Source organism: Saimiri boliviensis, chromosome 8 (assembly GCF_048565385.1).
Source record: "Saimiri boliviensis isolate mSaiBol1 chromosome 8, mSaiBol1.pri, whole genome shotgun sequence".
Lineage (NCBI taxonomy): Eukaryota > Metazoa > Chordata > Mammalia > Primates > Cebidae > Saimiri > Saimiri boliviensis.
In genome coordinates this window covers 12,271,926-12,387,667 of record NC_133456.1, presented here as the reverse complement: position 1 = coordinate 12,387,667, position 115,742 = coordinate 12,271,926, and the positions used below count along the sequence as shown (strand labels likewise).

At 47.2% G+C, this 115,742-nt stretch overlaps 6 protein-coding genes, 1 non-coding gene and 2 pseudogenes across 8 annotated transcripts; 2 read left to right on the top strand and 7 right to left on the bottom strand.

Moving 5' to 3' along the window:
* Positions 1–16,527: 16,527 nt before the first annotated feature.
* GPX1 (glutathione peroxidase 1) lies at positions 16,528–17,677 on the bottom strand. The gene is made up of 2 exons (XM_010347165.3): positions 17,352–17,677; positions 16,528–17,099 (listed from the first exon to the last, which is right to left on the bottom strand). Exons 1-2 carry the CDS (start codon positions 17,598–17,600, stop codon positions 16,740–16,742), a joined length of 609 nt encoding a protein of 202 aa, XP_010345467.2. The 5' UTR covers positions 17,601–17,677; the 3' UTR covers positions 16,528–16,739.
* Positions 17,678–18,454: 777 nt separating this feature from the next.
* On the bottom strand, positions 18,455–77,176 carry RHOA (ras homolog family member A). Its single transcript, XM_039477105.2, has 5 exons — positions 76,984–77,176; positions 41,648–41,805; positions 34,061–34,181; positions 21,714–21,844; positions 18,455–19,701 (listed from the first exon to the last, which is right to left on the bottom strand). The coding sequence occupies exons 2-5, from the start codon at positions 41,801–41,803 to the stop codon at positions 19,528–19,530; spliced, it is 582 nt and encodes a 193-aa protein (XP_039333039.1). The 5' UTR covers positions 41,804–41,805; positions 76,984–77,176; the 3' UTR covers positions 18,455–19,527.
* On the bottom strand, positions 67,939–68,045 carry LOC120367316 (U6 spliceosomal RNA). The gene has a single exon (XR_005581719.1). It is a non-coding gene; the product is annotated as a U6 spliceosomal RNA (small nuclear RNA).
* Positions 77,177–77,387: 211 nt separating the features above from the next.
* Positions 77,388–81,036, top strand: TCTA (T cell leukemia translocation altered). Its single transcript, XM_003936664.4, has 3 exons — positions 77,388–77,813; positions 78,216–78,270; positions 80,622–81,036. Exons 1-3 carry the CDS (start codon positions 77,591–77,593, stop codon positions 80,662–80,664), a joined length of 321 nt encoding a protein of 106 aa, XP_003936713.1. The 5' UTR covers positions 77,388–77,590; the 3' UTR covers positions 80,665–81,036.
* A 1,350-nt stretch (positions 81,037–82,386) lies between these two features.
* AMT (aminomethyltransferase) lies at positions 82,387–92,829 on the bottom strand. Of its 2 annotated transcripts, none has more exons than XM_074403854.1 (9): positions 91,025–92,829; positions 90,768–90,935; positions 89,851–89,931; positions 85,457–85,588; positions 84,977–85,055; positions 84,531–84,676; positions 84,240–84,420; positions 83,709–83,864; positions 82,387–82,600 (listed from the first exon to the last, which is right to left on the bottom strand). In XM_074403854.1, exons 1-9 carry the CDS (start codon positions 91,112–91,114, stop codon positions 82,530–82,532), a joined length of 1,104 nt encoding a protein of 367 aa, XP_074259955.1. In that variant the 5' UTR covers positions 91,115–92,829; the 3' UTR covers positions 82,387–82,529. The 2 variants fall into 2 exon arrangements, with proteins under 2 accessions (XP_074259955.1, XP_003936709.1); XM_003936660.4 differs by lacking the exon at positions 82,387–82,600 and adding an exon at positions 82,640–83,613 and having other exon boundaries at positions 91,025–92,821.
* On the bottom strand, positions 85,938–86,313 carry LOC101050797 (ubiquitin-ribosomal protein eL40 fusion protein-like; annotated as a pseudogene).
* LOC141585325 (protein Spindly-like) lies at positions 87,306–88,758 on the top strand. The gene is made up of 2 exons (XM_074403855.1): positions 87,306–88,022; positions 88,656–88,758. Exons 1-2 carry the CDS (start codon positions 87,316–87,318, stop codon positions 88,756–88,758), a joined length of 810 nt encoding a protein of 269 aa, XP_074259956.1. The 5' UTR covers positions 87,306–87,315.
* A 748-nt stretch (positions 92,830–93,577) lies between the features above and the next one.
* On the bottom strand, positions 93,578–99,310 carry NICN1 (nicolin 1, tubulin polyglutamylase complex subunit). Its single transcript, XM_003936663.3, has 6 exons — positions 99,095–99,310; positions 95,507–95,683; positions 95,138–95,251; positions 94,622–94,693; positions 94,211–94,315; positions 93,578–94,136 (listed from the first exon to the last, which is right to left on the bottom strand). Exons 1-6 carry the CDS (start codon positions 99,224–99,226, stop codon positions 94,095–94,097), a joined length of 642 nt encoding a protein of 213 aa, XP_003936712.1. The 5' UTR covers positions 99,227–99,310; the 3' UTR covers positions 93,578–94,094.
* Positions 99,311–103,682: 4,372 nt separating this feature from the next.
* On the bottom strand, positions 103,683–114,978 carry LOC101043686 (large ribosomal subunit protein uL30-like; annotated as a pseudogene).
* Positions 114,979–115,742: the final 764 nt, after the last annotated feature.

The window sequence follows — 115,742 nt, the reverse complement described above, 5'->3', positions numbered from 1 at the left end:
CCCTGTCTCTACTAAAAATACAAAAAATTAGCTGGGCATGGTGGCGCATGCCTGTAATCCCAGCTATTCAGGAGGCTGAGGCAGGAGAATTGCCTGAACCCAGGAGGCGGAGGTTGCGGTGAGCCGAGATCGCGCCATTGCACTCCAGCCTGGGAAACGAGCGAAACTCCGTCTCAAAAAAAAATAAAAAATAAAAAAATAAAAAAATTAGCCGGGTGTGGTAGAATGCACCTGTAATCGCAGCTACTCAGGAGGCTGAGGCAGGAGAATTGCTTGAACCTAGGAGGTGGAGGCTGCAGTGAGCTGGGATCACACACTATTGCACTCCATCCTGGGCAACGAGCGAAACTGTCTAAAAATATATAAAAAATAAAAAAAAAATGGTGGGTTTGTTTGTTTTTGAGACAGGGTCTCATTCTGTCACCCCTGCTGGAATGCAGTGGCACAGTCTCAGCTCACTGCAATTTCTGCTCTGCCCCTCAGGGCTCAAGCGCTCCGCCTACCTCTGCCTCCCAAAGTGCTGAGATTATAAGTATGAGCTACTGTGCTGAGCTGTTTTTTGTTTTGTTTTGCTTTTTGAGACAGAGTCTCACTCTGGCCCAGGCTGGAGTACAGTGGCACGATCTTGGCTCACTGCAACCTCCACCTCCTGGGTTCAAGCAATTCTCCTGCCACAGCCTCACAGATAGCTGGGATCACAGGTGAACACCACCATGCCTGGCTAATCTGTGTGTGTGTGTGTGTGTGTGTGTGTGTGTGTGTGTGTTTCAAGACTGAGTCTCACTCTGTCACCCAGGTTGTAGTTTAGTGGTGCCATCTCAGCTCACTGCAACCTCCGCCTCCTGGATTCAAGTGATTCTTCTGCCATAGCCTCCCCAATAGCTGGAAATACAGAACCATGTCACCATGCCTGGCTAATTTTTTTGCATTTTTAGTAGAGACAGGGTTTCAACATGTTAGCCACGACGGTCTCAATCTACTGACCTTGTGATCTGTCCACCTTAGCCCCCCAAAGTATTGGGATTACAGGCATGAGCCACTGTGCCCAGCCATTTTTGTGTTTTTAGTAGAGACTGAGTTTCACCAGGTTGGCTAGGCTGGTCTCAAGTTCCTGACTTCAAGTGACCCACCCACCTCAGCCTACCAAAGTGCTGGGATTGCAGGCATGAGCCCCAATTTGTTTGTTTGTTTGGGTTTTTTTTAGACAAAGGGTCTCACTCTCTCACCTAGGATGGAATGCAGTGGCGTGATCTCAGCTCACTGCAACCTCTGCCTTCCGGGTTCAAGCAATTCTCCTGCCTCAGCCTCCAGAGTAGCTGGTACTACAGGTGCACGCCACCGTGCCTAGCTAATTTTTCGGGTTTTTGTTTTGTTTTGTTTTTTAGAGTTTCACTCTGTCACCAGGCACCAGGCTGGAGTGCAGTGGCGCAATCTCGGCCCACTACAATCTCTACCTCCCAGGTTCAAGTGATTCTCCTGCCTCAGCCTCCCAAGTAGCTGGTATTACTGCCATGTACCACCATGCCCGGCAGATTTTGTATTTTTAGTAGAGGCAGGGTTTTTCCATGTTGATCAGGCAGTTCTCAAACTCCCAACCTCAGGTGATCTGCCCACCTCAGCCTCCCAAAGTGCCAGGATTACAGGTGTGAACCACTGCGTCTGGCCAATTTTTTGTATTTTTAGTAGAAACTGGATTTTACCATGTTGCCCAGGCTGGTCATGAACTCCTGAGCTCAGGCAGTCCTCCCACCTTGGCCTCCCAAAGTGCTAGGATTACAGGTATGAACCACCACACCTGGCCCTTTTTTTTTTTTTTTTTTTTTTGAGACGGAGTTTCGCTCTTGTTACCCAGGCTGGAGTGCAATGGCGCAATCTCGGCTCACCGCAACCTCCGCCTCCTGGATTCAGGCAATTCTCCTGCCTCAGCCTCCTGAGTAGCTGGGATTACAGGCACGCGCCACCATGCCCAGCTAATTTTTTGTATTTTAGTAGTGACGGGGTTTCACCATGTTGACCTGGATGGTCTCGATCTCTTGACCTCGTGATCCACCCGCCTCGGCCTCCCAAAGTGCTGGGATTATAGGCTTGAGCCACCGCGCCCGGCTTGGCCCATATTTTTTAAAATTAATTTATGTTGATGGTTTTTGTTTTTTTTTTTTAGACGGAGTCTTACTCTGTGACCCAGGCTGGAGTTCAGTGGCACAATCTTGGCTCACTGAAACCTCCACCTCCTGGGTTCAAGCAGTTTCTCCTGCCTCAGCCTCCTGAGTAGCTGGGATTACAGGTGTGTGCCATGATAACCAGCTAAATTTTGTATTTTTAATAGACGGGGTTTCACCATTTTTGTCAGGCTGGTCTCAAACTCCTGACCTCATGATCCACCCACCTCAGCCTCCCAAAGTGCTGTATTTGCAGGCATGAGCTACTGCGCCTGGCTGGCCTGCCTAATTTTTGTGTTTTTAGTGGAGACGGGGTTTCTCCATGTTGGCCAGGCTGGTCTTGAACTCCTGACCTTGTGATCCGCCCACCTCAGCCTCCCAAAGTGCTAGATTACAGGAATGAGCCTCTGCTCCCCGCCTGTATATGTATTTTTTAAAAAGAGAGTTTTGCTATGTTGTCCAGGCTGGACTTGAACTCCTGAGCTCAAGTGATCTTCCCACTTCAGCCTCTCAAAGTGGTGGGATTACAGGATTGAGCCACTGTGCCCAGCCAAAATTTTTTTTTCTTGAGAACTAGAGGCTGGATTTGGTGGTATCACACCAATAATCTTAATACTTTGGGAGGCCAGGAGTTTGAGACCAGGCTGGGCAACAAAGCAAGACCCAGTTTCTACAAAAAATAAAACAGAGCCAGGCGCTGTGGCTCATGCTGGTAATCCCAGCACTTTGGGAGGCCAAGGCAGGTGGATAACTTGAGGCCAGGAGTTTGAGACCAGCCTGGCCAATATGGTGAAACCCTGTCTCTACTTTTTTTTTATTTTTATTTTTTTATTTTTTATTTTTCATTTTTTTTTGAGGCGGAGTTTCACTCTTCTTACCCAGGCTGGAGTGCAATGGCGCGATCTTGGCTCACTGCAACCTCCGCCTCCTGGGTTCAGGCAATTCTCCTGCCTCAGCCTCCTGAGTAGCTGGGATTACAGGCACGCACCACCATGCCCAGCTGATTTTTTGGTATTTTTTAGTAGAGACAGGGTTGCACCGTGTTGACCAGGTTGGTCTCGATCTCTTGACCTCGTGATCCACCTGCCTCGGCCTCCCAAAGTGCTGGGATTACAGGCTTGAGCCACCGCGCCCAGCCCCTGTCTCTACTAAAAATACAAAATTAGCCAGGCATGGTGGTGGGCACCCATAATCCCAGTTACTTGGGAGGCCAAGGCAAGATAATTGCTTGAATTTGGGAGGCGGAAGTTGCAGTGAGCCAAGTTAATGCCACTACACTCCAGCCTGGGCGACAGAGTATGACTTTGTCTTTAAAAAAAAAACAAAATTGGGCCGGGCGCGGTGGCTCACGCCTATAATCCCAGCACTTTGGGAGGCCAAGGCAGGCAGATCACGAGGTCAAGAGATCGAGACCATCCTGGTCAACATGGTGAAACGCCATCTCTACTAAAAATACAAAAAATTAGCCGAGCGTGGTGGCACGCGCCTGTAATCCCAGCTTCTCAGGAGGCTGAGACAGGAGAATTGCTTGAACCCAGGAGGCGGAGGTTGCGGTGAGCCAAGATCATGCCATTGCACTCCAGCCTGGGTAACAAGAGCAAAACTCCGTCTCAAAAAAAAAAAAAAAAAAAAAAAAAATTAGGCTGGGCGTGGTGTCCCACGCCTGTAATCCAAGCACTTTGGAGGCCAAGGCGGGCGAATCACCTGAGGTCGGGAGTTTCAAGACCAGCCTGACCAACATGGTAAAACCCCGTCTTAATTAAAAAAATAAATAAATACAAAAATTAGCTGGGCATGGTGCCTCGTGCCTGTAGTCCCAGCTACTTGGGAGGCTGAGGAAGGAGAATTGCTTGAACCCAGGAGGCAGAGGTTGTGGTCAGCCGAGATCACGCCATTGCACTCCAGCCTGGGTAACAAAAGCGAAACTCTGTCTCAAAAAAAAAAAAAAAAAAAAAGATTGGCTGGGCTCGGTGGCTCACACTTGTAATCTCAGCACTTTGGGAGCCCAAGGTGGGTGAATCATGAATTCAGGAGTTTGAGACCAGCCTGACCAACATGGTGAAATCTTGTCTCTACTAAACATACAAAAATTAGCTTAGCTTGATGGTGCGCACCTGTAATTCCAGCTACTCAGGAGGCTGAGGCAGGAGAATCGCTTGAACCCAGGAGGCGGAGGTTGCAGTGAGCCAATATTGCACCACTGCATTCCAGCCTAGGTGACAGAGAAAGACTCCACATCAAAAAAAAAATTTTTTTTGAGACGGAGTTTCGCTCTTGTTGCCCAGGCTGGAGTGCAATGGCACGATCTCGGCTCACCGCAACCTCCGCCTCCTGGGTTCAGGCAATTCTCCTGCCTCAGCCTCCTGAGTAGCTGGGATTACAGGCACGCGCCACCATGCCCAGCTAATTTTTTGTATTTTTAGTAGAGACGGGGTTTCACCATGTTGACCAGGATGGTCTCGATCTCTTGACCTCATGATCCACCGGCCTCGGCCTCCCAAAGTGCTGGGATTACAGGCTTGAGCCACTGTGCCCGGCCAAAAAAACTTTTTTTTAATGTTAAAATTAAAACAATTAGCCTGGCATGGTGATGTGCACCTATAACCCAGCTATTAAGTAGGCTAAGGTGGGTGGATCTTTTGAGCCCAGGAGTTTGAAGATGAAGAGAGCTGTGATCCTGTAATCATGCCACTGCAGTCCAGCTTGGGTGATAGAGCTGGGTGGCACCCAGCTTGGGTGTCTCAAAAATAAAACAAAAAAGAGAACTGGAAACAGTGAACATCTGCCTACGTGTTCCTGTTGTGGTAGTGAACTAGGGACTTGGGAGGAAATGACAAGGGTGAGTGATTCAGCTCAGGAAACATGTTGGCCTCAGGGCTGTGTTCTATGTTGAGCCACTTTATCCTAGAGAGAATTATAGGTCCAGTAGGACACCAAGATCCCAGAAGTGGACAATCTACCCATTACCAGAGAACCTTGGGCTACAGGAACAGAAGAGAAAGCAGGAAGGGAACTAGAGGAAAACCTGGCTTGTTGGTCACATACTGCTTGATCTTGGACTGTGATGTCTAATTAAAGATTCATAATGTCGGGCCTGGTGCAGTGGCTCACACCTATAATCTCAGCACTTTGAGAGGCTGAGGTGGGTAGATCACCTGAGCCAGGAGTTCGAGACCAGCCTGACCAACATGGTAAAACCCTGTCTCTACTGAGAATACAAAATTAGCTGGACATGGTGGCGCATGCCTGTAGTCCCAGCTACTTTGGAGGCTGAGGCAGGAGAATTGCTTGAACCCAGGAGGCAGAGGTTGCAGTGAGCCGAGATGTGCCACTGTACTCTAGCCTGGGCAACAAGAGCGAAACTGTCCCCAAAACGTTCATAATGTCTGGGTGTGTAAACTTTAAGTTTTATTTGATTCCAAATCATAAGGTTTTTGTCTTAGCTCCTACTACAGCTTTCTTTACACCTGGCAGGACTTACTTCTCCCAATTACCCATGGTCCTCACTTGATCAGCACTAACAGAGCACACATGGCAATATTCACAAATATTGGACATACTGTAATTGGAAGTGGCAGCAGGGGAGAAATATTTTTGGTTCTTTCTTACCTGTGCCTCCTTAACCTGCCCAGGGGACTGTGAAAAGAAAAAGACTCTAGAAATACACTTCAGAAGAATTAAACGTCTTCTCAGTGATTTCTAACCTCTGTTATATAAGGATTAGGTTACTGTGGAAGATAAGCAAGGCAAAAAACTGAACAAGTCAAGTCTCACAGAGAGGAAGTGGGATCATTTTTTTTACACTGGGGAGTTGTGCCAATGGACAGATTCCATTCTGATTATGCCACTGTGTTGGTGGCTAGCCCTCTTTGGGCAGAGAAAGTGTGGCAGCCTGGGCCCAGGTGCTGCCAGTGTCTTGTCTTCCTCTTCTTCTTTTTTTTTTTTTTTTTTTGGAGACGGAGTTTCGCTCTTGTTACCCAGGCTGGAGTGCAATGGCACAATCTCGGCTCACCGCAACCTCCGCCTCCTGGGTTCAGGCAATTCTCCTGCCTCAGCCTCCTGAGTAGCTGGGATTACAGGCACGCACCACCATGCCCAGCTAATTTTTTTGTATTTTTAGTAGAGACGGGGTTTCACCATGTTGACCAGGATGATCTCGATCTGTTGACCTCGTGATCCACCCGCCTCAGCCTCCCAAAGTGCTGGAATTACAGGCTTGAGCCACCGCGCCCGGCCTCTAGTTGCAATTGTTGAAGGGAGGAAAACACAAGGCGAAAGAGGAATGGCAGAAAAAGAATTAGGATGAGTATAAAAACTCCAATGCCAATTATAGATGATAGTGAAGGAAGATGAGTCCAGTGCAGCCAAGAGGTCAAGGTGTTTACAATATCCTTAGCAACGGCATCATCCTGAGGAAGTTGGTCTCGAGAAGTATCAATTGCATGTATTTGTTTTTGCAGTTTTAGGATGTTCAATGATATATTATTATGAGACCATATCCCCTTCAAGTGTGCTTTAACAAGTGGCCATTGCCAAACAGATTCATTATAAGGGGCATTAGTTACACAGATATACTCAGCATGGCAACGAAGAGACAAACGGTTTTGAATGTTATACACTTTGTCACCAAGTAAATTAAGTTTGTTCCAAAGCATTTAGTTTCGCTTCTAGTTTTTTGTCTATATCTATTTGAGTTCCCATAGAAGCAGAAATATTTTTTGCAAGATGGTTAACATAAGTAGCAGTTTGTACATTATAAGCAAGACTTACAGCTGCAGTATCATTTAAGTACACAGTAAAAAGGGGGGATCATTCCAAGTAACAGGGCGTAACACAGGGGGAATCTGGTACATAAGCCAACAATGTTTGTTCTTCCGCCCTCCCCGCTGGAACCTGACAAGACAAAATAGCCAGCGTAGCTACAAACATTACAGCTGGAGTTTTTGAAATTCCCTGCGAATTCACAAGCGATTCTGCTTCAGTGCAGAGACGTTTCAGTTGACCCCAGGTTGGTAAGTGGAGAGGGTGAGTGTTCTGTATCCGCTGGCGCTTCCTTTGGCGGTATCGGAGTGGTGGGGGTGGTGTTGTCAGGCGCAGTCGTTTGAGACTCGGGATTAGAGTTTCGGGTTTTCCCATCGACAGGAAGTCCATGTTTCACCAGCCACTCCAGAACCCACAACGGGCTTTTAGCAGATCTAGGAAAAACACAAACATATCCTCGTCCCCATATGAGGACTGGATTCACTTATTAGACAAAACATCTTTTTATAACACTTCAGCTTGCGCTCTAGGACCAGGATGCCAAAAGCGCTTGGCGGCAGAAAGTCGTTTTGCATCAAAAGTCAAAAAATTTAAAACGTAAAGAGTATGTCTGAGCCAAGTATGAGGAGTCTTATGTAGATCAGCTCTGGACTCCCCCTTTTTTATTTATTTATTTTTTGCAAAGTTATTTTTAAAATTGTATGAGCACGTTTAACAATTTCTTGTAAAGAAGTCATAGAAGGGGAGGAAGGCCACTGTAAAGGCCAGTGGTTAGATGAAATAACAGAAATGTCAACTCTAGTATCTAGCAGACCTTTAAAAGGCTTGTCAGCAATTCATATAGTCAATTTAAGGCGAGAAGCAGTAATAGACTGCACCCAATAAGCATGATTTGAGGATCCAAAAGCAGAGCTACCTTGAGTTTTAGCGGAAAGGGAATTGCCTATAGAAGTATTCACAGGTATAACAAGAAGCTGCGCTATAGGCTTATTAGGAGTTAGAGTAAATATTCCACGAGGTGCCCAAACCATAACTTTTTTTTTTTTTTTAAAGACTGGCTTTACTGAGGACTTAAACTAACAACCTTGTGATTGCAGGTTCCACACCTTAACAACTGCACTAACAAGTAACTTGCGTTACAAAGAGTTAGAAATCTTTTATTAAAGCCAGATTTTGGATGCAAATGCTGCACCCTGAGGCAATGTGACCTGCCTTAAACCTGGGTGTGGCTTTTGGCTGGCAGAGAAAGGAAAAAAAACGTTTTTAATGTTAGTTTAAAACTGAGCTAGCAGCAGCTGGGGAGTTTCCCTGCCTCTGCGGCTTCTGAGTTCGCAGCCTGTTCCCCCGCCCCAATCATGCGGAGGCAAAGCTTCTGTGGTTAAATTTTCTAAGAGAGAAACAGAAAGACAAACACATTCACGAAGCTTGCTCCAAACAGGAAGTAAAACATTAGATTGAAGTAATTCTTTGTTATAAAAACAGAATTGTTCAATTTTTTCTCCAATAATGTTCCAAGTAGGTTCATCTAACACACCACCTTCAGTAATCCAAGGACAAATCTCACGTACTATTTGTAAAAACTCTTCTATCATTTTAAATTTAGCATCATGACCCTGAGACTTTAACATAGACTGTAACAAATGAACAATTTCTGCTCCTTCGACTCGAGCTGCCCCATTTTACTCCAGATGAAATATCTAACAACTTGTATGTACAATACTTATGTGAAACTTTAGAAACTTTTCTCAATACTTACAAAGAAAGAGAAGGAGCCGGGCGCGGTGGCTCAAGCCTATAATCCCAGCACTTTGGGAGGCCGCGGCGGGTGGATCACGAGGTCGAGAGATCGAGACCATCCTGGTCAACGTGGTGAAACCCCGTTTCTACTAAAAATACAAAAAATTAGCTGGGCATGGTGGCGCGTGCCTGTAGTCCCAGCTACTCAGGAGGCTGAGGCAGGAGAATTGCTTGAACCCAGGAGGCGGAGGTTGCGGTGAGCCGAGATCGTGCCATTGCACTCCAGCCTGGGTAACAAGAGCGACACTCTGTCTTCAAAAAAAAAAAAAAAAAAAAGAGAGAAGGAAAGTAAAAGGAAAGAAAAAATCAAACTTAACTTTTTTCAATATTTACAAAGAAAGAGAAGACAGAGAGTAAAAAGGAAAGAAAAATTCAAACTTATCCCAAACTTACCGATGCAGCCTCACTTATTACGGGAGCGTTCCCCGCAGTCTTGAACTCCTGACCTCAGGTAATCCACCCCACTCAGCCTCCCAAAGTGCTGAGATTATAGGCATGAGCCACCACACCCAGCCTGAGACCAAGACTTTAGATTCACACATACAGAGTCACATGCTGGGGACAAAGGAGACCTGGGTAACAGGTACTTCTGCTGCAGGAAAATTCAGACTCCCTTCACTTGCCTCCCTGTGAAGCCACACAGTCTTCAAAACTATAGGACACAACTGAGGGTAGGCTACTTGTGCTCCTGGACTCTAGGAATTTGGATTAAATCGTCTTGCATTGTGGTCTCCTATACTAATCTGGAGGGCCACAACTACACTGGACTTGCGAGGGGCACTAAGAGTGGGTCTCCTGGGTCTTCCAGGAGCCTCTGCATCTCTTCACAGCCAAGATCAGGTCACCTGCCCTTCCTTACCTTTACAACAGGTAAGACTGGCTAGGAAAACATTCTGCCAGCCAGTTAGGGGCAACAGCTTGCCTAGCAGCCTGCCTAGCACACCACTGTCATGTCATGTCAGTCTCAGTGCTTCTAGATGCAACTAACAGAATCTCCAGCAGCAACTGGCCCACCTATTTACTGGTTCTTGTTTTTTCACATGATACATCTGGAGTTGAGTTCTTGGGAAGGTCAAGGCTGAAGGATATCAGTTTGTTTCTCTTGGGCCTTCTAGTTCTTTGCCTTCAAAGCTCCAAGCTGGCTACCTTGCTCTCAGAATTCTAGGTACTCTCAACAACACCCACCAGTGAGAAGGGAGAGAGAAACATTCCCTTCTCCTGTTCCCTGGGATCATGGGAGCATTCCCAGGAGCCTCTGCATCTCTTTGCAGCCTGCCCCTACCTTTACAGCAGGAAAGTAGATTCTGCCAGCCAGCCAGGAGGAGGGACTTGGGAATGGCAGTTGAGTAGAGACCAGCAATGTCTCTGACCTGCTGTACACAGCCTCTGAGAGGAAGTGAGAATTATGCTGTTTCAGGGCCAAGGCCTATTTGACTCATTCCTTGGACAAGGACTTCTCTCATTTTTGCCTGTCAGCTCCCAATCAGTGTCTGATGTGAGGCAGATACCCATTAATTTCTGTGGCTGGCTGGAGCTGGGCTTTTAGTGCCCTCCCAGGTGTGTTACACCTGTATGTGAATGCGTACTCTCCCCACTTATTTGTTGAGTGCAATAACAAAAACATGTCAATCCAGAGTACTCTGATAGGGATCATGGCCTGCTTTTTATAAACCTGTGCTGTGTTTTCTTGAGAAAATCTTTTTTTTTTTTTTTTTTGAGACAGGGTCTCACTCTGTCACCCAAGCTGGAGGGCAGTGGCACGATCTCGGCTCACTGCAACCTCTAGCTCACTGCAACCTCTGCCTCCAGAGTTCAAGCGGTTCTCCCACCTTGGCCTCCCAAGTAGCTGGGACTACATGCTCACGCCACCACACCTGGCTAATTTTGTTTTTGGGAATGGAGTCTCATTCTATCACCTAAGCTGGAGTACAGTGGCACAATCTTGGCTTCTGCAACCTTCATCTCCCAGGTTCAAGCAATTTTCCTGCCTCAGCCTCCCAAGTAGCTGGGATTACAGGTGTGTACCACTATGCCCAGCTAATTTTTGTATGCTTAGTAGAGCTGGGGTTTCACCATGTTGGCCAGGCTGGTCTTGAACTCCTTACCTCAAATGATCTGCCCTCCTCACATTCAGCTAATTTTTGTATTGTTTTGTAGAGACAAGGTTTCACTATGTTGGCCAGGCTGGGTTTTTTTTTGTTGTTTGTTTGTTTTGAGACAGCTTAGGCTGGAGTCACACAGGCTGGAGTGGAGCAGCACAATCTCAGCTCACTGTAACCTTGACCCTCTGGGCTCAAATGATCCTGCTACCTCAGCCTCCTGAGTAGATAGGACTACAGGTGCATGCAACCATCCCTGGCCCCTTGGAGAAATCCTTGGCCAGTATTTTTTACTCTATCTTATCCAAAAGTTAAAATGTAAGAGATTTATTAGATTTATCATGCCAGGCATGCTTTTTTGAAAATAAACTTGTTTTATTTATTTTGAGACAGGGTCTCACTGTCTCCTAGGCTGGCGTACAGAGGCATAGTCATGGCTCACTGCAGCCTCAACCTCCTGGGCTCAAGCAATCCTCCTGCCTCAGCTGCCCAAGTAAGTAGCTGGGACCACAGTCATGTGCCACCAAGCTTGGCTCTATTTTTTTTTTTTTTTTTTTTTTGAGACAGAGTCTTGCTTTGTCACCCACGCTGGAGTGCAGTGGCGCAATCTCAGCTTACTACAACCTCCGCCTCCTGGGTTCAAGCAATTCTCCTGCCTCAGCCTCCCAAGCAGCTGGTACTACAGGTGTGTGCCACCATGCCTGGCTTTTTGTATTTTTAGTAGAGACGGGTTTTCACCATATTGGCCGGGCTCGTCTCAAACTCCTGACTTTGTAATCCACCTGCCTCAGCCTCCCCAAATGTTGAGATTACAGGTGTGAACCACCACACCCAGCCAGTACATTTTTGGTAGAAACAGGATTTCGCCATGTTGCCCAAGCTGTTTTCAAATTCCTGAGCTCAATCTGCCCACCTTAGCCTCCCAAAGTGCTTGGATTATAGGCATGAGCCACTGCACCCAGCCTGAAAATAAACTTGTTTTAAATGTTGTTTATAGGACTACATTGAGTCAGACTAAGGAAGTCATTTGATGAACTGCTAATTGTGCAAGAAATGCCTGACCTAATCTTATCAGATTTAATGTTTGGAAAAAAAAAAAAAAGAATCCCAAAGCAGCCCTTCTGCAAGAACTGCTAAAATGGAAGTTTCTGAATCTAGGTCAGTGGCCTAAATGCTGTATGTGTTTTCTGTGCAAAAAAATGCTCTATAGCCATTTCTGCCTAAAGCCAGGACTTCACACAGGCTGAATGTCATTTTACTCTTTAACATGTTCATTTGAGCTGCTGATTCACAAAGGGTTGGGGTGGGTACCGGTCAGAGCAATAGCAGTTGTATGGATATGTATATGTGAGAGTGTGTGTGTCTGTGTGTGTTGGGGGAAGACAGTGAAGTCCTTTTTTTTTTTTTTTTTTTTTGAGACGGAGTTTCACTCTTGTTGCCCAGATTGAAGTGCAAGGGTGCGATCTTGGCTCACTGCAACCTCTGCCTCCCAAGTTCAAGCGATTCTCCCACCTCAGCCTACTGAGTCGCTGGGATTACAGGCATGCGCCACCACGCCTGGCTAATTTTGTATTTTTAGTAGAGACAAGGTTTCTCCATGTTGGTCAAGCTGGTCTTGAACTCCCGACCTCAGGTGATCCACCCTTCTTGGCCTCCCAAAGTGCAGGGATTACTGCTCCGAACCACCTTGCCCACCTGACAGTGAAGTCTTTTTTTTTTTTTTTTTTTTTTTGAGACAGAGTTTCGCTCTTGTTACCCAGGCTGGAGTGCAATGGCGCGATCTCGGCTCACCGCAACCTCCGCCTCCTGGGTTCAGGCAATTCTCCTGCCTCAGTCTCCCGAGTAGCTGGGATTACAGGCATGTGCCACCATGCCCAGCTAATTTTTTGTATTTTTAGTAGAGACGGGGTTTCACTATGTTGACCGGGATGGTCTCGATCTCTCGACCTCGTGATCCACCCGCCTCGGCCTCCCAAAGTGCTGGGATTACAGGCTTGAGCCACCGCGCCCGGCTACAGTGAAGTCTTAACTAGCTTTACTCTGAATCTTCCTGGAGAAGAGAGAGTTAGAAAGGACTGGCCACTAAAAATACAAGAAAATTAGCTGGGCATGGTGGCGGGCACTTGTAGTCCCAGGTACTTGGGAGGCTGAGGGTAGAGAATCATTTGAACCCAAGAGGTGGAGGCTACAGTGAACTGAGATAGCACCACTGCACTCCAGCCTGGGCAACAGAGCGAGACTCCCTCTCAAAAAAAGAAAAAAAAAAAAAAAAAGGACTTCTAGTTGAGGGAGGAGGTAGACAGCTTGAAGTCTGAGGAGGAATGTTCCCCAGCCAGGATCAGGCATACTAGTTTAGAAGTTCCCTTACTGAAACTGAGTAATTTCAGGGGAAACCAAAAAAAAGTTCCCTTTACTGGTAGCCCAAGGCATAAAATGAGGGGGTGGGGGTGGCACAGGGCAAGGAGGGCTGAATCACCAGGCATCTTGGAGGGAAGAAGTTTGAATATGTTTGGAAAGTTCTGGGTTCCCATCCTGGTAGCCTAACCAGAGAGTGTGGCCTAGCCTACACTGACCCTGTACAGGAAAGGGGAGACTTGAAGTGGGATGTCTCTTCTCACAGGTCCAGGTTGTAGAACGCTGAGTAGGACCCTAGGTCCCTAGACATTGCAATTCAGCACCTACCCCCAAAACCTGCTCCTCCTGTTGCTGACTCAGTTAATAATGCCACCTTCTCATCTCAGGCTCTCACATACTATACTCCCTGCCTGCTCACCTGCCATCTGTTTATTCCTTAACCAGCTGCTCTTGACGTCTTTTCAGTCTGTCACTTTTTTTTTTTTTTTTTTAGATGTAGTCTCCCTCTGTTACCCAGGCTGGAGTGCAGGGTATACTAGGAGTTTACTCCTAGGCATGAACCACTGCTCATAGGCATGAGCCACTGCACCCAGCCTGAAAATAAACTTGTTTTAAATGTCATTTATAGGACTCCATTGAGTCAGACTAAGGAAGTCATTTGATCAACTGCTAATTGTGCAAGAAATGCCTGACTTAATCTTATCAGATTTAATGTTTGGAGAAAAAAAAAAAAAAAGAATCCCAAAGCAGCCCTTCTGCAAGAACTGCTAAAATGGAACTTTAGTGTTTGTGTTTAAATTGGTGACTCAAGGGCCTTCTTATGTCTGAACCAACTCTCAAGGACCTACCCCCAACAGAGATCACAACCAACTCTCAAGGTGTGATCTCGGCTCATGCAACCTCAGCCTCTCGGGTTCAAGCGAATTCTCCTGCCTCAGCCTCTTGAGTAGCTGGGATTACAGGTACCCACCACCATGCCTGGCTAGTTTTTTAGTAGAGATGGGGGTTTCACGATGTTGGTCAGGCTGGTCTCCAACTCTTAGCCTCAAGTGATCTGCCCACCTCAGATTACTTGGGATTTTAAAGTGCTGGGATTATAGGCCTGAGCCACTGCAACCAGCCACTCATTCCATCTGTGAATGACTAATCTGCTCCCCTAGAGGTTAACAGTCTAGGAGGGGGACTGGCACTAGCCATCAAAGGGCCCAGCATATATATTGGTTTATTAATATAAAAACATTCCACTCTGGCCAGGCACAGTGGCTCAAACCTGTAATCCCAGAACTTTGCAAGGCCTGGGCGGGCAGATCACCTGAGGTCAGGAGTTCAAGACCAGCTTGGCCAGCATGGTGAAACCCCATCTCTACTAAATATATAAAAACTAGCCAGGCATGGTGGCGGGCACCTGTAATCCCATCCACTAGGGAAGCTGAGGCAAGAGAATCGCTTAAACTTGGGAGGCAGAGGCTACAGTGAGCTGAGATGGTGCCACTGCACTCTAGCCTGAATGACAGTGTGACTCCTGAGAGTTCCAAGGAACAACACGGGTAGTGTGAGGTCCAAGGGGAAGCTGACAGTTCTGCTTAGGTTACCTCAAGGTGGACTCAAAAGGCTGAGGTGAAGAGGTCTTGTAACCAGAGGGAGGTGGGAGTGTTCGGGAGTTCTGAGGAGGGTGGAGAGGGAGCCAGAGCAGGTGCAGAAGGCCCTACAATCCTTAGTGACCTAAGGGCATACAAAGTAGGAGGGCAGCAGCACAGATCCCTACTCAGGGCAAGAGGAAAGGTCCTTGAGAGTTGGTTCAGACATAAGAAGGCCCTTGAGTCACCAATTTAAGCACAAATGCTGGGCTGCCAGAACCTCTGGCTCACATTCAGCTGGGTGAACAGCTCTGCCACGTCTCTGGGTACCTGCCTGCCCAAGCAGAAGCTACACCCAGGCCCTGCAGTTCCCTGCACGGTGGTAGGAAATGGCTCCATATCTGTCTTGAAAGATTACTGGCAGCAGGGTCAACAGATGGATAGGCAGGACCTGAGTGGTGCCCGAGAAGCAGAAGCTGGCTTCAAAGACAAGCCCTTGGCCGGGCGCGGTGGCTCATGCCTGTAATCCCAGCACTTTGGGAGGCCGAGGCGGGTGGATCACGAGGTCAAGAGATCGAGGCCATCCTGGTTAACATGGTGAAACCCTGTCTCTACTAAAAACAAAAAAATTAGCTGGCGCGTGCCTGTAATCCCAGCTACTCAGGAGGCTGAGGCAGGAGAATTGCCTGAACCCAGGAGGTGGAGGTTGCCGTGAGCCGAGATTGCGCCATTGCATTCCAGCCTGGGTAACAAGAGCGAAACTCTGTCTCAAAAAAAAAAAAAAAAAAAAAAAAAAAAACAAAGACAAGCCCTTATCCTGGGCCTGAATGTGCAATTGCACCTAAGTGTTGGGCAGGGCAGACTCAGAAGGGCCAGTTACATTGTAGTCTTCTCACTCTTGAATACATGAGGCAGAAACTTTTTTTTTTTTTTTTTTTTGAGATGGAGTTTCGCTCTTGTTACCCAGGCTGGAGTGCAATGGTGCGATCTCGGCTCACCGCAACCTTCGCCTCCTGGGCTCAGGCAATTCTCCTGTCTCAGCCTCCTAAGTAGCTGGAATTACAGGCACGCGCCACCATGCCCAGCTAATTTTTTTGTGTGTATTTTTAGTAGAGACGGGGTTTCATCATGTTGACCAGGATGGTCTCGATCTCTTGACCTCGTGATCCACCCACCTCAGCCTCCCAAAGTGCTGGGATTACAGGCTTGAGCTACCGCGCCTGGCGAGGCAGAAACTTTTAAGAACAGCTTCACAGCAGATACAAGCACTTGGTAGCAGTATGGAAAGATCTAGCCAAGTAACAGAGAATTTATAACTTTGCATGAGCCTCCAACTGTGTAAAATGGGATTGTGTTGGCCTAACACTAGGAGAGGCCATAGACTCTGAATATGAGTGGGGACTCATGTTATCTTGTGGTCATTTCAGTGTGGAGCAAATACTGAGAAGCCTACTATTTGAGTTAGGCAGTCAACCCCTGCCTTGTGTCTTCTTTTTGAACTAAAGACTTTGTTTTAACTGGGCCTTGGGATGGCCCTATTCCATGTTCTGGCAAAGGCAGAAATGCAGGCCAGAAGCCAGATTTCCCACAAAGTAAAGAGTGGATTCTACACACTGCAGACAAAAGGACAAAGTTCAAACTTGACTAGGATAAGGGGAAGACGGTTAAGTTCCCACCACTGTGACAATAAGGTTAGAAAAAGTATCCCCCAAAAAAAAGAAAAAAAAGAAAAAAAGAAAAAGTACCCCCAGTTGGCAGTGATACAGGACATACACACAGTTCTGCTAACACCAGGCACTTTATTAGTGGGGAAACTAGCCTTGGTCTGGCAGAGAGATTGGGATGGACAGGACCAGCGCCCATTCTCTAGGGGGTATTTTCTGGAAGATCAGGTGTTCCTCCTTGTAGGTTTAGAGGAAACACCCTCATAGATGAAAATCCCCCAGAGAGCAGCGCTGCAACTGCCAGGCAGCCGGGGTAGGAGGGGCGCCCTAGGCACAGCTGGGCCCTTGGGAAAGCAGGGCTTCGATGTCAGGCTCGATGTCAATGGTCTGGAAGCGGCGGCTGTACCTGCGCACAGGAACACCGTCAGGGCCCACCAGGAACTTCTCAAAGTTCCATGCAACATCATTTCGGCATACCGGAGACCAGGTGATGAGCTTGGGGTCGGTCATGAGCGCAGTGGCATCGTCGCTGGGCGCTGGCAGGGCCTCCCGCAGGAAGGCAAAGAGAGGGTGCGACCCCGCACCGTTCACCTCGCACTTCTCGAAGAGCATGAAGTTGGGCTCGAACCCACCACCAGGTCGGACGTACTTGAGGGAATTCAAAATCTCTTCGTTCTTGGCGTTCTCCTACGGGAGATAAGGGCAGCTGAGAGCAGGGATCGAGAGGGGGAGAGAAACTTTCTAACCAAAACCAAGGAAGTTTTCCTATGAGTCACTGGGACTTTGCCCTCCCATGCGCAATCCCAAGGGCGGACCGTCATTCCAGCATCTACAAGCACCAGAAGGGAAACAGCGGGTAGCCAGACTCTCCGCGCACCGGGCCTGCGGCGCCCCCAGCCACCACTGCACGCCCGTCCTCGCCCGCCTTGCCCGGCGCACCTGATGTCCAAACTGGTTGCACGGGAAGCCGAGCACCACCAGGCCCCGGGGCCCGAGGCGCCGCTGCAGCTCGTTCATCTGGGTGTAGTCCCGGACCGTGGTGCCTCAGAGGGACGCCACATTCTCGATAAGCAGCACCTTGCCCCGCAAGGAACCCAGGCTCACAGGCTCCCCGCCGGCCAGCGGACGCGCCGAGAAGGCGTACACAGACTGGGCGGCCGCCGCAGCCGCTAGCCGAGCGGCACACATGGCGCAGCTATTCGAGAAGCTAAGACAGCGCCCCGAACCAGCAGGGATGCCAGGAGGCGCCTATTTTAACTGGTCTGCAGTGGGTCACGTGACCCAAGCAGCTTTTCCGGACCCGAGGGTCCCGCCTCGTCCTGCCCCCGCCCTACCCTTCGGGTTCGGCCCCTCCTCAACCGGGAAAAGGCTGGAGGGTGCGCCCGAGTGGGACGCGGGCTCCGCCCAAGACGGGAGGAGCCGCAGGCTTGCCAAGTCTGATCTAGGAAACTAGGCGGCAGCGGTCTGGGTTACACTTCGGAGGCCCAGGCCCTCGAGGGCTCTGTTCTTTCTCAGAGGTTCCTCAATTAAGGTGTGGGATTCGGTATAGGAGGCTGGTGGGCGATGGCAGCAGTAGCTGCCTGTGCACACAGCCCTTCCGTACTGTGCCATGTTACCAGCAGTCTAGCGCACAGCCAGAAGATCTGGGCCTCCGATCTCCCTCCTCTCGGTCTCCAAAGCGGCACCGCCCTGGTGCAGGTTTTCTAACAAGATTAAGAGTCCACAAAGCACTGGCCCAGCCTCCTGAAGTGGAGCATAACAGCTCGCCAGAGACAAGGAAGCACGGCCTGAGTCTTCCCTGTCTGGCCTCAATAGGCTGCATTCACTCCACCCCCTAATCTGAACTAGAATGTGGTCCAGGATAATCATTTCCATGTTGCTCGGAGGGACCAGGTTAGTTGCTGGGTGGGTGGGAGGTGGGGCACAAGCTAGTCCTTTGCACCCTTAACAAACCTCTCCAGGGTGAGCTAGGTCAGGAAGTCCTTGCATCCTCCTGCCCCCCAGCCCTGGAGAGAGCGACACAAACACCAGGATACAGGAAGTTTAGAAAACTGCCTTTATTCTATTAGTAGTTGGAAAAATTAACTGGTACAGAAAGAAAAAGTTTAGTCAGCTGGAAGGAAGAGACTGAGTGCCACCCATGAGAACTGGTGGCTACTCTGGGAGGGAACCTGGATGCAGTGAGGAGAAAAGAGCACTGTGAATTGGAGCCAGGCGCTGCAGTCCAGGTGAGACAGGTTATGCCACCTTCCAAAGTGTCTAATTGCCTCAGGAATGAAACCAATTCTTACTACTGAGCCCAGCTCCAGACAGGGGTACTGAGATACGTGGGGCCTAAAAGGGGTAAGATGGCCATCTTTTATCAGAAAAAGTGACAAAACGGGAATTTAAAAAATGAATTTTCCATCTGACTTTATTTCCAAATACACTTTCTTTTTTAAAAAACCAATACACTTTCTTTGGGGATGACAAATATCAGTATTAGGAAATCCAATTATACAAAAAAATACTACATCTAGTCTGGGGTAGATATATTTATTTTTGGTAACATACATTAAGTGGCACTAATTACACAGTAACTATAAGGTAACTAACATGAAACCACAGAACTGTAACTGCCACAGCTGCATGGACTTGGGCTTTTCTGGTTCAGCCCATTTTCAAAAAACCACCCACCCCAGAGCTATGGCAACAAAATCTGTTAACAAGTAAAGCCCTGAAGTGGTGACTCACCAGAGTACCTTGCAGCTGAGGTGATAGGCAGGACATGTTAGTTATAAAGTAGTTACAGCCTAATTCACAAAAGTTACCAACTGTTTCTCTTTCTAGAAAGAAGCAAGAAGTTAAGAAATTCCTTGAATTAGTGCCTGGTGTATCAGGTGGGAGTGCAGAGGAGGGATGTTAGAGCAGTGTCAAAAGGACCCTGGTGGGCCAGACAGGTTGGACATCATTAATAATCATAGTTGGCTTCTAAATACTGGTAGCAAGATGACTTTTGATTTGTAATCTTAGGTAAATTATAGATAAATGAAAAAGGCCAGTAATCATACACTAAGATTAATAAACAGCACTTGTTCAAAATGAACCGCATAAGGGCTGTGCTTGCAGCAAGGTTTCACAAGACAAGGCACCCAGATTTTTTCTTCCCACGTCTAGCTTGCAGAGCAGCTCTCGTAGCCATTTCAAAAACCTCTCTCACTCCATCTTTGGTCTTTGCTGAACACTCCATGTACCCAAAAGCGCCAATCCTGTTTGCCATATCTCTGCCTTCTTCAGGTTTCACAGGTTCCTAGCAAAAAGAAAAAATAAGTGTTTTTAGCTAATAGAGTGACACACATATGGTAAGTAAAGAATATTCAAATTCAGCTGAAAGACTTTTTTTTTTTTTTTTTTTTGAGACGGAGTGTTGCCTAGGCTGGAGTGCAATGGCACGGATCTCAGCTCACTGCAACCTCTGCCTCCTGGATTCAAGCGATTCTCCTAACTCGGCCTCCCAAGCAGCTGGGACTACAGGTGTGTGCCACCACACCCGGCTAATTTTTTTGTCTTTTTAGTAGAGATTGGTTTCACCATTTTGGCCTGGCTGGTCTCGAACTCCTGACCTTGTGATCTGCCATCCTGGCTTCCCAAAGTGCTGAGATTACAGGCGTGAACCACTGTGCCCAGCCTAAAATACTTTCAAAAGCTGCTGAACTCCCAGCTTTGAGTGCTCTGTTTTGAAAATTTTAAACTGACATATGGCGACTAGTCCCTACCAAACATAAAATCTCGATTAAACATGGTCTTCTCTGGGAAGTAGAAAAAGAAAAGAGATCAGAGGCACCCTGGAAGGTTAAGGAGCCAATCAAGGGCAAAATTGCTCAAGCTACCAATCTAGGACTGAATGCTCATGCAAGGAAATAGAGCCTACCCTTGACATTCAAACAAAAACCTCAGTAAGAGAACTTAGGTTGAAGATCTCAATGCTTCTCCTGCAGTGAGGAAGCCCTGCCATTAGGCCACCTGGTTATTGAGAGGCCAAGATGCCATATCCATAATCACTTTTAAAAAGACACTGGGAGTGGGGGAGAAGGCAGGCATTAGCGTTCTTTTTTTTTTTTGAGACGGAGTTTTGCTCTTGTTACCCAGGCTGGAGTGCAATGGCGCCATCTCGGCTCACCACAACCTCTGCCTCCTGGGTTCAGGCAATTCTCCTGCCTCAGCCTCCCGAGTAGCTGAGATTACAGGCACGTGCCACCATGCCCAGCTAATTTTTTGTATTTTTAGTAGAGACGGGGTTTCACCATGTTGACCAGGATGGTCTCGATCTCTTGACCTCGTGATCCACCTGCCTCGGCCTCCCAAAGTGCTGGGATTACAGGCTTGAGTCACCGCGCCCGGCCAGCGCTTTCTATATGGACTCCCGGCCTTCATGATTTCCTTATCTTTCCAGTTGCCACTTATTTATCTTTGGCGTCACATGTACCAAAGTAAGAGCTGGAGAAGGCAATTGAGTCTAACAGGGCCAGATGGGTGGTGGCTCACCCCTGTAATTCCAGCACTTAGGGAGGCTAAGATGGGTGGATCACAGGAGGTCAGGAGCTCGACATTCCATCTCACAGGACTAGTGGTCTATATCTTAGGGATCCTTCTGTGTAGATCCCAATTACTGAGGGCCAGAGGGCCACAGAGGGGTTCTGTACCTCTAAAACAGCCTGGCCTGTGAAAGTTACTGCTGGGCTCCCCAGCAAAATGAATTGTTCTTTACATTTTCAGTTTCATCTCTAGACACTGGAAGAGGACCCAAGCCATGTACAGACCATAACTGTGAATCTTCCAGAAGACTAGCTAAGGCTAAAAATCTCATAGAGAGATTTTTTAATCAACAAGTAGAAGCTCTTGGCAGACGTGCAGAGCCATTGCCTGAAATATACTACATCGAAGGTACTCTCCAAATGGTTTGGATTAATCGCTGCTTTCCAGGGTATGGAATGAATGACCTGCAACATCCAAAATGTCCTGAGTGCTGTGTGATCTGCAGCCCTGGATCATATAACCCCCGTGATGGAATTCATTGCCTTCAGTGCAATAGCAGTCTGGTGTATGGAGCAAAAGCGTGCTCATAAGCCATATCTTGAGTTATTCAGTGGTTCATTAAATGCAAAGTATATATTTGAAATATTAACATATAATAAATCATTATGCCAAAATTAAATGTATCATATTATACAGAAAAAAAAAAAAAAAAAAAAAAAAAAAACCTCCAACCTTGGAGCCCTAGTTCAAGAATACTACAAGACAGAACCCTGCCCCAGATCATGCCTGCTTCATCTTGGCTAGCTCCCGCCTTGTGTGCTCATCATTCCGAAGATCCTTCTTATTCCCAACCAGGATAATGGGCACGTTGGGACAGAAATGCTTGACTTCCGGAGTCCACTTTTCTGGGATGTTTTCTGAAAGAAAAATGTACAGAATTTGGGGATACATACAATTCTATCTTGAAGACTTTCCAAAAGCCCTAGTGAAATTGCATAGATACTTTGTTGCTTGAGAATAATGCTAGACATTTAATGAAATCCACTAGTTTCAAAACCATAAAATAGAGCAAATATAATCCCTTTCCTTTAAACAGAGAACCACCAGCTTTTCTCAGTCGAGTGGTGCTGAGCTTCTCTGTAGGTGGGGCTCAAGTAATGCATCTGGAGGAGCAAAAGATCCATAACACTAGGCAGCTTCACAGTGGTACTTCCTGTCCCACAGAGGCAGGCTCTTTACAGACATCTGTCACTGCTAGATGATTCTGACACAGCTTACAGAAGAGGTCCCCATTCTACTAGGGCAGCAACTGATTCAGGGTCTACATGCTCTTTTTCTAATCTGTACACGGGCTCTGAGTGTAACTTCTACCCTATGGGGATTACTGGTATTTCAAAAAGCTGAAGAATGGCTTTTGAAAATAACCAAGAGGCTGGGCATGGTGGCTCACACTTGCAATGCCTGCACTTTTGAGGCTGAGGCAAGTAGACAGCTTGGGCCCAGGAGTTCAAGAACATGGTTAAACCCCATCTCCGGCCAGGTGCAGTGGCTCAAGCCTGTAATCCCAGCACTTTGGGAGGCCAAGGAGGTTGGATCACCTGAGGTCAGGAGTTCAGAACCAGCCTGACCAACATGGCAAAACCCCATCTCTGCTAAAAATACGAAAATCAGCTGGTTGTGGTGGCACGTGCCTACAGTCCCAACTACTTGGGAAGCTGAAGCAGGAGAATCACTTGAACCTGGGAGGTGGAGGTTGTGGTTAGCCGAGATCCAGACACTGCATTCCAGCCTGGGTGACAGAGTGAGACTCTGTCTCAAAAAAACAAACAAAAGGCCGGGCACAGTGGCTCACGCCCGTAATCCAAGCACTTTGGAGGCCAAGGCAGGTGGATCACCTGCAGTCGGGAGTTCAAGACCAGCCTGACCGACATGGTGAAACCCCATCTTTAAAAAAACAAACAAAACAAAAAAACCCTAGAAAACCCCCACCTCTACAAAAATATACAAAAACTTAGTAGTATACAGTGGTACCTGTGCCTGTGCTACCAGCTACTTGGGAGGCTGAAGTGAGAGGATCCCTGGAGCCCAGGATTCAAGATAAACAGTGAACTATGATCATTGCTACTGCACTCCAGCCTGAGTGACAAAGTTAGACTTCATCTGTTTTGACGGAGTTTCGCTCTTGTTACCCAGGCTGGAGTGCAATGGCACGATCTTGGCTCACCACAACCTCCGTCTCCTGGGTTCAAGCAATTCTCCTACCTCAGCCTCCCGAGTAGCTGGAATTACAGGCATGTGCCACCATGCCCAGCTAATTTTTTGTATTTTTTTTTTTTTTTTTTTTTTTTAGACGGAGTTTCGCTCTTGTTACCCAGGCTGGAGTGCAATGGCGCGATCTCGGCTCACCGCAACCTCCGCCTCCTGGGCTCAGGCAATTCTCCTGCCTCAGCCTCCTGAGTAGCTGAGATTACAGGCACGTGCCACCATGCCCAGCTAATTTTTTGTATTTTTAGTAGAAACGGGGTTTCACTATGTTGTGACCAGGATGGTCTCGATCTCTTGACCTCGTGATCCACCTGCCTCGGCCTCCCAAAGTGCTGGGATTACAGGCTTGAGCCACCGCGCCCGGCCAATTTTTTGTATTTTTAGTAGAGACGGAGTTTCACCATGTTGACCAGGATGGTCTCAATCTCTTGACCTCGTGATCCACCCGCCTCAGCCTCCTAAAGTGCTGGGATTACAGGCTTGAGCCACCACGCCCAGCTAGACTTCATCTCTTAAAAATAAATATCCGGCCGGGCGCGGTGGCTCAAGCCTGTAATCCCAGCACTTTGGGAGGCCGAGGTGGGTGGATCACGAGGTCGAGAGATCGAGACCATCCTGGTCAACATGGTGAAACCCCGTCTCTACTAAAAATACAAAAACAATTAGCTGGGCATGGTGGCTCGTGCCTGTAATCCCAGCTACTCAGGAGGCTGAGGCAGGAGAATTGTCCGAACCCAGGAGGCGGAGGTTGCGGTGAGCCGAGATCGCGCCATTGCACTCCAGCCTGGGTAACAAGAGCGAAACTCCGCCTCAAAAAAAAAAAAAAAAAAAAAAAAAAAAAAAAAAAATCCTAGTCTGTTTCCAGAAAAATAAATAAATAAATAAATAAAACAGCATACAACCATGATTCACCTCTACAAATGTTATTTGTAACATTTATTGTTATTGAGTTTACTATTATTTCCTGATTTACTTTTTTGGGGGCATCGAGGGCAGCCTCTTCTGTTTTCTCTCATCTAGAACAGAAGTTTATTTATTTATTTAGAGCGGAGTCTTGCTCTGTCGCTCAGGCTGGAGTGCGGTGCCGAGACCTTGGCTCACTGCAACCTCTGCCTTCTGGGTTCAAGCGATTCTACTGCCCCAGCCTCTTGAGTAGCTGGGATTACAGGTGCCTGCCCATGCCTGGATAATTTTTTTGTATTTTTAGTAGAGACGAGGTTTCATCATGTTGACCAAGCTGGTCTTGAACTCCTGATCTCAGATGATCTACCCACCTCAGCCTCCCAAAGTGCTGGGATTACAGGCATGAGCCACAGCACCTGGCCTAGAATAGAACTTCTATTAGTAGGTGCTCAAATTATTTCCTTAATATGTAAAATTACACCAATAGGTAGGTAATCTACCCCATTCCTCGAGTTTAGGGTACGAAGAATTTGAATAAATTGGCTGTTGTCACTTTTGGTAAATAAATTTTCAAACTTCATTTTTTTGAGACAGAGTCTAACTCTTGTCGCCTAGGCTAGAGTGCAGTGATGAGGTATCAGCTCACTGCAACTCTGCCTCCTGTGGGGAGGTTCAAGCAATTTTCCTGCCTCAGCCTCCTGAGTAGCTGGGATTACAGGTGCATGCCACCACGCCTGGCTAAGTTTTGTATTAGTATTGACAAGATTTTCACTATGTTGGCCAGGCTGGTCTCGAACTCCTGACCTCAGGTGATCCACCTGCCTCGGCCTCCCAAAGTGCTGGGATAACAGGCAAGAGTCACCGAGCCTGGCCCAAACTTAATTGTAAATATGTTGATCACCTATAATCACTCCTGGCCCCAAAATAACGCGATCACATGCGCCACTGTGCCCAGCTAATTTTTTGTATTTTTAGTAGAGACGGGGTTTCACCATGTTGAACAGGATGGTCTCAATCTCTTGACCTTGTGATCCACCCGCCTCGGCCTCCCAAAGTGCTGGGATTACAGGCTTGAGCCACCGTACCCGGCTATTTCTTTTTTATAGAGACAAGATCTCACTATGTTGCCCAGGCTAGAGTGCAGTGATGCAATCACAGCTCACTGTAACTTTCAGCTCCCAGACTCAAGCAATTCTCCCATCTCAGCCTCTCAAATAGCCAGGACTATAGTAGTGTGCCACAATGCCCAGCTAAACTTGCAGTGTATTTTATTTAATTTTTTTTTTTTTGAGACAGAGTTTTGCTCTTGTTACCCAGGCTGGAGTGCAATGGCGCGATCTCGGCTCGTCGCAACCTCCGCCTCCTGGGTTCAGGCAATTCTCCTGCCTCAGCCTCCTGAGTAGCTGGGATTACAGGCACGTGCCACCATGCCCAGCTAATTTTTTGTATTTTTAGTAGAGACAGGGTTTCACTATGTTGACCGGGATGGTCTCGATCTCTTGACCTCGTGATCCACCCGCCTCGGCCTCCCAAAGTGCTGGGATTACAGGCTTGAGCCACCGCGCCTGGCAGTGTATTTTATTTTTAACAGAACTTACATATATATATATATTTTTTTAATTGCATTTTAGGTTCTGGGGTACATGTAAAGAACATAAAGGATTGTTGCATAGGTACGTACATGGCAATGTGATTTGCTGCCTCCATCCCCATCACCTATATCTGGCATTTCTCCCCATGTTATCTGTCCTCAACCTCCCTACCCCCACGACTGTCCCTTCCCTAGGCCCCCCCAGCAGACCTCAGTGTGTGAGGCTCCCCTCCCTGTGTCCATGTGTTCTCATTGTTCAACACCTGCCCATGAATGAGAACATGCGGTGTTTTGATTTTCTGTTCTTGTGTCAGTCTGCTGAGAATGATGGTTTCCACGTTCATCCATGTCCGTAAAAGGACAGGAACTCATGGTTTTTTATGGCTGCATGGTATTCCATGGTGTATATGTGCCACATTTTCCCTGTCCAGTCTATCATCGATGGGCATTTGGGTTGATTCCAAGTCTTTGCTATTGTAAACAGTGCTGCAGTGAACATATGTGTGCATGTGTCCTTATAATAGAACGATGTATAATCCTTTGGACATATTCCCAGTAATGGGATTGCTGGGTCAAATGGAATTTCTATTTTTAGGTCCTTGAGGAATCGACACACTGTCTTCCACAATGGTTGAACTAATTTACACTCCCACCAAGTGTAAAAGTGTTCCTATTTCTCCATATGCTCTCCAGCATCTGTTGTCTCCAGATTTTTTAATGCTTGCCATTCTAACTGGCATGAGACGGTATCTCAATGTCGTTTTGATTTGCATTTCCCTAATGACCAGTGATGATGAGCATTTCTTTACTTGCAGTCTATTTTTGTAAAACTTAGTAGAACACAGCAAAATCCAGTAGTTTACATATTTTCCATGGCTGTTTTTGTGTTACAAAGTCAGAGGTGACTAGCTGTGGCAAAGTTAAACAGTTATAACAGAAACCATACTGCCGGCAAAGCGTAAAATATTTACCATTTGGCCTTTACAGAGGAAGTTTGCCGATCCCAGGTCTTGACTAGACTCTAGACTAGGCGTCCCCAAACTTTTTACACAGGGGGCCAGTTCACCGTCCCTCAGACCGTTGGAGGGCCGCCACATACTGTGCTCCTCTCACTGATGACCAATGAAAGAGGTGCCCCTTCCTGAAGTGCGGCGGGGGGACGGATAAATGGCCTCAGGGGGCCGCATGCGGCCTGCGGGCCATGGTTTGGGGACGTCTGCTCTAGACCAACTGCAGTGAAACTGCAGAGGCTCGAAAAAGCACATTATTTTATGTCACAGTCTTGGCAGCGGGCTGCAACTTACATAGATTTTCATTCTTGATGAAACTCACTGTCCTACACACAGGCTTAAGGCCACAGTCTAAAATCTAGCCAGGTAAAAACAAAACCAAGTCACATACAAGGTGGAGCAAAAAAAAAAAATTAATTAAAATAAAAAACCAAAAGTAAGTCTATTAGGTTGGCATCAGCTCTCCATTTTCTTTTCTTTCTTTTTTTTTTTTTAGACAGAGTCTTGCTGTTTCTCAGACTGTAATGCAGTGCCTACAGCTCACTACAGCCTCTACCTCCTGTACCCAAGAGATCCTCCCATCCCAGCCTCCCAACTAGCTGGGACTATAGATGCATACCACCATGACTGGCTAATTTTTAAATTTTCTATAGAGATGAGGTCTCATTTTTTTTTCTTTTTAAGACAGCATATTCTTCTTACCCAGGCTGGAGTGCAGTGTGTGATTACAGCTCACGGTGGCCTCAACTTCCTGGGCTCAATCAGCCTCCCATCTTAGCTTCCCAAGTAGCTGGGACTACAGGCATGTGCCACACACCTAATATTTTTATTTATTATTATTATTATTTTTTTTGAGGGGGTAAAGATGGGGTATTGCCATGTTGTTCAGACTGGTCTCAAGCAATCCACCCACCTTGACCTCCCAAAGTTCCATTACAGGCATGAGCTACTGCACCTGGTTACTTTTCTCTTTTAAAAACAGTATCTCGTTGGCCGGGCGCGGTGGCTCAAGCCTGTAATCCCAGCACTTTGGGAGGCCGAGGCGGGTGGATCATGAGGTCAAGAGATCGAGACCATCCTGGTCAACATGGTGAAACCCCGTCTCTACTAAAAATACAAAAAAATTAGCTGGGCATGGTGGCACGTGCCTGTAATCCCAGCTACTCAGGAGGCTGAGGCAGGAGAATTGCCTGAACCCAGGAGGCGGAGGTTGCGGTGAGCCGAGATGGCGCCATTGCACTCCAGCCTAGGTAACAAGAGCGAAACTCCGTCTCAAAAAAAAAAAAAATAAATAAAAATAAAAATAAAAAAAATAAAAATAAAAATAAAAACAGTATCTCTACGGGCACGGTGGCTCAAGCCTGTAATCCCAGCACTTTGGGAGGCTGAGGCGGGTGGATCACAAGGTCAAGAGCTCGACACCATCCTGGCCAACATGGTGAAACCCCGTCTTTACTAAAAATACAAAACATTAGCTGGGCATGGTGGTGCATGCCTGTAATCCCAGCTACTCAGGAGGTTGAGGCAGGAGAATTGCCTGAACCCAGGAGGCGGAGGTTGCGGTGAGCCGAGATTGCACCATTGCACTCCAGCCTGGGTGACAAGAGCGAAACTCTGTCCGCACCACCCCCCCCCAAAAAAAAAACAATTATCTCAGTCAGGTGCAGTGGTTCACACCTATAATCCTAGCACTTTGGGAGGCCAAGGTGAGTGGATCACAAGGTCAGGTGTTTAAGACCAGCCTGGCTAATATGGCGAAACCCTGTCTCTACTAAAAATACAAAAATTAGCTGGGCATGGTGATGGGTGCCTGTGGTCCCAGCTACTCGGGAGGCTGAGGTTGCAGGGAGCTGAGATAGTGCCTCTGCACTCCAGCCCAGCCAACAGAGTAAGACTCCATCTCAAAAAAAAAAAAAAAAAAATCGGCCGGGCGCGGTGGCTCAAGCTTGTAATCCCAGCACTTTGGGAGGCCGAGGCGGGTGGATCACGAGGTCGAGAGATCGAGACCATCCTGGTCAACATGGTGAAACCCCGTCTCTACTAAAAGTGCAAAAAATTAGCTGGGCATGGTGGCACGTGCCTGTAATCCCAGCTACTCAGGAGGCTGAGGCAGGAGAATTGCCTGAACCCAGGAGGCGGAGGTTGCGGTGAGCCGAGATCGCGCCATTGCACTCCAGCCTGGGTAAGAAGAGCGAAACTCCGTCTCAAAAAAAAAAAAAAAAAAAAAAAAAAAAAAAAAAAAAAAAAAAAAAAAAAATCTCCAAGTCCCAAAGGAGGTCTTTGGTTTTCAACCTCTGCCTTTTACTACAGTCATGACTTGTTTCCTTCTGGCCTCTCCCCACAGAGGGCAAGACCTAGAGAAGAGAGCAACAGTAGAAAGTGAACAAAGACACTGGTTTCCTCTCTGATGTACACGCACACCTGACGATAGGGCCTAGATGCTGGAGAATGCTGCACTCACTGGGTATCACTGCAGGAGAGTTTAATAGATAGGTGGGACCCTTTTGATGAGCTGACTGACCTAGCTTGATTTTGCTATGGGCCATTTAAAAGTGCTCAGCTATCTTGAGTAGAGAGTAGGGCCAGAATCCCACCAGTAGTTTGCCTCAGTAACATGTGTCATGGGAAGTCAAATGTCTGTATCAAGAAAATAAAGAACCATTAAATAGGAGTGGTGAGAGTGAAACAAATACCATAAAAATAGAAAGAAAATAAGTTGGTAGCTGGGCACGGGGGCTCAAACCTTTAATCCCAGCACTTTGGGAGGCCGAGGTGGGCAGATTCCCTGAGTTCAGGAGTTTGAGAATAGCCTGGCCAACATGGTGAAACCCTGGCTATACTAAAAATACACCCCCCCACACACACACACACCCCCCCACACACACACACACTCTCTCTCTCTGTCTCTCTCTCTCTCTCACACACACACACACACACTGAGCCAGGTGTGGTAGCATGTGCCTGTAATCCCAGCTACCAGGGAGGCTGAGGCAGTAGAATTGCTTGGAACCTGGGAGACAGAGGTTGCAGTGAGCTGAGACTGTGCCACTGCACTCCAGCCTGGGCAACAGGGCAAGACTGTCAAAACACAAAATAGGCCAGGCACAGAGGCGCACACCTATAATCTCAGCACTTTGGGAGGCCGAGGCAGGTGGATCACTTGAGGTCAGGAGTTCTAGACCAGCCTGGCCAACATGGCGAAATCCCACCTCTACCAAAAAACACAAAAATTAGCCGGGCATGGTGGTGCGCACCTGTAATCCTAGTTACTTGGGAGGCTGAGGCAGGAGGATCACTTGAACCCAGGAGGCAGAGGTTGCAGTGAGCCACTGCACTTCAGTCTGGGTGACACAGCGAGACTCCATCTCAAAAACAAACAAACAACCACCAAAAAAAAACTAGGCTGGGCACAGTGTCTCCACCTGTAATCCCAGCACTTTGAGAGGCCAAGGCAGGCAGACAACCTGAGGTCAGGACTTCGAGACCAGCTTGGCCCACGTGGCAAAACCCCATCTATACTAAAAATACAAAAATTAGTAGTATGTGTTGGCGTGCACCTGTAGTCCCAGTTACTCTGGAAGCTGAGACAGTAGAAATGCTTGAACCCAGAAGGCAGAGTTTTCAGTGAGCTGAGATTGTGCCACTGCACTCCAGTCTAGATGACAGAGTGAGAAACTGTCTCGAAAAAATAAATAAATAAAACCAAAACTAAATCACAACTGCTGAAAATGATCTGCTCTTTCTCAGTCCTGGGATATACTGCACAGAGGACTCAATCTTTGTGCTTTTTGTTTTTGAGACGGAGTCTTGCTCTGTCACCCAGGCTAGAGTGCAGTGGTGCAATCTCAGCTAACTACAACCTCTGCCTCCCAGGCTCAAGTGATTCTCTTTTTTTTTTTTTTTTGGGGGGGTCGGTGGGGGATGGAGTTTCGCTCTTTTTACCCAGGCTGGAGTGCAATGGCACGATCGCGGCTCACCGCAACCTCCGCCTCCTGGGTTCAGGCAATTCTCCTGCCTCAGCGTCCCGAGTAGCTGGGATTACAGGCATGTGCCACCATGCCCAGCTAATTTTTTTTGTATTTTTAGGAGAGACGGGGTTTCACTATGTTAACCAGGAAGGTCTCTTGACCTCGTGATCCACCCGCCTCGGCCTACCAAAGTGCTGGGATTACAGACTTGAGCCACCGCGCCCGGCCTCAAGTGATTCTCTTACCTCAGCCTCCAAAGTAGCTGTGACCACAGGCAAGGGCCACCACGCCGGGCTAGTTATGTTTTATTAATTTACATTTGTTTAGTAGAGACGGGGTTTCACCATGTTGGCCAGGATGGTCTCAATCTCCTGACCTCGTGATCTGCCCACCTCAGCCTCCCAAAGTGCTGGGATTACAAACATGAGCCACCGTGCCTGGCCAGGACTCAATCTTACCTCGGATCCTTGGGCCAGTAGGACCTTAAACAAGTAGCTCAATGTCTTGGAGCCACCCTAGTTATCATTATTAAGGTGGGGACACCCATAACAACACAATCAGACTAACCCTAACTGTCCATCCAATCCCAGGCCACAAGCAGACACTCAAAGGTTGTTTGTGGTACTGATGACAACATCCTTGACCCACCTGCTGCCCTGTCGTGACAGGAAGGGCTGTAGCCACAAGTTTATTAACAGATACTTCATCATCTTAAGCACAAACCGAAAGCATTTTTGTTTCAAGCTGTGTTTCACAGAATGTCATGTCAGCATTCTTAAGTCTTTTTCTAAAGAACACTGACTTCTGGGCCGGGCGCGGTGGCTCAAGCCTGTAATCCCAGCACTTTGGGAGGCCGAGGTGGGTGGATCACGAGGTCGAGAGATCGAGACCAACCTGGTCAACATGGTGAAACCCCGTCTCTACTAAAAATACAAAAAATTAGCTGGGCGTGGTGGCGCATGCCTGTAATCCCAGCTACTCAGGAGGCTGAGGCAGGAGAATTGCCTGAACCCAGGAGGCGGAGGTTGCGGTGAGCCGAGATCGCGCCATTGCACTCCAGCCTGGGTAACAAGAGCGAAACTCCATCTCAAAAAAAAAAAAAAAAAAAAAGAACACTGACTTCTGAATGATGTGGCTGTTTGGGCTAATGAAATGATCAGATTCAAACTTCTAACGGCTAAAACACTACAGAAAAAGGCTAAGACTGGGCAACCAAAAAATGTCTTTCCCAAAAAGAGATGGCTTTGCATTTCAAATTCATCTAGTTTACTCATCTTTTTTTTAGGAGACGGAGTCTACTTCTGTTACCAGGCTGGATTGCAATGGCACGATCTCGGCTAACTGCAACCTCCACCTCCCAGGTTCAAGCGATTCTCCTGCCTCAGCCTCTGGAGTAGCTGGGATTACAGGTACATGCCTCCATGCCCAGCTAATTTGTGTATTTTAGTAGAGATGGGGTTTCACCTTGTTGAACTCCTGACCTCAGGTGATCTGCCAGCCTCAACCTCCCAAAGCGCTGGGATTACAGGAGTGAGCCACCATGCCTGATCTTAGTTTACTCATCTAGTTTACAAGAGAGTTTTTTAATTAATATTTAATATATTTAGTAATAATAATTTTTATTTTGAGATGGAATCTTGCTCTGTCTCTCTAGTGCAGTGGCATAATCTTGGCTGACTGTAATTTCTGCCTCCCAGGTTTAAGCAATTCTCCTGCCTCGGCTTCCCGAGTAGCTGGAGCTATAAGCGTGTGACACCATGCCCAGCTAATTTTTTTATAGTTTTAGTAGAGACAGTTTCACCATGTTGGCCAGGCTCCTGATCTTTCCTTTTCTTTTTTAAACTTAATTTTTTTTTGAGACAGAGTGTCGCTCTTCTTACCCAGGCTGGAGTGCAATGGCGCGATCTTGGCTCACCGCAACCTCCGCCTCCTGGGTTCAAGCAATTCTCCTGCCTCGGCCTCCTGAGTAGCTGGGACTACAGGCACGTGCCACCATGCCCAGCTAATTTTTTGTATTTTTTTTAGTAGAGACGGGGTTTCACCACGTTGACCAAGATGGTCTCGATCTCTCAACCTCGTGATCCACCCGCCTCGGCCTCCCAAAGTTAAACTTATTTTTTTAACAGCTTAGACAAAGCACCTCTGTATTCCAGGTTAACCTGTGTGAAGGCAAAACTCCTGATCTCAAATGATCTGCCTACCTCAGCCCCACAAAGTGCTGGGATTACAGGTATGTGCCATGGCGCAGAGCCTTTAGCCATGCCTGGCATGTAGCCCAGGCTGGAGGGTAGTGGCACGATCTCAGCTCACTGCAACCTCTGCCTCCCAGTTCAAGCAATTCTCATGCCTCAGCCTTCCAAGTAGCTCGATTACGGACACGTGCCACCATGCCTAGCTAATTTTTATATTTTTAGTAGAGACGGGGTTTCACCATGTTGGCCAGAATGGTCTAGAACTCCTGACTTCAGGTGATCCAATTGCCTTGGCCTCTCAAAATGTTGGGATTATAGGTGTGAGCCACTGCATCTGGCCAAATTAATTATTTTCAAATAAAATCTTTATCTTTTGAGACAGAATTTCACTTCTGTTACCCAGGCAGGAGCGCAATGGCATGATCTAAGCTCACTGCACCCTCCAACTCTCAGTCTCAAATGATTCTCCTGCCTCAGCCTCCTAAGTAGCTGGAAGTTCAGGTGCACATGCCACCAGGCCCAGGTGATTTTTGTATTTTTTGTAGAGACAGGGTTTCATCATGTTGCCCACACTGGTCTTGAACTCTTGAGCTCAAGTGGTCCATCTGCCTCAGACTCCCAAAGTGCTAGGATTACAGGCATGAGCCACTGTGCCCAGCCAAAATCTTTATTTTTAATAGAGAAGGAGTCTTTGCTATGTTGCTGAGGCTGATCTGAAACTCTTGGCTTCAAGTGATCCTCCCACCTTGGCCTCTCAGAGTTCTGGGATTACAGGCATGAGTTCATGGGATTACAGCACCTGAACCTAATTATTTTTTAGAGCCAGGGGTCACTAGTCCCAGGCTAAACACAAACTCCTGAGCTCAAGCAATTCCTCAGCGTCCTGGGTAGCTGGGATTACAAGCACATGTAACTATCCCCCAACAAGTTCGATACGTTTTCTTTTTTTTCTTTTTTTCGAGGCAGATTTTCTTGTCTCCCAGACTGGAGTGCAATGACTCGATTCTGGATCACTGCAACCTCTGCCTCCCGGATTCTCCTGCCTCACCCTCCCAAGTAGCTGGGATTACAGGTGCATGAGACAAGGTTTCGCCATGTTGACCAGGCAGGTCTCAAACTCCTGACCTCAGGTGACCCACCTGCCTCGCCCAGACTAGGTGGATACATCTTGCAGTCACAAACACTGGGGTGCAGGACCACTCACCTAAACTATCAGGACTGTCGATGGAAAAACACATCAGGATAACATCGGTGTCTGGGTAGGAGAGGGGCCTCAGGCGATCATAATCTTCTTGTCCAGCTGTGTCCCACAAAGCCAACTCTACCTGTAATGGGAAAAACAACCACAAGAGCTCAAGCTTAATCCTACTACTCACTTTTAGAAAAAGTGACGCTAACCATAGTACATTCAAATGACAGTCTAAAACAGTAAAACACAAGAGTATTTACTTTTTTTTTTTTTTTGAGACGGAGTTTCGCTCTTGTTACCCAGGCTGGAGTGCAATGGCGCGATCTCGGCTCACCGCAACCTCCGCCTCCTGGGTTCAGGCAATTCTCCTACCTCAGCCTCCTGAGTAGCTGGGTTTACAGGCACACGCCACCATGCCCAGCTAATTTTTAGTATTTTTAGTAGAGATGGGGTTTCACCATGTTGACCAGGATGGTCTGGATCTCTTGACCTCGTGATCCACCTGCCTTGGCCTCCCAAAGTGCTGGGATTACAGGCTTGAGCCACCGCGCCCGGCCCCCAGAAGAGTAGAATTTTACAGCATGGGTTCAGGAGACCAACACAAGCATGGGGACCACTGGCCCCAAGTTCTGGTTTCCACAGGCTTTTATTAGGTGCACACACATGTTAATAGAGGGGTGGGGGATCGGTGGGGGGGGGGGGTGATAAGGGAAGGCCTTGAAACTATTATGAGAGGCCTTGAAACTAATTTGGGCAAGATAGCCAGGCAGAGAGGTGATGTTTACAGTATTTGTAGCAGATGTGATTGATCGATCTATCTATCTATCTATCTATCTATCTATCTATCTATCTATCTATCTGTCTATGTATGATGAGATTTCACCATTTTGGCCAGGCTAGTCTTGAACTCCTGGACTCATGATCCACTCATCTCGGCCTCCCAAAGTGCTGGGATTACAGGTGTGAGCCACTGCACTGGGCCAGCAGATGTGATTCTTACGCAAACCTACAACACTGAATTCTGCAAGGTGCATTTGCCATCAGAAGCAAATCTGATAAGGCCCCACCAGGTCTGACCACACGGCATCAAGGGGCTTTTATCTCCTGAGCTTTTTCGGACACAGAGCAATCAAAATTATTCCATATTTTGAGAACCCAGGCAGAGCCTGTGGTGTTTGGTTATCTCTGCCCTGCAAGGCTTTTCTTCCTTGCAAGCTCCCATCTCCGAAGACCCTCTGGGATCCCCTTCTCAGCGATCTTGCACAAGTCCTCTTTACGAGACCCTCATGCAGCATCCATGTTGAGAAGGCATTCATGGGACCAAAGCAGTATTTCCTGCTCTGCAATCACCCCGTGGTGTTCCATGGTTTTTACAAGGCTCTCAGATGGTCTTTACCTTAGGCCTCCAGTTGCCGCCTGATTTCTATTTTACTGCACTAATATTTGATATAGCTTAGTTTGGGGTATAAACTTCAGTGTACAATAAGCAAACCAAGCTTATAATTATTTAACTAGAAGTAACATAGGTCTGCCCCTGGCCATCTTGACCCACATAAATTGATGCCTGGTCTCTCAACATAAGTCCCATTCAACACTGTCCAGAGCACTGCAGCCAGCTTTGCTACCCCTTCTTATCACCAGACTCCATGTTCAACATCCTCTGTACAGAATGCCCTTTTAGGGCAAAGAGGTCTCCCTCCAATACTTACAACACATCCTTCTTCTCTTAGCACCTTCACAGCCCAAATTTCAGTTTCTAAGTGATTTCTGCCTTAAAATTGATGGCTCTTCCACCCTCCAACTTTCGTCCCACGATGCACCACAAAGAACCTCCATAAGGCCCACTGTACTTCTGTCATGCACACCATCATTCTGGCATGTGTAACTAAGATATACTGATGCCTGACTATCACAATCTGTCTGTCTTCACAATGATGGAGCTCATTTACTCCCTGCCAAATCCCACTCTACTGGCCCCCTCCACCCCATGGTGTTCAGTCACATATCCAGCCTCTGCTGGCGCCTGATAAAATGCTTTCAAGGTGCTGAGCCTGTCTCATATCAAAATGGGCCTTTTCACTTTGAGCAGGCCTACTCTTGGTACCATGATCACCTACAATCTTGTATGGTTCCCTGGCACTGCATAATGTTGAATGAATATTCCTACACAGCACCTTCTCCCATCCTGGGGACTCTGAGGCAGGCAGCTAGTCTGTGATATGCTCTTCAAAATCAAACACTTTTATTCTGGGGAACTCTCCTCAAGTGAGGAGCGTCCTCCTATATTGCAAGGGTCAATGATGTTCAAGGTTTGCAGCACAAGAAAGATACTCACAGACCATTCCTCAAGGTTTCAGGTCGAGGTATCTAAATTTCTTATGGGCAAGATTCTGGTTGTTCCAAGATGCCCAGGCAGAGATGATGTTTCCAAGAAAACCAAAGAGCTATTGCTGCCTCTAAAACATACATACTGCCATAGATAGAAAACATCCTTCCAGTTCATGGTCACAGACATGCAACAACTAATAGCCACTCTCTGGAGAAAATGTTAGGACACAACCAGTAATACACATTCACTAGGCTTTTGAGAAATAAGCTATGAAAGTATCAACCTGACACTGCTTCCCCAAGCCAATGGATCTTTCTATATGTGTTGTATCAATCTAAGTTAGGTAAGAGGGCTATTACTTGACACCAATTCTGAAGACTTCAGCACATTTCTGCCTAGTTTGTTACCATTGGGCCCTGTCTCCACATAAAACCAGTCTTCCTATCAGGACCACAAAATGTCCAAACATCCATGAAGAGTACTGAGGCTGAATTAACACTCTGCATCGGTGGGCCCCCTTCAGAGTACATCTGAAGACTCTGTTAGGCTGGTATTTATTTTATTTTTTTCCATCTATATTTGGGCCAGAAAGTATCTTAGAGTTCCTAACAGCAAAAGAGCAATAATTGTGGCTCACTCTGTATTTGAATAAAAAAGGCTACAAACTAAGAAAGAGGGTTTTGAGCATGGTAGTATTCACCTCAATTTATGAAGTGCTTTGGTTCTTCTACTTTATGTTACTTCATAGGAACCTTGAGGTCACCTATAAAATGGTTTAAATTGTTTTGCAAATGAGGAAGACTCAAAGGTCAAACAGCTTACTGATGGCCAAAGAACTATCAGGAAACCCTACAATGAAGGCCCCTTGAGTTCGGAGCAGCTTATCTAATCCATATTCCTCACACAGTGCCACAAACGGAGACCAGGTAGCCTGGGAGAGAAAGAAGTAAGTAATGCAGCAAAGTAAGAAGTGGCCAGGAGCAGTAGCTCATGTCTGTAATCTCAGCACTTTGGAAGGTCAAGGTAGTTTGATCACCTGAGGTCCGGAGTTCGAGACCAGCCTGGCCAACATGGTGAAATCCCATCTCTACTAAAATTACAAAAATTAGCCAGGCATGTCATGGTGGCAGGCACCTGTATTCTCAGCTCCTCGGGAGGCTGAGTCAGGACTATCACTTGAACACAGGAGGCAGAGGTTGTAGTGAACCAAGATCGTGCCATTGCACTCCAGCCTGTGTGACCAAAGGAGACTCTGTCTCCAAACAAACAAATAAACAAAAAGTAAGAAGGGAGAAAGGGGATGAATTAATGAAAGGTAATATATTAAGGGTTAGCAGCATATGAGACATATAACTGAATGCCCAAGAAAAATGAGAATGTTGGAGAAGAGTACCTTGTTCTAGTTTTTTTTTTTTTTTTTTTGAGACGGAGTTTTGCTCTTGTTGCCCAGGCTGGAGTGCAATGGCGCATTCTCGGCTCACCGCAACCTCTGCCTCCTGGGTTCAAGCAATTTTCCTGTCTCAGCCTCCCAGGTAGCTGGGATTACAGGCATGTGCCACCACGTCCGGATAATTTTTTGCATTTTTAGTAGAGACGGGGTTTCACCATGTTGGCCAAGACGGTCTTGATCTCTTGACCTCGTGATCCACGCTCCTCAGTCTCCCTAAGTGCTGGGATTATAGGCATGAGCCACCGCGTCCGGCCCTGGGGTTTTCTTTTTTGAGACGGAGTCTTGCGCTGTTCCCAGGCTGGAGTGCGGTGACGCGATCTCGGCTCACTGCAACCTCCGACTCCTGGGTTCAAGTGATCCTCCTGCCTAACCTCCAAGGGTTTTTTTCTTTCAGTTGACCCACTTAAAAAGATGTATAGGAGAGCTGGGTACACTGGCTCATACCTGTAAGCCCAGCCACTAAAGGGGCTGAGGTGGAAGAATCACTTGAGCCCAGTTGTTTAAAACCAGCTGGGTCGCCGGGTACCTGTAATCCCAAGCACTTTGGGAGGCTGAGGTGGGCAGATCACAAGGTCAGGATCTCAAGACCAGCCTGGCCAATATGGTGAAACCCAATCTCTACGAAAAATACAAAAAAATAAAAATAAAAATAAATAGCCAGGCTTGGTGCCACATGCCTGTAATTCCAGCTACTGGGGAGGCTGAGTCAGGGGAAATTGCTTGAACCCGGAAGTCAGAGGTTGCAGTGAGTGGACATCGTGTCACTTCACTCCAGCCAGGGTGACAGAGCAAGACTCCGTCTCAAAAATAATAAAAAATAAATAAAACCAGCTGGGTCAACGAAAGCCCTATCTCTAAACATAAATTGGGCCGGGTGCGGTGGCTCATGCCTGTAATCCCAGCACTTTGGGAGGCCTAGGTGGGTGGATCACGAGGTCAAGAGATCGAGACCATCCTGGTCAACATGGTGAAACCCAGTCTCTACTAAAAATACAAAAAGTTAGCTGGGCATGGTGGTGCGTGACTGTAATCCCAGCTACTCGGGAGGCTGAGACAGGAGAATTGCCTGAACCCAGGAGGCGGAGGTTGCGGTGAGCCGAGATCACGCCATTGCACTCCAGCCTGGGTAACAAGAGCGAAACTCCATCTCAAAAAAAAAAAACATAAATTACCCAGGTATAGTGACACATACCTATAGTGCCAGCTATTTGGGAAGCTGAGGTGGAAGGATCACTTGAGCCCAGGAGTTCAAGGCTGCAGTGAACTATGGCCATATCACTACACTCAAGGCCTGGGAGACAAAGATTCCTGTCTCTTAATTAAAGCATTATTTAGACAACAAAAGGAAGCAGAAAATTAAACACACACACACACAAAAACCCTAAAATTAAAAACAAACAAACAAAAAAAAAAACCCCCTCCAATTTCTAAAGAGCTTTGTTCCAGTCTTACCAGAGGGCTTTTAGGACAGAAATGGGGAAGCACTGTCCTCACCATCAGTGACAAAATAAAACAATTGTGGCAGGCTGCTTTATCTTAAAGTAAAAAAAAATCTTTTAAAATTAAATGTAAGCAGCCGGGCTTGGTGGCCCACGCCTGTAATCCCAACACTTTGGGAGGCCAAAGTGGGTGGATCTAGAAGTCAGGAGATAGAGACCATCCTGGCTAACACAGTGAAACCCTGTATCTACTAAAAATACAAAAAAATAGCTGAGCCTTTGAAGATGATTTGGGTGGAACAACAACAACAAAAATAGCCAGGCGCGGTGGCAAACGCCTTTAGTCCCAGCAAGGCTTGAGGCAGGAGAATCACTTGAACCCAGGATGTGAAAGCTGCAGTTAGCCAAGACAGAGCTACTGCACTCCAGCCTGGGTAACAGAGTAAGACTCCATCTCAAATAAAAACCAAAAAAAAACCAGGCTGGTGTTATGGCTCATGCCTGTAATCCCAGCATTTTGGGAGGCCAAACTGGGTGGATCACCTGAGATCAAGAGTTTGAGACCAGCCTGACCAACATGGATAAGTCCTATCTCTACTAAAAATACAAAATTAGCTGGGCGTGGTGGCGCATATCTGTAATCCCAGCTATTCAGGAGGCTGAGGCAGGAGAATTCCCTGAACCCAGGAGATGGAGGTTATGGTGAGCCAAGATCATGCCATTCATTGTACTCCAGCCTGGGCAACAAGAGTAAAACTCTATCTCAAAAAAAAAAAAAAAAAAAAAAGGTCCTGGCACAGTGACTCATGCCTATAATCCCAGCACTTTGGGAGGCTGAGGTGGGCAGATCACCTGAGGTCAGGAGTTCATGAACAACCTTGGCCAATGTCATAAAACCCCATCTCTACTAAAAATACAAAAATTAGGCCGGGCGCGGTGGCTCAAGCCTGTAATCCCAGCAGTTTGGGAGGCCGAGGCAGGTGGATCACGAGGTCAAGAGATCGAGACCATCCTGGTCAACGTGGTGAAACCCCGTCTCTACTAAAAATACAAAAAATTAGCTGGGCGTGGTGGCGCATGCCTGTAATCCCAGCTACTCAGGAGGCTGAGGCAGGAGAATTGCCTGAACCCAGGAGGCAGAGGTTGCGGTGAGCCAAGATTGCGCCATTGCACTCCAGCCTGGGTAATGAGAGCAAAACTCCGTCTCAAAAAAAAAAAAAAAAAAAATTAGCCAGCCGTGGTGGCGCATTCCCATAATCCCAGCTACTGCGGAGGCTGAAGAGGGAGAATTCCTTAAACCCGGAGGAGGCTGGGCACAGTGGCTCACTACTGTAATCCCAGCACTTTGGGAGGCTGAGGTGGGCAGATTATGAGGTCAAGAGATGAAAACCAGCCTGGCAAACATAGTGAGACCCCATCTCTACTAAAAATACAAAAAATTAGCCAGGGGTGGTGGGTGCCTATAATCTTAGTTACTCAGGAGACTGAGGCAGGAGAATCGCTTGAACCTGGGAGGTGGAGGTTGCAACGAGCCCAGGTCATGCCACTGCATACCAGCCCGGGCAACAGTGCAAGACTCTGTCTCAAAAAAACCCAAACAAACTTGGACTAAAACGGCAGTATGAGAATGGATTATTCTTTCCAACATTTTTGTTATATTGTATACTGAGACAGCAAAAAGATCTTAGTTCTGCCGGGCGCGGTGGCTCACGCCTGTAATCCCAGCACTTTGGGAGGCCGAGGTGGGTGGATCACGAGGTCAAAAGATCAAGACCATCCTGGTCAACACGGTGAAACCCCGTCTCTACTAATAATACAAAAATTAGCTGGTGGCGTGTGCCTGTAATCCCAGCTACTCAGGAGGCTGAGGCAAGAGAATTGCTTGAACCCAGGAGGCAGAGGTTGCGGTGAGCCAAGATCGTGCCATTGCACTCCAGCCTGGGTAACAAGAGTGAAACTCCGTCTCAAAAACAAACAAACAGGCCGGGCGCGGTGGCTCAAGCCTGTAATCCCAGCACTTTGGGAGGCCGAGGCGGGTGGATCACAAGGTCGAGAGATCGAGACCATCCTGGTCAACATGGTGAAACCCCGTCTCTACTAAAAATACAAAAAAATTAGCTGGGCATGGTGGCACGTGCCTGTAATCCCAGCTACTCAGGAGGCTGAGGCAGGAGAATTTCCTGAGCCCAGGAGGCGGAGGTTGCGGTGAGCCGAGATCGCGCCATTGCACTCCAGCCTGGGTAACAAGAGCGAAACTCCGTCTCAAAAAAAAAAAAAAAAAAAAAAAACAAACAAACAAAAAAAACGGATCTTAAGTTCTATACATGCTCCGTAAATAATCTAACACAGAAAATGGCACCAGTTCTTATGAAAAGTATACTCACCTGTTTTCCATCCACCTCAATATCTGCCACATAGTTCTCAAACACTGTGGGCACATACACCTCTGGGAACTGGTCCTTGCTGAAGACTATGAGCAAGCATGTTTTTCCACAGGCTCCATCACCAACGATTACCAGTTTCTTCCGAATGGCAGCCATGACTGAAACACAAACCACAGGATTATCTGGAATGCACAAGAAGCCATAGGTAGCCTCAGGCTATGACACATGCTTTTTTAACCATGGGGCATAAGCCTCTAACAGCATACTCAAATTCAAAATTCTAGTACACTGATCCACCTGACACCAAAACGTTATACAACAAAACCTCGTAACATTTTATACTTAATGGTAAAAGACTGAAAAGAAGGTCTGCTCCCTAAGATCAGGAACAAGACAAGGATGTCTGTTCTTGCCACTCCTTTTTTTTAAGACCAAGTTTCCTTTGTCGCCCAGGCTGGAATGCACTGGTGTGATCTTGGCTCACTGCAACCTCAGTGTCCTAGGTTGTGCCTCAGCCTCTCAAGTAACTGGGACTACAGGTACGCGCCACCACACCCCCGCTAATTTTTTTATTTTTAGTAGAGACAGGGTTTCACCATATTGACCAGGCTGGTCTCAAACTCCTGACCACGTGATCTGCCCACCTAGGCCTCCCAAACTGCTGGGGTTATAGGCATGAGCCACCACACCTGGCCTGTTCTTGTCACTTCTACCCATCAAGATACTTAAAAGTCCTAGTCCGGGCAGTAAGTAAACAAAATAAATGACACCTAAATTGGAAAGGAAGAAGTAAAACTATTTCAATTCGTATATGAGATGATCTCACAATGTGGGAAATCCTAAAGAATCATTAAAATACTTTTAGAATAGGCTGGGTACAGTGGTTCACTCCTGTAATCCCAGCACTTTGGCAGGATGAGGCGGGCGGATCACCTGAAATCGGGAGTTTGAGACCACCCTGACTAACATGGAGAAACCCAGTCTCTACCAAAAATACAAAATTAGCCAAGGGTGTTAGCAAATGCCTGTAATCCCAGCTACTCGGGAGGCTGAGGCAGGAGAATTGCTTGATCCTGGGAGGCAGTGGTAACTTAGGCTGAGCTGAGATCACACCATTTCACCCCAACCTGAACAACAGGAGCAAAATTCCATCTCGAAAAAAAAAAAAGAAAAGGAAAGGAAAAAAAAAACCTTTTAGAATAAACAAGTTCAGTCAGGTTGCAGGATACAGCATTAGCATTAAAAAAATCAATTCAATTGAGGCCGGCACAGTGGTTCTTATCTGTAATCTCAACACTTCGGGAGGCTGATGCAGGAGGATTACTCAGGCCCAGGAGTTAAGAGACCAGCCTTGGCAACACAGTCAGACACTGAGAAAGGACGGACGGATGGAAGCCTGAGAGGGGAGGAAAGAAAGAAAAGGGCCAGGCAGAGTGGCTCACGCCTGTAATTCCAGCACTCTGGGAGGCTGAGACAGGCAGACTGCTTCAGAGTCCAGGAGTTCAAGACTAGCCTGGGCCAATATAGTGAAATCCTGTATCTACTAAAAATACAAAAAAATTAGCCAGGCACGGTGGTACACACTAATCACAGCTACTTGGGAGGCTCAGGTGGGAGAATCACCTGAGCCTAGGAGGTTGAGGCTGCAGCGAGCTGAGACTGCACCAATGCACTCTGGTTCTGGGGAACCAGAATGAGATGTTGTCTTTAAAAAAAGAAAGAAAATAAAATCAGCTAGGTGTGGTAGCATGCACCTGTGGTCCCAGGTACCAAGGAGGCTGAGGTGGGATGACTGCTTGAGCCACGGAGGTAGAGGATGCAGTAAGCCATGACTGCACCACTGCACTCCAGTCTGGGTGAGAGTGAACACCCTGTCTCAGAAAAACTCTTAGGACTCAACTACAAAAAAGTAAGTAGCTTAGGTTGGTGATCTGGCTCAGGATCTCTTGCAAGGTTTAAGTCATAAAGAACTCTTTTTGGTCTGGGCACAGCAACTCACACCTGTAATCCCAGCACTTTGGGAGGCTGAGGCAAACAGAACACTTGAGGTCAGGATTTCAAGACAAGCCTGGCCAATATGGCAAAACCTCATCTCTCTAAAAAAAAAATACATAATAAATTAGTCGAATGTGGTGGTGGGCACCTGTAATCCCAGTTACTCGAAAAGCTGAGGCAGGAGAAATCACTTGAACTTGGGAGGCCAAGGCAGGTGGATCCCAAGGTCAAGAGATCGAGACTATCCCGTCCAACATGGCGAAATCCCTTCTCTACTAAAAATGCAAAAATTAGCTGGGCCTGGTGGCATACACCTGTAGTCCCAGCTACTTGGGAGGCTGAGACAGAATTGCTTGAACTCGGAAGGCAGAGGTTGCAGTGAGCTAAGATCGTGCCATTGTATTCCAGCCTAGGTGACAGAGTGAGACTCCATCTCAAAAAAAAAAAAAAGAAAAAACAAGCAAAGGGGCCAGGTGTGGTGGCTCATGCCTATAATATCCCAGCACTTTGGGAGGCTGACTAGGCGGGTGGATTGCCTGAGCTGAGGAAGTGCTTGAGACCAGCCTGGGCAACACGGTAAAAAGTCATCTCTACTAAAATATCCAAAAAAAAAAAAAAAAAAAAAAAAATTAGACAGGTGTAGTGGCGTGTGCCTGTAGTCCCAGCTACTCAGGAGGCTGAGGCAGGAGAATTGCTTGAACCTGGGATGTGGAGGCTGCAGTGAGGCAAAATGGTGGCACTGCACTCTATCCTGGATGACAGAGGAAAAAAAAAGAGCAAAGGACGTGAGTAGGTATGACACAGCAATTCTATTCCTAGGTATACATCTAAGAGAAACAAAAAAATATGTCCACATAACAACTTGTACCTCTACATAAATATTCATAGCAGGATTATTCATAAGTCAAAAAATGTAAAGAACCCAAATATCCAACAACTGATGAATACAGTATATCCAAACAATGGAATGGAATATTATTCAGCAATAAAGGATAAAGTATTGATATATGGTATACTATTAATCTTGAAAATGTTATGTAAGTAAAAGAACAGAGTCACGAAAACCAACATGCATGATTTTACTTATATAAAATTGTACAGGCCGGGTGCGGTGGCTCAAGCCCGTAATCCCAGCACTTTGGGAGGCCGAGGCGGGGGGATCACCAGGTCAGGAGATCAAGACCATCCTGGTCAACATGGTGAAACCCAGTCTCTACTAAAAATACAAAAAATTAGCTGGGCATGGTGGCGCATGCCTGTAATCCCAGCTACCCAGGAGGCTGAGACAGGAGAATTGCCTGAACCCAGGAGGCGGAGGTTGCGGTGAGCTGAGATCGCGCCATTGCACTCCAGCCTGGGTAACAAGAGCCAAACTATGTCTCAAAAAAAAAAAAATTGTCCAGAATAGACAAATCCAGAGAGAATAGACTGATAGTTGCCTAGGGCAGGCACTTGAGGGGTGGAGATAAATGGAAAATGACTAATGAAATAATGGTTTCTTCTTCAGGTAACGACATTTTTCAAAAAGTATTGTGATGACAGCTGCACAACTCTATGAACATACTATAAACTATTGATTACAGTATATATAATTCACATTTTATTTATTTTAAGACAGGTTCTCACTCTGTTGCCCGGGCTGGAGTGGAGTGGTATGATCTCCACTCACTGCAACCTCAGCCTCCCCAGGCTCAAGTAATCTTTCTCCCATGGTAGTCTACGAGTAGTTGGGACTACAGGTGCAAGCCACCACACCTGGCTTTTTTTGTATTTTCAGTATGACAGGATTTCGCCACATTGCCCTGGCTGATCTCAAACTCCTAAGGTCAAGTGATCCACCCGCCTCTACCTTTCTCCCAAAGTGCTGGGATTACAGGGGTGAGCTACCGCACCCAGCCCACAGTATATATAATTCACATTTTAAATAGGTAAATTCTAAGGTATGTAGATTATATTTCAATAAAGCTGTTACCACCCTTCTCGTACCCAGTGGAAAAAAAAATCAGAAATCTGCAGATTGTTTCTATCTGGCAGACAGTGAAGGTCAACCACCACAATTCCCACCATTCTCTCTTAAACTATACTTCAATTTTTAGCTATGTACTTTGTTGTAGACTACACTTAGTAGCTTCCTTTGCAGACATGGCCATGTACCATAAGATGTGAATCAGCAGTATGTTGTGGGACTTCCAGGAAATCTTTCTTAAAGTGAAATCACGTGCCCTTCTTCATTCTCTTCCTCCTTTCCTGCTGCTTAAACCTGAAGGGCTGTGTTTTTTTTTTGTTTGTTTTTTCGCTTTTCCTTCTGAGACGGAGTCTTGCTCTGTCACCCAGGCTGGAGTGCAGTGGAGCGATCTCAGCTCACTGAAGCCTCCGCCTCCTGGGTTCAAGCAATTCTCCTTCCTCAGCCTAAGTAGCTGGGACTACAGGAACATGCCACCACACCCAGCTAATTTTTGCATTTATAGTAGAGATGGGGGTTTGACCACGTTGGCCAGAATGGTCTTGACCTCCTGACCTTGTGATCCACCCACCTCAGTCTCCCAAAGTGCTAGGATTACAGGTGTGAGCCATTGAACATGGCTGTAAGGGCTGGTTTCTAAGTAGCCATCCTGGTATGTGAGAATGAGTACAGTACCATGAGGCTGGAGGAAACAAAAGGTAAAAAGGACCCTGGATCTCAGGTGATCTTGGGAGCCACCATCTCAGCCCCAAGACTGCCTACCTTCCATGCTTCTGCCATATAAATAAGAAATAAATGATCACCTTGTTTAAGGTGGTATTTTTCAAGTCTGTTTCCTACAGACAAACTAATCCTAAAGAACATATACTATCAAAATTGTGTCATCTAAAGCGTATGTTCCCCAACCAGAATGGATTAAGACAATCCACTGAGGTACCAGCTCAGAGGGCTAACGACAACAACAAAAAGGACAAAAATAAAAAATAAAAATAAAAAAAAACTCAAGAGGGCTGATGGTACTGCCCTCCTGAATTCATTTGTGAATTAGCAGAGTATTACACAAGGCAGTGAATATGTACCTAAGTATATATGTATAGAGATTATAGAATTTTATCCAAATCTACAAAATGATCTAATTAATGATTTAACTTTTTTTTTTTTTTTTTTGGCAAAATGGCAGTGAAGATGCTACTAATCATGAATGCACAATAAGAAGCATACAGATGATAGGGAAACGTGCTCAATACAAATCTTTAAACAAGAGCATGCAGTAAAGGCTGGGTGCAGTGGCTCATGCCTGTAATCCCAGCACTCTGGGAAGCAGAGATGGAAGGAATACTTGAGGTCAGGAGTTCGAGACCAGCCTCGCCAACATGGCAAAATCCTGTCTCTACTGAAAATACAAACATTAGCTGGGCATGGTAGCACATGCCTATAATCCCAGCTACTTGGGAGGCTGAAGCACAAGCATCACTTGAACCTGGGAGATGGAGGTTGCAGATATTCAATGAAGAACATTTGGCCCAGAAAAATTATAAAATCATTTAGCCACTAATGGTGACAAAGACAAAAATTACAAGTGATTATGGGACAAAATGAAAGCCTAGGTGATTTCTGGGATGCTGGGAGTCTGGCAATACAACATGGATGTTGAGAAGAAGTAAAAAGTACAAGCACAAAAAAAATCAAATTTGCTGTTTTTTCCTTAAAAAACACAGAAAAAATTTTTTGCATTGTATTTCCTTTCCACTTTCCTATAATCCAGTATCTTTATGAGTATATGGCTTATCAGCTTAAGAAAGGAAATCACGCTGAGCTCTTCCAGCTGTGTCATTTTCTAGGATAGGTTTAGTCTCAGAAATAACTTATAAGAGTTTGGAGTAGAGATTTATTTAACCCAAAGTCAGTTATATCTAAGTCACCAGTAACAATATACTAGTAACGGTAACTCCTAAAATGAAAAAAAAAATGACAGGGTCTCACTCTGTCCCCTAGAACAGAGTGCGGGGGGTGCTATCATGGCGTAACCTCCACTTCTCAGGCTCAAGTGATCCTCCCACTTCAGCCTCCCAAGTAGCTGGGAGAATTACTGTCATTGGCTCACTGCATCTTCTAATTCCTGGGCTCAGGTGATCCACCCACCTCAGTCTCCCGAGTAGCTGCCACCATTCCTGGCTAATTTTTTTTTTTTTTTTTTTTTTTTGTGGAGACAGGATTTATCCATGTTGCCCAGACTGGTCTCAAACTACTGGGCTCAAGTGATCCACCTGCCTCTGCCTTCCAACATGCTGGAATTATAGGTGGAGGCACTACACCCAGCCAGTTGTGGCTTTCTGAGCTTCAGGAAGCTCTGTTACAGGAAGAATAAGTGAAGGTCAGCCCTTTTCACACTTCTTTTTACAAGTCTAAGTGATTCCCTGCGATAACTAGAGCTCATATGCCCAACTGCCTGCCTTGCTTATTTAGGTGCAGAGTATGAGAGTGGTGTGTCCATCAGATGTTCTTCAGATGCTACCGTGGATACTGGTTATGCCTCAGTAGGTAAATCCCAACCATGCATTAATGTGCAATCCTCTGCATTTCACACAGCAGTCTTTGGTGATTTTTCTCACATTTGTGTGACCATGATGCTTACTCACATTTCCCTGGGCAACTTCCTGAAGGCCATGTGGAGCTGTTCAATGAGGCTGTTCATTTGACCAAGCGTTTAATATGTAACTTTATATCATCTTCCTCAATTAAACTGAAAATTTAAAATAACTATTGACTTGACCAAAAGTAAATATCCTAAGGAACTAGTATAACTATTAAAAAAAATTTTTTTTTTGGCCATGCCCAGTGACTCACGCCTGTAATCCCAACACTTTGGGAGCCCAAGACAGGCGGATCACCTGAGGTTGGGAGTTCGAGACCAGCATGATCAACACAGTGAAACCCCGTCTCTACTAAAAATACAAAAAAATTAGCCGGGTGGTGGCGCTTGCCTATAATCCCAGCTACTCGAGAGGCTGAGGCAGGATAATCACTTGAATCTGGGAAGTGGAGGTTGCAGTGAGCAGAGATCACACCTCTGTAGTCCAGCTTGGGCAACAACAGTGAAACCCCGCTTCAAAAAATAAAATAAAACTTTTTGGGGGGTGACAGAGCAAGAATCTGGAATGCAGTAGCACGACCTCAGCTCACTGTAAGCTCTTCCCTTGGGTTAAGCGATTTCTCCTTCCTCAGCCTCCTTAGTTAGGACTACGGGCACTTATCACCATGCCCGGCTAATTTTTGCATTTTTAATAGGAGTGTGGTTTCACCACATTGGCCAGACTGGTCTCGAACTCCTGATTTCAAGTGATCTGCCTGCCTTGGCCTCCCAAAGTGCTGGGATTACAGGTGTGAGCCATCATGCCCAGCCCACTACAACTAATTTAATGTATCCCATTTTAAAATCTTTATTCAATAGCTTTTAATCAACAAAATAATCCTATTTAAGCTACATATCTAACCATGTGGTATAGACACACAGTGGAGTACTTCTGAGCAATAAAAAGGAATGAAGTACAATACTGTACTGAAACATGCTACATGGATGAACCTTGAAAATACTATGTTCAGTGAAAGAAGCCAGTCACAAAGAACCACATATTTCTTACCATATTTGTATGAAATATTCAGAATAGGTAAATCTACAAGGACAAAAAGTAATGGCTAGGCATGGTGGCTCATGCCTGTAATCCCAACACTTTGGGAGGCAGAAGCTGGTGGATCACCTGAGGTCAGGAGTTCAAGATCAGCCTGACCAATGTGGTGAAATCCCACATTGGTCAGAAATTTTTTTAAAAAGGTACCCGGACATGGTGGCGTCCACCTGTAGTCCTAGCTACTTCGGAGGCTGAGGTGAAAGAATTGCTTGAACTCGGGAGGCGGAGGTTGCAGTGAGTCAAGATCATGCCATTGCACTGCAGCCTGGGTGACAGAGCAAGACTCCGTCTCCAAAAAAAAAAAAAAAAAACTGGCTTAGGCTTAGTGGTTGCCTAGGGATGAGGGTCATGGGGACTTTCCAGAAGAACCCAGGAACAATGTGTGAGCTCAGTTAGGGGTTCAGTAGTGCTTCCTGAGAGGAGCCTGCTGTGCCTCTCAAATGCCCTAAGCCCATCCTGGAAGGACTCACTCCAGAATAGGTTTTGAGTGGCAGATCTATTTCCAGCCACGTCCTTAATAGACTTCTTCCTCTGCTGAATAGAGTCATGACACTTCTTCTTACAGCAGTGAATAGCCTCAGGAGCTCTGTTCTGTCCAGAATTCCAATAGCTAACACCTTACAATAAATAAAAGATATAGAAAAAATAGTAAGACTTCATTAGTAGACTCAAGTCCACACACTGATTTAGAAGACAGAGGCAAATCAGTTTCACAAAAGAAGGCTTCCCCTCCTTTACTGACAGGTGCCCGTCCATCTATAGCAGGCATCCCCAAACTTTTTACACAGGGGGCCAGTTCACTATCCCTCAGACCGTTGGAGGGCCGCCACATACTGTGCTCCTCTCACTGACCACCAGTGAAAGAGGTGCCCCTTCCTGAAGTGCGGCAGGGGGGCCAGATAAATGGCCTCAGGGGGCTGCATGCGGCCCACGGGCCGTAGTTTGGGGACACCTGATCTATAGTATCCACAAACTGTGAGAAGCAATCAGCTGTGACAGTCCATGTGAGGATTTTCTTTTTTTTTTTTTTTTTTTTGAGACAGAGTTTCGCTCTTCTTGCCCAGGCTGGAGTGCAATGGCGTGATCTCGGCTCACCACAACCTCCGCCTCCTGGGTTCAGGCAATTCTCCTGCCTCAGCCTCCTGAGTAGCTGGGATTACAGGCACACGCCACCATGCCCAGCTAATTTTTTGTATTTTTAGTAGAGACGGGGTTTCACCATGTTGACCAGGATGGTCTCGATCTCTTGACCTCATGATCCACCCGCCTCGGCCTCCCAAAGTGCTGGGATTACAGGCTTGAGCCACTGCGCCCGGCTTTTTTTTTTTTTTTTTTTTAAAAAAAAGACAGAGTCTCTCACTCTGTCACCCAGGCTAGAAGTGCAGTGGCATGACCTCAGCTCACTATAGCCTCTGCCTCCTGAGTTCAAGCAATTCTCATGTCTCAGCCTCCTGAGTAGCTGAGATTACAGGAATGGACCATGCCCAGCTTTTTTTTTTTTTTTTTTTTTTTTTTTTTTTTTAATTTTGAGACAGAGTCTCACCCTATAGCCCAGACTGGAACGCAGTGGTATGATCTCAGTTCACTGCAACCTCTGCCACTGCATTCAAGCGACTCTCATGCCTCAGGCTCCTGAGTAGTTGGAATTACAGGTACCTGCTATCATGCCTGGCTAATTTTTGTAGTTTTAGTAGAGCCGGATTTTCACTATCTTGGCCAGGCTGGTCTTGAACTCCTGACCTCGTGATCCACCTGCCTCAACCTCCCAAAGTGTTGGCATTACAGGAGTGAGCCACCACTCCTGGCCTTAATTTCTGTATTTTTAGTAGACATTGGGTTTCAGTATATTGGCCAGGATGGTCTTGACTCCTGACTGCAAGAAATACACCCACCTTGGCCTCTCGGAGAGTGTTGGGATTACGGTGTGAGCCACCACGCCTGGCCCCATGTCAAGATTTAATTCACACCTTACCTGGGATGTTAATCGGTTTGAACTAGTCAACATGTAAAAGGAAAATACAGATGCAACAAAAGTTAGGCTGGAAAAACACATGGCTTAATCTTCTGTCTAGGATTCCAAGGAAAATTTACTAATTTTGATAGTGTGACACTAGAGAAACTGAAAAAACCTATTTCAGAAAAGGTCAAAGGAGTCATGGATATTAATATAAAAGATTAGGGGGCCGGGCATGGTGGCTCTTGCCTATAATCCCAGCATTCTAGGAGGACGAGCAGGGAGGATTACTTCAAGTTAGGAGTTCAAGATCAGCCTAACACAGTAAAACCCCGTCTGTACTAAAAATACAAAAATTAGCCAGGCGTGGTGGTGCACACCTGTAATCCCAGCTACTAGGGAGGCTAAGGCAAAAAGATCAATTGAATCCAGGAGACAGAGGCTGCAGTGAACCAAGATTGCACCACTGCCCTCCAGCCTGGGTGACAGAGTGAGACTGTCAAAAAAAAAAAAAAAAAAGGAAGTGGTTTGTGTGAGGCTGATCAGGGGCAATAAGAATTTGTGACAAGGGACCTGTGGTCCCAACTGATCTTAAGGCTGAGCCTGTCTCAAAAAAAAAAAAAAAAAAAAAGGCCAGCATAGTGTCCCACGCTTGTAATCTCAGCACTCTGGGAAGCCAAGGCAGGTAGATTGCTGAGCCCAGGAGTTTGAGACCAGCCTAGGCCATATGATAGAACCCCCATCTCTACAACAATTAGCCAAACATTGTGGTGTGCACGTGTGGTCTCAGCTACTCGGGATACTGAGGTGGGAGAATCGATTTAGCCTGGAAGGTCGAGGCTGCAGTGAGCCGTGATCATGCCACTGCATTCCATCCATCCTGGGTAACAGAGTGAAGCTCTCTCTGAAATGAAAAGTTGAGACAAGGCCACTGGGCCTGGCAAGGAGAAGATCAGCATTACACTGCAGTAGTGGGTGGTAGAGTGACTAAGAACGTGTAAAGGATGGATGGAAGCACTTAGAATTTATCTTTAAAGTACATAATTTTTTTTTTTTGAGACAGAGTCTTGCTCTGTCGTCCAGGCTAGAGTACAGTGGTGCAGTATCGGCTCACTGTAACCTCCACCTCCTGGGTTCCAGTGATTCTCCTGCATCAGCTTCCCGAGTAACTAGGATTACAGGTGCGTGCCACCATGCCTGGCTAATTTTTTAATTTTTAGTAGTGATGGAGTTTGACCATATTGGCCAGGCTGGTCTCAAACTCTTGACCTCAAGTGATTCACTTGCCTCAGCCTAGAGAAATGAGAAAATTTTCTCTAATGAAGAATAATGAAAAAGTCACCTAACAGTTCAACAAAGCAAAGACAAATAGAAAGCTGCTCAAATTTTGGCACCTGCGTAATAATTCACTGAGACATTTCAATGATAAAACTGATTAGGTATCTTCTCTCTCTCTACACACACACACACACACACACACACACACACACACACACACACCATTAATTACTGTGTCCCACTGCCTACAAAGTTGGCTTTAGTAATCAATTGTAATCCTAGCACTTTGGGAGGCCATGGTGGATGGACTCCTAGACCAGGAGTTTGAGACCAGCCTGGGCAACACGGCAAAACCATGTCTCTACAAAAAATACAAAGAATTTGCCAGGCATTGTAGCACGGGCCTGTAGTCCCAGCTACTCAGGAGGGTGAGGCAAGAGGATTGCTCGAGCTTGGGAGGTTGACTGCAGTGAGCTAGGATCACTCATTCTTCAAGGTCCATGTCAGATAGCTTTCCCCTTTATAGTCACATGGCTGCCAGTTATTAAAGACTACACGCCCTAGCATTAACTAACTGCAGCTAGGTGGGGTATTAAGGTCTGACCAAGGGACTGCACACAGAAAATGATGATGCAGAGAAGGGAGAACTGCCAGAGCAACATTATGAGATCATAGGGGAATGAGATTTAGCTTGCCAAGTGGAAGGGCTGACCATAGGTAGAACAATGGACTCCCAAGGGACTGATCCACAGGACAGAGGAAGAGGCAGACTACAACAGCCAAATGGAGCTATGTCAATAGATACAGTGAGAGACTCTTATTATTACTTTCATTTTTTCAATTAAGTAAGAAGCAAGATCATGACAGTTGATACAGGCAAGGGAAGGGAACAGGAGGTTTGAACCAAAGGAGATGGTGCTATATTAACCTTAAAGGCAGGAGAATAAATGAACTAAGGAATCTCAGTGGGACGGCTAGGCAGTGCTAAAAGCAGCCACCTTTGAGGTCAGGGGTCATGAGTTCAAAGTGAGACAAGTCAGTGAATTCCTTCTTTCACTACATTCGGTCATAAGCACATAATAACAGGTAAAGAGTAGGATTTAGGCTGGGCAAGGTGGCTCATGCCTGTAGTCCTAGCACTTTGGGAGACTGAGGTGGACAGATCACTTGAGATGAGGAGTTCGAGACCAGCCTGGCCAACATGGTAAAACCACGTCTCTACTAAATTAGCCAGACATGGTGGTGCGCTCCTGTGGTCCAAGCTACTAGGGAAGCTGAGGCACAAGAACAGCTTCAACCCAGGAGGCGGAGGTTGCAGTAAGCTTTGAGATTGCACAACTACACTCCAGCCTGGGTGACAGAGCAAGATTCTATCTTCTTTTTTTTTTTTTTTTAAAGTAAGATTTAAACCAGGGCTGAGATTTTGCCAGGTAAGATAAAATAAGAGACAGGACAAGGAGTTGAGAATATATAAAAGGTAGTAATTACATTAACAAACTTAAGGTGACAGGCAGTGAAAGAGTAGTAGTATAAATAGATTTTAAGCCCCAGTCGGGGCTTAAAGAATTTTGCTGTCAGGCCTAGCATGTTGGCTTACGCCTGTAATCCCAGCAGTTTTGGAGGCCAAAGTGGGTGGATCACCTGAGGTCAGGTGTTCAAGGCCAGCCTGGCTGACCTGGTGAAAACCCATCTCTATTAAAAATACAAAAACATTAGCTGGGCATGGTGGGGGCACCTGTAATCCCAGCTACTCAGGAAGCTGAAGCAGGAGAATCACTTGAACCCGGGAGGTGGAGTCTGCAGTAAGCCAAGATCATGCTACTGCACTCCAGCCTGGGCGACAGAGAGAGACTCCGCCTCAAAAAAAGAAAAAGAAAAAAAAAAAAAAAAAAAAACAGAGCAAAGAATTTTGCTGTCTGACTATTAAAAGGATTTAATACTGGTAGCACATGCCTGTAATCCCAGTTATTTGGGAAACTGAGGCAGAAGAACTGATGCCTCAGGAGGCAGAGGTTGCAGTTAGCCAAGATTGGGCCACTGCACTCCAGCCTGCATGAGAGAGCAAGACTCCATCTCAAAACAAACAAACAAACAAACAAAAAAACAAACAAACTTGTCTCAGAGATCATTAATGAATGATCTCTGAGATAAGATTTTTTTCTTTTTTTTTTTTCTTTTTTTTTGAGAGGGAGTTTCGCTCTTGTTACCCAGGCTGGAGTGCAATGGCGCGATCTCGGCTCACCACAACCTCCGCCTCCTGGGTTCAAGCAATTCTCCTGCCTCAGCCTCCTGAGTAGCTGGGATTACAGGCGTGTGCCACCATGCCCAGCTAATTTTTTGTATCTTTAGTAGAGACAGGGTTTCACCATGTTGACCAGGATGGTCTCGATCTCTTGACCTCGTGATCCACCCGCCTCAGCCTCCCAAACTGCTGGGATTACAGGCTTGAGCCACCGTGCCCGGCCTTTTTTTTTTTTTTTTTTTTTTTTTGAGAAGGAGTTTCGCTCTTGTTACCCAGGCTGGAGTGCAATGGCGCGATCTCGGCTCACCGCAACCTCCGCCTCCTGGGTTCAGGCAATTCTCCTGCCTCAGCCTCCTGAGTAGCTGGGATTACAGGCACGTGCCACCATGCCCAACTAATTTTTTGTATTTTTAGTAGAGACGGGGTTTCACCATGTTGACCAGGATGGTCTCGATCTCTTGACCTTGTGATCCACCCGCCTCGGCCTCCCAAAGTGCTGGGATTACAGGCTTGAGCCACTGCGCCAGGCCAAGATAAGATTATTAAATGAAAAGGGTGAGGTGCCAAGTATGTAATATGCTATCATACCATTGGGTAATGGCAGGATGTACAGATATACAGAACAGGACCTGATAGAGGTACATAATAAATATTCACTGAGGAACAATAAACACTGGTATATGCACAGACTATCTCTAGAATAATACACAGAAAAAACTGGTTTTCCCCAGAAAGGGTCTCACCAGTGGAGTGATCATGACTTATTGCAGCCTGGAACTCCTGGGCTCACCTCAGCTGCCCAAAGTGCTGGGATTATATGCACTGGACCACAAGAAACACAGCAGGCACCTCTAGGGCCATATATCCTTTTGCACTGTTTTAAATTTACCAAATGAAACTATTATGTGAATAAGTTAAAATTTTAAATATATGGACTTGGAGAAACACATATAGATAACATGAAGGGGTTAAGAAATAAAGCAATACACATGTAAAAATCAATCTTGGGATCTGATCTCCAGAAACTACAGAAGCATACTGCCTCCTTCTCCCCCATCTTCCCTAGTCTAACCAAAACCGGCCACATCCTACCTCCTGTTTCCTATAAGGAGATAAAACAAGATTATCTGTGTTCAGGCCATGGGCTGACTCCCACTACTTACAACATTTCCCTCTACCTCATTTAAGGTCAAGAGTTACATCCTAGGCCAGGCGCGGTGGCTCAAGCCTGTAATCCCAGCACTTTGGGAGGCCGAGGCGGGTGGATCACGAGGTCAAGAGATCAAGACCATCCTGGTCAACAAGGTGAAACCCTGTCTCTACTAAAAATATGAAAAATTAGCTGGGCATGGTGACACGTGCCTGTAATCCCAGATACTCAGGAGGTTCAGGCAGGAGAATTGCCTGAACCCAGGAGGCGGAGGTTGCGGTGAGCCGAGATCGCGCCATTGCACTCCAGCCTGGGTAACAAGAGTGAAACTCTGTCTCAAAAAAAAAAAAAAAAAAAAGAGTTACATCCTCACCAGCAGAGGCCTCCATGGCTCCCTAGCTACTTGACTACAAATTCTTCTTCATCCCTTAACTCCTATAGCACTTCATCTATTCGGTGCTGTTTCATGCCTGTGTGAGCTTGAATCACTTAATACTTTGTTCTGGGCCAGGCACGGTGGCTCACGTTTGTAATCCCAGCACTTTAGGAGGCCGAGGCGGGTGGATTATGAGGTCAAGAGATTGAGACCATCCTGGTCAACATGGTGAAACCCCGTCTCTACTAAAATACAAAAATTAGCCGGGCATGGGGGTGCACACCTGTAGTCCCAGCTACTCAGGAGGCTGAGGTAGGAGAATTGCCTGAAGCCAGGAGCCGGAAGTTGCAGTGAGCACAGATCGTGCCACTGCACTCCAGCCTGGGTAACAAGAGCGAAACTCCATCTCAAAAAAAAATACAAAAAACAAAAACTTTGTTCTGGTATAGAGAAAGCCGTATCAGGACTTGGTGCCATGTGTCTGTAGTCCTAGCTACTCAGGAGGCTGAGGTAGGTGGAGTTGAGCCCAGAAGTTCAAGGCTGCAGTGAGCTATGATCATGCCACTGCACTCCAGCCTGGATGACAGGGCAAGACTGTTACCAAAAAGGTGGAGTGGGGAGATGGTATATGAAAGAGTTAATTTTCTATCTTTTTTAAAGGTAACTTTCAAAAGTCCAAATTACTATTAGACACTAGCCTTCAAATTTACTTCCCCTAAGTTACTTCTGAATTGGCCTTAAATCTCATCATTCAAGTAGGAAGTTACTTCTTTACAAATAAGATCTACAAGTAACAGCACATAGTATGTAAAACTCCAGACCAGATGTGGTGGCTCACACCTGCAATCCCAGGACTTTGGGAGTTGGAGACCATTCTGGGCAATATAATAAGACCCCATCTCTTAAAAAAAAATATGAAAACAGCCAGGAATGGTGGCTTGTATCTATAATTCCAGCACTTCTGGAGAACAAGGTGGATGGATCACTTGAGCCCAAGAGTTTGAGACCTCAGTTGGACAATATGGCTAAACCCTGTCTCTAGAAAATAATATAATAATTAGCCAACTGAACACAGTGGCTTGCACCTGTAGCCCCAGCTACTGGGGAGGCTGAGGAGGAATAATCACCTGAGCCCAGGAAGTCAAGGCTGCAGTGAGCTGTGATCACACCACTGCACTCCAACCTGGGTGTCAGAGTGAGATCCTGTCTCAAAAAACAAATAAATAGCCAGGTGCAGTGGTGTATGCCTGTAGTCCCAACTACTTATGAGGCTGAAAGGGGAGAATCACTTGAGCCCAAGAGTTGGATGTAGTGAGCTATGATGGTGCCGCTGCACTCCAGGCTGAGTGACAGAGCAAGAACCTGATTCTAAAAACCACCTAACTAAATAAATAAATAATGCACAACAGACCCGCCCATAATGGCCTCTCTGTTCCTAGGAGTACGATAGTTTTTGGTTTGGGGGACTTGCTTCAAACATACCACAGATCCTTTGGGGGATCTTTTCCTGTTCAGCCAAGGCTACCTTTGATGCCATCTCTAAGACTTACAGCTACCTGACCCCTGACCTATCAGGAATTCACTGACCACCACATGAAGACCCACACCAGAGTCTGCATGCAGAGGACCAAGGCTCCAGCTGTGGCTAAACATAGGGTTTTTATACAAGAAAAATAAAGTGAATCAACCCTCAAAAGATCAATAAATAAAATACAACTTAAATTAGCTGAATAATTTGGCAAGTTATTTATAAACCATGCCATTTTTAAATACTTTCTTACACTCATAGCAGATCTGCCTCTGCACAATTTTCACCTTACTTTTGGCATATAATAAAGCACAAAAGAAGTCTGAGGCGGTGCTAGTAGCTTATAATGAATGCATTATAAAGACATTCATCAGCCAAACAATCATTATAAGCAGACACAAAACAGTTCTCAAGCCAAGAAATAAGTAGATATAATTCAACTGGGCCAGTCACAATGGCTCACACCTATAATCCAAGCATTTTGGGAGGCTGAGAAGGGCAGATCACCTGGGTCAAGAGTTCGAAACCAGCCTGGCCAACATGGTGAAACCCTACCACTAATAAAAATACAAAAATTAGCTGGGCATGGTGATGGGTGCCTGTAATCCCAGCCACTTGGGAGGCTGAGGAAGGAGAATCACTGTAGCCCAGGAGGCAGAGGTTGCGGTGAGCCAGGATGACGCCACTGCACTCCAGCCTGGGCAACAAGAGCAAAACTCCATCTCAAAAAAATGACTAATTCAACACACTTATGATAAATTATAATTTTACCTCATGATTCTGCAAAGATCAAATTCTGCAAAAGAAACAGTGATGATTACAGCAAGCTTTCTACCATTTCTCAACCACCCAAGAAAGAATTTACACAGCACAGCTCTGAACATATCTTAATTTTAACATTTGTACTGCATCTGTTACCTTATTTTCATTTACTTTATTTATTTACTTATTTATTTTTTGAGCCAAGGTCTCGCTCTATCACCCAGGCTGGAGTGCAGTGGCACAATCTCAGCTCACTGCAGCCGCTGCCTCCTGGGTTCAGGTGATTCTCCTCCCTCCTGAGCAGCTGAGACTACAGGCGGCAACACCAGGCCAAGCTAATTTTTATAATTTTTTTGTAGAGACGGGGTCTCACCATGTTGGCCAAGCTGCTCTCAAACTCTTGGCCTCAGGTGATCTGCCTGCCTTGACCTCCCTGAGAGATGGGATTACAGGCATGAGCCACTGGACTTAGCCTACATTTGTTACTTTAAAAACATAAAATACCTGTCAGGAGGAAATTTATTAAAGAAGTAAAAAAAAAAACCAAAAAAAAAAAAACAAAAAAACCCCATAAAATACTAGACACTTTTGACACCAAAGAGAAAATTCAAAAGATAATCTCACTTGATAATAAATCAGAATGACAAAATAAATGACATTTAAAATGACAGATAACTGTAAACACAGAGGACCCAACAGCTTAGAAGTTACTCCATTCCTAACACTTACCTTGTTGACATCCATATGCCTCAATTATATAATCCAGTTGAAACTTTGTTTTCTAATTCTTTTCCCAAATAAGTTATTATAAATCAGTACTGCACAGATGACTTTTTTTTTTTTTTTTTTTTTGAGACGGATTCTTGCCCTGTTGCCCAGGATGGAGCGCAGTGGCACAATTTCAGCTCACTTCGGCCTCCGCCTCCTGGGTTCAAGCAATTCTCCTGTTTCAGCCTCCCCAGTAGCTGGGACTATAGGCACATGACACCACGCCCAGCTAATTTGTATTTTTTGCAGAGATGGGGATTCACCATGTTGGCCAGGCTAGTCTCAAATTCCTGACCTCACGTGATCCACCGGAACTGGCTTCCCAAAGTGCTGGGATTACAGACATGAGCCACAGATGGCTACTACAAAAGCAAATGTTGGCTGGGTGCACTGGCTCATGCCTATAATCTCCTCACTTTGGAAGGCATATATGGGCAGATCACATGAGGTCAGAAGTTCAAGACCAGCCTGACCAACACAGTGAAACTCCATCTCTACTAAAAATACAAAAATTAGCCAGGTGTGGTGGTGCATGCCTGTAATCCCAGCTACTTGGGAAGCTGAGACAGGAATATCATTTGAACCATGGAGGTAGAAGTCACAGTGAGCCGATAATGCACCACTACACTCCAGCCTGGGCAAGAGAGCAAGACTCACACAAAAAATACGTTACACCGGGTGCAGTGCCTCATGCCTGTAATCCCAGCACTTTGGGAGGCCAAGGCAGGAGAATCATGAGGTTCAGGAGTTCAAGACCAGCCAGGCCAATACCCTGAAACCCCATCTCTACGAAACACACACACACACACACACACACACACACACACATACACACACACACACACACACAAATTAGCATGGTGATGTGCACTGTAATCCCAGCCACTGGGGAGGCTGAGGTAGGAGAATCACTTGAACCCATAAGGTGGAGGTTGTAGTAAGATGAGATCACACCACTGCACTCCAGCCTGGACAAAAGAATAAGACTGTCTCAAAAAGTAAAAAATGGCCGGGCTTGGTGCTCACGCCTGTAATCCCAGCACTTTGGGAGGGCAAGACAGGAGGATCATGAAGTCAGGAGATCGAGACCATCCTGGCCAACATGGTGAAGCCCCATCCCTACTAAAAATACAAAAATTAGCTAGGCATGGTGGTGTGTACCTATAGACCCAGCTACGTCAGAGGCTGAGGCAGAAGAATCACTTGAACCCAGGAGGCGGAGGTTGCAGTGAGCCGAGATCGCGCCACTGTACTCTAGCCTGGCGACAGAGCAAGACTCTGTCTAAAAATATAGTAATAATAAATAATAATAAAATAAAAATACTAAATAAATGCAAATGTCTAGTCTTTTGGAGATTAAACTTCTCAATACCCGCCTGGCCAATGAAACCCCTTTTCTACTAAAAATACAAAAATCAGCCAGGCATGGTAGCGCGTGCCTGTTGTCCCAGCTACTTGGGAAGCTGAGACTGAAGAATCACTTGAAACCAGGAGAGGGAGGCTGCAATGAGCAGAGATCACCCCACTGCACTCCAGTCTGTGCAACAGAGACTCCATCTCCAAAAAGGAAGAAAGTCCTGTGAATTTCATTAAGAGAAATAATGAGATTGGTATACATAAAATCTTCATCTCAAACGTGGGTTTTGTTGATGTTAGTTTCTGTGAGAGGGAGTGGCGTCAACGTAAGCAGTACAAAAAGTATTTTGGTTGAAGTTTAGGTACAAAGTGTCATACTGCAAATAAGGAAATAACTAAAAATCCCAAGAAACTGACCTAAGAAATCATAGTAAAACCCAACCACATGGTGGCTCATGCCTGTAATCCTAACACTTTGAGAGGCTGTGGCAGGCAGAGCTACTGAGATCAGGAGTTTGAGACCAGCCTGACCAACATGGTGAAACTCCATCTCCACTAAAAACACAAAAAGTAGCTGGGCGTGGTGGCACATGCCTGTAATTCCAGCTACTCCGGGGTGTGGCGGGGGGGAAGGAAGAAGAAATCATGTTTTAAGAGCCCAAATTTTAGGATGTTTTATTGTTTTGGCTGAGGGTGATTATATGCTTTGGGTTTTACTATAATTTCTTTTTCTTTTTCTTTTTTTTTTTTTTTTTTTGAGACGGGAGTTTCGCTCTTGTTACCCAGGCTGGAGTGCAATGGCACGATCTCAGCTCACCGCAACCTCCGCCTCCTGGGTTCAGGCAATTCTCCTGCCTCAGCCTCCTGAGTAGCTGGGATTACAGGCACGCACCACCATGCCCAGCTAATTTTTTGTGTTTTTTTTAGTAGAGACGGGGTTTCATCATGTAGACCAGGATGGTCTCGATTTCTTGACCTCGTGATCCACCCGCCTCGGCCTCCCAAAGTGCTGGGATTACAGGCTTGAGCCACCACGCCCGGCCCAATTTCTTTTTCTTGAGACAGAGTTTTGCTCTCGTTTCCCAGGCTAGAGTACAGTGGCGCAATCTCGGCTCACTGCAACTTCCACCTCCTAGTTTCAAGCTACTCTCCTTCCTCAGTCTCCTGAGTAGCTGGGATTACAGGCACCCGCCACCACGCTCCCACTAATTTTTTTTTTCTTTTAAGACAAATCTAAGATAGTAAGCTAATTTTTTTGTATTTTTGTATTTTTAGTAAAGACAGGATTTTGCCATGTTGGCCAGGCTGGTCTCAAACTACTGACCTCAGGTGATTTGCCCGCCTCGGCCTCCCAAAGTGCAGGAATTACAGGTGTGAGCCACTGAGCCCCGCCCATCTCCTACCATTCTCTTTTTCTTTGAGACAGCCCAGGCTGAAGTGCAATGGTGTGATCTTGGCTCACCACAACCTCTGCCTTCCAGGTTCAAGCCATTCTCCTGCCTCAGCCTCCCAAATAGCTGGGATTACAGGCATGTGCCACCATGCCCAGCTAATTTTTAAAATATTTTTAGTAGAGACAGGGTTTCTCCATGTTGGACAGGCTGGTCTCAAACTCCTGACCTCAGGTGATTCCCTCCACCTTGGCCTCCCGAAGTGCTGGGATTACAGGCGTGAGCCACCACGCCTGGCCTTCCTACATTCACTACCTTCTCACACAAGCATGTATTTTTCTTTTTTGTTGTTTTTTCTTAATAGAGATGGAGTTTCACTATGTTGCTCAGGCTGGTCTTGAACTCCTGACCTTGTGATCTGCCTGCCTTGGCCTCCCAAAGTGAAGGGATTACAGGCATGAGCCACCGCGCCCAGCAGCATGCATTTTTCTAAACTGCTGTGAACTGTGCTACTGACCAATCAGACTTGCAGATTTGTCTAAAATAAGGGCACATAATTTCCCTACAAAGTTTCTACTTGCCAAACTCCATTAATGTAAGAAACATCCTTCTTATTCACCATTGTTGGACAAGCACAGGCACAAGCACACAGAGTGGTGGGCTCAAATAAACTGTTGAAAAAACAAATTTCTAGAAGCAAAGAAACATTATATAACCAATTTGTGGCACAAAGATTTTAAAAAGAAAATGGTTTCACAATATACTGACTGCGCATCATAGTCAATCAGCTGTGCACCATACTGGTGAGGCTACCCCTTAGGATATTTTAGTAGAAGAATTCGGCCAGGTGCAGTGGCTCATGCCTGTAATCCTGGAACTTTGGGAGGCCGAGGCAGGTGGATCACTTGAGGCCAGGAGTTCAAGGCCAGCTTGACCAACCTGGCGAAACGCCGTTTCAACTAAAAATACAAAACTTAGCAAGGCGTGAAAGCTCACAGCTGTAATCCAAGCTATTTCGGATGCCGCAGTGAGATAATTGGTTAAACTTGAGAGTCAGAGGTTGCACTGAGACAAGATGGCACCACTGTATTCCAGCCTGGGCAACAGAGTGAGACACTGTCTCAAAACGGGAAAAAAAATTTAAAAATAAATAAAACCCCAAAACTGTTTCAATGCCAATTAGTAGAAACCTAGCCTATCTATCAACTCCAAGTTCACCCACACCCAGGACTGTGCCTCGCACAGAGGAAACACCATTAAACATTTGAGAAACAAAGCCAGGCGCAGAGGCTCACAGCTGCAATCCTAGCACTTTGGGAGGCCACGTCAGGCGGATCTCCTGAGATCAGGAGTTTGAGACCAGCCTAGCCAACATGGCAAAATCCCATCTCTACAAAAACGCAAAAATAAAATTAGCCAGGCATGGTGATGGGCGCCTGCAATCCCAGCCACTCAGGAGGCTGAGGCAGGAGAATCACTTTAACACAGGAGGCAGAGGTTGCAGTGAGCAAAAATAACGTCACTGCACTCCAGCCTGGATGACAATAGCAAAACTCTGTCTCAAAAAATATTTAAAAAATTAAAAATAAGGAAATGAAGTTGAAAACATAAAGCTGTTTATTTTGTTTACTGGCTGAATGGGAAATTCCTGGTGAAAGAGCTAAACTATCATCCACCCATCTGTCCATAACGAACTTGAGCCTGGTATAGGTGGAGTACTGCTTATCCAAAATGCTTGGACCTGGAAGTGTTTCAGATTTCAGAATTTCTTCAGACTTTGGAATATCTGCATTATACTTACTGGTTCAGTATCCCAAATCCAAAAATTCTAAGCTTAAAATGCTCCTCTAGGAATTTCCTTTGAATGCCATGTCAGCACCCAAAAAGGATTCTGAAGCATTTCAGACGCTCAAACTGTACTGCCATTATTTGGCTACCCTGATCAAGTGGCTGCCAAGGGTTGCTGTTAGTTCAAGAGCTTTCCCTTCTATAGCAGTAAGGGCACTGGGAAATCAAGAGCAGCAGGTGTAACGCACATGGTGGCAAGCAATGAAGAAAATCTTCAACTGACTGCCAAGTAAAAATCACTTCAAGTTTAAGTTCTTTGGGGACAGAGAGGTAAGGAACACTCCCTGAGGTAACATACCTTCAAGTTCCCTAAATAAGAGCGTGAAATCATTTTTTTTTTTTTTGAGATGGAGTTTCGCTCTTGTTACCCAGGTTGGAGTGCAATGGCGCGATCTCGGCTCACCGCAACCTCCGCCTCCTGGGTTCAGGCAATTCTCCTGCCTCAGCCTCCTGAGCAGCTGGGATTACAGGCACGCGCCACCATGCCCAGCTAATTTTTTGCATTTTTAGTAGAGACGGGGTTTCGCCATGTTGACCAGGATGGTTTCGATCTCTTGACCTTGTGATCCACCCACCTTGGCCTCCCAAAGTGCTGGGATTACAGGCTTGAGCCACCGCGCCTGGCCGTGAAACCATCTTTTTAAATATTATTTGTATCCGAGTCACTGCACCAAAAAAATAAAATAAATATTATAAGGTTATTATAAATATTATATTCCAATTCACATTTTAATTAATTATAATATTAAGTTAATACTATAAATATTATAAGGTTAACCTTCAATGGTTACAGAGAATCAGGATCTGACTTTGTTTGATCTAATTTTCAACTTATGTCTCCTTTAAGACAGTACTCGTCTGGCAAGACTGACAGAGAAGAATGAACCATTAGGTAGCCCCCAGTGAGCTGGCTAAGAATTTCTATGTGCTTAACGTAAACCTTATTGTAGAATTTTACTTTTACCCAGTATATATATTTCTTTTTTCTTTCTTTTTTTTTTTTGAGACGGAGTTTCGCTCGTTACCCAGGCTGGAGTGCAATGGCACGATCTCGACTCACCGCAACTCCGCCTCCTGGGTTCGGGCAATTCTCCTGCCTCAGTGTCCTGAGTAGCTCGGATTATAGGCATGTGCCACCATGCCCAGCTACTTTTTTGTATTTTTAGTAGAGACAGGGTTTCACCATGTTGACCAGGATGGTGTCGATCTCTTGGACCTCGTGATCCACCTGCCTCGGCCTCCCAAAGTGCTGGGATTACAGGCTTGAGCCACCGCACCCGGCCTGCATGTATATTTCTTAAAACAAAAAAACTAGTCAGATGCAGTGGCTCACACATGTAATCCCAACACTGTGAGAACTGAGCTCAGGAGTTGAAGACCAGCCTGGACAACATGGCAAAACCTCATCTCTATAAAAAATAAATAAATTAGGCCAAGCGCGGTGGCTCACGCCTGTAATTCTAGCATTTTGGGAGGTCAAGATGGGCGGACTGCCTGAGGTCAGGAGTTCGAGACCAGCCTGACCAACAAGGTGAAACCCCATCTCTATTAAAAATAGAAAAATTGGCCGGGCGCGGTGGCTCAAGCCTGTAATCCCAGCACTTTGGGAGGCCGAGGCGGGTGGATCACGAGGTCGAGAGATCGAGACCATCCTGGTCAACATGGTGAAACCCCGTCTCTACTAAAAATACAAAAACTAGCTGGGCGTGGTGGCACATGCCTGTAATCCCAGCTACTTAGGAGGCTGAGGCAGGAGAATTGCCTGAGCCCAGGAGGCGGAGGTTGCGGTGAGCCGAGATCGCGCCATTGCACTCCAGCCTGGGTAACAAGAGCGAAACTCCTTCTCAAAAAAAAAAAAAAAAAAAAAAAAAAAAAATAGAAAAATTAGCCAGGTGTGGTGGCAGCTGCCTGATATCCCAGCTACTTGGGAGGCTGAGGCAGAATAATCACTTGAACCTGGAGGCGGAGCTTGCAGTGAGCCAAGATCATGCCATTGTACTCCAGACTAGGCGACAAGAGTGAGAATTTGTCTCGAAAATAAATGAATGAATAAATAAGAGCCAGGAGCTGTGGCTACCACCTGTAATCCCAGCACTTTGGGAGGCTGAAGCAGGTGGATCACCTGAGGTCAGGAGTTCGAGACCAGCCTGGCCAACATAGTGAAACCCCATTTCCCAGCTACTTGGAAGGCTGACGCAGGAGAATCACCTGAACCTGGGAGGCGGACGTTGCAGTGAGCCAAGATCGTGCCACTGCATTCCAGCCTGGGCGACAGAGCTAGAATCCATCAATGGGTAGGGGGAAGGCTGGGCTCAGTGGCTCACCCCTGTAATCCCAGCACTTCATGAGGCTTAGGTGGGCGAATCATGAAGTCAAGAGATCGAGCCCATTTTGGACAACATAGTGAAACCCCGTCTCTACTAAAAATACAAAAATTAGCCAGGCAGGGTGGTGGCACATGCCTGTAGTCCCAGCTATTTGAGAGGCTGAGGCAGGAGAATTGCTCAAACCTAGGAGGTGGAGGTGGCAGTGAGCCAAAATCACACTAGTGCATTCCAGCCTGGCGACAGAATGAGACTCTGACTCAAAAAAAAAAAACAAAAAACCACACACACCACACACACACACACACACACACACACACACACACACACACAAAGCCAGGTGCAGTGGCTCACACTTGTAATGCCAGCACTTTGGGAGGCCGAGGCAGGTGGCTCTTGAGGTCAGGAGATAGAGACTATCCTGGCCAATATAATGAAACCCCTTATCTACTAAAAATACACAAATTAGCTGGGCATGGGCCGGGCACAGTGGCTCACGCCTGTAATCCCAACACTTTGGAAGGCCGAGGTGGCCAGATTGCCTGAGGCTGAGTTTGAGACCAGACTGCCCAACATGGTGAAACCCTGTCTCTACTAAAAACATAAAAATCCGCCAGGTGTAGTGGTGGGCGCTTGTAATCCCAGCTACTTGGGAGGCTGAGATAGGAGCATCACTTGAATCTGGGAGGCAGAGGTTGCAGTGTGCCAAGCTCAGGCCACTGCACTCCAGCCTGGGTAACAAGAGTGAAACTCAGTCTCAAAAAAAAAAAAAAGAGAAGAAAAAATCTTGGCCAGGAGCAGTAGCTCACACCCATAATCCCAGCACTCTAGGGAGGCTAAGGCGGGTAGATCGCCTAAGGTCAGGAGTTTTGAGACCAGCCTGGCCAACATGGTAAAACTCTGTCTCTCTAATATACAAATATTAGCTGGGGGTGGTGGGGGCGCCTGTAATAGAGCTACTCAAGAGGTTAAGCCACGAGAATTGCTTGAACTCAGAAGGTGGAGGTTGTAGTGAGTTGGCACTCCAGGCTGGGAGACAAGAGTTAAAAAAAAAAAAAAAAAGATGCAATATCAAGTAACATTGGAAAATGTGACGAAAAATGTAACTTTCTAAATAATAAGCTTGTAAGATAAAGTGTGCATAGCTGGTACATATCAAATAAATGCTTCTGACCTAAAAATTGCAGCCTCTCAGCCACAGTTCACCAAATACACACAACAGAATTGACACAGAGCTGTTTAAGAACCCTTCATTTTCAAAAGGTGTTAAGGGCCAGCCCAGAGGCCAAGATGGGAGAATTACATGAGGTTAGGAGTTCGAGACCAGCCTGGCCAACATGCTGAAACCCCGTCTCCATTAAAATCACAAAAATTAGCCAGGCATGGTAGCACACACCCATAATCCCAGCTACATGGGAAGCTGAGGCAGGAGAATTGCCTGAATGCAAGAGATGGAGGATGCAGTGAGCTGAGATCTCAACACTACACTGCAACCTGGACAAGAGTGACTACTGCTTCAAAAAAAAGGAAACAAAGAGGTGATGCAAGCAGATAATAGCGGGAAAAAAATCTCCACCTCTCCATCTACTAGTGTGCAGAAAATACAAGACAAAGATTCTTATCATGTTATTAATTAAATTCAAAATTTCTTTTTTTTGAAGTTTTTCAAAATTACGGAATGCTTCACAATTCTGAGTGTCATCCTTTCACAGGGGCCATGCTAATCTTCTCTGTAGCTTTCCAATTTTAGTATATGTGCTGCCAAAGCGAGCACAAACTTCAAAATTTCATGGGCTGGACAGAGTGGCGCAAATCTATAATCAAGGCACTGTGGGAGGCTGAGGCAAGAGGACTGTTTGACCCCAAGAATTTAATACCAGCCTGGACAACATGGAGAGACCCTGTGGCTACAATTTAAAAAAAAAAAAAGGCTGAGCACAGTGGCTGACAACTGTAATCCCAGCACTTTGGGAGGCCAAGGAGGCAGGAGGATCACCTGATGTCAGCAGTTCGAGACCAGCCTGACCAACAAGCGAAACTCCGTCTCTACAAAAAATACAAAATTTGGCCAGGTGCAGTGGCTCTCACCTGTAATCCCACCACTTTGGGAAGCCAAGGAAAGTGGATCACAAGGTCATGAGATCAAGACCATCCAGGCTAACACAGTGAAACCCCCACCTCTACTAAAAGGACAAAAAATTAGCAGGGCATTGTGGTCGTGCCTGTAGTCCCAGCTACTCAGGAGGCTGAGACAGAAGAATTGCTTGAACCCAGGAGGCAGAGGCTGCAGTGAGCGCAGATCCCACCACCACACTCCAGCCTGGGAGGCAAAGCAAGACTCCATCTCCAGGGCCGGTGAGGCGGGGGGCTGGTGGGGGCAGGAACAGCTGGACATGCTGGCCTGCACCTGTAGTGCCAGCTACTTGAAAGGCTGTCGCAGGTACACTGCTTAAGCCCAAGAATTCAAGGTTGTGGTAAGCCATGATGATACCACTGTACTCCAGTCTGGGTGACAGAATGAGACCCTGTCTCTAAGAAAGTTAATTAAATTTTGAAAAAAACCTCTGGAACCAGTCAAGGTGGCATAAGCCTGTGATCGCAGCTCTCAGCTACTTCAGAGGCTGAGGTCAGAAGATCCCCTAAGCCCAGCAGTTCAAGGCTGTAAGTATGCTATGAGTCAGCCTTCCAACCTGGGCAACATAGGAAGACCTCCATCTCTAAGTGCCTGTGATCCCAGCTACTCCAGAGGCTGAGGCAGGAGAACTGCCTGAACCCAGGAGGCAGAGGTTGCGGTGAGCCGAGATCGAGCCATTGCACTCCAGCCTGGGTAACGAGCGAAACTCCATCTCCAAAAAAAAAACAATTAGTCGGGCAAGGTGGTGTGCACCTGTTCTCCCAGGGACTCGGGAGGCTGAGTCAGGAGAATTGCTTGAACCTGGGAGGCGGAGGATACAGAGCACTGAGATTGCACCACTGCACTCCAGCATGAGCAACAAAGGAGACTCCATCTCACAAAAAAAAAAAAAAAGGAAAAGAAAAGAAAGAAAGAAAAAGAAAAAACTCAACATTTCAGCCAGAGGTGAGAGATTAGGGAAAAAATTAAATATCTGACAGCAGGCACAGTGGCTCACACCGTTCATCCCAGCACTTTCGGAGGCTGAGGCAGGGGGATCACTTGAGCTCAGGAGTTCAAGACCAGCCTGGGCAACACAGCAAAAGCCCATCTATCAAAAAAACAAAACATCAAAAACTAGCTGGGAAGAGCCAGGCGAGATGGCTCGCGCCTATAATCCCAGCACTCTGGGAGGTCGAGGTGGGTGGATCACCTGAGGTCAGGAGTTTGAGACCAGTCTGACCAACATGGTGAAACCCCATCTCATTTATTTAAAAAAAAAAAAAAAGAGGCCGGGCGCGGTGGCTCATGCCTATAATCCTGGCACTTTGGGAGGCCGAGGTGGATCACCTGAGGTCAGGAGTTCAAGACCAGCCTGGCCATCATGGTGAAACCCCATCTTTATCATTAAAAAACTAGCTGGACATGGTGGCATATGCTGTGTTTCCAGCTAATCAGGAGGCTGAAGTGGGAAAGTCACTGGAGTCCAGAAGGTTGAAGTTGCAGTGAGCCATAACCATGCCACAGTGCTTAAGCCTGGGTAACCTAGACCCTGTCTCAAAATAATCAAAAATTTAAATGTCTGGGCTGATGTGGAAACTGACCTCTGTAATCCCAGCACTTTGGGAGGCCAAAGTGGGTGGATCACCTGAGGTCTGAAGTTTGAGACCAACATGACCAACATGGTGAAACCCCATCTTTACTAAAAATACAAAAATTAGCCAGGTGTGGTAGCACACGCCTGTAGTCCCAGCCACTTGAGAGGCTAAGGTAGGAGAATCACTTGAACCTGGGAGGTGGAAGATTCAGCGAGCTGAGATGGCTCTACTGCGCTCCAGCCTGGGCAACAGAGTGAGACTCCATCTCCAAAAAAAAAAAATTACCTATCTGCAGTCCCTGCATAGAAGTTGCGCTTGCTGTTTACACTGCTCCCTACCAAGCTAGTATTACTGCTGACCTTTCTGGTAAGAGAAGAAATTGCCCTGATCCTCATTTCTTTCTTTTTTTGAGACGGAATCTCACTCTGTCTGTTGCCCATGCTGGAGTGCAACGGGACAGTCTCAGCTCACTGCAACCTCTAACTCAGGCGTCCCCCAACTTTTTACACAGGGGGCCAGTTCACTGTCCCTCAGACCGTTGGAGGGCCGCCACATACTGTGCTCCTCTCACTGACCACCAATGAAAGAGTGCGGTGGGGAGCCGGATAAATGGCATCAGGGGGCCGCATGCGGCCTGTGGGCCATAGTTTGGGGACGCCTGCTCTAACTCCTGGGTTCAAGCAATTCTCCTGCCTCAGCCTCTCGAGTAACTGGGACTACAGGCATGCCTGTAGAGACAGGGTTTCACCAGGTTGTCCAGGCTGGTCTCCAACTCCTTACCTCAAGTGATCCACCCGCCTAGGCCTCCCAAAGTGCTGGTATTACATGCATGAGCCACCGCACCTGGCTTGATCCTCTTTTTTTTTTTTTTTTTTTTTTTTGAGACGGAGTTTCACTCGTTACCCAGGCTGGAGTGCAATGGTGCAATCTCGGCTCACTGCAACCTCCGCCTCCTGGGTTCAGGCAATTCTCCTGCCTCAGCCTCCTGAGTAGCTGGGATTACAGGCATGCGCCATCATGCCCAGCTAATTTCTTCTGTATTTTTAGTAGAGACGGGGTTTCACCATGTTGACCAGGATGGTCTAGATCTCTTGACCTCGTGATCCACTCGCCTCGGCCTCCCAAAGTGCTAGGATTACAGGCTTGAGCCACCACGCCCGGCCGGATCCTCATTCTTTAATTGATTCATGTTGACACATCCACAGTGCAGAGAGTAAACTGTAAGATCATCAGCCCACTCAATCAAAAAAATAAAGAAAAGGCCTGGCCAGGCGCCGTGGCTCACGCCTATAATCCCAGCACTTTGGGAGATGGAGGCGGGCGAATCACCTGAGGTCAGGAGTTCAAGACCAGCCTGGGCAACCTATTGAAACCCCGTCTCTACTAAAAATACAAAAATTAGCTGGGTGTGGTGGCACGCACCTGTAATCCCAGTTACTCGGGAGACTGAGGCAGAAGAATTGCTTAAACCTGGGAGGTTGCCGCTTCACTCCAGAGCAAAACTCTATCTCAAAAAAAAAAAGAAGAAGAAAAGTAGGGGTAAGGCCGGGTGGCAATGGTGTGTACCTGTAGTCCCAGCTACTTGGAAGGCTGAGGTGGGAGGATCGCTCAAGCCCAGGAGTTCTGGGCTGTAGTGCACTATGCTGATCGGGTGTCCACACTAAGTTAGGCATCAATATGGTGACCTCCCAGGAGCAGGGGACCACCAGGTTGTCTAAAGAGGGGTGAACTGGCCCAGGTCAGAAACACAGCAGGTCAAAACTCCTGTGCTGATCAGTAGTGGGATTGTGCCTGTGAACAGCCACTGTACTCCAGCCTGGGCAACAAAGCAAGTCCCCATCTCTTAAAAAAAAAAAAAAAAAGGGCCGGGCGCGGTGGCTCAAGCCTGTAATTCCAGCACTTTGGGAGGCCGAGGCGGGTGGATCACAAGGTCAAGAGATCGAGACCATCCTGGTCAACATGGTGAAACCCCGTCTCTACTAAAAATACAAAAAAATTAGCTGGGCATGGTGGCGCGTGCCTGTAATCCCAGCTACTCAGGAGGCTGAGGCAGGAGAACTGCCTGAACCCAGGAGGCGGAGGTTGCGGTGAGCCGAGATCGCGCCATTGCACTCCAGCCTGGGCAACAAGAGTGAAACACTCCGTCTCAAAAAAAAAAAAAAAAAAAAAAAAAAAGAAGAAGAAGAAGAAGAAGAGAAAGAAAGAAAAGTAGGGATAAGCTGGGAATGGTCCAGAGTAAGAGAAGTATGTATGTAATACAGTGAGTTCATCTCTGTAAAGGTTAAGCAAGGGAGAAGTTTGGAAATACATCTTGATCTAAGTAAGAGTATGTTGCTTAGAAAACAGACAGGAAGTTAGAGAACTATCTTATGGAGAAGTAGAAAAGTTAAGTACAGAGAAAAGTTCCGGAGTAATACAAAGGTCTCAAAATCAGTGGACAAGAGAATGCCCATATTTCCCTAGAATTTACATTAATAATAATCTCTCTTCCGGCAGGCTGTAGTGGCTCACACTTGAAATCCCAACATTCCAGGAGGCCAAGGCGGGCAAATCATGTAAAGTCAGAAGGTCGAGACCCGCCTGGCCAACACGGTGAAACCCTGTCTCTACTAAAAATACAAAAATTAAGGCCAGGCCGGGTGGCTCCATTTCAAAAAAAAAATTAAAAAATTTAAAAAAGTTAATCAGGCTTGCTAGCAGGCGACTGTAATCCCATTACTCCCAGAGGCTGAGGCAGGGGAATCGCTTGAACCAGGGAGGCAGAAGTTGCAATGAGCGGAGATCACACCACTCACTGCACTCCATCCTGGCAACAAAGTGAGACTCCATCTTAAAAATAATAAAAATAGAGGCCAGGCCCAGTGGCTCACGCCTGTAATCCCAGCACTTTGGGAGGCCGAGGAGGGTGGATCACAAGATGGGAGTTTGATACCAGCCTGGCCAACATGGTAATACTCCCGTCTCTACTAAAAAGACAAAAAATTAGCTGGACATGGTGGCTTGTGCCTGTAATCCCAGCTACTTGGCAGACTTAGGTAGAATTGCTTGAACCCAGGAGGCGGAGGTTTTGTTGAGCTGAGATGGCACCATTGCACTCCAGCCTGGGCAACAAGAGCAAAACTCCATCTCAAAAACAAAAAAAAAAGCTAGGCGCAGTGGCTCACGCCTATAATCCCAGCACTTTGGGAGGCTGAGGCAGGTGAATTACCTGAGGTCAGGAGTTTGAGACCAGCCTGACCAATATGATGAAACCCCATCTTTTAAAAAAAAGTTGGCCGGGCATGGTGGCTCAAGCCTGTAATCCCAACACTTTGGAAGGCCCAGGCGGTGGATCACGAGGTCAAGAGATCGAGACCATCCTGGTCAACATGGTGAAACCCCTTCTCTACCAAAAATACAAAAAACTAGCTGGGCGTGGTGGCGCGTGCCTGTAATCCCAGCTACTTAGGAGGCTGAGGCAGGAGAATTGCTTGAGCCCAGGAGGCGGAGGTTGCGGTGCACCATTGCACTCCAGCCTGGGTAACAAGAGCGAAACTCCGTCTCAAAAAAAAAAAAGAAGACACAAACTAGCGCCTTCTTTAGTCACTGTGTGGACTCCACCCCATGGACAAGAAACACTTGAAGAGCTACCTGTTTTACTATCCTAATAACTTACACCCCCACATGACCAGAATAAACCTTTAAAAGGAGTTAACTGACAAATGGAAAGAAATCAAGACTATGAAAATAGTCCACCATCACATACATGTGCAGAGGGAACTGTTTACTTGATCTATGCAGTACCCCAAATCAATAGTTAAAAGTGCCCACAGTTACCTAAAACTATCTTAGCCTTTCCAGCATGTCCTGAGCAAATACATATACATACATATATATATATATATATATATATATATATATCTTAGCCTGACCCAAATACCTTGGTTTTGAAGCAGTGAAGTGTGGGCCTTGCTTTAAAAGTTGGTCCCTTGGCTGGGCGCGGTGGCTCAAGCTTGTAATCCCAGCACTTTGGGAGGCCGAGGCGGTTGGATCACGAGGTCGACAGATCGAGACCAACCTGGTCAACATGGTGAAACCCCGTCTCTACTAAAAATACAAAAATTAGCTGGGCATGGTGGTGCGTGCCTGTAATCCCAGCTACTCAGGAGGCTGAGGCAGGAGAATTGCCTGAACCCAGGAGGCGGAGGTTGCGGTGAGCCGAGATCGCGCCATTGCACTCCAGCCTGGGTAACAAGAGCAAAACTCCGCCTAAAAAAAAAAAAAAAAAAAAAAAAAAGTTGGTCTCTTAAAAAAAATCCAAACACTTAAAGCCATGATTAGGCCAGTCAGGGACCCTTGTACATTCATCTAGCTCCCTCAGTTGAAGGCAGGACCATCCACTTAACAAGGAGAGAACGCTGTGAAAGAAAGCTAATGAACTGAAATTTGTTTGGCAAGTGAATTTTTCAGATTCTATTCATTACAGTTTTGTTTTTCCCCAACTGGAAAATACCCCTATTCCACTCACTATAGACTCCAAAGCTTTCAGACTGGTTCAGGGTGGTATGGCCGTACATCAGACCCATAAGCTTTTTTTTCTTTTCTTTTCTTTTTTTTTTTTTTGAGACGGAGTTTCACTCTTGTTACCCAGGCTGGAGTGCAATGGCTCGATCTCGGCTCACCGCAACCTCCGCCTCCTGGGTTCAGGCAATTCTCCTGCCTCAGCCTCCTGAGTAGCTGGGATTACAGGCACGTGCCACCATGCCCAGCTAATGTTTTTTATTTTTAGTAGAGATGGGGTTTCACCATGTTGACCAGGATGGTCTCGATCTCTTGACCTTGTGATCCACCCGCCTCAGCCTCTCAAAGTGCTGGGATTACAGGCGTGAGCCACCGCACCCGGCACCCATAAGCTTTCAATATAGCCTTTTACTTACAGTTCTGAATTTGAACAGAATAGAATTTCTTACAGTTCTGAATTTTCAGAACTATTCACCATCAACAAGGTGTAAAAGGAGGAACACTGGAATAAGCTGGAAGTCCTGAATTTCAGCTGACTCTGCAGGCCAACTGACTGGGAGTCAATGGAAAATAATACCTTAAAAGAGAAGACAGTTGTGGTGTGCTCCTGACTAGATATATAATCATGGGAAATTTCCTTAAGTCTCTGGGACTCACTTTGCTCGTCGGCAAATAGGGTCTGACATCATTTGCTGGACACCCAGTCCCGAAAGATTCCTCTTCAATCTAAAATTCAAGAACTACAAAGCATTCTTACTCTCTTCTTCCCTCCAACACAGATTTTTATGAGAACAGAGAGCGTAAGTCTAGCGCTAGACATTAACTCAAATCAAAGTGCATCTTATATATTTAATGCCTCCAAGAGCCAGTAGTGCTCCACAAAAGTAGATGGAACCAATTAAGACAAGTTATCCAGAGATCCTTCAAGAAGTCATTCTTTACAATTAAAAACGAGTCAGGCCGGGTGCAGTGGCTCAAGCCTGTAATCCCAGCACTTTGGGAGGCCGAGGCGGGTGGATCACGAGGTCAAGAGATCGAGACCATCCTGGTCAACATGGTGAAACCCTGTCTCTACTAAAAAGATACAAAAAATTAGCTGGGCATGGTGGCACGTGCCTGTAATCCCAGCTACTCAGGAGGCTGAGGCAGGAGAATTGCTTGAACCCAGGAGGCGGAGGTTGCGGTGAGCCGAGATCGCGCCATTGCACTCCAGCCTAGGTAACAAGAGTGAAACTCCGTCTCAAAAAAACAATTAAAAACCAGGCTTTTTTCAGTCCAATGTCACTTGTGCCAAATGCTCAAAACAGTATCTCCGCCAATCTAGCCACATTTAAGGTGACAATCATCCACATGGTACACATTACACATCTGGGTGGGTGACACCAAGTGGCTGAAAAATTCCCACTACAGACAACATTTGAAATTATGGAAGTTTTTGGTTTTTCAATTTTTTCTCCTTCAGAAAGGCAGAGTGAAACATAATCGGCTTACACACCTGCAAGAAACGTGTATTTTAAAAGACTTTCTTCGAGACAAAAAGAACCAAACAAGTCAAAAACAGAGGTAGAAATTTAAAATTAGAACTATTAAAAAACACAAGTGTAACCAACTCTGAGGTAAAAAGGATTCCAATTTTTCACAGTAAACTACTAAACATGGTTTGTGAACAAATCAATTTGGATGTAAATAGTGCTATTCAATGAAGATGACCTGTAACTGTAGATCCAATCAGTAACTAAGATACAGATGTTTAGGTGATTCCTAATCAATACAGTGACTTAGACTAAGCATACTGCATCTATTTTCATGCAACATCGCTTAAATCACTTACAGTTTGTTTTTTTTTTCAACTGGAAAATAACCCCTTTTCCACTCAACACAGACCCCAAAGCTTTCAGGCGAGTTCGGGCGCGTTCGGGGTGATATGGCCATATACCAGACCCCTAAGCTTTCAATACAGTCTTTTACTTACAGTCTTAAAGAAATCTGCATTAAAAGAAAACCTAAGCAAAGTATAACTGGACTTCAATCAATATAAAACGGTGATTCACGTTTTTTCGTTAAATGCAAAAGGCAAATGGAGTTGTAAAGAGTTTCTTTCCCATTTCAACTCCAACAGCCACGCGCGCTTTCGGCGACCGGCCACACTGCGCGGTCGCGGGGCCCGGCCTAGAGCCCCCGCCCTGCCCGGCGCTGCCGGGAGAGGAAGCGCCCGGGACCGAGGGCGGGAGGGCGGCTTGGGCTCCACCAGGCCAGGCCGGGCGGGGGAAGGGGCAGTGGAGACTACGGGGCGCGCTTCCGGGGACTGCGCGGGCGGGGTCGCCGCTTTGGGGTGCGGGGCCGGGGCTAGGAGTCAGGTCAAGGGTCAGGAGCCAGGGGTGGCTGGGCCAGAAGCAGCCGGTGGGGCGCGGCCGCGGCGGGGCGGCGGCCTGCGGGCCGGAAGAGTGCCGGGCGGGCCGGCCTGGGGCGCCGCGGCGCCTGGAGGGAACCCTTCTGCTCACCTCAGGCAACGAATCGGAGTCCAGCCTCTTTGCGCCGGGGACGCCGGTCTGCGAGTCGCAAGCTCGGAGACGAAGATGGGCAGCTTAAGACGAGATCGCAGACTAACGACGGAACCGACGGAGGACCGCGGGCAGCGGGAGGGGAGCGCGAGGGAGCGAGGGCGGGCGGCGGCGGGAGGGCGGGGAACGACGTGCGCGCCCCCGAGTGCCCAGCGGGCTCGAGCCGGCCCCGTTCGCGGCCCCGCGCACGCGCGCGCACTCACAGCTCATCCACGATTGCTCAGACGCGCATCCACGCCCCAAAAGCAAAACGCTTAACCAATCATTGCAGTCGCGTGGGGCATCACGGGAACTCTGGGGCTATAAAAGACCTGGTTGCTATTTTGTGCTCCTGGAGTCGTTCATCCCTTAAGCAAGCTGGGTGGGCCTAGGTGCGCGTGCGCGGTTTTAATACTCCTCCCCAAACTGCCAACTCTTCACGCATGCGAAGTAGTCCCCTCCCTGCCTCAATTTACGCGTGCGCACTAAGGGGCCGGGCCACGGAAGACCGCACGCCTGCGTCAGGGGGACTACGGTGACAGTACCACGGGTGGGGCGTGGGCCAGTCATGGCGGAACCCTGGTCTGGGCAGGCCTTGCAGGCTCTGCCGGCCACGGTACTGGGCGCGCTGGGCGCGCTGGGCAGCGAGTTCTTGCGGGAGTGGGAGGCACAGGACATGCGCGTGACCCTCTTCAAGTTGTTGCTGCTGTGGTTGGTGTTAAGTCTCCTGGGCATCCAGCTGGCGTGGGGGTTCTACGGGAATACGGTGACCGGATTGTATCACCGTCCAGGTGAGGCTCCCTACGAACCTCCGTGGGCTGGCTGCCCCCGCCGCTACCCTCTCTGAACTGTACCATTGGGTTCCCCACTATCCTGCAAGAGGCTCATGAGATTTTAGTATTGGTTCACGGCCTTACCACCCTGAATGTATTTGACCTCGGAAGCTACTTGGGTTGGAGGACCTAACGTACCATGACTCATGCCACCATACCATTTTACGTCAGAATCCCACCAGTCCACCCATCGCCTTGTATCTATTGCTCTGAACTCTCACCTGACAATACCATTAGTCCCTTAGGACCCTCACCAGACTCCACCAAAAAATACCAGTGGCCTCTAACCTGACCTGGGCTGATACCTGCTCAGATCCCCACCCCAGCCTGCTGCAGCCCTGGATGTGTTTTTGCCTCCAGGTCTGGGTGGTCAGAATGGATCCACGCCTGATGGCTCCACGCATTTCCCTTCCTGGTGAGTAAATCTGTCCATACCGCACCCCCATGCTTGGCGTTCCAAGGACACTCCTGTCCCGGTGACAGAGAGGGGAGTTCTCAGGCTATAAGCCCACCAGCTTAATGGCCTTTGCAGGAAGCTTCAAGTCTGCACATAGAGCTCAGGCTTCAAGTTTGGATGACACCAGGGTCTAGACAGTCCATCAGCATGCTGTTCAGCAGCCTGTAGGATGGGTGGTGGTATTGTCATAATTCCAAAGAGATGAATTGTCATAATTTCAAAGAGATGGCAGGTTTGTTGGATTCCACTCAACACAATCCCCTCAGTTGGGAAGGCAGGAATCTCTGTCCTTAGCACACTCACCTCATCAGGGTCAGCCTCCTCTTCTGCAAAACATGGCCTCACTAATCAGGGCATTCACGAAGATAATCTCTGGGCCCCTATCACATGGTGGGGGCCACACTAGGCCCAGAGAACAAAGACAATCCCGGGCCCTGCTCAGGGGGAGCCAGGAATTTATTAGGGGAGGGTAGCAGTGCATGGGGCAAGGGTGGTCAGGGCTTCTCCAAAGAAAGACACCTAAGCTGAGATCAAAGGCCACAGGGTGACAAAGTATACCATGCAAAGGGAATGGATAGAGCAAGGTTAAAACGGAAGGATAAGGGTGACATAGTAGAAGAATAGATGAGACTGTGATGCTGGAGCTTGAACGTGAAAGCTTGTTGGACCCTAGGAGCAATTGAAAGACTTAACTCAGCAAGGCCGTGGTCTGATCTAATTTGCCTTTATAACTGCCTACTTCGTGGCAAGTAGATAAAGGGGTCCAAGAGTGAGGGCTAAAGGTCAGTTAGAAAGGCTGCCACTGCCCAGGTTTCTGTCTTAGAGAAGAGGCTGGGACTGGTGGTTCACACCTGTAACCCCAGCACTTTGGGAGGCCACAATGGACAAATCCTTGATGTCAGGAGTTTGAGACCAGCCTGGCCAACATAGTGAAACTCTGTCTGTACTAGAAAAAAATTAAGTGGGCATGGTGGCATATGCCTGTAATCCCAGCTACTCAGGAGACTGAGGCCTGAAAATTACTTGAACCCAGGAGGCAGAGGTTGCGGTGAACCGAGATCGAGGCACTGCACTCTAGCCTGGGCATCAGAGTGAGACTCTGTCTCAAAAATAAAAATAGCCCGAGTGCGGTGGCTCACACCTGTAATCCCAGCACCTTGGGAGGCCGAGGCAGGCAGATCACCTGAGGTTGGGAGTTCAGGACCAGCCTGACCAACATGGAGAAACCCTGTCTATACTAAAAATACAAAAATAGCCAGGTGTGGTGGTGCACACCTGTAATCCCCACTAAATGGGAGGCTGAAGCAGGAGAATCGCTTGAACCCAAGAGGCAGAAGTTATAGTGAGCTGAGATCACACCATTGCACTCCAGCCTGGGCAATAAGAACAAAACTGTGTCTCAAAAAAAATAATAAAATAAATAATAGGCAGGGCATGGTGGTTCACGCCTGTAATCCCAACACTTCAAGAGACTGAGGAGGGTAGGTCACCGGAGGCCTGGAGTTTAAGACCAGCCTGGCCAATATGGCAAAATCTGTCTCTACTAAAAATATAAAAATTAGCTGGGTGTGTTGGCGGGCGCCTCTAATCCCAGCTACTTGGGAAGCTGAGGCAGAAGAATTGCTTGAACCCAGGAGGTAGAGGCTGCAGTGAGCAGAGATCTCACCATTGCATTCCAGCCTGGGCAACAAGAATGAAACTCCATCTCAAAAAAAGAAAAAGATTAATAATAATAATAGGCTGGGCGTGGTGGCTCAAGCCTGTAATCCCAGCACTTTGGGAGGCCACGGCGGGTGGATCACGAGGTCGAGAGATCGAGACCATCGTGGTCAACATGGTGAAACCCAGTCTCTACTAAAAATACAAAAAATTAGCTGGGCATGGTGGCTCGTGCCTGTAATCCCAGCTACTCAGGAGGCTGAGGCAGGAGAATTGCCTGAACCCAGGAGGCGGAGGTTGCAGTGAGCCGAGATCGCGCCATTGCACTCCAGCCTGGGTAACAAGAGCAAAACTCCATCTCAAAAAAAAAAAAAAATATATATATATATATATATAATAATAAATGAAAAGAATAAAAAAGAACTAGAGAAGGATGGCAATGCCATACTAACATGGAGAACCAGGAGGAAGAATGGGTCTGCAGGGAGAAGGTGCTAGGCCCCAGGCAGGCTGTGGGAATCAGTAGAGAGGTCTAGATTGTTATGTGACCTTACTGAGCCTAGCTTAGCCCCCAAGGAGTTGGGGAGAGCCAATTTCAGCTACTGTTCTGCCTATGGAATAACCCCCCTCTCTCTCTCCATCACTTTCAGGGAAACGGCAGCAAACGAACCTGTCAAAACCCACAGAGAATAAGGGAAGGCAGCAGAGGGTCTCCAATGGCATCACTGGGTCTGCTGGCTTCTACACTGAGTTCTGCTGCTTACCAGACCCCAGGGACAACCGCCGGGGGTTCAGGGTTGGTAGCAGGGAGTACCCCAGTGCCTGCAGGGCTGAGCCTCCTCTGCCCCTTGGCCTTGCTCCCTTGCCCAGGCAATGGGCAAGTGAAGAGTTTGCCTGTACCTTTACTGGGTGCCTTAAGTAGAGAAATTGTGTTCCTCCTCTTTCAGGGGTGACAACTCAGGAAGCCTCTGAGTTGGGAAGGCCAACAGTTCTTTTGTCTTGAGTTTCTTTTTCTGTCCCTCTTCACATCCCCCTGAAATATAACCCCATAAAAATTTTTCCTGAGTTGGCCGGTTGCGGTGGCTCACGCCTGTAATCTCAACACTTTGGGAGGCCAAGGCAGGCAGATCACAAAGTCACGAGTTCAAGACCAGCCTAACCAACATGTTGAAACCCCATCTCTACTAAAAATACAAAAATTAGCCAGGCATGGTAGCAGGTGACTGTAACCCCACCTACTCTGGAGGCTGAGGCAGGAGAATTGCTTGAACCTGGGAGTCAGAGGTTGCAGTGAGACAATATCATTGTGCCATTGTACTCCAGCCTGGGTGACAGAGCAAGACTCCGTGTCAAAAAAAAATAATTACTGAGAGGAAGCCTGAGGTTAACCAGCTCTGGGGTTTGTAAGGCAGGTCTGTTTTCTCCTAAGCCCTGCGTTTTCTGAATCTCATTTTGCTTTGTTGGCAAGGAGCCAGGGAATCCTGACCTGAGCCAGACCACAAGCTCTGTGGTTACTTAGCTGGCCATTCAGGTATAAGGCAGTGTGGTGTCCCTGCAGGCACCATCCAGATGGAGGCACCAAACACCCACATCCCTGGCCCAACCAGACTTCTGTGAGCCAGGCAAAGGAAATTGTCATCTGCCAACCGTCCTATTCATGTTCCTATCAGTCCTTCTTGGGGGTAAGCTGGGTGCCTCAAGGAGCACAGCTGAACCCCGGAGGTGGCCTCCTACCCCGCAATGCTTAAGTGCCTATGGGAACTTGAGTCTGTACCTTTTCCCCTCATAGGATGGTACCAAGCAGTTAGTGCAGTGGCCCCATCATAGCCTGCAGCCTCATCATTTCCCATCTAGACCTGGTACAAACCACCCCAGAGGCTCAGCTCTTCCCCACTAGCATCTCCACCTTTACGAACCAGGCAGTCCTGCCATGTCACAAAAGGCCAGGGGAGTTTCCAAAGGTGTGGGTGACAAATGCCCCTATAGAAACACCAGTACCTTTCGTCAGGACTCAGCAATATGTTAAAAAAAAAAAAAAAAGAAAAGAAACACCAGTACCTGAAAGCACTGTAACCCTGGACCTGCCTCCTTCCCTGATGGCCATACTTCTGCCTCCATCTGCTGGGCCACCAGCCACTTTAGTGACCCCTGCCTACTTCCCCTCTGCTGGATGTCACACTTGCATCTGGCTACCTTTGCCTAAGCCATCTTTGTGGTAGAGGTGCACTGGAGTTTCAGCTATACTGAGGATGATGGTCTTCACAGCCCCAGGCCAACCCTCTAATACTACCACACAGAATCAGGGTCTCACATTTCACCCCAGGCTTAACTGAGGATGTGGCTTATTAAACATGGAAGGGCATTGGTTGTGGTTATTCAGACAGAACAAGCGTGTGCATGCACAGGGGCAGTGAGAGAGGGAACATCCTGGAGGCTGTTCCCCGTTGGTACCCAGATGCAGTAACTTGCAGGGAGGGGAGAGGTGATGCCGGCTTCCTGGAGGAGCAGTGATGGGGTGCCCAACAGGGGCAATATCTCCATTCATAGACTGGCCCCTTTCAAGGGGAACCTATTCTAAGCTTGTCTTGGAAGTCAGGAAAGCAGGCATTGGGTTGGCATTTCAGGAAACCTGTGAACAAAGAACAATGAAGCTAGAGACTGACAAGTAAAAAGGAAGTTTAATTTTTTTATTTTATTTTTCCTCATCCATGCCAGTGCAGAAGGAATTTTAATTTTTCTTTCAGGATTCAGTGGAGTCCATTAATGAATACTGGGGCAAAGGTCAGCCTAGGGTAAGGCAAGTCCAGGAGGAAGCTCACCCTGCCCTACAACAGCCCTGGAGCTCAGAACAGGTGGTGAGCCTGCCATGGTTTGCTACTGGGCAGCACACTAGACCAACTTGGAAATGTGGAAGAGTAAATCAGTGTTCTCTCAGCCATCCCCAAGTTTACACACAGGCATAGCAGCCCTACTATGAGTCAGCAATTATTTCTGACTGGCAGTAGGGACGATTTGCATTTATGGAAAGCAAACTGGAGAGGATAGCCTGAGTCCACACTGCCCGTGTTACTACCCTTTGCAATGTGAAAAACCATGGTGAGGTAGGTTGGTCAGGTTTTATCCTTCCCACAAAGGTAAGCCTTTGCTCCACAGCCAGCACCTGGCAGGGTGGAAGAGATGGCAGAACCAAAGCTTCTTAATACCCTCTAGCAGGTAAGAGTAGGTCAGTGGGATCGTGGACTAAAACAAGACATTGTGTGAGCTGGTCTATCACTCAGAAGCAGGGTCCTGAAGGAAGCTGGAGTGGCATGAGTTAGGTGGAGAAAATAGGTGGCATGGCCCCTCAACCAGACAATTAAAATCAGCCTCCACCTTAGCTGCCCACCCCTAGTGAGTTCTGCATCAGCTTCTTGACTAACACCTTGTAGATTCCTGGAGGGGACAGCCCTACCCTGAGCCATCCTCATTTAAGGGTATAGTAGTTCGTGGGCACAAAGGGCATCTTGCTGACCACAGCCATCTGCTGCTTTCGCCGCACCTCTACCATCAGCTTTGTCCCTGGACGACTATACTCGAAGGGCACGTAACCCATAGCTACATTCTTCTTCAGAGAGGGTGAGGGGCATCCACTAGTCACAGTACCTGTCAAGTATAAGCCATGCGTCAGCACTATCCTGCAAGTGCCCCCACCCTCCTGGGGAAGAGACAGGGCTTCCCAGCTTCCCTGGTTCACCTACCAATCATGGTACCCTCCATGTTCAGGATAGGACTGTGTGCCCGCATCGGGGCCCCCTCACACATCAAGCCCACACGCCTCCGCTGCACCTTGCCCTTCAGCTGGGGAACAATGACCTTGGCTCCAGGGAAATCCATAGCAGCTCGGCGGCGCTTACCTGGAGAATGACACATGAAACATAAGCCACAGCACATAGAAGCCCTGGCCACCAGAGGCCCTTATGAGGACTTCAAGTAACACCCATCTAGCATCACAACCCCTTTGCTTGGGCTACTCCAAGCTCTATTCCTCCCGTGGACTGCCGTGAGTCAGCCAACCAACCACCTCCTACCTTCTAAAGGCCATACTGCCCACCTGCTGAGCATCTTCAGTTTCTAAAGGGCAAAGCCACAGTAGCACCTTCAGGGAAAGGAGGCTCAGGAAGGCTGAGTCACTTGCTCCTACACAACCTTAGGAGGAGTCATGGGCTGGCTAGTCTTAAGGGTCACCCCAACTTCCAGAACCCCATCCCTTTAGTGCTGGTCCAGCTCACCCAGTGTCCAACTGAGGCTGCCCTCCACAGGTGTAGTATGTTCATCAATATCGTTCCCATACAGGCAGAGGCCTGCCTCTAGGCGCAGGCTATCCCTGGCGGCTAACCCTGCCAGCTTCACCTCTGGGTTTTCCAGAAGAGCTGTTGCCAGGTGAACAGCTCCCGCTGCTGGCACCGAGATCTGTATGAAACACCAGAGGGCAGATGAGAAGCTTCCTGTACTGCACACCCCCTACCCCTCACCCCCATCTCATACCCTGTTCTGCCTCCTACATCCACTTCTTGACACACCTCCACACCGTCCTCTCCTGTGTAGCCACAGCGGGTCACACGGCAGCCAGACACACCAAACACCTCCATCACAGCACTGGTCATGAAGGGCAGTTTCCTCAGGTCATCTGCCACACCGGCCTGTAGCACCTGGGCTGCAGTGGGGCCTGGGCCCAGGGAGCCAGTGACCAAGTATCCAGGTCCTGGCACCCCTCAAAGCTGGACTAAGGCCTTATTCAGGGACCAGAACACGCCCTGAGCAAGTCTTACTCTGCAAATGGAAAAGATGGCCTTGTCCCTAGCCCATAAAGTCTTGTGGTGGGTAGGAGGAGGGCAAGATAGCAAACTTAAAATTATGGCACACAAATATCACACTTCCTATACCTCCTTGGTACGGCCTCTGTGCTAAGCAGTCAATGAATCCAGGAAGGCAAAGGCTGGCCCCAACCTCAGCCCCGCCCTCTCACCTTGCAGGGCTAGCAGGGCATTATCCAGCACCTCCAGGCCCACATCTCTGCCCTGGTTCTGAAGCTCCCTGACCTTGTCCTAAAAGACAGAAACACCACATGAACATCTGGGGCCACTTACTGAGCACCTACCATGGGCTGGACACTGTAGAGCTGGACAGTAGTAAGATAGTGGAAAGGAGAAGGAAGTGGGGAAAAAAAGGTGGTGGGCTGATTCCCATCTTACAAGGTCACCCAAGCCCAGGTCTGCTACCTCACACCCTCACCAGAGGGGCCAAGGCCCCCTTCCCCATCCCCGGCAATCCCCCACCACCAAACTCTGGCATGCTCCAGAGGGCCTGCTCTGAAGTCTCATAGCTATTCATTCACTCAAAAAGCCATTTTCCAGGCCCCTTGTCTGCACCAACCCTGTCCTGGACAACAAGGATGCTGCTGTATGAACAAGGAAGACAAGGTACTTAGAACACAGAGGGGGTGTACCTGCATGAGGGCCAAATCTTTCTCCCAGCAGCCAGCATTGGATACCACATACAGGTGCCCCTCAGAAGTATTGGTTACAATCAAGTCATCTAAGATGCCTCCAGCCTCATTGGTAAACAGCGACAGTGTCCCCTAGGACCAAAGTGGAGCATTTTGGCCTCTAGGTCCAGGAGGCCAAGGCCAAGGGTGAACCAGACACACCCCTGGACCCACTTAGCTACAAGGTTATGAACCCTAATGTGAAGGACTCAGGGTGTGCAAAGTGCCAAGACTGGGTCCAAGTCCACACGGTCTTTGATCCTCATGCACCAAATAAGTTTTCATCCCCTCCCCACCTTGGGGTAGGTACTTCACTGATCTGGTAAGACCTCTGCACCCCTCCCCACTTTTTTTTTTCCCCAGTCAACCAGAGGGACAATTTATTGAAGCTCCAGGGCCATGGGGCCTGGGCAGGAGGCTGCCCTTCCAGGAAGGAAGAGGCTTATTTGACCTTGGGATGCAGGTTGTTGGTGTGGCCACACTTCTTGCGGCAGTTGACAGCACCGGGGTGCAGACAAGCACAGCACTTGTGGCAGATCATCCTGTCGCAGTTGTATTTCTGGGCAAGCTGGCAGAGGGAAGGCTCAATAATGCCAGCTCACAGGCACAGCACCAGGTGCAGGGTGGACTCTCTGGATGTTGTAGTCTGAGAGAGTGCAGCCATCCTCCAGCTGTTTGCTGGCAAACATCAGATGCTGCTGGTCAGGTGGGATACCCTCCTTGTCTTGAATTTTGGCTTTGACGTTCTCAATGGTGTCACTGGGCACGACCTCAAGGATGATGGTCTTGCCTGTGAGGGTCTTCACAAAGATCTGCATCTCTGCGTCTGCAACTTGGCCACCTCTCCCTCCTCACTCTACTGAGAGCCCCATCTCATGCTTAATCTTTTTTTTTTTTTTTTTTTTTTGTTTTGTGATATTTTATTTTTTTGTTTAACTAACAAGACAAAAAGTTTCCAACGTGCTAATTAATTAGTGTAAATTAGCCACATACATTTGCTTAAGTAATTTTTATCAAGCAAAAAAGGCAGAGAAAGAAATGAAGACAATACAGATAGCAAGGTTGGTACTTATCAATTCTGGAAATCCACCTCCAGAAATATACACTGGTCAAGCACATTTATACAATGCCTCACATATAAACAGGCATAATCTGCTGCATTTGTTTCAGAACTCTGAAACCATGTGTATGCAGCAGATATTCATGTGAAGTTACTTTTTCCTTAAGAATAGCAAGCTTTTATTTTATGTGACTCACAGATTATAACATTATATAAAAATCCAAGGAGAGAGTAATAAATTACTGTTCTTTATAATAAAAATAGCAGCTAACATTGTTGAAGTGCTTTTACTGTTGAGTATTACATTTAGTAGCACTGAAGACTTGGAGAAAAATCAGATGAAACGTATAAGGAAGCCCTTTTATATGATGTGGGCTGTGTCATATTCTTTCTACTCAAATCTACATTAGTAACATGTCTTATTAATCTGTCTCTACCCTCTAAGACTGATGTAGCCCTAGTAGCACCTTCAAGATCTCATTTCACAGGAAATAATCCAAGCTAGCTATTGTTACATCACTGTGCTTAACTTTTTGAATGCCTACCGATATTTGTTTTAAATGCCTCTAGCATCCCACTGCATTCAGACATCCTTCAACTTTCTTTTACTTTCTCCAGTTTCCTCATTCACTTCTCCTGCTGTACACATCCCCAACTCTGGCCTAGCCACTGCTACTTACCTTTCCCTTTCGTTCACTTTCTCTTACCTTCTGACCTCGATTATTCTTTTAAAGGACAAAGCCCTTGGGTCATTAATGCCATGTTGGAGCAGAAGAATGGTGAAATAAAACATCTTTTAGGTGAAATTAGAAATCTGGAGAAATTTAAGAATTTATATGAAAGTATGGAATCTAAGCCTTCAGTCCACTCTGGTGCTCTGGAAGATAACACCTATTATACAGATTTACTTCAGATGAAGCTGGATAACTTAAACAAAGAAAATGAAAGCACTAAAGGTGAATTGTCCATACAGCGAATGAAAGCATTATTTGAGAGCCAACGGGCTCTGGATCTTGAGCGAAAACTTTTTGCAAATGAAAGATGCCTACAGCTTTCAGAAAGTGAAAATATGAAACTGAGAGCTCAACTAGAGGAATTAAAACTAAAATATGAACCTGAAGAGACAGTTGAAGTGCCTGTACTGAAAAAGAGGCGTGAGGTGCTGCCCGTGGATATAACCACCTCTAAGGATGCATGTGCCAACAACAGTGCTGCCGAGGGAGAAGTTTATCGATTACCGCCTCAGAAAGAGGAGACACAGTCCTGTCCTAACAGTTCAGAAGATAACAACTTGCAGCTAGAAAAGTTAGTTTCTATAAACACACCAGTAGGCACTCTCTCTCCTCACAAAAATCTGCCCATGGCTATGCAGCTAAAGAAGGAAAAGAAGTGTGTGAGACTCATAGGAGTTCCAGCTGACTCTGAGGCCTTGAGTGAAAGAAGTGGAAACACCCCTAACTCTCCCAGGTCAGTGTCCCCTTCTCCTCAAGGCAACCAGCAGACCTCTTCCTCTCTCCTGTCTCGCTGCATGAACTGTGCTGTCTGTTTCTTTATCTACTTTCTTAGTTTTGCATGCAGTATAATTCCTCAGTTTCATCTGCCTACTTTCAACTTTTCCAGAACTTTGAGAAAGACTAAAATGATTGCAAAGGGAAAGTACTCCTGAATAAGGGAATCACATTAAAAAGTCACACGTTTCTATTTCATGAAAGGAAATATCACAGTCTAACACATCTCTGAATGTTTTGTCAGTTTGAATAAATGTACTGTTATTTTTCTCTTGGTCCAAGCATGACCATGAAAGAAAAATTAACTCACTTTCTCAGAGGGCTTTCCAGTAGTCTAAGAAATTGCAGCCTTCAAGAAAACGTAGGTGAATTTTTTATGTCTTTTGAAATTGCTAATCCTAGGCATTCAGAAATGGGCTTTGATACTTCTTTTGACATTTTTACATATCAAAGCTAATTCATTTTCATTGTTTCCAAAACTTGAAAGCCTCTAGTTTCTGCATAATTGAGTTTGTGACTAAAAGAAATAGTGTCAGACATGTATGTCTGAAGGAATTAATGACCCATCTCATGCTTAATCTTTAACACCTAGGACTTGCTGCTTCACCTACCCAGACCTGGAACAACTCAGCCCATGTGCCAACCCACAGGACAAAAGCTTCAAAGGCCATCTTGATGATCCCAGGCTCGCCTAAGTACTCCATGGCAGTGCCCCCAAAATACTGGCCTTAGCCTCCCCTCTAGATGGACAAAGAGCCTGAGGTTGAGGGTACATGAATCACCTGGGGATCTTGTTAAAATGAATGTTCTGATTCAGCAGGTCTGGAGCAGTGCCTGAGAGTATATTCCTAACAAGCTCCAAGGTTGCTGGTTTAGAGACCACACTTTTTTTTTTTTTTTTTTTTTTTGAGACAGAGTTTCGCTCTTGTTACCCAGGCTGGAGTGCAATGGCGTGATCTCGGCTCACCGCAACCTCCGCCTCCTGGGTTCAGGCAATTCTCCTGTCTCAGCCTCCTGAGTAGCTGGGATTACAGGCACGTGCCACCATGCCCAGCTAACTTTTTGTATTTTTAGTATAGAGGGAGTTTCACCTTGTTGACCAGGATGGTCTCGATCTCTTGACCTCGTGTTCCACCCGCCTTGGCCTCCCAAAGTGCTGGGATTACAGGCATGAGCCACCGCGCCCGGCCCCACACTTTTGTTTGTTTGTTTGTTTGAGACAGTGTCTTGCTCTGTCACTCAGGCTGGAGTGGGGTGGTGCGATCTCAGCTCACTGTGACCTCCACCTCCCCGGGTTCAAGGAATTCTCCTGCCTCAGTCTCCTGAGTAGGTGGGACTACAGGTGCACACCACAACACCAGCTAATTTTTGTATTTTTAGTAGAAACGGATTTCACCATGTTGGCCAGGCTGATCTTGAACTTCTTATCTCAGGTGATCCACCTGCCTTGACCTCCCAAAGTACTGGGATCACAGGCGTGAGCCACTGTGCCTGGCTAGGGACCACACTTTGAATAGAGAAGGGTTAGGCGGCAGGGATGGTCAGAGAATAGGATATTGACCTTGGTTTCTGGCTTCCTACCCTAATGTGGTAAGGCTGGGATATTCCCCTCCCTACAAATGGCTGGGTCTCTGGAAATGACTCAGAGATTTCGTCCCCCAAGACTGCAAACCTGAGAAGCTGTGTTTGACGGATCTCTGTGCCCCTAAGCCTTAGGTAGGGACGCAGCCCATTTGCTGCCTCATGACTCAGAAAACTCATAGAGCAGAAATAAAAGAAGGGCCCACCTGGTTTGGTCTTAGCTCTGCAATGTCTCCAACCACTAGACTCTCCATCAGCTTCACCCGGTCACTACCACATATCTTGGTCTGGGGAAAGAGATTGAAAGCCTCAGCCCATTGCAACAGCTACAGTCCAAAAGGCCACTAAGCAAGGATGCATCCTCCCTGCCATCCACAGTGCAGTCCATCCCAGCCAAAGTGACTAACCAGTCTTTTGGTTCTACAAGTGGCAAAGGATCACCTTCTGATTTTCTGACCTCCCCCAGTCACCCTGTGCAGGGGGACTGCCAGGGAACTGGACAGGACCTCGAACCTTCCTGAAATAACCCTTTTTTTTTTTTCTGAGATGGAGTTTCGCTCTTGTTACCCAGGCTGGAGTGCAATGGCGCTATCTAGGCTCATCGCAACCTCTGCCTCCTGGGTTCAGGCAATTCTCCTGCCTCAGCCTCCTGAGTAGCTGGGATTACAGGCACACGCCACCATGCCCAGCTAATTTTTTGTATTTTTTAGTAGAGACGGGGTTTCACCATGTTGACCGGGATGGTCTCGATCTCTTAACCTCGTGATCCACCCGCCTCGGCCTCCCAAAGTGCTGGGATTACAGGCTTGAGCCACCGCGCCCAGCAAATAACCCTTTTCAAACCAACACCCAGCCCAATACATTAGAGTGGGTGTCACCCATGAAAAACCCAAGACATTAAGGTACACCACTTAGTGGGAGCAGGCTAGAAAGATGAGACGATGAGGTCCTCTGAGCCTGTTTCCTTGGGGCCATTGACCTATCCATGACACCCCCATGACCTCTAGCTCTTCTGGGAGGGCTGTCCTTGGAATCCAGTTCCCAGCAAACAAACCCAAGGAGGGCACCACTGTAAATGGGGAAGAAGGACTGATCAGGCAGCCAGCGTGCTCCCCTGACTCACCTGCAGCATGTGAGACACATCAAAGAGCGAGCAGTGCTGGCGTGTGTGTAGGTGCGAGTCAGTGTGACTGTCCTGGTACTGCACGGGCAGACTCCAACCCGCGAAAGCCACCATTTTCCCGCCGTGGGCCAGGTGGAAGTCATAGAGCGGTGTCCTGCGGAGCACGTCCTGCAGGGGACTGGGCTTAGTGCCACCAGGGCCCTAGCCCCCAGCCACTTCCCTTCCCCACCCTCCAAGATCAGCACCCTCTATCCCACCTGTGTGAAACTGAGTGGACGACACAAGTCCGGGGAGAATGCCTGCAGGCGAAAGCCCAGACGGGCCACCACACTTACAGCCCTCTGCATTGTCGCCAGCAACGAGTACAGATGGCGCACAGAGGCCACCACACTGCCAGGCACGCCGGGAGATGTAGTCCAGGCCTCTGCTTGGACAGGTCTCGCTCTGGAGCAAAGGATCAAAGGAGGGGGCGGGCAGCCCCAAGGGCAGGCTGGGATTTAGAGCAGAGAATGCAGGAACTCCCAAAGCAGCGAAACTGCCTCCGGCTGGCTCTTCAGGGAAGCTCAGGCAATCCAGAGCTGATTGAGCTGCCCAGAACAGAGCCAGGGGCTAGACCGCCCCCTGCAGAACTGCCCTGTCTCCAAAGGGTCAAAGTTCCAGAAAGGGCTGAAAGGTCTCAATCATACATTTAGGACCTCAAGAGAGTAAGGTCAAATGGGGGTGGGGAGAGTGGAGAGGTCACAGCTGGGTGGAGCCAGCCTGGCAGGCTAGCAGCACCACAGTAGTCTGCCCTCACGTAGGGGTCCCCAGCTCTCCTACCAGGCAGACACAGTCAGCCAGCAGTCATGCATTCCAGAAGTATTTATTGATCTTGCTGCATACCAGGCCCTGGGCTGCGGACACAGCCACAAATGAAGCAGGGTCCCTGCTACCACAAGGTCCTCTTCACTCACACGCACACTGAAGACTACTGCTCCATCACCTTTTCAGAAGCAGCTGAGTGGGGCTATGTAAGTAACTTTGCAGGTAAAGTCACCACCTGTAGGAACTCATGGGTGAGAGCAGAGGGTAGCCACCACAAGGTCACTGAACTCCCTCTAGAAAACTGTTCAGCCGCACACATGTCCAATTTTCCAGGTCCAAGACATACTCCAGTACTGCTTCATAGTAGCCACCAGGGGCAAAGCCAGAAAGAATCAGAGGGACACAGGATTTTCTCACATGAAGGAAAAGCAGCCTGCATCACTTAATGGTTGGCCTGAGTTAATGGAGGACCTAAGCCTCTTAAAAGGCACCAATGAGGCCGGGTGCTGTGGCTCACCCCTGTAATCCTAGCTCTTAGGGAGGCAGAGGCGGGAGGAGAGCTTGAGCCCAGGAGTTTGAGACCTGCCTGGGCAATATAGTGAGACCCTGTTCTCCATAAAAAGAAAAACGAAACAAAACAAAAAAGACACCAATGAGAACCCTTATTTAGCCAGGTGTGGTGGCTCAAGCCTGTAATCCTAGCACTTTGGGAGGCCGAGGTGGGTGGATCACCTGAGGTCAGGAGTTCAAGACCAGCCTGGCCAGGATGGTGAAACCCCAACTTTAGGAAAAATAAATAGGCCGGGTGCAGTGGCTCAAGCCTGTAATCCCAGCACTTTGGGAGGCCGAGGCGAGTGGATCACGAGGTCAAGAGATCGAGACCATCCTGGTCAACATGGTGAAACCCCGTCTCTACTAAAAAAATAAAAAATAAAAAAATAAAATAAATAAAATAAAAAGAAATAAATAAAATTTAAAAAAAGAGCCGGGCACGGTGGCTCAAGCCTGTAATCCCAGCACTTTGGGAGGCCAAGGCGGGTGGATCATGAGGTCAAGAGATCGAGACCATCCTGGTCAACATGGTGAAACCCCGGCTCTACTAAAAATACAAAAAATTAGATGGGCATGGTGGTGCGTGCCTGTAATCCCAGCTACTCAGGAGGCTGAGGTAGGAGAATTGCCTGAACCCAGGAGGCGGAGGTTGCGGTGAGCCGAGATCGCGCCATTGCACTCCAGCCTGGGTAACAAGAGCGAAACTCCGTCTCAAAAAAAAAAAAAAAAAAAGAGAGAACGCTTCTTTAGACCCATTCTCCACCATGGTTGAGCTCTCATCATGCTGAGCATGTGTCTTGGAAAGGGGCAGGCCAGGCACAGTGTCTCATACCTGTAATACCAGCACTTTGGGAGGCTGAGGCAGGTGGAGGTAGGGAGTTCTAGACCAGCCTGACCGACGTGGAGAAACCCCCATCTCTACTAAAAATACAAAATTAGCCAGGTGTCATGGCACATGCCTATAATCCCAGCTACTTGGGAGGCTGAGGCAGGAGAATCACTTGAACCCGGGAAGAAGTTGCAGTGAGCGGAGATTACGCCACTGCACTCCAGCCTGGGCAACAAGAGTAAAACTCTGTCTCAAAAACAATGCAAAGGGGCAACTGGCAGAAAGGATAGGGATGTGCTTTGGGCTATATCAGATGGCAGAGAGGTCCCAGTTCTTTTATTATTATTTTTAAGATGGGGTTTCACCATGATGGCCAGGCTGGTCTTGAACTCCTGACTTCAGGTGATCCACCCACCTCGGCCTCCCAAAATGCTAGGATTACAGGCGTGAGCCACCACGCCCGGCCAATGTCCCAGTTCTTATTCTCAGACCCTGGCTTTGCTAGAGACACTTGCCCAGGCCCTAGGGGCACACCCATTTGAACATATATTCAGGAGCCAGCTCAGAAAGCAAGAGACTCAGGCTGCCCAAATCTTCAGCTTTACTTCCTAGGCAGGCAGCAGAAGAGTTTAGGCAGAAAATTTCTTTCTGTGGCATAACACAAAGGGAAAGAAAACCACAAGAGGACACACAGGAAGAAATAAGGTTTCTGTTTCTTCCTCAAGTGTCCCAAGTGCCATGGCAGCAGTGGCTTTCCAGGTCCATAAATGGAGCGGGTTCTAGTAGGTCAGCCCAGCCCAACTGCACTGAGGTGAGGGAGCAGGCAGAAGACAGGAATGTGCATGTTGGCAGGAGGGACAGAGGGCACTCAGGGATTCTTAGTAAGTACAACTAACTGGAGTGTTTTTGGGTAGAAGGAAGAATTTAGTTGCAGCCAGGTGAAGACAGAACACACCCCTGCCAGGAGCCCATGCTGAAGCAACACAGTAAGCACTCAAGAATCTTGAATCTGTGAATGTGGCCCAGACAGAACAGGCATGCAGGCAATACTTGGAATACACAGGAAATACTTCAGCCTCTGGTGGCCCAAACCAAGTCTGGATGGGCACAGAAAGGCCAACATCTTGGCTAGGAACCACCATTCAAGTGTAGGAGAGCAAGTTCAGGTCATAACAGCCGTCCACCTGAAATACAAAAGACCATCAGGTCTGATCTGCTCAGGGCAAAGCAAGCCAAGCAGAGGGAAGCGATCACTTACATCAAAGCGGCCGATCCTCGCGGAGGTGTGACTGGCCCGGATCATCTCTGTCAGTGCCCACATCTGCTGCACCTCGGAGGATACCCTGCTGGGGTCTGGGAGACCCTGCTCCAGAAGGAGGGGTCAGTGGCCATTGTGCCCTTAGGGCTCCAGAGAGGCCAACCTGGGCTAGGGGCCCTCCACCTGAGACCAGTAACATTCTCAGATGGCTTATGGAACATGAGGTTAGGGCCTGATGTTCAGTAGGCAGCCCAGTGCCACACCAGAGATGCCTCAAATCCCACCCCAAGAGGAAGATAGTACCCAAGGGTCCTGGGCCCAGCCCCAGAATTTTATAGGAAGGGGTCCACCTGGCCTGTGCTGGACACTAGAGCCATTCACACATGGTTCTTACCTAGGGTGAGGGCTTACCTCACAGAGGAGTGCAGGTTGCTCACTGGGCACTGGGTGGGAGAGCCACTTGGGGAAGGTCATGGAGGGGCTCTGCAAAGCAAAGATGAACTGCCCTGAGTGAGACAAAGTAGCTAGCTCTGGGATCAGATTCCAAGGTCCTAGGAGCATAGGGAAGGGCCCCTGAGCCTCAGATACTGGGAAAACTCTGTTTAGGGAACCCACAGAGACCTAAAGAAGCAGTCAGACTACCTAAGTTCTCCTGCTGTGCAGACAGAGTCCTCAGAAACACAAGCTCAAAAGTGTCTCCCAGCACCTAAAGGCTCCAGCTCTGAAAGTAGTTGGTAGCCCCAAAGGTCAAGGGATATGGGGACATGGCCTGACCACTCATCATGAGCTTCCAGCATTCACACCAAGCTAACCTCCATGAAGGCCCCCTTCACCATCTTTACCCATTACCCACCCCACCACCTAGCTTTCCCAGTCATAGAAGCCTTCTGGGGAAAGGGCCAGCCAGCAGCTGAGCCAGTCACTTACCTTTGGTCCCTGCTGATAGATCTGCAGGTCTTCCACTGTGAAAGACAACCACAGTGGTGATGGCTGCCGCAGAATCAGGCGTAGCTCCGATACTCTGGCCATGTTACACAGCATCTGACACACACACACAAGGACCCAGCGAGGACCTAGCTCACTGCCCAGAAGCTTCTCAACCAACAATGAGCCAAAATGCTGCCCACCCCGCAGGCCTTTGGGAAGGAAGGAACAGTAGTCCCTCCAAGGCACTTGCCTGATAGTCACAGTCCAGGCCAGACTGGCCCCTCTTCCCTCTTAGTATATTGACCCATTCCCCCCACCTCTGGTAAGTCCTCATCTGGGCTGCCCTGGCCATCCTGAGGCCCAGCTGACCTGATGCTTGAACAGCGATACATACTCCTGGGCTCCCTCCTCACTGTGTGGGTCAGGCATCAGGCAGTAGTCCCGCAGGCAGGTCACCCACTTGGCCGGTGTGTGTGCTGAGGTGTGCTGACGGACACGGATGCTCAGAAAAGCTGTGTAGTAATTCTTAAACGTGATCTCCTGCAACTAGAGCACATACAACCCATTGCAACAAGTCAGACCCAGGCCCAGGGACTGAAAAGCTCAAAGGTCAAAGGCACCACCTCTTCCTTCCCTTTGTTTTTTGTTTGAGAGGAAATCTTGCTCTGTTGCCCAGGCCGGAGTGCAGTGGCACAATCTCAGTTCACTACAACCTCGACCCCCACCCCGGGTTGAAGTGATTCTCCTGCCTCAGCCTCCCAAGCAGCTGGGACTACAGGCACATGCCACCCTACCCGGCTAATTTTTTTGTGTTTTTTTTTTTTTTTTTTTTTTTTTGAGACGGAGTTTCGCTCCTGTTACCCAGGCTGGAGGGCAATGGCGCGATCTCGGCTCACCGCAACCTCCGCCCCCTGGGTTCAGGCAATTCTCCTGCCTCAGCCTCCTGAGTAGCTGGGATTACAGGCACGTGCCACCATGCCCAGCTAATTTTTTGTATTTTTAGTAGAGACGGGGTTTCACTATGTTGACCAGGATGGTCTCGATCTCTTGACCTCGTGATCCACTCGCCTCGGCCATCCCTCCCTGGGATTACAGGCTTGAGCCACTGCGCCCGGCCTTTTTTTGTGTTTTTAGTAGAGACAGGATTTCACCATGTTGGCCAGGATGGTCTCAAACTCCTGACCTCAGGTGATCCACCTGCCTCTTCCTTTTTGAATGTACTCTTCTACTAAATTAACATTTTCAACAAGCATCACTGGGGCTGAAAGACAATTCTGGTTTCCTTTTTATTTATTTTTTAATTTATTTTATTTATTTATTTATTTTTATTTATTTTTATTTTTTTGAGACGGAGTTTCGCTCTTGTTACCCAGGCTGGAGTGCAATGGCGCGATCTCGGCTCACCGCAACCTCCGCCTCCTGGGTTCAGGCAATTCTCCTGCCTCAGCCTCCTGAGTAGCTGGGATTATAGGCACGCACCACCATGCCCAGCTAATTTTTTTTTGTATTTTTAGTAGAGACGGGGTTTCACCATGTTGACCAGGTTGGTCTCGATCTCTCGACCTTGTGATCCACCCGCCTCGGCCTCCCAAAGTGCTGGGATTACAGGCTTGAGCCACCGCGCCCGGCCTATTTATTTATTTTTTAATGATGGGATTTCACCATGATGGCCATGCTGGTCTTGAACTCCTGACCTCAGGTGATCCACCCACCTCGGCCTCCCAAAGTGCTAGGATTATCGGCATGAGCCACAGCACCCAGCAGATTCTGGTTTCCTAAAGGTGCTCACAGTCTAAATAAGTTAGGTCATGGCCTACTCATGACCACAGATCTTGCCACATGTCCAAGATGCTCCTAGAGGGCAGAGCTCTAACCCTGAAAGAGGCAGAAATGTGCATATGAGGCCTGAAAGATAAAGAGTTCACCAAGTGGACTAAGAAATGTAGATAACATAAGTGGGTGTGGTGGCTCTCACCTGTAATCCCAGCACTTTGGGAGGCTGAGGTGGGTGGATCATTTGAGGTCAGGACTTTGAGACCATCCTGACCAACATAGTGAAACCCAATCCCTACTAAAAATACAAGCCAGGCACAGTGGCTCATGCCTGTAATCCTAGTACTTCAGGAGGCTGAGGTGGGTGGATTACCCGAGGTCAGGAATTCAAAACCAGCCTGGCCAACGTGGTGAAACCCCATCTTCAAAAAAAAAAAAAAAAAAAAAAAAAAATGCCGGGTGTGGTGGCTCACGCCTGCAATCCTAGCACTTTGGGAGGCTGAGGTGGGTGGATCACCTGATGTCAGAAGTTCAAGACCAGCCTGGCCATGATGGTGAAATCCCATCTTTAAAAAAAAAAAAAAGAAAGAAAGAAAGATCGGGCTGGGCGCGGTGGCTCACACCTGTAATCCCAGCACTTTGGGAGGCCGAGGCGGGCGGATCACGAGGTCAAGAGATCGAGACCATCCTGGTCAACTTGGTGAAAGCCCGTCTCTACTAAAAATACAAAACATTAGCTGGGCATGGTGGCGCATGCGTGCCTGTAATCCCAGCTACTCAGGAGGCTGAGGCAGGAGAATTGCCTGAACCCAGGAGGCGGAGGTTGCGGTGAGCCGAGATCGCGCCATTGCACTCCAGCCTGGGTAACAAGAGTGAAACTCTGTCTCAAAAAAAAAAAAAAAAAAAAAAAAAGAAAAAAAAAATTAGCTGGGCATGCTGACATATGCCTATAGTCCCAGCTACCTGGAAGTCTGAGGCAGGAGAATTGCTTGAACCCAGGAGGTGGAGGTGGCAGCACTTTGGGAGGCTGAGACAAGTGGATCTCAAGGTCAGGAGTTTGAGACCAGCTGGCCAATATGGTGAAACCCCATCTCTACAAAATAAATAAATAAATACATTTTTAAAAATGTAGATAATATAAAAGTAGCATATACAGGAGAATCAGAAAAAAAAAGTAGCATATACAAATAATTACAAGAGAGTGAGAGAACCTGGTGTACCACCAGAACAGCCAGTGATTCAGCTTGGCTACTGTAATGGTTCTTATCACTGGATACTCACCAGAATCACCCAAGAAAATTTGTTACTAGGATGGATGTGGTGGCTCACACCTGTAATCTCAGCACTTTGGGAGGCCGAGGCGGGTGGATCACCTGAGGTCAGGAGTTGAAGACCAGCCTGGCCAACATGGTGAAACCTCATCTCCACTAAAAATCCAAAAAATTAGCGGGGCATGATGGTGGGTTCCTATAATACCAGCTACTTGAAAGGATGAGACAGGAGAATTGCTTGAACCCAGGAGGCAGAGGTTGCAGTGATTACACCACTGCACTCCAGCACGGGTAACAAAAGTTAAACTCTGTCTCAAAAAAAAAAAAGAAAAAGAAAAAACAGAGAGACAAGTGGGGCACAGACACAGAGGGCTCTCAATGCCATGCCATCTGAGGTAGGTTTTGCCCTCTGTGTTGAGTCATGCAGTGTCCAGTCCCTCTATCAACTGATGCGGAAGTGGTGCAACTGGAGATTGGAGACTGTCAACTAGAGTTATTGGGGGGATGGTTGATGAGGTACTTGACCTCTAGCAGGGACTATAAGAAAGGGAAGGAGGCAGGTTTTGGGGTAAATCATTGCCTAGCGATCCCCAACTGTGGCCAGGGCCAAAATGACCCCTAACTTCTATTTTGGTTCACTATTTGGTATTTCTAACACCACCTAGCCCATTCTCAGCACCTGCATGCCAGCGCTGTCCTGGACATGGGCAAGAGACACAGCAGAGAACAGAGTAGGAAGATCAATTCCAGGGAAAATGTGTTAACTGAAGGACTAAACAAATGAATTATTAATTTGCAAGGTCAAGCAAGGCTGCAGAGGCTTTCCTGTAAAAGATTAAATGCCTAGGAAACGACCGAGATTCCAGGTCGGCCCCGCCCGGGAGCCTCGGTAGCGCCCACCAGGCTTGCTCACCTCGAAGGGAGCGACGCTGGGGAAGGTGACATCGATGACCAGCACGCCAGGCCGGCCTTGGGAGGTCCGCACGTCGCCCACCTGCAGGGCTACGGTGCCTTTCACATGGCAGGGCACCAAAATGCGGGACATGGTGCCAGCAGCCGCGACTAACTGCAACCACCGCTCCAGGCCTCGGACCACCAGTCCTTCCCGGCATCCTCAGCTGAACCTCAAGAACTACAACTCCCGGGAGGCCTCGCGAACCGCCCGCCCAGCCAATCACCGAAGCTCAGGGTGGGCCGGGAATCGGAAGTGCCTGCGGAAATTTTTTTCTTTTCTTTTTTTTTTTTTTTTGAGACGGAGTTTTTTGCTCTTGTTACCCAGGCTGGAGTGCAATGGCACGATCTCGGCTCACCGCAACCTCTGCCTCCTGGGTTCAGGCAATTCTCCTGCCTCAGGCTTCCGAGTAGCTGGGATTACAGGCACGCCCCACCATGCCCAGCTAGTTTTTTTTTTGTAATTTTAGTAGAGACGGGGTTTCACCATGTTGACCAGGATGGTCTCGATTTCTTGACCTTGTGATCCGCCCGCCTCGGCCTCCCAAAGTGCTGGGATTACAGGCTTGAGCTACCGCGCCCGGCCAATTTTTTCTTTTCTTTTTTTTTTTTTTTTTAATTTAAACAAGGAATCTCGCTCTGTCGCCCCAGCTAGAGTGCAGTGGCGCCATCTCTACTCAGTGTAACCTACAGCTCCCGGGTTCAAGCGATTCTTCTGCCTCTGCCTCCCTAGTAGCTGGGATTACAGGCGCCCGCCACCATGCTCGGCTAATTTTTTTCAGGTATATCTTAGTAGTGTGAAAACGGAATTTTTTTTTTTAAATTATGTTTCACCATGTTGGCCAGGCTGGTCTCTAACCTCTGACCTCAGGTAATACGCCCGCCTCGGCCTACCAAAGTGCCGGAATTACAGGCGTGAGTCACCGCGCTCCTCCCACGGAACTTCTTCTTCAGCCAATGACTGCGCAAACCTTAGAGCCTACCCGCGGGCCCCGCCCTGCGGCTGTGGTGCCTTTCTGTTTGCAAGCCCTTCGGCTCTCTTTGGGCTTCTTTCACTGCGTAGGGCGGTAGTCTGTTAAAGAGAACTCAAGAGATGGAGACCATCCTGGGCAACATGGTGAAACACCCTCTCTACTAAAAATACAAAAATTGGCCTGGCGCGGTGGCTCACGCCTATAATCCCAGCACTTTGGGAGGCCGAGGCGGGTGGATCACAAGGTCAAGAGATCGAGACCATCCTGGTCAATAAGGTGAAACCCCCTCTCTACTAAAAATACAAAAATTAGCTGGGCATGGTGGCGCGCGCCTGTAGTCCCAGCTACTCTGGAGGCTGATGCAGGAGAGTCGTTTGAACCCAGGAGGCCAAGGTTGTAGTGAGCTGAGATCGCACCACTGTACTCCCAGCCTTGGCAACAAGAGCAAAACTTCATCTCGGGGCGGGGGGGAGGAAAAAAAAGGAACGACTCGAACAACTAGACACACAACACAGATTGATCTAAAATGCCTTTTTTTTTTTTTTTTTTTTTTTTTTTTTGAGACGGAGTTTCGCTCTTGTTACCCAGGCTGGAGTGCAATGGCGCGATCTCGGCTCACCGCAACCTCCGCCTCCTGGGTTCAGGCAATTCTCCTGCCTCAGCCTCCTGAGTAGCTGGGATTACAGGCACGCGCCACCATGCCCAGCTAATTTTTTGTATTTTTGGTAGAGACCGGGTTTCACTATGTTGACCGGGATGGTCTCGATCTCTTAACCTCGTGATCTACCCGCCTCGGCCTCCCAAAGTGCTGGGATTACAGGCTTGAGCCACCGCGCCCGGCCTAAAATGCCTTATGTTAAGCAAAAGAAACTAGACCCAAAAGAGTATGTATTGTATGATTCCACTGCACGAAATTCTAGAAAAGGCAAAATTAATCTATAGCAATATTAAATCAGAACAAAGTTCCCTGAAGCCAGAATGAGAGGAAGCAATTGACTGGGAAGAAGTACTAGGAAATATTTTGGGGTGATGGAAAGGTTCTGTAACTTGATTGTGATGGTGGTTGTATTTGTCTAGACATTTTCCCAAACTCATTAAACTGAATACTTATGATTTGTTCATTTTATTGTATCTAAATTGTACCTCAATAAACATAATTTTAAGAGAGAAAAGGGGATGGGGAAGGGAGTGATTGTTGTACGGGGCATGGGAGGGGGGAGGAAAAGATAAAGCAAAAAATAAATAATTATTGACCTGATACAGTGGCTCACTCCATTGCACTCCATATCATTGCACTCCAGCCCGGACAAAAAGGGAAACTCCGTCTCAAAAAAAAGGGTATTGCTCGCCGGACTCAGTGGCTCAAGCCTATAATCCCAGCACTTTGGGAATCCCGAGGCAGGTGGATTACTTGAGGCCAGGAGTTTGAGACCAGCCTGACCACATGACAAAACCCCATCTCTACTAAAAATACAAAAATTAGCTGGGTGTATTGTTGGCACATACCTGTAATCTTAACTACTTAGGAGGCTGAGACATGAGAACTGCTTGAATCTGGGAGGCAGAGGTTGCAGCAAGCCAAGAAAGCACCACTGCAGGCCAGGCATGGTGGCTTACGCCTGTAATCCTAGCACTTTGGGAGGCCACGGTGGGTGGATCACCTGAGGTCAGGAGTTCAGAACCAGCCTCGCCATCATGGTGAAACCCCATATTTATTTATTTATTTATTTATTTTTAAAGATGGGGTTTTACCATGTGCCTCCTAGGTTCAAGTGATTCTCCTGCCTCAGCCTCCTGAGTAGTTGGGATTACAGGCATCCTCCACTACGAAAGGTTAACTTTTGTATTTTTGTTAGAGATAGGATTTCACCATGTTGGTCAGGCTGGTCTTGAGCTGCTGACTTCAGAAGATCCACCTACCTTGGCCTCCTAAAATGCTGAAATTACAGGCGTGAGTCACCGCGCCCGGATGTTTTTATTTCATGTATTTTTTTTTTTTTTTTTTAGACGGAGTTTCACTGTTGTTACCCAGGCTGGAGTGCAATGGCGCGATCTCGGCTCACCGCAACCTCCGCCTCCCGGGTTCAGGCAATTCTCCTGCCTCAGCCTCCTGAGTAGCTGGGATTACAGGCATGCGCCACCATGCTCAGCTAATTTTTTGTATTTTTAGTAGAGACGGGGTTTCACCATGTTGACCAGGATGGTCTCGATCTCTCAACCTCGTGATCCACCCGCCTCGGCCTCCCAAAGTGCTGGGATTACAGGCTTGAGCTACCGCTCCCGGCATGTATTTATTTTTTTAAGATGGAATCTTGCTCTGTTGCCCAGGTTGGAGTGCAATGGCGAGATCTTGGTTCATTGCAACTTCTGCTTCCCGGTTCAAGCAATTCTCATGCCTCGGTCTCCTGAGTAGCTGGGATTAAAAGTGCCTGCCACCATGCCTGGCTAATTTTTTTGTATTTTAGTAGAGACGGGGTTTCATCATCTTGGCCAGGCTGGTCTTGAACTGCTAACCTCGTGATCCACCCACCTCAGCCTCCCAAAGTGCTGGGATTACAGGTGTGAACTACTGCACCCGCCCATTTTTATTTTTTAAGATAGAGTCTTGCTCTGTCACCTAGGCTAGAGTGCAGTGGTGGTAACATGGCTTACTGCAGCCTCAACCTCCCAGGCTCAAGCCATCCTCCTACCTCAACCTCCCGAGTAGCTGGAACCACAGGTGTGTGTCATCTTCCTTGCCTAATTTTTAAGTTTTTGAAGGGATGGGGTTTCACTGTGCTATCTAGGCAGGTTTCCAACTCCGGAGCAAGCAATGCTGCCACCTTGGCCTCCCAAAATGCTGAAATTACAGGTGTGAGTCATTGTGCCTAGCCTGTATTGTATTTGTTATAAATATATAACGTCTGGCTGGACACTGTGGCTCAAGTAATTCCATCACTTTCTGAGAGCGAGACTGTCTAACACACACACACACACACACACACACACACACACACACACAGTTTTCGGCCAGGTGCAGTGGTTTTGCCTGTAATTCCAGCACTTAGGGGGGCCAAAGTGGAAGGATTGCTTGAGCTCCGAGCTTTGAGACCAACCTGGGCAACAAAGGGAGGCTCCATTTCTATCTTTTTTTTTTTTTTTTTTTGACAGTCTCACTGTCACTCAGGTTGGAGTGCAGTGGCGCGATCTGGGCTCACTGCAACCTTCAGGGAGGCCCCATTTCTATACAAGATATAAAAAATTATCCGAGTATGGTGGCGCATGCCTTTAGTCCCAGCTACTCAGGAGGATGAGGTTGGAGGATCACGTGAGCCTGGGAGGTGGAGGGTACAGAGTGCTGTATTCATGCCACTACACTCCATCCTGGGTGACCTATCTCGAAAAAATGTGTGTGTGTGTGTGTGTGTGTGTGTGTGTGTGTGTGTATCTGTCTGTCCAGATATGTAAGGACACATATACAATGTCTTTGTCTTTTGTAAACTGTCTGATTTGAGTCTATTTTCTTTTTTTTTTCAATTTGAGAGCAGGTACTATTTATTAACCAACCAGCTTAGAAAAATAATCATGATAGACACCTTAATTAATTCTAATAAGCCTGTTGACCCGGGCCTCCCTGTTGCTATCATCTCCACATTCTACAAAACGAGTAGCCTTTTTCTTCATTCCGCCTCGTGGAGAAGATAATTTGAAGGGCCACAGGAAGTTATTTGCTTCTTTGAAGCGTTTTCCAACAGTGTGTATCTCATGAATCAGATTCTCCATGTAGATGATGCCATATTTACCAAGAGATGGAGCAATCAAAGCGTTATCTGTCAAAGCAATTTGCTTCTTTTTGATTTTGCCATAAGCTCATTTGTAGATTAGTTCATTTACTGACTTCAGATTTGGGTACCTCCATGCAATATATGGCTCTACAATCCTCAGCATGTTAATTGAGGCCTTGTTGAGCTTCACAAAATTTCCATTGAAGATCTGACAAAGGCGAAGAAGCTGCAACACCTTTCGGACCTTTGGGCTCACACCATCGGTACCTCTGATCCTGATGACAAAGGCCAATTTGGGTTCTGCAAGTACAAAGAAGTTGCCAGCTTTCCTTGCCATCCTCGCCATTTGAATTTCAGTTATGTGCATCTGCCTATATTCCTTGTGATAGTGCTTCGCTTTTTCACAGATAAGCTTCCTCCTTGCCTTTCTTTTTCTTTTTCTTTTTTTTTTTTTTTGAGACAGAGTTTCGCTCTTGTTACCCAGGCTGGAGTGCAATGGCGCGATCTCGGCTCACCACAACCTCCGCCTCCTGGGTTCAGGCAATTCTCCTGCCTCAGCCTCCTGAGTAGCTGGGATTACAGGCATGCGCCACCATGCCCAGCTAATTTTTTGTATTTTTAGTAGAGACGGGGTTTCACCATGTTGACCAGGGTGGTCTCGATCTCTTGACCTCGTGATCCACCCGCCTCGGCCTCCCAAAGTGCTGGGATTACAGGCATGAGCCACTGCGCCCAGCCAATCCTCCTTGCCTTTCTAAGCATCTTTTGGGCAAACTTCTTTCTCATGCACTTGATCTTCAGCTCTGTGAAATTCCTTTGCTTTTTCTGAAGGGTTTCTGGCACAGCAGGAGCCTTCTTCTTCTTTCTTATTTTATTTTTTATTTTGTTTTTATTTTTTAATTAAAAAAAAAATAAGACAGGGTTTCACCATGTTGGTCAGGCTGGTCTTGAACTCCCGACCTCAGGTGATCTGCCGACCTTGGCCTCCAAAGTGCTTGGATTACAGGCATGAGCCACCACACCCAGCCGGAGCCTTATTCTTCTCTTCTATACCTTCCATGGTTCTAGCCAGAAAAAGAGCTTGGGTCTATTTTCACTTACAATAATGAAGCCACTCCAGCTCTCTTTTGGTTATTATTTGCATGGAATATATTTCTCCACCCTTTTCTGATGTAAACCTAAAAGGAGGAAGCTAAGGGAAAATTAATATAAGTAGAGAATTTATTTGGGCTAAGCTTGAGGATCACTACCCAAGAGCATATTTTAAGTTGTCCTTAATAATATACACTGATGGCCGGATGCATGTCTCACACCTGTAATCCTAGCACTTTGGGAAGCTGAGGTGGGTGGATCATTAGGTCAAGAGTTCAAGACCAGCCTGACCAATATGGTGCAACTCCATCTCTACTAAAAATACAAAAATTAGCCAGGCATGGTGGTGAGCACCTGTTGTCCCAGCTACTCAGGAGGCTGAGGCAGGAGAATTGCTTAAAGCCAGGAGGAGGAGATCGCGATGAGCTCAGATTGCACCATTGCTCTCCAGCCTGGGTGACAGAGCAAGACTCCATCTCAAAAAAAATAAATAAGTCCGGCACGGTGGCTCAAGCCTGTAATCCCAGCACTTTGGGAGGCAGAGGCGGGTGGATCACGAGGTCAACAGATTGATACCATCCTGGTCAACATGGTGAAACCCCATCTCTACTAAATATACAAAAAATTAGCTGGGCATGGTGGTGCGTGCCTGTAATCCCAGCTACTCAGGAGGCTGGGGCAGGAAAATTGCCTGAACCCAGGAGATGGAGGTTGTGGTGAGCCAAGATTGTGCCATTGCACTCCAGCCTGGGTAACAAGAGTGAAACTCCATCTCAAAAATAAATAAATAAATAAATAAATAAATAAATAAAATAAAAATAAACCTAAGATTCTTCCATGTATAACATCTAAAGTATACGCCTATATAAAGAAGGAACGTTCCTTTGTTAGGGGAGCTTGTCTGTTAGGCAACTATGCCACCTTGCCCGGGCCAAATAAACTCCTTCCTCTTGTATTCGGTGTCTGAGAGATCCATTTCCCGAGGCCACTCTTATGGGCTTGGAAGGGGAGGGTGAAGGGGTAGGTAAAATGAGGGGGAAGCACTTGTGATCCTTCTAAGACATGCTAAACTAGTGCTCTGAGCATTTAAAAAAATATATATATATATATATATATATATATATTTTTTTTTTTTTTTTTAAAGACGGGGTTTCACCATGTTGGTCAGGCTGGTCTTGAACTCCCGACCTCAGGTGATCCGCCCGCCTTGGCCTCCAAAGTGCTTGGATTATAGGCATGAGCCACCATGCCCGGCCAATTTTTTTTTTTTTTTTTTTTTGAGGCAGAGTCTTACTCTGTTGCCAGGTGCCAGGCTGGAGTGCAGTGGCACGATCTTGGCTCACTGCAAATTCCGCCTCTCAGGTTCAAGCAATTCTCCTGCCTCAGCCACCCAAGTAGCTGGGACTACAGGCGCATGCCACCACACCCAACTAATTTTTTTCTTTCTTTCTTTTTGAGACCGAGTTTCGCTCTTGTTACCCAGGCTGGAGTGCAATGGCTTGATCTTGGCTCACCGCAACCTCCACCTCCTGGTTCAGGCAATTCTCTGGCCTCAGCCTCCTGAGTAGCTGGGATTACAGGCACGTGCCACCATGCCCAGCTAATTTTTTGTATTTTTAGTAGAGACGGGGTTTCACCATGTTGACCAGGATGGTCTCGATCTCTCGACCTCGTGATCCACCCGCCTCGGCCTCCCAAAGTGCTGGGATTACAGCCACCGCGCCCGGCCAAATTTTTTTCTTTTATTTATTTTTTCTTTTTTGTTGTTTATCTTTTTATTCTTGTTTTTTGTTTGTTTTTTTAATTATGACAGGGTGTCACTATGTTGCCTAGACTCAAGCAATCCTCCTGCCTCAGTTTCCCAAAGTGCCGGGATTACAAGCCTGAGCCACCCCATCCAGGCCCCATTGTTTCATTATATCACAAATTCCAGTAACATGAAGTAAATGGGTGAGGCTGTTAGTCAAGAATTACCTGTGACTTTTTTTTTTTTTTTTTTTTGAGACGGAGTTTCGCTCTTGTTACCCAGACTGGAGTGCAATGGCGTGATCACGGCTCACTGCAACCTCCGCCTCCTGGGTTCAGGCAATTCTCCTGCCTCAGCCTCCTGAGTAGCTGGGACTACAGGCACGCGCCACCATGCCCAGCTAATTTTTTGTATTTTTAGTAGAGACGGGGTTTCAGCTTGTTGAACAGGATGGTCTCGATCTCTTGACCTCGTGATCCACCCGTCTCGGCCTCCCAAAGTGCTGGGATTACAGGCTTGAGCCACCGCGCCCAGCCTTTTTTTTTTTTTTTCTTTTTAAGACGGGGTTTCACAGTGTTGGTCAGGCTGGTCTTGAACTCCCGACCTCAGGTGATCCGCCCGCCTTGTCCTTCAAAGTGCTTGGATTACAGGTGTGAGCCACCATGCCCGGCCCCGACTTTTTTTTTTTTTTTTTTTTTTTTTTTTTTTGAGAAGGAGTTTTGCTCTTGTTACCCAGGCTGGAGTGCAGTGGCACGATCTCGGCTCACCGCAACCTCCGCCTCCTGGGTTCAGGCAATTCTCCTGCCTCAGCCTCCTGAGTAGCTGAGATTACAGGCACATGCCACCATGCCCAGCTAATTTTTTGTACTTTTTGTAGAGACAGGGTTTCACCATGTTGACCAGGATGGTCTCGATCTCTTGACCTCGTGATCCACCTGCCTAGGCCTCCCAAAGTGCTGGGATTACAGGTGTGAGCCACCGCGCCCAGCCCTTTTTTTTTTAAGACAAGGTCTTGCTTCTGTCACCTAGGTTAGAGTGCAGTGGTTGGTTAATCATAGCTCATGGCAGCCTCAAACTCCTGGGCTCAAGTAGTTCTCCTAAGTAGGACTACCTGCTCAGGCTACCAGCAAAGTTTTTTTTTTCTTTAATATTTTTGTAGAGACAGGGTCTCGGTATGTTGTTCAGGCTGATCTCAAACTCCTGGCCTCAAGCATTCCTCCTGCCTCCACCTCACAAAGTACTGGAATTACAGGCATGAGTCACTGTGCCTGACCAAAAATAACCTTAAACAACTCCCTCCAGGCATGGGCTTGAGGTAGGGGGCATGACTGAAGTTCCATACTGATGTCTCTCTGCACACTACAGATAGCTCAGACTGCTCTGACCCATTTTTTTCTTACAATTTCTTTGTGTTAATTAATTAATTCATTCATTCATTCTTTGAGCTAAGGTCTGGCTCTATTGCCCAGGCTGGAGTGCAGTGGCATGATCTCAGCTATCCTCGCACCTCGGCCTCCTGAGTAGCTAGGACTACAAGCACAGGCCGCCATACCTGGCTAATTTTTGTATTTTTTGTAGAGACTAAGTTTCAAGGTATGGCCAAGGCTGGTCTTCTAAGTGTCCTTATATTTAAAGCGAGCCTTTTGGGGGCAGCATATAGCTGGATCTTGTCTCTTTTTTTTTTTTTTTTTTTGAGACGGAGTTTTGCTCTTGTTACCCAGGCTGGAGTGCAATGGTGCGATCTCGGCTCACCGCAACCTCTGCCTCCGGGGTTCAGGCTATTCTCCTGCCTCAGCCTCCTAAGTAGCTGGGATTACAGGCACGTGCCACCATGCCCAGCTAATTTTTTGTATTTTTAGTAGAGACGGGGTTTCACCATGTTGACCAGGATGGTCTCGATCTCTTGAACTCGTGATCCACCCACCTCGGCCTCCCAAAGTGCTGGGATTACAAGGGGATCTTGTCTCTTTTTTTTTTTTTTTTTTTTTTGAGACGGAGTTTCGCTCTTGTTACCCAGGCTGGAGTGTGCAATGGTGCGATCTCGGCTCACCGCAACCTCCGCCTCCTGGGTTCAGGCAATTCTCCTGCCTCAGCCTCCTGAGTAGCTGGTATTACAGGCACCCGCCACCATGCCCAGCTAATTTTTTGTATTTTTAGTAGAGACAGGGTTTCACTATGTTGACCGGGATGGTCTCGATCTCTTGACCTAGTGATCCACCCGCCTCGGCCTCCCAAAGTGCTGGGATTACAGGCTTGAGCCACCGCGCCGGGCGGGATCTTGTCTCTTAATCCAATCTGCCAATCTTGTCAAAACCAAAACCACAACAAACTTAGTTTAAGGATCTCTTTTTTTTTCTTTTTCCAAGACAGAGTTTTGCTCTTCTTGCTCAGGCTAGAGTACAATGGTGTGATCTCGGCTCACTGCAACCTCCGCCTCTCAGGTTCAAGCAATTCTCCTGCCTCAGCCTCCCGAGTAGCTGGAATTACAGGCACACCTCCACACCTGGCTAATTATTGTATTTTTAGTAGATATGGGGTTTTACCATATTGGCCAGGCTGGTCTCAAACTCCTGACCTCAGGTGATGCACCCACCTTGGCCTCCCAAAAGTGCTGGGATTACAGGCGTGAGACACCTTGACTGGCAAGGATCTCTTTTCTTTTTGTGTTTTTTCTTTTCTTTTCTTTTCTTTTTCTTTTCTTTTTTTTTTTTTTTTTTTGAGGTAGAGTCTCTCTGTTGCCCAGGCCAGAATGCAGTGGAGTGGCTCACTGCAGCCTCAAACTCCCAGGCTCAGCTGACTCTCCCATCTCAGCCTTCTGAGTAGCTGAGACTATAGGTGCAGGCCACCATGCCCAATGAGTTTAAGAATCTTTTTTTTTTTTCTTTTGAGACAGAGTCTCACTCTTGTTGCCCAGGCTGAGTGCAATGGCTTGGTCTTGGCTCACCACAACCTCTACCTCCCGGGTTCAAGTGATTCTCCTGCCTCAGCCTCTGGAGTAGCTAGAATTACAGGTATGCACCACCACACCTGGCTAATTTTGTATTTTTAGTGAAGGCGGGGTTTCTCCCTGTTGATCAGGCTGGTCTCAAACTGCCAACCTCAGATGATCCTCCCACCTCCACCTCCCAAAGTGCTGGAATTACAGGTGTGAGCCACCACGCCTGGCCTAGTTTAAGGATCTTAACTGGTTTTTATTATGATTCCAGAATCAGGCAACACCTCTTTCTATAAATTAGAATGAGGCTCGACATGGTGGCTCAAGCCTGTAATCCCAACACTTTAGGAGGCTGAGGCAGGTAGATCACTTGAGGCCAGAAGTTCAAGAGCAGCATGGCCAACATGGTGCTCTTAGCCAGGTGTAGTGGCACATGCCTGTAATCCTAGCTACTTCAGAGGCTGAGGCACAAGGATCACTTGAACCCAGAAGGTGTAGGTTGCCGTGAACAGGAATTGCCCAACTGCACTCAAGCTTGGGCAACAGAGTGAGGCTCTGTCTCAAAAAATAATAAAATAAAATACAATAGAATCAGTGTTCTAGTGAACTGAGCAGAGGAGTTTGGCTATGTAGGCAGAAAAGAGCTGAGAAAAGCAGAAACAGTGAACAAAAGTGGATTGGTTCTTTCAAAGATACTTTCTTTGTAGAGGTTAAAACAGGGAATTTTTTTTTCTTTTTTTCTTTCTTTCTTTCTTTTTTTTTTTTTTTTTTTGAGACGGAGTTTCACTCTTGTTACCCAGGCTGGAGTGCAATGGCGCGATCTCGGCTCACTGCAACCTCCGCCTCCTGGGCTCAGGCAATTCTCCTGCCTCAGCCTCCTGAGTAGCTGGGATTACAGGCACGCGCCACCACGCCCAGCTAGTTTTTTGTGTTTTTAGTACAGATGGGGTTTCACCATGTTGACCAGGATGGTCTCAATCTCTTGACCTCGTGATCCACCCGCCTCGGCCTCCCAAAGTGCTGGGATTACAGGCTTGAGCCACCGAGCCTGGCTTTTTTTTTTTTTTTTTGAGACCGATTTTTGCTCTGTCGCCCAGGTTGGTGTGTAATGGCACTGTTTCCGCTCACTGTAACCTAACCTCTACCTCTCCAGTTCAAGCAATTCTCCTGCCTCAGCCTCCTGAGTAGCTGGGATTATAGGTATGTGCCACCACGCCCAGCTAATTTTTGTATTTTTACAGGGTTTCACCCAGCCCGGCCTTTTTTATTTTCTTTCTTTTTTTTTTTAAAGTTGGGGTTTCACCATGATGGCCAGGCTGGTCTTGAACTCCTGACCTCAGGTGATCCACCCACCTCGGCCTCCCAAAGTGCTAGGATTACAGGCATGAGCCACCTCGCCCAGCTACTTTTTTTTTTTTTTTTTTTTTAAATGGGGTTTCCTAGCCTTAAAAAAAAAAAAAAAGAAAGATGGGGTCTCTCCATCATGGCCAGGCTGGTCTTTTTTTTTTTTTTTTTTTTTGAGACGAACTTTCACTCTTGTTACCCAGGCTGGAGTGCAATGGTGCGATCTCAGCTCACTGCAACCTCCGCCTCCTGGGTTCAGGCAATTCTCCTGCCTCAGCCTCCTGAGTAGCTGGGATTACAGGCACATACCACCATGCCCAGCTAATTATTTTGTATTTTTAGTAGAGACCAGGTTTCACTATGTTGACCAGGAAGGTCTTGATTTCTTTTTTTTTTTTTTTTTTTTTCTTTGAGACGGAGTTTCGCTCTTGTTACCCAGGCTGGAGTGCAATGGCGCAGTCTCGGCTCACCGCAACCTCCACCTCCTGGGCTCAGGCAATTCTCCTGCCTCAGCCTCCTGAGTAGCTGGGATTACAGGCACGCACCACCATGCCCAGCTAACTTTTTGTATTTTTAGTAGAGACGGGGTTTCACCTTGTTGACCAGGATGGTCTCGATCTCTCGACCTCGTGATCCACCCGCCTGGGCCTCCCAAAGTGCTGGGATTACAGGCATGAACCACCAGGCCCGGCCAACCTTTCTTTTTTTTTTTTTTTTTCACTTGAATAGTTCTTTATTTGTTTGGGTCAATCTCAGTACTCCTAGAACTCAAAATACTATATTCTAATTGTTCTAATTTGTACCATCTGCAAAAGACCCTCTAAGACTGCTTCAATTATTCTGAAAAGAATTAACAAAACCCTGTTACACAGATGCCTTTACTTTAGATATTACAATTGTTTCACGTAAAAAACCTCCACTATAGGCCGGGCATGGTGGCTCACGCCTGTAATGCAAGCACTTTGGAGGCCAAGGCGGGCGGATCACCTGAGCTCGGGAGTTCAAGACCAGCCTGACCAACAAGGGGAAACCCCGTCTTTATAAAAAAAAAAAAAAAAAAAAAAAAAAAAAAAAAAAAAAACTTCAACCACATGTAAGGTAGACTAAGAAGTATAAAATCAAGTAGAATGTGAGGTTTTTATATGTGAAGATGTGCATTTCAGAAAGAACGCAACATGAAGTAAACCCATTAACAAACATATTGCAAAGGTGGTCACTCACTAAAATGCTTATCATTTGCAATTGTATACAGAGAACAAACTGCCCAGAAATTATTATAGTAACCAACCTTAAAGGACAAATAACTTATTTGGGGAGTTAAAATAGTGGAGATCACCAGGCACGGTGGCTCAAGCCTGTAATCCCAGCACTTTCGGAGGCCAAGGTGGGTGGATCACGAGGTCAAGAGCTCGAGACCATCCTGGTCAACATGGTGAAACCCTGTCTCTACTAAAAATACAAAAAAAATAGCTGGGCATGGCGGCTCGTGCCTGTAATCCCAGCTACTCAGGAGGCTGAGGCAGGAGAATTGACTGAACCCAGGAGGCAGAGGTTGCAGTGAGCTGAGACTGCGCCATTGCACTCTAGCCTGGGTAACAAGAGCGTAACTCCGTCTCAAGAAAAAAAAAAAAAATAGCGGAGATCAATGTAAATTAAATAACACAAGAGTGAAAAAATATCCTCTATACATTAAAAAAAAAAGGGATGTGGGTATAAAAATAAAAAAAGAAAAAATATACAATATACAATACACAATAGCAAGAGGTGAGAAAACTGCTGCGAAAAAGATTAGTCTGTACTAGTTGGTTTTGATAAACTATTGGTTACTTGTTACAGTAAATTGTCAAGATTTTCATTGCAAAAATATTTTCCCTCACACATCAGAATCTGGAAGCAATATGCCTTTTTCCCCCACCCCTCAAAACACAGAAAGAGGTTTTTGAATATCAACTAGCCATTATGGAAGCCATAAGGTACAGATGTTCATCAACATTACACAAGCTACAATTGAGGTGCCTGGACAAACGCTATCAACATTCATGAAAAAAATATGTTTTTTTTTTTTTTTTTTTTTTTTTTTAAGACAGGGTTTCACCATGTTGGCCAGGCTGGTCTAGAGCTCCTGACCTGGTGATCCACCCACCTCAGACTCCCAAAGTGCTGGGATTACAGGCGTGAGCCACTGCGCCCGGCCAAGATGTTGGTTTTAAAAGTGGTTAGTACTAGGAACTACAATAAACACACCATTAATTTCCTCCTGAAACCAAAATGGGCAAAAACCTTATTGTCATTCTGCCAAACACCATGTAACTAAAAATTCTGCACAGAGTCATGAATCCAAGGTACATATCACAGGATTAAAACTCCAGTTAAGCAACTGAGCTAATTATTGAAGTAAATTAAAAATATCAAGTTTCGGCAGGGCGTGGTGGCTCACGCCTGTAATCCCAGCACTTTGGGAGGCCGAGGCGGGTGGATCACGAGGTCAAGAGATCGAGACCATCCTGGTCAACATGGTGAAACCCCGTCTCTACTAAAAATACAAAAAATTAGCTGGGCATGGTGGCGCGTGCCTGTAATCCCAGCTACTCAGGAGGCTGAGGCAGGAGAATTGCCTGAAACCAGGAGGTAGAGGTTGCGGTGAGCCAAGATCGCGCCATTGCACTCCAGCCTGGGTAACAAGAGCAAAACTCCGTCTCAAAAAATATATCTATATATGTATATATATGATAGATATATATACAGGTGGATCACGATAGATATATAGGCAGGTGGATCAAGAGGTCAAGAGATCCAGACCATCCTGGTCAACATGGTGAAACCCCGTCTCTACTAAAAATACAAAAAATTAGCTGGGCATGGTGGCGCGTGTCTGTAATCCCAGCTACTCAGGAGGCTGAGGCAGGAGAATTGACGGAACCCAGGAGGCGGAGGTTGGGGTGAGCCGAGATCGCGCCATTGCACTCCAGCCTGGGTAACAAGAGCAAAACTCCGTCTCAAAATATACATATATATATATGTATTTTTATATATATGATATATATACGTATATATATGATAGATATATATATACGTGTGTATATATATATGATAGATATATATATACGTATACATATATACGTATATATATACGTATATATATGTCTGTCATTCAGACCAGGGGTCTGAATGATCTTTTCAATAAGTTCTTGAAAAGCATGTTGTACACCATCACAGGTTTTTGCACTTGCCTCTATAAATAACATGGAATGCTTTTGTGCAAATTTCAGACCTTCATTTCTGTTGACTTCACGATTTTCCTTATCAATTTTGATAAGTAAATGTTTAATATGTCATTTATTTTTTATTTTTATTTTTTTGAGATGGAGTTTCACTCTTGTTACCCAGGCTGGAGTGCAATGGCGCGATCTCGGCTCACCGCAACCTCCGCCTCCTGGGTTCGAGCAATTCTCCTGCCTCAGCCTCCTGAGTAGCTGGGATTACAGGCACGTGCCACCATGCCCAGCTAATTTTTTGTATTCTTAGTAGAGACGGGGTTTCACCATGTTGACCAGGATGGTCTCAATCTCTTGACCTCATGATCCACCCGCCTCGGCCTCCCAAAGTGCTGCGATTATAGGCTTGAGCCACCGCGCCCGGCCCTACTATGTCATTTCTTGTACGGTATGCTTCCAATTCATTTAACCAATTATCCAGTTTAACAAATGTGTGTCTTCTTGTGACATCATAAACTAATATAACACCCTGTGCACCTCTGTAATAGCTGGGAGTTAATGTTCTAAACCTCTCTTGACCAGCAGTATCCCATATTACAAGTTTAGCCGTATTTCTATCCTCTGAAATTGTTTTCACCTTAAAGTCAACACCTATTGTTGCTGCAAGTTCTGGATCAAACGTATCATCTGTGAACCTCAAGAGCAGGCTGTACTTGCCCACCCCACTCTCACCAATGATGAGGATCTTCAGGGTAGTCAGCACATCCTTATCCATCTTGACCCCACTCTGCTCCAAGCCAAGCTGGCTGCCTTGGTATCCCTCTCAGCCTTTCAGCAGGGGGACCGTTTTAACTTTTTATAGAGATGAGGTCTTTTTTTTTTTTTTTTTTTTTTTTTTTGAGACGGAGTTTCGCTCTTGTTACCCAGGCTGGAGTGCAATGGCGCGATCTCGGCTCACCGCAACCTCCGCCCCCTGGGTTCAGGCAATTCTCCTGTCTCAGCCTCCTGAGTAGCTGGGATTACAGGCACGAGCCACCATGCCCAGCTAATTTTTTTGTATTTTTAGTAGAGACGGGGTTTCACCACGTTGACCAGGATGGTCTTGATCTCTCGACCTCGTGATCCACCCGCCTCGGCCTCCCAAAGTGCTGGGATTACAGGCTTGAGCCACCGCGCCCGGCCGAGATGAGGTCTTATTATATTGCCGAGTCTGGTCTCAAACTCCTGGTCTCAAGCAGTCCTCCCATCCTGGCCTCGAAAAGTGCTGGGATTACAGGAGCGAGCCACTGCGCCCATCTAGTATTCTCTTTTCATAAAAAATCTGGCTGGCTGGGGTGGCTCATGCCTATAATCCCAGCACTTTGGGAGGCTGAGGTGGGAGGTTCATGAGGTCAGGAGTTCAAAACCAGCCTGGCCAATATGATGAAACCCCCATCTCTGCTAAAAATTCAAAAATTACCCTGGCATGGTGGCTCGTGCCTGTAGTCCCAGCTACCCAGAGGCTGAGGCAGGAGAATCACTTCAACCTGGGAGGCGGAG

What these genes read in the sequence shown, in the direction of transcription:
- TCTA (XM_003936664.4), top strand. Translation starts at nt 77,591, where the DNA reads ATGGCGGAACCCTGGTCTGGGCAGGCCTTGCAGGCTCTGCCGGCCACG. An exon ending in CGGATTGTATCACCGTCCAG is followed by an intron (nt 77,814 to 78,215) that starts GTGAGGCTCCCT and finishes TTTTGCCTCCAG; the next exon opens with GTCTGGGTGGTCAGAATGGA. An exon ending in TCCACGCATTTCCCTTCCTG is followed by an intron (nt 78,271 to 80,621) that starts GTGAGTAAATCT and finishes CATCACTTTCAG; the next exon opens with GGAAACGGCAGCAAACGAAC.
- LOC141585325 (XM_074403855.1), top strand. Translation starts at nt 87,316, where the DNA reads ATGTTGGAGCAGAAGAATGGTGAAATAAAACATCTTTTAGGTGAAATT. An exon ending in AACACCCCTAACTCTCCCAG is followed by an intron (nt 88,023 to 88,655) that starts GTCAGTGTCCCC and finishes TTTAACACCTAG; the next exon opens with GACTTGCTGCTTCACCTACC.
- AMT (XM_003936660.4), bottom strand. Translation starts at nt 91,114, where the DNA reads ATGCAGAGGGCTGTAAGTGTGGTGGCCCGTCTGGGCTTTCGCCTGCAG. An exon ending in TGCCCTGCTAGCCCTGCAAG is followed by an intron (nt 84,677 to 84,976) that starts GTGAGAGGGCGG and finishes CCCTGGGCCCAG; the next exon opens with GCCCCACTGCAGCCCAGGTG. An exon ending in CAGCCTCAGTTGGACACTGG is followed by an intron (nt 83,865 to 84,239) that starts GTGAGCTGGACC and finishes GTCATTCTCCAG; the next exon opens with GTAAGCGCCGCCGAGCTGCT.
- NICN1 (XM_003936663.3), bottom strand. Translation starts at nt 99,226, where the DNA reads ATGTCCCGCATTTTGGTGCCCTGCCATGTGAAAGGCACCGTAGCCCTG. An exon ending in CCAGCGTCGCTCCCTTCGAG is followed by an intron (nt 95,684 to 99,094) that starts GTGAGCAAGCCT and finishes TATGTGCTCTAG; the next exon opens with TTGCAGGAGATCACGTTTAA. An exon ending in TATCGCTGTTCAAGCATCAG is followed by an intron (nt 95,252 to 95,506) that starts GTCAGCTGGGCC and finishes TGTGTGTGTCAG; the next exon opens with ATGCTGTGTAACATGGCCAG.
- RHOA (XM_039477105.2), bottom strand. Translation starts at nt 41,803, where the DNA reads ATGGCTGCCATTCGGAAGAAACTGGTAATCGTTGGTGATGGAGCCTGT. An exon ending in TTGAGGTGGATGGAAAACAG is followed by an intron (nt 34,182 to 41,647) that starts GTGAGTATACTT and finishes TTCCCATTACAG; the next exon opens with GTAGAGTTGGCTTTGTGGGA. An exon ending in CGACAGTCCTGATAGTTTAG is followed by an intron (nt 21,845 to 34,060) that starts GTGAGTGGTCCT and finishes TTTTTCTTTCAG; the next exon opens with AAAACATCCCAGAAAAGTGG.